At 40.6% G+C, this 144179-nt stretch overlaps 1 protein-coding gene across 1 annotated transcript; it reads right to left on the minus strand.

The window, feature by feature from the left end:
* Nucleotides 1-29282: 29282 nt before the first annotated feature.
* MRPS9 (mitochondrial ribosomal protein S9) lies at nt 29283-85631 on the minus strand. The gene is made up of 11 exons (XM_063078695.1): nt 85475-85631; nt 75743-75922; nt 57070-57132; nt 56951-56981; nt 49016-49095; nt 40052-40137; nt 39140-39215; nt 36609-36777; nt 35533-35641; nt 31147-31316; nt 29283-29565 (listed from the first exon to the last, which is right to left on the minus strand). Exons 1-11 carry the CDS (start codon nt 85607-85609, stop codon nt 29474-29476), a joined length of 1191 nt encoding a protein of 396 aa, XP_062934765.1. The 5' UTR covers nt 85610-85631; the 3' UTR covers nt 29283-29473.
* Between the last annotated feature and the right edge of the window lie 58548 nt (nt 85632-144179).

Consider the following 144179-nt stretch of genomic DNA (forward strand, 5'->3'; position numbering starts at 1 on the left):
TATTAGGGGTTCTTTATATATTCAGGGTATTAAATACTTATCAGATATATGATTTCCAAATATTTTCTCCCATTCTGTAGGCTGTCTTTTTACTTTCTTTAAAATGTACTTAGATGCAAAAAAGTTTTTAGATTTGATGAAGTCCAGTTTATCTATTTTTGTTGTTGCTCATGCTCTTAGTCAGAGTCAGAGAAGGAAATATGACAACAGAGCAGAGGTCAGGGTGACGCCAATCCTGGGAAAGGGCAATGAGCTGAGGAATGCAGATGGCCTCTAGAAGCTGGAAAAGGCAAGGGACTGATTCTTCCCTAAGAATATAATGCCAAATCCAAAGTTATGAAGATTTACCCCTGTGTTTTTTTTCTAGGAGTTTTATAGTTTTATTTCTTATACGAGTATTTAGGTCATTGATTACTGACTCTTTAAAAAATGTGATGGACGCAGGAATCTCTACCGTACTTTCTTCTAATCACCAGTAAAGCTGAAGGATCCTGGAGAAAGACCGTAGACTACCACAGGCTCAACCAAATTGTGACCTGATTGCAGCTGCTGTGTTGGAAGTAGCAGCTTTGCCAAAGCAGAGTGATTGCCTTAGTCTGTTTGGTTGTTTACAACAAAATACCACAGACAGGGTGGCTTGTAAACAACAGAAATTGATTTCTCACCATTCTGAAGGCTGGAAGTCCAAGATCACCGCACCCACAGATTTGGTGTCTGGTGAGGGCCCTTCCTGCTTCACAGATGGAGCCTTGTCCTTGTGTCTTCTTGTGGTGGAAAGGACAAGGGAGCTCTCTGCAGTCTCTTTATAAGGTCACTGGTCCCATTCACGAGGGCTCCAACCTCATGACCTAATCACGTCCCAACAGCCCCAGATCCTAATACCATCACTTTGGGAGTTAGAATTTTAACATGTGGATTTTAGGGAGACAAAAACACTCAGACCGTAGCAGAAACACAGCCCAGGGCACATGCTATGCAGCCATCTATCCAACAAATGAGTTCTTTTCTATCACAATTAGAAAAAGAGGATCAAAAATAGTTTGCTTTCACATGGAACACACAATATAAATATGCAGTTTTCCCCCAAGGTTATGTTAACTCACTCATCCTCTGTTGTAATGTCGTCTGAAGATACCCGAACTGTCTGGATAACCTGTGTGAGTTCATCACACTGATGACACTATGTTGACTGGGTTAGGTAAGCAAGAGAGGGCTAGGACACTGGAGGCCTTGGCATGGCACATGTGTTCCAGAAGGTGGGAGATGAACCCTGCAAAGACTCAAGGGCTGTCCACATCAGTAACATTTTTAGGGTGTCTGTGGATAGGGATGTACTGAGACGTCCCCTCCAAAATGAAAGACAAATCACCCTGTCCTGCACCTCTCACAGTGAAGAAGGCAGCACCGTGCAAGGTGGGCCTCTTCATGGCACACCCCACACTGCTCCTGCTGTACACTGGGTGATGTAAACGCCTCCCTGCTTTGAGTAGGGCCCAGAACAAGAAAGGGCTCTGCAGTGGGATTAGGCTTCAGGGCAAGCATTCATGCCACTTGGACCATTGGATTGGATGCATCAGTGGTAGGAAAAAAATGACGTGTGGAGTTTGTGACAAGCCCCAGGGGGTGAATCACATCACAAGACCCTGAGTCTCCGTAGCAAGGCTGTGCTGTCTCCTGTGAGGACGTACACAGCTTTTGAAACACAGCCTCTGCTGTGCTCGTCCTGGTAGTCATGTTTCCTTGACCACGATACAGAAAATGACCCAGCAGGGGAATTGCCTATCATGAGCTGGGTCCTGGCACATTCCACAAGTCATAAGATTGGGTGGAGTCAGGAGCAACCCTTTGTAAGATGTTAGATGAAACTGGCATATCTAGGATGGAACATGACCAGGACTAGAGGGCCGACAAGCTTCATGAGCAGGCGTTCCAGATCTTGATGATGTCTACTTCAGATGTAGCGGCTCCTCTAACCTCAATTCACATCTCTGGCTGTGTGTGTGGTGGTGGTGGGGGGGGAGGGGGCGGGCTCCTTTACGATCAGAAGAAGGAAGAAGGGAAAGCCTGAGCTGGGTTTATAGGTGGATTGGCTTGGTTTGTGGAGGAAAGCCACACATGGGCAGCAAATACTTTGTACCCTACACTACAGCAAGTACACTACTTTTGAGAATGACCTTGAAAGACAATGGCAAAGAGAAACTCTTCCCAAAGGTCAGATCTTTGGGCAGTACACCTGATTGTTAACTTTGTATGGCAAGGAAGGTGGCACAAAGTCAGAATATACATGGACTCACAGGCAATGGAGAATGGCTTGGTTGACTGGTCAGGAACCCAGAAGGAATGAGATTGGAAGATTAGGAACAAAGAGGTCTGGGGTAGAGTCGTGGGGAGGGACGGGTGATCATGGAGAGTGAAGACAATTGTTAGACAAGTTATCAGCCACAGAGCACGTGCCGTGGAAGAGGCACACAGTTGTGGACACTACTGATATTTTGGGCTGTATAATTCTTTGTTGTGGGTCCTGTGCATTGTAGAAAGTTCAGCAGCACCCTGGGTTTCTACAAACTAGATGCCACTAGCACCCTCCCACCTGTAACAACCAAAACGTCTTCAGGCATTACAAATATACCTAGGACAGCAGGGCAAAATTGTCTCAGTTGGAAACCACTACAGCAAACAAGCAAATAGACAAAACGACTCAAACATTTGACGGCAGTCAGCCTCTATCACTAACCGTCCCAGTGCTGGCAGGAGGAGAACAGGAAGGAAACGGCCAGGGCAGCAGAGATGGGCGCTACACGTGGGCACAGCAGCACAGCTCCGCTCACCACGCTGACCTTGCTACTGTCTCTACCAAATGTCTGACCTGCCAGCAACAGAGACCAACATGAAGCCTCCACTGTGGCTTCATTCCTCAAAGAGTTCAGCTGGCCACTTGGTGGCAAGATGATTCCATTGGACTTATTTCTTTCTGGAAGTGCCAAGGTTCATTTTCATAGGAAAGCTACACCTTCCGGATATGGGTTTGCCATTTCTGCTCAAGTGGCCTCAGCAAGGGCTTACATCGTGTTTGATTCACGAGTATGTCTTTCTATTTGAAGCATGTCTTTTTATTCTGATGTTTGGTCATCAGGCCCCACTGACTGGGGGGAAACTGTCCCTCTTAGGGTTAACAAGTTCCTAGTGACAGTGAATGACTTGCTGGTGAGTGAACCTTTCATAGGCACCAACCCAGAGCCCACACCCCAACCTTCTTTATGGAGTGCTCACACTCTGGACCAATATTCCTCTAGCCCTCATCACCCCAGGGCCAGTTACCAGACAACTGGGGACAGCCCTACACCCTAGGGCCTGCTGAATTATTCAAACTAGCCAGTCTTAAGCCTGCCCACCCTGCCTCGCCTACTTCTTCCTGTTCTACCACAACAGAGGCTCTTGTCCACATCCCCACCCTTCCTTCTCCTCCTGACCAACCCCGATGCTTCGCTGTGTCCCCCCTCCTGTCCCCCACAGTGCGGCATGCTTGGGAACTGTAATAAACTATCTTTTCAATGGCAGTTGTCTCTTGATCTGTTGGCCTCGCTATACCTGAATAGTAATAAAATCTACATTTTAAAAGAGATCCCACATAGCATCAGACTAGAGGACCTGTTTTACAGCAAAGGAGGTGTGGAGTGAGTCCGTGACCGTGGGACTCTCTGGTTGCGTCACAAATACATTTCCTCGGGGAGAGAGGTCTGCTGGAATCTTGGAGAGATGCAGACATCGGAGCAGGACAAGGGGTGGGCTGTGACCACATGGAGATGTGCCACTTCCAGGCAGCACCCTGCCCTGCATGGGGCTCAGGCAGCAGGCAGCCTCTCACTCGACAGCTCTGCAGGGTCCTCCGCAGCTGCAGAGAGCTGCCTGGCCTGGGGACGAGGGCAGCCACGTCTGGTGACCGAGTGAGGTAGAGAGGAGGCACAGCTGTTTTGGGATTCTGGCGAGCCACGTGCCGCAGAGCTCCCTGCCCTACGGCTTACAGCTTTGTGGGGCTGACACTGCCCCACCCTTTCCCCTCCCTTTCCCCTTTGCAGGTACTGATCTCTGCATAGTCAGTGTGGGCTGCATAACAGAGTATCACAGGCTCGGGGCTTGCGCAATAGAAATCGATTTCCTCACGATTCTAGAGGCTGAAAGTCCAAGATCCAGCGTTGGCAGGGCCGGTTTCTCCTGAGGCCCCGTCCTTGGCTTGCCATGCCGTCTTCTCCCTGCGTCCTCACGTGGTCTTCCCGTTCTTTGTGTCTGCATCCTCATCTCCTCTTCTTGTAAGGACACCAGTAATATAGGATTAGCGCCCACCCTCATGAACTCATTTTAACTTAATTACCTCTTTAAAGATCTTACCTCCAAATATAGTCACATTCTGAGGAAGTGGGGGTTAGGACTTGAACATGTGAATATTGGGGGACACAATTCAGCAGATAAAAGTCACTGGTGAACATCTTGCATCCCAAGCTCTTGTCTTAACACGTGCTTCTTGAAAACCCAGCCTGGGGTGCCAAGCCAAATACTCAGCCCTGATTCCTAGTGTTCACAGGCCTGGCCTGAGCTGATCTTGTTTCTTCCTTCTGGTCCCCACCCTTCTGCACCCATCCACGCCCCCCCAGCTGCCCCTTCTCTCCCCGTAAAGGCTGTCTTCTCCTGCAGCGAGCAACTGAGAATGAAGCCTTAATATCTTAATATTAATATCTGTGTATTTCTTCGATTTGCCTCTTCTCCATTCCACCATCATCGCCTTAGTTAAATCCACGGTCATCGTTTGCCTGGATTTCTGGGATGGCCTCCTAAATGGCCTCACTGTCTCCTGTCTGTCCACGTTTAATTCATGTCTTGCACTGCAGCCTGAGCGATCTTTCTGAAGAACGCTGCAGGCATAACGTTTTTGTGACATTAAACTGTGCTTTCCTTTCCTGTAGATGATGCGGGCTCCCCCGCCTTGAGTCAGTGGCAGTCAGAGCTTGGGGTGGGGGGGGGGGGAGGCTGCAAATGCCCAGAAAAAGGAGTGACTGCTCAGGTTGCATGACAAAGGAGTTATCTTGAGCCCAGAGAAAGACAAGGTTTGTCTTCTGTTACCTCCTGTTTCCAAAGCACTCCTTTGCACATCAAGAGCCGGGGGCAGAGTTCTGAGCACAGAGTTTGCTGGGGATGCAGAGTGGCAGCGGCACGGGGGCAGTTCCCACCCGGAGGACCGAGGGAGCCCTCTGGAGTTGGCGGGAGGAACTGCAGGGGAGCGGGCGGGGCGGGATTCCGAGGCAGGACGCCGCTCACGCTCACGCTCACGCTGGGGTCGACGTGCCCGCGCCCGCCCGCTCCTGAAACTTCCCGACCGCTTCGCAGAAGCCGCAGGACGGGGAGGTGTTGTCTCCGCCCGCTGGGCGCGCGCTCGAGAACTGCAGGATCTCTTCCCTGCTTCCTTCGCGCCCTCCCCCTCATGCCTTGGCTGCTGCGGTAGCATCCGACCCCTCTGCAGTACTCTCCGACCCCGCTACTCTCCTGCCCACGTCCTGCGCTCCCTGCCGGGGGTAAAGACCAGCGTGAGCCCTTGCTGCGGAAGAGAGGCGGGCCGCTGAGCGGTGGCCGTGCCGTTTCTAGAAGAAAAGTCGCACGAAGGAGAAGGGGGCCAGGAAGGACGGATGCGGGCCGCCCTGTCGACAGGTAAGTTAGCCCGTCACGAGGAGGGGTGTCACCTGCTGGGGGAGAGGGCCCGGGGGGAGGTGGGCTCGGAGGCGGCTGCTGCGCACGGTCGACCGCTCGCTTGTTGGCGGGATCGTGTTACCGACCTGCCCGTTCTGGTGGACGGACAGGTTAGAATACAATCATGGTTGCTCCCCACGGTCCTCCGCTGCTGGTGTCTAACCCGCCCCCCGTAGGTGTGAGCGGGACACCGCGCACTGGCCGGGGAGGAAGGCCTGGGAGGGGCCGTCTCGGGACCGACCTCCCCGGGGGCGCGTCTCCCTTCCGGCCGCAGCCGCGCGCGCTGTGCTTGCAACCGGGACGGGAGCAGCGCCGGCTCGCGGAGCACGCGGGGCCCGGGAAAGGCCGGCTCTGCTCGCTCGGGGAGGAGGGCGGGCAGCGGGTGGGCACGGGGCCGGTCTCGTTCCGCTCTCGAGCGAGCAGCCACGCTGCCTGTTCTCCGGGCCGCACGTTGGCTCAAGAGTGGGGTTCGGGACCCAGGGTAGTAGAGTCCCAGACTTTTTCCAGGTAGAGGCTTATCCTGTGACTCAGTTATTTGGCCTGAAATGAATCCCCAGAATGTTAAACATATGCATAACCAAACGCAAGTACAAGTCCACATGCGAAAGGCAAATATAAAAGGCTTCTGGATTTGTATCCTTTTGCATTATCCAGCCTTCTGCTCTCATCCACGAGAATGAATAAATAAAGAGCTGTGTGACACCAAAATAATTTTCTGGGCAAAGCGGAATAAATGTGTTAAAATGAAGGGGAAGAAGAAAAAGCTTATGAAGATGAAAAGGTTTTCACCCAGTTGAGCTGGGAGAGATGGAATCTGCCTGTTATTTTCAATTTTTGTCATCCGGCCTTTCGTTATCAAGGTAAGGACAGGGGAGTGGGACATCGTGGAGGCAAGAACGGGAGCAGAGACGAGCAGGCCCCTGACACCGGCCTCCGAACACACACGACTCCAGTCAGATTCCTTTATTATGAAAACCTAATTTCTTCTGTTAACTTAATTTTCAGAGAGAGCTTGAGGAAGCAACTCACTTAAGACCCCAGGTTAGCTGCGTGTTAATTCAAATTAATGAGATTCTCCATTTCGTTTCCTCTTTGCATTTTTGGAAAAGAGCAGACATTTCATAGCTTGAGGAATTTTCGAAGCCTCCTAAGCAAGGGGAGATAATATATTTTAAAGTTATTTCTGTTCTGTCATCTCGATATTTCTCATCTTGGGTTCTCTAAGAGGCCCTGTCTGGATTTGTAGAAAGGGCTTTCTTGATAACGTTTATACAAGAGCTAATTCTATTTTTAATTACATATGCATCTCCCCTTGTCAAATTTAGTAGGTGCTTGGATTAGAGAAATGGAATTGCTGGACGGAAATCCTTTTTTGTATGGGCTACTTGGGTTTTCACTTCTTTTTTGAACATGAAGTGTACGCTTTTTATTGTGAAATATGAGTATAGCGTATGTGCAGACATGTGCAGTTTAACAGATAATTCTAAAGTGAACACTAGATATAATCACTACCTGGATCAAGAAATGGAGCCAGAGCTGCACCCCAGAATCTCTCCCTGTGTTCGCTCCCTCATCCACTCTCCCTGACCTCCCCGACGATCATTTCCTTGCTTTTCTTTACGTGTTGCCTCCCTAGATATGAATTCCTAAATAAAGACAAGCTTCTTTCTCTCTTTATGGTCCACTAGATTTTTATTTATTCCTTATTTTATAGTCGTTATTCTTTTTGATGCTCAAATTATCCCAATTTGACTAGAGGAAGCCCTTCAAGGTGGCTTCTGTGTTCCTTTGACGTTCCCCTTTAGTCTTTTTTTTTTTTTTTAAAATCAACCTCAAGGCAATATTATTTATAAAAAATAAAATGCACCCACTCTCACTGTGGAGTTCGTTATGTTTTGACAAAGGTGCACACCTGCACGACCACTGCCACTGTCAGGTCATAGAATATCCACCATCCCACCAAGAGTTCGTGTGCGCTTCTCAGCGAGCTTCCCACCCTGGTACCACAATCTGCCTTCATCATCTTGACTTAAGCATCACACCTTATATGACTAAAATTAATTCAAAATGGATCACAGACATAAAAATGTAAAATGTCAAACTGTAAAAAAAAAAAAAAACACCAAAATATCTTCTGGACCTAGAATTCTTAGACGTGATACTAAAAGTACAACCTATGAAAGGAAAAATTGACCTCATCAAAATTAAAAACCTTTGCTCTGTGAGAGATCCTGGCAAGAGGATGAAGGGACAAGCCCAGAGTGAGGAAATATTTGCAAAGCACATATCTGATAAGGAACTAGTATTTAGAATATATAAAAACTTTCAACACTCGACAGTAAAAAGCCAAACAATCTGATTAGAAAATGGGCAAAAGCCATGGACATATCTTCACTGAAGAGGACACCCAGCAGGCTAAGAAGCATATGAAAAGATGCCCGACTTCGTTTTCCATTCGAGAAATGCAGATTAAAATCACATGAGACATCACTACACACTTATCAAAACGACGGAAATAAAAAATAAAGACAAGACCGAATGCTAGCAAGGATGCAAAGAAAGTGGATCTCTACCACATTGCTGGTGGGAGTGTGTAATGGTGCAGCCACTCCGGGGAACAGTTGGCAGTTTCTTACAAATCTGAACATGCAACTGCCACGTGACCCAGCAATTGCACTCTTGGGCGTTTATCCCAGAGAAATGAAGACTTGCTCACACAACATGTACACGGAGGCTCATAGCAGCTTTATTCATTCTTGTATTGGAGTAAAAGATATTTCAAGTTAGAGAAAAATGAAAAATTAGCCATATTCACAGTACTTGCAAAAATAACTTCACTTAAAATAAAACCAGTAGTTAAAAAATGCCTTTTATGAAATTCTTTCTGCTTTATAGCTCATTCAAATTGGTGGCTAATCAGGAAGAGTTCTTGTATGATAAAAAGAAAAGTTTTCTATTTAATTTATTAATATTCCAAGATTTTCTAACACCTGACATGCCTTTTGAGGGAGAGGAGCACAGAGAAATTTCTGTGGTTGCAGTGCAGAGGCCCTGCCAGACCTTGGTCAAGAGCAGCCCACTTCCTCCTCCACGAAATCCCACCGCCTCATCATTTAGACGAATTGTCAGAAATTACCACTCGGTTCCATTTCTTGCCTCTCTCATTAGAAAAACCCATAAACTTCACATTCTACTCATGCTAGTGTTTTTAAACAAGCCTCGCTATCTTATGTGCGTAATATCAAAATATTGCTTGAAATCTTACCTTGATTTATTTTGGTTAATTTCCAGCTCAGAGATAACAGAGCCCTGGGATGAGTTACAACCTCGCATGACCCCAGACTCCTCCACTCTGTGAAACCCGGGTCTGGGACTGCCATGTAGATACTTCATCATCACGGCTGCTTGGCAGTGCCAAAGTGGGTGGGAGGGGGCTGCGAACAGCCCGGCCTGTGCGTGCCTTCTTCCAGAACTGGAGGCATGTCTCCTGCAATTTAGCACTGAGTCCAGGACTTCCATACAACTGCACTGTTCTAAGCATTTTACATATGTTAATTTACTCCTTACAACCACCCTATGAAATAAATAGTATTATTGTCCTCATTTTACAGATGCGGAAAGTGAGACACAGGGAGGCAAATAACCTGCTCAAGATCACACACAGAGGTGGCAGAGCCAGGGTTCAGACCAAGCAATTCCGATCTGGACTCGGGCTGCACTGCCTCCCAGAGAGTGAAAGAGTGGGTGGGTGGGGGATGCACGGATGTATGAATGACTGAGTCAGCAAATGAACAGGTTTGTCCCATGTGGCCAGAAGGCGTGAGTAGGATCTCTAACGGGAGCTCCACGGTTCCAGGGGCCTGTCTGTGGCCTCTGTGTGTCAGCATCTGGCCTTGTTCCTGGCCCAGGACTTTCTTTTTCATGAATACCATGGTGGCTGAAATGTGCTTTCAGGAGTTCAGGGTTGGCAGGCAGGAAACCTGCGTTCTTGTTTTGGCTGCACCACCTGCTTGCTGAGTGTTCTCAGGGAAATCAGTGACCAAGCTCCCATATGCAGCCGAGAGAGATCGTCTTGATTAATTCCTAATACTCCACATGCCATGTGTTGATTTGTCCAAGTGAAAGTCCACTGGCAAGATTGGAAGTACACCTGTGTCTCTGAGAAGTGTCGTTGTGGAAGTATTCATCATCTGTGTCAGTTTCAGAGATTGGGGACAGGACTCCAGTGATCTTGGTACAAGCATCTCAGTAGATCTTCAGCTACAAATGGCTTTTCCTGAAGTTCATCCAATTTGCCTTTGCAATCTCTGATATAAAAGTTGTGCTTTTTGCCTCTGTAGGTGAGCAGAGATAGGGAGAGGGAAGTTAGCTCTTTTTCGTTTAGCAGGGGTTAGGTGAAGTATAAATTCGCAGCACTTGTCTTTTGCCCCTGGTCCCTCCAATTATCATCTCCTGAGCTGTGTTGAGGTTACCTGAAAGGGTGGGTGCAGCACAGGGCATGCTGCCCAGGTAAGAAATGACACTTGGCATTCCCTGGTCAGTGACTCTTCAATTCCCTGCTTACAGCTGAATTTAGGGTAATGGCTGCAATTGTTTCAAATATACTCTGGTTCTGGAGAGACAATCTGTTACACTTGTGACTTTGTCCAATTTTCTTGAGACAGCTTCATCCAAACCAGTCCTGCTGACGAGGAGGCAGGTGGATGGTCTTGCAGGCACGCCCTTGTTGTCAAAGATGTTCCCCAGTGAAACACTGTGACCAGTAGTTAGGATCAGAAGTTAAGTTTAAGTAGATGGACTAGAGGATGATTATGATGATTACTGGTTAGTGAAATAAAAAACTGCAATTTATGCCACCGCCAAGGGACATGACAAAGCCCAGGAGCATGACTGTCCTCTACTACAGCTGTTGTCCTGAGAAAGTTTTGTTTCTTCATTTCCTCATTTGCCAAATGTGCACTGACTTTTTCCTCATTGTCATGGACTGGGCTGGGGTGAGAGGACAGCTCAGTCACATAAGAGAGATGGACACAGTCGATGCCACCAGCTGGTGGGAACACATGCACCGACAGCATGTGCCGGGTCCGTGGTGAGCCTGGCCCGCGCTCACCCTAGGTGCAGTCAGGGCAGGCTTCCTGAAGGAGGAGGCGTGAATCCCGTTCCATGGATGTGAGCGGGGAGGGGAGAGCCATGCGGAGGCTGAGTGTTGTCCAAGTTCATGGCCCCAGAGACCCCAGGAGTGTGGTGTGGCTGCAGCTCAGGGAGAGCTAGGAGGCCAGGCCTGAGAGGATGAGCCGAGACAGATCCTCACGGGCTTGAGCACACGCTCTGGCCTTTCGACTTTGTCTGTAGGTGGAGCAGAGAAATCGAAGGGATTTTTTTTAAAATTGGATTTTGCTTATTGTGATCAAAAATACATAACGTAAAATTTGTCCTTTTAACCATTTTGAGTGTACAGCTCAGTGGCATGAAGTACATTGACACTGTTGTGCAGCCATCACCACCGTCCATCTCCAGAACTTTGTCATCTTCCCACACTACTCTCTGTGTCCATTAAACGTAACTCCCCACCCCCCTGCCCCAGCCTCTGGCAACCCCCTTCTACTTTCTGTGTCTATGGATTGATGACTCTAGGGACCTCACATAAGTGAGATCGTCCAGGGCTTGTCCTTTTGTGGCTGGCTCATCTCACTTAGCACAGTGCTCTCAAGGACCAGCCATGTTGCAGCATGAGTCAGCATTTCCTTCCTTTTAAAGGCTGGATAATGTTCCATTGAAGGGATATACCACATTTTGTTTATCTGTTCATCCCTCCATAAACGTTTGGGTCATTTTTGCCTTTGGCTATTGTGAATATGCTGGTATGAACATGGGTGTTGGGTGTACAAATATCTGTTCAAACTGAAGGGCTTGAGTGGGATAGTGGTTGAAAACTTCTTTAGAAAATCTCACTGGTGGTGCAGAAGATAATGATGGTGATAACAGCAATGTAGTGGATTGAATTATGTCCCCCCCAAACTCCCTGAAGCTTGAATTGTGTCCCTCAAGTTTTATGTATTAGAAATTTAGCCCCCACTGTGACTGTTAAGAGGGTGGGAAATCCTATTATGGTAATTGAAAGGTGGGGCCTTGAGAGGTGATTGGATTGTAGGACTGTGCAGTAGTGAATGGATTAAAAATGATGGTCAGGGGCGGGGTTCTGAGGGCTTTAAATTAAGTGGAGAGTCTGTCTCTCTGCTCTGCTCTCTCTACTCTCTCTGCTTCCACCATCTTGCAATGTGAGACCCCAAGACACTGTTGCCACCACCAGATGGACTTTGGACTTCCCATCCTCAGAAACTGTAAGCAACAAATTTCATTTTTCTTTATAAATCACTCAATATCAGGTATTTTGTTATAAGCAACATAAATGGACTAATACAAAAAATTGGTACTGGAAGTGGGGTGTTGCTATACAGACAGCTGAAAATGTGGAAGTGACTTTGGAACTGGGTAGTAGGCAAAGATTGGAGGAGTTTGGAGGACTTAGAAGAAGAGAAAAAGATGAGAGAAACTTTGGAACATTTTAGAGTTAAATGGTTAAATGGCTGTGACCGGAATGTTGATAGAAACATGGATAGTAAAGGCCATGCTTCTGAGGAGGTCTCAGATAGAAATGAGGAACTTATCAGGAACTGGACAAAAGATAACCCTTGCTACACCATAGCAAGGAACTTGGCTGCATTGTATCCATGCCGTTGGACTTTGTGGAAGGTGGAACTTAAGAATTGTGAACCAGAATGTTTGGTGGAAGAAATTTCCAAGCAGCAAAGCATTAAGGAAGCTGCGCGGCTACTTGCAACAGCCTATGATGAGTTATAGCAGAAAAGGCATGATGTAAGGCCAGAATTTAAAAGGGAAGCAGAGTGTACAAATTTGAAAGATTTGCAGCTTGGCCATGTGGTAGAAAAGCAGAGAGCATGCAATGGTGCAGCCCAGCGATCATTAGCTAAGAAGATTAGTGCAAAGGAAAGGGATTATAAAGAGAAGGAGAAAAAGGCCCTGAAGGCATTGCAGAAGCCTCTGGGGCCAAGTCTTCTATTTCTGGCCCAAAGACCTAGGGAGACAGAATGGTCTTGGGGAACAAGCTTGAGGAGCCCTTCATGGGCTCATTGCCCTTGGGAAGCTGCTTCCAGCACCAGCACCCCAGCTGCTTTGGCTACTCCAGCTGTGGCTAAATCGGCCTGAAGTGTGGCTGGCCATGCAGCTTTGGCAAATACAAGCTGGAAGCCTTGGCGGTGTCCATGCGGTGTTAGGTCTGCAGGCTTGCAGAATGCTAGAGCTGTGAAGGCTAATCCCCGATTTCAGAGGATGTATAGAAAAGTCTGGGGGCCCAGGAAGAGATCTGTTGCAGAGGCAGAGTCACCACAGACAATCTTTGCTAGAGCAATGCCAAGTGGAAATGTGGGGTCAGAATTGCAGCAGAGAAACCCCATCAGTGTCAAGCGCCATGCCTAGTGGAGTCATGAGAGCGTGACCACCACGGAGACCCCAGACCTGTGGAGCTACCAGTGTGCAACGCCAGCCTGGGAGAGCTAAAGCATCGCCTGAGAGCAGGAAAACCATAGGAGTGGAGCTGCCAGAGGACTTGGGGACCCAAACCCCACACCAGCATGCAGAGGACATTGAACATGGAGTCAAGGTACCTGATTCACCAGCTTTGAGATTTAATGCCTGCCCTGCTGGGTTTTAGACTTGTTTGGGACCTGTTACCCCTTTCTTTTGGCCTGTTTCTCCCTTTTGGAATGGGAATATTTACCCTATGTTTGTCCCACCATTGTATTTTGGAAGAAGATAACTTGTATTTATTTCACAGATGAGACTTTTGACTTTGGACTTTGGACTTTTGAGCTGAAACAAGTTAAGACTTTGGGAACAAAATGAATGTATTTGTATGTGAAACGGACATGAGTTTTGGGGGTCCAGGGGTGGAATGTAGTGGAATGAACTTTGTCCCCCCAAAACTCCCTGAAACTTGCATTATGTCCCTCAAGTTTTATGTATTAGAAACTTAGCCCCCACTGTGACTGTTAAGAGGGTGTGAAATCTTATTATGGTAATTGAAAGGTGGGGCCTTGAGAGGTGATTGGATTGTAGGACCGTACAGTAGTGAAAGGATTAAAAATAGTGGTTGGGGCGTGGTTCTGAGGGCTTTAAAAAAAGAGAGTCTGTCTCTCTGTTCTCTCTGCTTCCACTGTCTTGCAATGTAAGACCCCTTAGTCGTTGTCACCACCAAGAGATGGACTTTGGACTTCCAAGCCTTAGAAACTGTAAGCAAAAATTTCGTTTTTCTTTATAAATCACTCAGTTTCAGGTATTTTGTTATAAGCAACATAAGTGGACTAATACAAGCAACTAATATTGAACACTTAACGTGTGTGTAGTGGGTGCTAGGTGCTGTCCTACATTCTTGGATGTACTGACTCGTCTTGTCCTCATGACCACCCTGTCCTCACACCTACTCTTTTGTAATAGATGCTGTTATCTCCATCTTACGTGTGAGCAGTGGAGGCGCAGGTCAGTTAAAGAACCTGCCCAAGATTGCAGACAGCAGAGGACAGAGCCTGGAACCGAATCCGGAAAGTCTGCACAGCCTACACACTCATGGCACACCCCACCGCCTGTCCTGGGGGACCAGGAGGGACGGGCTAACAAACGGAGCTGTTGTAATAATCCAGAAAGGAGCCGACAAGGGCTGTGGATTTAGCTCAGGAGGCAATACTGAGGGACATCAAGGGGGACATGTGATGTTTAGGTGGTGGGACGGACAAGCTCCCAGTGAGGGACCATGAATGTGAGGCAGGGGACGGGGTCTGGAATAACAGACAGCTTTTGAACTTGATCACATAGGGGGAAAAGTGGTGCCATTCACTAGGGGGACGTGGCTAAACCGGCAGGTGGCGGGGTGGGGGTGCGGGGGAGTGGGGAAATAATGATTCCATGTAGTATCTGCTGAACCTGAGGTGCCTACAGGACATCCAGATGGAGGTGTCCAACAGGCAGTAAGATATGAGTCAAACTCAATAGATAGATGCTGTTGGAGACCCAGATTGGGAAGTTGTTAGCATGGGGAGGGTTGCAATCTTGGAAGCAGAGGCAGGAAGGAGAGTGTGGCGTGTGTGTGGGGATGAAGCCCAGAGGTGTGCACCTGGGGACACAAGGGGACAGGTGGTAGCTAGGGGGCCTTGCCTGGCCTGCTGGGGGTATCTTGAGCTCAGTCACAGATGGAGCGATGAGATTGGGTACAGCAGAGTGGCCAGTGGGACCAGGCCCGGGAGGCCAGAGAGCTGGAGGAGATCAGCTCAGGAGTGGGAGCAGTCGCCTCAGTAGAGGAGGGACCCCCGGGACCTTCCACAGCAGTGAAGCGCAGCTGGCCCACCCTGGAGAGTCAGAGCCCTCTGAAAATGGAAATGCTAACTGCAGAACTGGTGGGGAGCTGCTACACCTCGTGTGGTGGAAGTGACAAATGGCTTTTAGGAAGTCATTTGGCAATAGATATAAAGTCATAGTTGGTGCCCATTGACTCGATAAAGTTAGTTTTGGGAATTCACCCTCAGGATAAATGAAAGAAAATGCATACGTAAAATATGCTCATGGCACATTATTTACAATGTTATTTTTAAAAGCATGTGGGGCTAATGGTATGGAAAGTAGTTAAGTAAATTCTGGAACATATGCTCAGTTGATGGAATATTATGAGGTCATTAAAATAATAATTATGAAGCCTATAGCTACGTAGAAACATGGTTATGATAGTAAGTGGAAAATCAGTTTTAAAATGGCATGTATACTCTAATTGCAACTATGTGAAAGATGCCTTCACATGCCGGTACAGGGCAAGAGAATCCCTAAAAATGATACTAGCTGTTGGCTGGAGATGATGGTAAGATTATGGGTGATTTTTTTTCTTTCTCTGTTCGGTGAGCTCCTTTTGAATCCTAATGCTACAGTTCTGGTTAGAATAACAATAACAAAATCATAGTCCTATATCTTATTAGCTCTATTCCAAACAGAACGTCTCTGGAGCTTTTCCCTCTATGCTCTGACAGCACCAAGGTCTAATAAGACGGATCTTAGGTGATATACGATCAATCCACTAGAATCTCCTCACATCCGATGTTGAGAGCGAGTGTTGACAGCAGTGGGCGTCTCCTCCCCAGGGCCTTGGCCACCCGCAGTCCACAGCCTACTCAGATGCTTTTGATAGGAGAAGCATTTGTAAAACATTTAATAGCATTCCTAGACCAAGCGTCGTGCCAGAACGGGTTGCAGGTAGGAGGAAGGGCAGAGAGAGCTGTGCTTGCCAGTCTTGTATCCAGCACATGGGCACGTGGCTGTCCCCCGGGCAGATCCTGGGAGAGCGCCTTGCTGGTGCTCGTGCGATTCCCACGCCTCTCGTCCAAGTCTCACGAGGCACTCGGGGTTGTTCTTGAGTCTCAGTCTCGAAAAATCTGTCTTCTATTTTGCACTCAGTTGTCTGTTTCTCTCTCTCTCTCTCTTTTTTTTGGTGTAATAACGTTTAGAGAGCTTATTAATGGTTCAAAACATTGCTACAAATATGCATTTTGAAATGACAGCTCAAAGTCAAATGATCACCATTCTGTATTGGGGACAGGGCAGCTTGAGTTGGAAGCAGAGAAATTTCCTTCATTAGAAGAAGCTGCTGCTAATATCCTAACTTTGGCTTCTAGTCTTCTCTAACATTTTCCCTCTTTCATTGGAAGGAATCAGTTTAATAGGTGAGATCATTATAGGTTCAAATGTAAGCATAAGAAAAATAAATCAGAATTTAGAGATTCATCTGCAAAAGATAATTAGTTTGCCTGATGTTTTCAAAAGGCATTAAAATGCACATGAATCACCTTAAATTCAGGAAGGGGGCAGGACTCCCTTCCTCTGTCTCCCTGCACCCAGTCGTTAATTTGGTTGTGAACTGCGCCATCGCGTGGTGAAACACAGGTACTAATAGACAGGAATCTGGATGCTCTTGTTTTCACATCAAAAATCACTGTATCCTCTCCCCTTCAAAGTTATGAATAAACTTTAAAAAACTCAAACCATATAACAATGATGAGCAAGCTTTTCAAAATTCAAACCATACATACATAAGGAAAGAAGAAAGCAAAAATTGTTCATATCGTACTGTCTAGAGACACCCCCCCCACACATGTAAAAGTCCCATACAGGCACGTGACACATGCTTGCGCTTCCGTGTGAGAGAAATCGTTACTGTGTGCCTTGTCACTCCAAATGCAGGAATGACAGCAGGTCAGCATCTGATCATTTAGCAGGCGGAACTTTTCAGTTGCTGTGAATATTGTCATAGCCATTAGGGTAACCACAGCTTCCTTCGGCCTCCGCTTCTTGATCTGGTAAAGGCGGTAGGGGTAGGGGTCAGAGGCTGCACACTAGTGGGACCCCGAATCCCACCTCCGGACCTTCCAGTCTTCAAGGGGCCTTACCCTGCTGCACGCGTTTATGTCGCCTGCCTGGGGAAGCATCTGGCCTGCAATGGTTGGATTAAAGGATCCCTACATTCCCTCCACTGGAGACATCTAATGGTGCTGTTCCCATCCTGAGCACTCTTAAGCTAGAGTAGTGGTTCTCAAAGTGGGTTCCCTGGACCCGCAGCATCAGCATCAATGGAGAACTAGTTAGAAACGCACATTCTCAGGCTTTCTCTCAGATATCCTCAGTAATTCTGGGGGTGGGACCAGCGATGTGTTTTAGCAAGCCCTCCAGCAGATTCTGGCATACACCTGACTTTGAGAACCCAATGCAGAACATCCATGAACACGTCCCATGCTTGCTTTCACCCTCTCATTGTTAATTTTCACAATTTTCCCGCCCCACGGGATTAGGCTACTACAGTTCAACTGATCACAATGTGGGTGATAATATTAACTGAATTGGCAGTTACTGGCAATCTTGATCAGGTAACAGGGTGCGGTAACATATACTTTAGATAAATCAAGAATCACTCCCGTTTAATTTGGGAATTGGCTTTCAAATCATCCAGCATTCAAAATCCAGAGTCCAACCCCTTCTCTCTGCCTCCACTGCTAGCTCCCTGCCCAGGCCACCATCACCTGTCAGCTGATGTGGTGCAGTGACTTCCTAACTAGTCTCCCTACTTCTGTCCCGCCCCTTGTAGTCACTCCTTAGCATGGGCACACCAGCGTCTGCTCAATGCTCCAATGACTCCTCTTCAGCCCAGGAAAAACCAGAGCTTTAAATAGGTGGCCCCATTCGGTCTCTCTGACCTCATCTTCTACTATTTCCCTTTCTTGCTGAGCCCCAGACACGTCAGCCTCGTCCTCGTCATGGTCCTGCCACAGGGCCTTTGCACGACCAGCCTTGGCCCAGCGCCGTCTGGTCAGAGCAGGTGCTGCTCCCGCCACACTGCTGCTCAGATGCCACCTGCCAGAGAGGCCTTCCTCAACCTCCTTATTTCAGTTGCAACTCTCCACCCCCCCCTTTTGTGCCTCGTGGCACTTTCCACGTGTGGGACACCAGGTACTCAGGTTAATGTTTGCTTCCCCCTCTGGAATGTGGGCCCACCTTGACCTGCTCCCCGGAACGTCTTTGGCACCCGGTGCAGGGCTGCATCTGGTAGTGATCAATACGTATTAGCTGGATAAATGAAAGGAACAGACTCTCTTAGAGGAACATGTGTCCTGGATGGGTCCCATCCTGTTTTACCACCTGTGAATGGTAAGACTGCTCAAGACTGCCGATAGGAGATGCCCTCGCAGCCTGGTGAGGATCCAGATCCAGCAGGCTCTTTCCCATCCAGCTAGCTTGGATTCTGAATCATTTCACTAAAGAGCTCTAGGCGGCTGCACCCAGTTAACCCATCCATGAGCAAGGCCTAAGACTTTGGCCAGAGAGAGCCTTCATAATACGGGTAGGAAAGAAAACTTGCCTTGTGTGGTTTCTATTTGGAACATCTCTCTGGCACCTTGGCCAGGCACCTGGAGTTCATGCACCAGCCTGACCTCCTCCTCCTTTTTATCTTTGCTGAAATATGAAACCACCAGTGTCCATTCTTTCTGGTATAAGTAACAACAACCTATACTCTGTAAACATCTGTATTAGTTTCCTGTGGATGCTGTAACAAATTACCACAAGCTTAGTGGCTGAAACAAAGAAGAATGTATTGCCCTACAGTTCTGCATGTTAGGAGTCCAGCACCCTAGCTTTAGTGTCACCCAGCTGAAGTCAAGGTATGGCTGGGCTGTGCTCCCTTCTGGAGGCTCACAGCATCTAACATGGTTTTCTGGGAGCTCCCAACACCTTCATATGGAGGCCAGGGATTTATTTTGCTGGTTAGATTAAATGTATAGAGTATGAAATCAATTACTCATGTCTAAACATTTTTATTTAGTTTTTCCAATGTAAAGGAAATAAATTTACTGAGCCACAAGAAAGTTGCTGTTACTGTATATTGAACTCAGAAATTAATCAAATAGTTTAAGCATAGTCTAAAAGATGTTAGTAACTATAATGAAATGGGTGATAGCTGCATAACAGGTGTGCTAAAAAAGAAAAACACCCAATGGTCAATCCTGCTCCCTCTTGTCTTGTCACTTCTCAACACTCACAGGCATTGGGGCCTGCTCCTGGCGCAGTGTGATGTGGCCAGTCCCATTCTTATGTGACCATGAGTGGATTCCCCTTTGTGGGGGGAGCTAAGTTTGCAAGTTAGAGATCTCCTTTGGAGTTTTGGGTGGCTTATTACGGGCCTCTGAATTCTCCTGCCACATTCTCTGAGACCCAAGAAACCCAAGATTTCTACCAGTGAGCAGGTGGTCTCAGAGAAGCAGTGCATGTGTGAGGAGGGGGTTAAGGTAAAATGCCCTCCAAACTGAGAAGGTTCATTGAGGCCAAAGAAGGGAGAAGGCAGGTCCGTTCAGTAATCAGAGATATTTATTAATTGGGGTGACTTACATAAGGAAGCTGGACATAGCAAAGAATAATCAGTCATCAGCAGATGTGAGTTTCCTCTCTCTGAGTTTGGACAATGTTTATATAGCAAAGGCCCTGTTACTAGAAATAAGTTCAAGAAAACAGTTAAGAAAAGTAAGTTGATAACATCAGTCACCAGGTGTCCTGTGATTCACAAGGCAGGAGGTCTTGTGATTTTAGTGCTCAGACCACTGACACTACCTGCTGTAATAAATCATTCCCTCCCTGAAACCTATGTTCCTTTCACAGCTTGCCCTAAGGATGGGGTGTAGCTGGTCAGTGAAGCAAAGGAATGAGGTTAAGCAGGAGCCAACATGGCAGGCAGGGCACAGAATGGTGTTGGTTCTGTTCACCTTCCAACACTGTGCAGAGACGAGGGTGAGACTGGTGGTGAGCTGCCCTTTGCCCACCATACCATCCACTCTCCCTCCAGATCCCACATGCAGGAGGCTGGCTGGGGGTGGGGTGGGGTGGTGAGCAGGAGAGGGGGGTGCCAATCGTTCTGGGCAGAGAAAGCCCCCAGAAGGAGGGGCCTCCTGGGCAGTTAGGAACACCTGTCACATACCATGCAATGACACCCAGGGCCTGTCTTTATGTACAAAGGCCAAAATTAATGCACTATGCTTTTTAAAGAAGTATTTTAAAGGCAGGAACGAGAAAATCAAATTAAATAAGTTGTGATAAAATCTGACTATAAAATGTTCTATAGGGGGCCGGCCCGGTGGCTCACTCGGGAAGGTGCGGCCCTGGGAGCTCCGAGGCTGCGGGTTCGGATCCTATATAGGGATGGCGGGTGCACTCACTGGCTGAACACAGGGCAGACAACACTGAGCCGAGGGTAGCGATCCCCTTACCGGTCAGAAAAAAAAATGTTCTATAAAATGTTGAATGTATGCCTTCACATTCCCATTCACTGAACAGGATTTCTTAACCCAGTGGCACGTAGAACCCCAGCAGTGGACGGATGTCAGGGTCCCATCCCCTAAGCGTTGCCGTGCGGTGCTGCTTGTGTGTGCCACTTCTCAGGGTGAGAATCCTTCACTTCCTCTGACTCCAGTACCTCAGCATGGCTTAATGGGATCTGGGGGTTGTTTAAATTCACCTTAGTCTGAAAGAAAACGGAGTGCCGAGGTGTGCACGACGGCCTCTAGCTTGGGCGGCCTTTGTTTGTGGAGCTGCCCATGGAGAGTGTCCCCACACCCCTGGCAGCTTGCCCGGTGGCCTCACCCCTGAGGGCAGGCAAGACAGCACCCACATGGGCTCAGAGAAGTGACCATGGCGCAGGCCCCGGGGACCAGGGAAATGTCACATTAGTATTGCTTTCCGATTGAGCCTCTCCCAGCAAGAAAAGGAAGAGCTAGGAAAAGCGGATGGTGTCAGCTGCCCGGCCCAGGCTGCCCGCAGGCCCGGGTGCACTTGCTCACTGAGGCAGTTCTCACTTTTTCAGCCAAAGCTGGAAACATCCACATCAGAAACTCTGCCAGGACTTTCCCCTAAGTCCTCTGAGTGGCTACAGGGCCCTGCAGAGGAGGGAAAGTGCCTCTGTTGCTCCCGCAGGGAAGACGCGGCTTCCTGAGCACCTGCTATGTGCCGGGCAGTAGGCCAGGGCTGTCCCAGATCCCAGCCCCACCTAACAGTGGAGGTCGTGCATCCCAGCACACGCAGGGACAACCCCCTCAGCTCTGAGCCATTACTGTGCAGTCAGTCAACACCGCACAGCCAGGACTCAATTGCCTTCTAATTGTTCTCTGTGTTTGTTGTGTTTCTCTAATTAGATTCAAAGCTCTGAGGACGAAAACTCTGACTTGACTATTTTTTGTAACGCCTTCCTCCTGGACCCAAAGGAGTTATCAGTAAATAAGTATTGCCTGATAGAAGAATCCAGATAGCACAGGGCAGACTGGTGGGCAGATTACCACCTTCTAAATTACCTGACCACTTTTATGGGGAATCAGTAATGAGGTCCTCCAACTATTAGGCAAATATTCTGTCTGTGCTTTCTGTGTGCCAGGCCATGCGCAGCGAAGAGGAGCAGAAATCTACCCTGCTTTGGTCCGGCTTCCAGTCCAGTGAGAGGAAGACACATCAGGGGCCACCCCACATGACAAGTGCTGTGGTGGGCACCGGGCACTGCTGTGGGTGCAGGGGGAGAGCAGGGCAGGTCTCCCAGCCTGGGCAGGGTGCAGGGAGGTGGCACCCCTGCTGGAGCCAAGGTGCCCAAGGGGAATCAACGGGCACGTGTGCAGTCGGCCACCTGGGAAGGCTGGTGGGAGGGCATCGCAGGGGGAGGAAATAAGCCGGGAAGGGTGGGGAGAGGCCATCATTTCTAAAGCTGGAAAGGTGGGTGAGAAGATGGAGTAGGAGAATGTATTGTCAATAGCCCCTACAACCTGTGGCAGAGAGAGGATTCAGACCACATTCTGCAGACCTGAGATGACAGATTCTCTTTTAAGATGGCTAGCGGCAACCCTGGGGCAGCCTGTTCTTTTGTCTGTGCAACCTACCACCCTCTGGGAAGAGGACCCGCTATCTTCTAGGAATTGTCCCTTGCCCCACCCCAACCAGATTCCAAATGGTGCTGCAATAATTCCAACATGAAGCCAGCTCCTAGAGCCAGCTCCAGATGGGCCAGCCAGTTGTTTCCTGGCATCTTTCTGAGGAACTCTGAGAAAGGCAGCAGGGAAGGTGAAACATTAGGTTTGGAGCTGACTGGAAGAGTTTCCTGCCCAGCAGAAGCAGTCATTCTGCATAGAAGGGGAGGAAGCAGACAGGGTGGAGATGGGAACTCTGAGGCACTTCATACCTGAACCCCTTCCTGCAGGGTCGCTGTTCAGTGCTTCTCAAGATTGTAGGATACCCTGAGGCTTCCCAATAAATCCCCCCTTTCAGTTGAAAGATAGTCCTTTTAGTTGAAAGAAGTCCCCTGGTTGGGCTTTTGCAACTTGCAGCAAAGAGAGTCCTAATATAATCTAACACAACCTCTGACTGAAGTGCAGTACAGTAGTCCCCCCTTATCCTCGGTTCAGCTTTCCTGGGTTTCAGTTACCTGCAGTCAACCGCAGTCTGAAATTAGGTGAGTACAGTATAATAAGACATTTTGAGTGAGTGAAAGACCACATGCACATGACTTTTATTACAGTGTATTGGTATAATTGTTCTATTTTATTATTAGTTATTGTTTATCTCTTACTGTGCCTAATTTATAAAATTAAACTTTATTATAGGTATCTCTGTGTAGGAAAAAACATAGTGTACATAGGGCTCAGTACTATCTGCAGTTTCAGACACTCACTGGGGGTCTTGGCACATTTCCTTCATGGATGGGGGGTGGCTACTGTATTCAGTTTCCTTTATCTATTAAACACCACTATGAAAAAATACCTTCCCTCCACCATTTCCTCCCTTCACATCAAAAAAGCAATATTCTGAAATTACAAAAGAGAAATTCAATTTAATAGTGGGGGACAGGGACACTGTGAGGGAACAGTTCACTCGACAAAAGTAATGATGGCATCCTTGGTGGAGAAGTTTTGCAGTGAGGTTAGACACAATTACGGAGAGTTCGAGATGAATCTTTCATTCTTGACACGGAGAGAAAGACCTCACACTGTGAGGCCGGCTCCCCTGGAGTGATTTCAGTCTTTTTTAGGTTAAGTACAATCAAGTCCTGGGAAAACGAAAAATGAATAAATGTGAAGTTCTCCTGAACAATTTTAATGAAAGATCCCAAAGTGGTCCTAACTTTTGTTAAATCTTAAATAGCGGTGATTTAATAAAAAGTAATATGAATTTACCACCCTAATAAAGGAGTCTTTTCCTTTACTTAAAAAAAATTTCCCAGAAGAAATTTGTCTGGCCATTGTTTATGACCTTAGTAATAAATGTTAGATGAATAAAAACCATATAACAAAGAGACATTAACACAGAAAAGTTACACTCTGACCTCTCTTCTGTAGTGACAGTGCCTGAAGGCTGAGGCCCTGTTTAGAAATGTAGGTTTTATTATCATTCAGTATGGTGAGGGCAAGGGATGGGAGACAACAGCCATTGAAAAGACAGTTTATTACTCACAGACCCAAGAGGGGCATGCCACACCACAAAGGGCCACAAGGGGGATCCCCAGAGTCAGTCGGGAGGCAGAAGGAGCTGGGGGAACACCTGGCAAGAGCCTGTACTGGGGTTTTTGCTGGAAGCAATGAAAGAGGCAGGGTAAACAACTGGGTGGGCTTAGGATTGGCTAGTTTGAATAATTTCAGAGGGGTCTGGGGGGTAGGGACTGTCTCTTATTGTCTAATTCCCAGCCCTGGGGTGATTAGGACTGTGTAATATTGTCCCTGAGTGTGAGAGCCCCATAAAAAGAAATTACTGGGGTGTGGGCTCTGGAGTGGCTGGCCACATATGGAAGAGGCCCTTGCAGGCTAAACCTTTACCATCTCTAGGAATTGGCTGCCCTGGGAGGGGCAGTGCATTCAGGGCCAGCAAGGCCCCAGATGTCCAAACATCAGAAACAGTAATACAGACCTCTGATCCATAAAGGTCATGATCTTGAATGAAATACTTTAGTGTTCCTTTTAAAACTGGATATAACATTCATTTTATTGATTATTGAATAGGCCAATGGCATGTGTCAAAAGAAAAGTAATACAGTGATAAAAATGTTTTTAAAATATTTTTTTCACATTTTGCACTTTCTGTGGAAAGACAGAAAAAAAAATCGTAAGATTTTGCTCACAGTACTGAAATTCAGTAATTTTTATAGCTTAGTGTTCAGAGATTACTTTCAATTTTTTGTAATGGGTTTATTGTGTAAGAAGTGTATTAACCAGAGACTTAGAAAAAGAAGAAAAATTTCTGTACCCTACAAAGTTACTCAACAAAGACGGTGACAATAATTTTTGTGAGACTGTTATTACTCCTTGCCTATTAGTTTTGGGGAATGTGTACAGTCTTTCTATTAAACTTCTGTATTTGTAAAATACAACATACTGGTCCTTCCTTACAAATGTGTATGAGTTCCTTGCAGGGTGCTACCGGCTATGGCTCTGACAGCTCTGGGAGAGGCTGAACACACCCCATGTCTGTGGGGTTTCCTAAAGGAGACTAGCCCCCGTACTTGAACGCGCATGCAAACACCTGGTCCACAAGATCAGATTACTCCATCATATCAACATGTCTTTGTTTTTTCTGAGTAGCCAAGTCAATGAACTTAGTGCTAAAAAAGGGGAAAAAATGTACCAGATGACTTTGCCATTCGTGTCCAAGCAAGTCACTTATTTACACCACCGCCCCTGTTCCTTCCTTCTTCCAGCTCGTGGACCACTGTGCACTTCTGTTTAACCAAATGACAGAGTTAGGAGGGATTTTTTGGATGAGGATCGTTACCAACGTTTATAGAGCTCTTCCTATGGGCTGAGCGATTCACACGGCTTTTACCAAATCCTGGCATTCCTTGGAGAGGTGCTGCTTTTCTCCCCTTTCGCGAATGAGCAACCGAGGCTTAAGGAGGTCACCTGGCCCCACGTCACATGTGAACTGCAGAAGGCTCTGGAGTTCCAAACCACCTACATACTGCCTCAGGGTGGTCTTTTCCTTACTTTTCTTATAAAACAGTTCACAATAAAAAGCGTATGCACCACACTTGGAAGGTAGGATAAAGTGGACACTCATGTCGCACCTCCTGGCTTCAGATAAAGGTGATCACCAGCACCCACGCAGCCCCAGGGCCTCAGTCTCCCTCCCGCGGGCAGGCAGCGTCTCGTCTCCGGAGCGTGCTACCCACCCCTGCCGCGCCTCGCTGCCTGCAGTCGGGGCTGCACGCGGAGGCCGCACTCATCTTCCTGTGATTCCTATGCCAGTGGTGCCTGCTCTCAGAGGACCGAGGCCTTTGGCATCTCGCGAGGGCAACGGGCCTGCACCCAGCAACCATACACACCGGCTCAAATCCCTGGGAAGTATGTCAGGGCTTCACAGACCTCCTGACGCTACAGGGACTGTTACATGGTTTATCGTTCCACCAGGACGCTTGGAGAGGAGGAGCAAGCACTGTGTTGTGGTTACACTGGGACAGCGGGACAGCTGCGGCCATTCTGGCAGACGAGTGGGGGGTCGCCTAACCTTGCCTGTCCCCCTGGCCTTTCCCACGGGTCCTACCACGTCTCCCAGAGTCTTCCCCCTCCAGTCGCATGGCCACTCATTGTCCTCGTAACGACCCTGTCCTTATGGAGTGGCTATGCCATCACCTCCCTGAGTGTGACAAGGGTGCTCGGTTGGAGGCAGAGCATAGCATGAATGCCGGTTAACCAATACATACCCATCCATGAGCATCTGGCTGAAAATCTGCCTCCGTCGCCTTCCGACTGCGCACACGAGTGTTCTCTCCGTAGGTCTGCGCGGCTCGCGTGCTGCTGCCACGTCCTGCTGCCACGTGCTGCCTGGGATTACTCCACAGGGCTGCAGGACGCTGGTTCTGGAGCCAGGGTCCCAGGGGGCGTCCCAGTGTGGGCACTCACTAGCTGTGCCACTTTGGGCAAGTTACTTAACCTCCCTGAGCGCGATTTTCTCAGTGTCCACCTCATAGGGTTGCTGTGAGGATGAAGTGAGTTATAACGTACTTAGAACAGTACTTGGCAGAGTTGGACCTATAGAAGGGTTAACTCGTACTGCTATCTCAAGGCAATCATCATGTCAGATGCCTGTTCAAAAACAGTCCCTAGAGCCCTTCTCAGTGCTCTGCACACAGTGGGTGGTCAGAAAATACCTCCTAGGAGGTATTTGCAACATAGCGGGGATGTCTGAGAAGGCTGAGAATCAGGGGCTGGAAGCTCACTGCTCCTGCAGTAACAACGTGCTGGCAAAGGATCCTGCCTCGAGCCTGAAGGAAGGGACAAGGAAGTGCTTGGATGGACTCCAGTCCTCTCCTTTGGCTGCCCCACAGCCACATTTCCCACGCCCAGTTCCTATGCTACAGTGGAAGCTGGGCTACCCAGTGCTTCCACACTTCATCTTACCTGACTGTCACAAGAGGGCAGGTGGCGCTGGTAGGACAGTGACCCCAATCTGACGTGAGGAAACTAAGGCTCAGGGGATGGAGTGACCTGCTGGGCTTCCAGATACTACGGGCAAGGGCCTGTAACTTTCTGCTCTCCCAGCGGCCCCTTCTTGGTCGTCACCTGACCTCCTCGGCCACCTGTGCCTGGCTTTCCCTCTTCCTCTGCCACTGCTCCTTTTGCTGGCTCTCCTCCCTGCTTGACACTTTAACTTCTAAGGTTGCTTCTTGAGAGCTGAGCCTTGGTCTTCCTCCCACTGTACACTCCTCCTTGCCGGTCCCAGCCATGTTTCAAATCCCCCTTCCAGGTGACAGCAGCTTCACCTGTCTTTGGAGTCACAGCCCCTCCTTTCCAGCTGTGTGCCAAACATCTCTACTGAGGCGGCCCCCAAACACCTAAAACTCAACATAGCCCACGTTGACTCCTGTGGTGTCACGGCCCCTCCCTGCCGGGTCCCTTCCGGTGTCCATGGCGTTTGGCATCCCCGGTGCCTGCTCCGCTTCATGTTGAACAGCCCCTGGCCCAGTCAATCAGTTACCATGCTCCATCCAGGTGAGCTTGGAAACATTCCTCACGCCCACCCTCCTTTCTTGTCTCCATGCCCTGTCCTAGCCCAGGCTTCCACGCCTGTTCCTGCAGTACTTAGAACAGCCTCCCTTCCCTCTCCTGCAAGCTTGGCACAGAGAAGTAGAGGTCATCTGCATCTGCCTGAAGTGGAGATTTCAAAGCCTTTTCCCTGGAGCTCTGGGATCCTGAGACATAGCTCACAGGAGGGTAGGGCGTAACAAGGCTCAGATTGTTTGTGTGTTATACTAAGTACTATGATCCTACTTAATATAATCGTGCACGGCTTAACGATGGGGTTCTAAGAATGCATCATTAGGTGACTTTGTCATTGTGCAAGCATCATAGACTGTACTTACACAAACCTCGATGGTACAGCCTACCACACATCTGGGTTACATGGTACAGTCTGTGGCTCCCAGGCTACAAACCTATAATATACCATGTTCCTGTACTGATCCTGCAGGCAATTCTAACACAGTGGTAAGTATCTGTGTCCTAAACATATCTATACATGGAAAAGGTATAGTAGGAATACAGTTAAAATGGAAAGTTTCTTCTATTTAAAGGATCTTAGGAATCCTGTCATAAACTTAACACAAGTCCAGCTCCTGACCAAACACCTACGTATGATCTTTCAGGTTCTACTGCAGTCAACTACACAGACTGCATCTGGCAGGGCTCACGGGGAAGGCTGCCCTCCCCACACCCGACGATTGCTGAGGGGACTGCACTCAGGGACTCAGTTCAGAGGCCTCTCTATCTGTGCCCTTTGGCCAAGTCCCTCCTCAGGCACCTCTGCTGAGACCTTAGGTGGGGGGTGGGGGGTGTGGGGATGAAGTCACTTTTTCCCACATCTGTGCTGATCCAAAATGGAATCCAAAATTGATCCAATAAAGAAACTGTAGTATATGTATATACAATGGAATATTATTCAGCCTTGTAAAGGGGGATCCTTCCATTTGCTACAACATGGATAAACCTAGAAGACATTATGCTAAGTGAGATGAGCCAGGCACAAAAACACAAATACTGTATGATCTCACTTAGCTTTGGAATCTAAAAAATTCAATCTCATAGAAGCAGAGAGTAGAACAGTGGTTACCAGGGGCTGGGGGTGGGGGTGGACTGGGAAAAATGGGGAGATGTTGTTTCAAGGGTACTAAGCTGCAGTTATGTAGAATAAACTAGTCTAGAGATCTAATGTACAACATGAGGATTACTGTTAATGATATCATATTATATACTGGAAATTTGCCAAGAGAGATTTTAGGCACTCTTTCCACCAACCAACAAACAAAAGTAACTATGTGAGATAATGGATGTTAATTTGCTTGACTGTAGTAATCACTTTACTATGTGTATATATATATATCTCAAAACATCCTGTTGGATACCTTAAATATATATGATAAAAAAATTAAAAAAAAAACACCCCAGAACAAAATTGACCTTAAATGTGGGACAGTGTGGGGCACTTTCTCTGGTTAGCGTCTTGCTCATCCTATAGCAGTAAGTGACTAAAGGCTCGGCTGTGACTTTCATCTGGCTGTTGTGCTCAGCCACTCGCACATCTGGCAGCTCAGCTCTCTCCAGCTTGGCTGGGCTCCTGACACAGAGGCTAACTCACTTCCTTCTCTGAACAAGCACTCTCACCCCCTCAATTTCAAAAACTATGTCGTAGCACCCGCCATGTGGGAAAACAACAGAATCAGGAGAAATGAGTTCTAGTCTAGGTCTGGCATCAAATTAGTCGTGGTCTGGCTCTGGTAGGTTGCTTATTCTTTGGGGATGAACCCTCTCATCTGTAAAACGAGGTAACTCAACTGTATCTTGCTCAATGTTCCTTTCATGTCTAATATGCCAAGATTCTATGAAGTAAGCTCCTAAAAGTATCTTTTGAGAAAGTTAAAAAAATAAAGCTACAGATTAAAGCTAACATTCTTTTTTATTTTTTAAAGGTAACCTTTACAAAGTCACATTTAGAAATAAATCATGTCACAACTCAAAAAAATTTCTGATACCGCTGCCCTCACACTGGCCAGCTACTATTTATCATGTGTCTGTCACATGTCAGGCACATATATATGCTTCTCCTCTCTTTTCCTGTAAAAAAATCCTTAGCGCTTCTTCCAGGTGAACTTTCTGCGGGCTCCCTCTTGGCCTGGCTTCTTCCGTTCTCTGACACGTGGATCAGTAGTAAGTAGTCCAGCTGCAGCATAAAAAGAGAAGCTTTTATGAACCATGAAATTAATTGTATGCTGCGTAGCAGAAAAGTAGGTGAATACATGAATTTATAGGTACTGTTGTCAGAGGAAAAAAAACTGGAGGAAAGCAACCAGACCTATTTATCAGCTTGGTATAAATCTCATGACGGCAGTTTGCTTTTACTCTTTTAGGATATTTTCCCAGTTTCTGAGACAAACACCAGCTACATTACTTGAGTCTGCTTTCCTTATCCTATGAGAAACATGACACCTTTCCGGTTTTAAGCTTATTCAACTGAAGACAAAGCTGCTCTCTTGTGGGCAGTCACTGTTCACTGCAATGGAGCTTGTCCTGCACACCATTGCTGCAGAGGCGAGGGTTTAATGCAGAGAGAGGGAGAGGAGAGACTTCCTGTACAGCAAAGCACGAGGAAGCGTGCAGGAACATGCATACGCATGAGAACACAACGTGTCCGACACACAGGGTACTTCAGAAAGTTCATGGGAAAATGGAAGGAAAAGATAACACAAATCTCTCCATGAACTTTTTGAAGACCCCTTGTATTTCAGAAAAGAAAGTATTTTACTATTATATTTTGTGTGATAATAATATTCCTTGGTATTTTGTTTCAGAATCTAAAATTAAGTTTTATTAGAGCTTCATTCTCACATAAGCAGTTTATTCTAAAATAATAAAGTCAGTTTAAAAGAAAGTCAGTTAAAGTTTCCATTCTCCCAGTCATCAGAAGCAATCACATCTCTAGGCAATTTCTGAGTCACTCTTAGCTTATGGTCCAATGGAAGCGTCCCACTAGTGGTTGGAGCCAGAGTGTTAGTGAAGACCACACATTCCAAGAACACTGCCGATGAGAAAGCTCTTAAATTGCTTTCATAAAAACATAAACAGACCACAGATTTTCCTTGTGTTTTTCACCCTCTCAGCACTAGCACATCTCTTCACTGTATACAATGCTTAGGTATTTTATTAGTGGGTCTTTCAACGGCCATATAGCAAAGAAAAACTTCAATCGCTTATTATGTAGCCATAAGCTTTTACACATACTTGTACTTACAGGGTGTGGAATAAGACAATAATAATTTAGACAAAATACAGACAAGACTTGTTTAAATTCTAGTTTAAATTGTAAGTAATAATGTTTTATTACTTTCAGATAGCACAGAAGCTCAAACTTGCAGAATTGTTTAGGTTACTATCAATTATTTTAATGACTAGATATGAATCCCATATAATGGCAAATTATTGATAAGCAAATGGATTTTTAATAAGAGGCTTAAAAAATTGTGACCTAAGCCACAGGCAGCACTTATATTGAAGCCCAGTGGCTCACAGTGGAGGGCAGAGCGCGTGGAGACCATCTTATGTCATACGTCTCAATCAATCCATTATGCCATGATACAAAAACACCTTCTAGAAATCAAAGCTGAAAAATACTGTAATGGTTCTGTAGCAGGAAAGGAGAAACCAGCAAACTTCAATATTACATATTTAACTAAGTATCTTCTCACTGATTTTGGGTAACTAGTATGGTATTGGGACACCATGCCCCTCCCACCTAGATTCATACCTTGTCTCATCCACTCGACTTCGTCCTCTGTGACAAAGCTGCACAAGGCTTTTGCCATTGCCAAGCGTATCGCTCCGGCCTGCGCTGACCTCCCGCCCCCTGAGACTGTGCAGGTCACGTCGTGTTTTCCAAGTCGGTCAAGGAAGTGAAAGGGGAACATCAACTGTTCTCTAAAGCACACCACAAGTAAACGTGGATAAGTTCACTGTAAAGAAACATGAGCTTGCAGACTGCCGACACTCTGAATACTTGTAGAAACCATATGATGCATGCTAACGTTCCATTGTCATATGTCTCAATCAATCTATTATGACATAATACAAAAACACAGATATTTCTGACATTTAGAATGCTCTGCTGAAGGATGTAAGGTCTATTTCTCTTTTTCTTGCATATAGCAAATACACTTTAAGTAGAGAATACAGCAATACACTCTCTTACAGTTTGTCAATCCTCTATCTCATGAGAACTTTGTAAGGCTTGAAAATAACCTCATAAAAAAGTCCTTAAAGTTGGAGGACTCCATTAATCAATTGATTCTAACCTCTCTGGATTCAATGATCAGATATAAAATTAACAGGCCTTCCCAGGCAATTATCAAATGCCATTTGGATTCACTAAATAAAGTATACTACAATGTATTTGCATGATGTATAATGCTCAACTTAATACGGTTAGTTTTTAAAGTTATCAAAACTACATTCAACCAACACTCCCCCCCCCCCCCCCCCACCAAAAAGACCCCACATATTCCTATTATAGTTCTCTAAGCTGTAGGGTCCTGCTACCTGCCTGGGGCCAGGTGACACCCTGCACAACCCCAGTCAGGCTTGCTCCCTCTGGGTCAGTGAGTGGCCATGTGGTCCCGGGCAGGTACCACAGACAGAACATGACCCTGGACCGTCTCTCACTCAACAGAACAAGTATTTGTTGAATGCTATTTATATGCTAGGTATGATGTTCACCATCACCTTTGTCAGTACTTGCTGTTATTCTGCCTTAATATCTCTGCTCAATTTTTATTTAGAAAAGTCCATTTATATTGCATTTGTGTGTTCTGACACTGTAGCTTTCTAGATCCAAAATGAAGCTTATTATAACAATAGCTGAGACATGACTAAGGACAGGACATTCGAGTGTTACTCTCTGCACTACACTAGCAACATAAGCACATGCAGATGGGCAGAAGACGACCTTCAAGGGCCATAGCGAACTGGAATTTGTAACAACACTCTATAGGCACGACACAGCTCATACAACAGAAAAAATCATACATCTATATCGCTTTTTTGAGCAAATGCTGCAAAGCAACCAAATTAAAATTAACCGTAAGTTATAAAAATAGTACTATTATAAGTAGTAGCCATATTACTGTAACTAAAGAAGCTTTTTAGACTAAAAATCTAATTCTCATCACTGCATTTTCCCAGTGAGGAAACAGAAGCCAAGACAGAATCTATGGGATTAACCCGTGCACACAGGAGGTTTCGGTGTCACCTAACACGGTTAAGTGGGTTAGACACATAAGTGAAGTTATAAGAGAGGATTCTGGACAACCACTTGTTGGAGCTTAAATACTTATCTGTCTTAATTCCTAAAATTTTAGATTCCCTAACAAATACTTATATAAATATAAAAACTTAGGTGAAAATTCAGAGAAAATAGATTTCATAATGTAATTACTAGAGATACATATATCAGAGTAATGGGGCCAGAGTGATCAAGGTAAAAAAAAAAGAAACTTTAGGAAGAATCTGGACAGCTGGGAAGTTGGTGGAACACTGTGGTACAGTAAGAAATTTGTAAATAGATGAAAAAAATACCCAAAAGGATAATAATCAAAAATGATTGTTATATAACTACCTATTTTAATTATACTGGACTGCAAATTAGCACAAGCGAAAAGAGTTACATGACATGAAAATATTTCGCAGTTCATTTTCTCTTGTCTTGGGGATTTCAGATGAAATCCTGAATTAAAATAATCAAATTAATTTTTTTGTTACATGAATCAGCATTATTTAAAAAAAATAAAAATAAACGATTTCCTCATTTATATCTTCTCTGAATGCTACTCCCGTGGCACCAATTCTATAGCATGTAGTTAAGTATATAATTGCATACTCTTCTATTTTTCTTTAATTGCTTAAATGCTAACCTTGTCTCTTCTATTACATGGTTAGTACTGTGTGGGGAATGCATTTCTTTTGCAGAGACAATCAATTGAAAGTTGCTTTATTGGTTGCCTAACAGAGCAAAGGCCTTTCCATATCAGAAAGGTTAGCAATCTTTGAATCCCACCATACCAAGCAAATAGCAATACATGTTTGTCATGTAAGTGAATAAATGAATAAAAACTCTCTTATGACACTGGGAAGGCAACAGAGTCAATGCTGTCAATGACCAGTTTGCAGTTTGTGTAAAACAGTCACTGAAGAAAGGACCCTGGAAAGATAAGCAAGCAGATTCAACTGACTTTGAAGCAAGCATCTTAGAGATCATCAAGTTCAACTCCCTCCTGCCAATTACGGAAGTGACCTTTAAGCATCTTGGCTAAGGTCGCAGAGCTAAGAAACAGAACTAGAATCAAGATGCCTGATTCTTGGTTCAGTGGTCTTCCTATCGGTCAATGGTCACTTTGCTGCTGACTTTGTAAGCTAGTGAGCTGCTCCTGCAAGAAGAAAGGCTAGAACATGGGTAGTATAGCTGCCCTAAATCCCTACAACTACATAAGATGATGAGGGACTAGCCCTAGGCTTCCCAACCAGACTGGAAGTTTCCTGATGACAGGAATCACATCTTACGCAGCTCTCATATCTTCACAATGCCCTCAACAAGACTGGGCACAAAGACGATCCTTAGTAAATGCCTGTTAAATTCAAATCGAAGAATAACATCTAAGGATAAAATTTAATTGTCAGACTTGCTGTTAAATCATCAGGAGTCATATCTGAATACAAATGGACAGACAGGCTCCTGGTCAAATGCCACTCCTCCCTGCAATTCCCAGTGCTCAAGTCGCCATCCCTACCACACCCCCTGTGGTGTGTCTCTCTTTGGCTTTTCCTGAGGGAAATACGAGTTTCCTCTCTCCCTTTCCCTGTGCGGATGGTGGCTGCATTAGTTTCATCCATATTAAGTGTAGTTAACAGCACACGACTTCTTGATACAGGCACACACACAAATAAAATAAACATACATTTCCTGCAGTAATTATTGTGTCCAGAAGCTTACACTACATTAGAAGGGTCCTCTTTTCCTTCCATAAGCATTGGGATCAGAAGCGCATTAGCCTTTTGACTTTAAATCCCACAATATGTTCAGGAATCAGGAGAAGAATTAGGAAAGGAGGAACTAATCATACCGAACTTCTGTTCCTTGTGGATGATGACAGTAACTACAGGAAAAATAATAAACGTCTCAAGAAGAGCCTTTTTATAGTGACTCACACAGAGTTCTAAGATGAGTATATGTAGAGGATTAGAAGAATGTACTATCTGTTTATGATTAATGCCTATTTCTCCATGGGATACAAAGTTTAAAAAATAAAACTGCCACATTCGGCCCTGGGAACCAAGCGAAGCCTGATGAGCTCTTTTTTAACCCACGATGTCAGGTTTCTTTGCTTGCTCAATATATACACAATCAACTTCCTCTGAGTAGAAATAAATCCAAGGTGAAAAAGCAGACTTTTTCTCATATTCATAATCAGGAAAACAAACATATACCACGAGAAATCTACTCGCGCTCTTCCTTACCCAGTGCCTGTGGTTGGCACAAGGGCCAATGCTGCTTCTGGGATGGTTATTTTGTTTTGGGCACCTTCACCCCCAAACCAGGTGGAAATACACTTTTCTTGCATTTTTGCATAGTCTGCTTTTCAGAACAAAAGGTATATCTAAGAATATTCAAATACCAGTGGGATCTGACGGAAAGAGGAGGAAGAGTTCAGAAATGAGAAATTCTAAAGCTGCACTTTAAAGTGTCAGGAAGAGGGGCCAGGAAGAGGGGCCAGCCCGAGGCTCACTTGGGAGAGCGTGATGCTGATAACGCCAAGGCCGCGGGTTCGGATCCCTATATAGGGATGGCCGGTTAGCTCTCATGGGGGAGCGTGGTGCTGACAACACCAAGTCAAGGGTTAAGGTCCCCTTGCCGGTCACCTTTTAAAAAAAATAAATTAACGAATAAAAAATAAAATAAAATGTCAGGAAGATTACATAAAAAATAGTAATAGCTTCCATTTGGCTAGGGTGACATACTATATTGGTAAAGAGAAATATTCATTCAGACAAATAAAAAAAATCACAAGCCTTCTTAATTGATCACAATGTATGATAAAGTATATTTTCTTTAAAAAGAAAAATCAAAACAGAACCAGAAACAAACCTGTCCTGTGTAACTGGGAAGTAAAGCAGATAATCAACTCCATTTATTTTTATTCTTCCACTTCCACGTTCATAAACAACTGCTTCCGCTTTTGCGGTCTTTCTTTTACCTTTAAAAACATAAAATTCCTATTAATAAAAATCTTAAAGACCAGTGCTTGGAGACAGGTAAAACTACATTAAAACTTGTTTTTCCAGAGTAACAATATACAACACTGTACATACGAAAGTTCTATAACTATTGCAAGTAAAACAAAAGTAAAACAGGTAAACTACGCCACAATGGATGTAGTACAGCTTACTGTGAGGTAATTTTATTCTTCAATTCCATTTTAGGAATATTAAAATGATTTTAAATTAGTTTCAACAACTAACAAAGTAATACATATTCATTTACCTTACTCTAAAAAAACCCCAACAATTTACATAGTGTTCTTTTATAATCAATAAGAATATATCCAATATAATTTTTTAAAAAATATATGAATAGTGTAATGAAAAATAATCAGGAGAAATAAAAACAGTTCTCAGGAAAGGTCACATTTCTTTGGAAACACTAATTGAAAATGACAAAGAAATGATGTTAAAATTTTTAAGAGTTGCAAATATATCATTTAATGGGTCAATTCTTTGAAGTTGAACCATGTCAAATATCTTTATATACATACAAAAAAAAATGTGAGTTGAGGACCTGAACTTTTCACATATTACACAGTTTTAGCATCTGACAGGCAGATTCACTGAGCATTTTCATTTTTTGAGAAGGAGCCTTTATTATAAATATTTTATGGATTCTACCAGTTGAAATGTAAAAATAAAAAGATTTAATATAAATATGAGAAAATGAAAAGTGTTAATGTAATTATGAGGTATGTATCCACATTTTTTCTTGGGACATTATAAGGTTGTTTTAAAAACCTTCAATAGAATCTTAACAATTAGAAAAGCCAGTGTAGCAGTAGCAAAAATAAACAAATCAAAAAAATCAAATGCATACCAGACAGCAACAGCAAATAAAAATAATTGTAGTTTTTCGATCTTCACTATATTTATTTTCTCTCCATGGAATGTCATTACCTTCGCTTCTGCTAAAGGCCATTCCTTGCTCATCGTACTGCACAGGTTCAATCAGCTGTTTTTTTGATTGAATAGTTGTACTTCTGCGAAACCTCTGCACAAATTCTTCTTCAGCAGCACCATGTTGCAATGTCAATAACCTTTCTAGCAGCCGTATGGACTGCATATACTACAGACAATAAAAATTCATTAGAAGATGCAAGTGTAATTGCATTTGCTAAATTTTTTCTATTTTTACACACTTGATCTTTCCAATGTTGTTGTTCTTGATGAATTTTGACAGGATGACACTTTTGCATCTTCATGCTGCTTTTAAAACAGCATGCAGACACATCCTTTTTCCGGTGTATCTTTAGTGCTAAATCTTTTCTTTTGAGAAACAAAGAGATTTATCATTAAAAAAATCAATTTCTTTGTATTATGATTATGAAATTGAGATTTAAATTCATTTTCAAAAAGTATTTAGAGATCTTCAAGTGTAATTTCCACTCTTTTATTAGAACTGTTTCAAGAGGAGATTTATAAATAATTTCTAGTTAAGTTATGGATAGTAAAATGGAAAGAGTTTAATGTTGAGAAAATGTACCTCTTAAATTATATTTCATAATACATTTGGCAAATATATCTTTGGTTGTTCAAGCTGTGTTACTTTAATGTTTATGATTTCCTTTAAAACCGAACAATCAAGCTATTTAAAAATTCAAGAGATACTTGACTTAAAGGGCAACCTCTTGAAATAAATTATCCTTGCTACTCTGTGCATTTTTTTTAATAGTTCTTGAACATGTGATTAGAAAGTAAACAACTTGGTATTAACCCCTTAAAATTAGAAGCCAGAATAATCATTCTAAAGTGTTTATGGAGAAGGAAACAACTAACACTTGAGATCCTCAGTTAATATGGATTGTGAAACCCAGTTTTTTTGATAACCTTACTTGTGTTTTTTGCAACACTAAAAATCATACTCATCCTTCGTCACCATGGCCTTCACAGTGAAAATCTGCCATTAACAGTTATGAAATATTTAAAAACTTCAATATGAAAAGAACTGCTTCGAGTACAGGTTCCTGCAATGTAATGATGAGAGAGAAGGCAACCTTCCAGGTAAGGGTGCCCTCTATGGTACTGGGCTCCATGCTCCCCTCCAGTCACAAGCCTATGTCCTCTGTTCTCAGCCACTCTCTCAATTCCATCTCACACACTCTCGATGACTACTGTTGAACCTACAAAGGGGCACTACAGGGAGGACACAGCCTTGCTCAAAAACTGGGTTCAGTGTTTAAGAAGTCACTGACCACCCCCACCTCCCTCATCTTGATACCAGTCATAAACGTCAGGATGTCTTCTGATAGCCAGTACCCCCAAAGTATAGAAGATTATTATATACAGTATGTTTGTTTTGTTTTCATAGCTGCCTGCCCATATTAAAGTCCTTGGAATATTTCCAAAGTGGGAAAAAAATACCTGAGTTATAAAAATCAAAGCAGCCAGAAAACAGAGGAAACAACGAATTGATGTGTTCAATGAAGAAGCAAAGAGACTTTTCAGTTAGGTTCAGGTGTAGCAATACTTGCAATTAGGATGTTAGAAATTAACTCTGGATCTATCGCTAACCAAATGCCTGACATCTTATTTAAGCAAATTGCAACTTCTGTAAATCATTAATTTCTCCAGTATGTTAAATGAGAAAAAGAACAACTGAAGCACATGACTTAAAATCTATGTGGTGGCAAGGTACTAACGATGTTAGCCACTGCTGAGGAAGGAAAAAATCCTTCATGAAACAATTTGTAAAATGTAGCTACACTCAAATCTTGCTGGAAGTAATTTAAACTTAAAACATCAAACTTCTCTGATGATGCTGGGATATGTTAGAACATTTAACAAAGTAAGAATGCAATTAAGACCTAAAGCAGCGGTCACAAACTTGATAGGATACAAGATTCGCCTGGGGAATTTGTTAAAAGGATGGATTCCTGGGTGACCCCCTAGAGATTCTGCACCAGGTCTTGGAGGAGGCTCAGTTAGGATACTGCAGTTTGTAACCAGCATTCCAAGTGATTCTGATATAGGCGATTTGCAGATCCCAAGATGAAAACGACTGACCTTACAGGTAGGGCACACAAGGTAAGCCAGGAAGCAGCAAGTTGCATGAAGGTAACATGGTAACATGTGCTGCCTCCCTTTCTACTTAACCTGTAATGGCTCCTTACACTTATCATTAGCTTGTAGAATTATCCATTGGTCTTATTGAAGGAGATGGAAAATGACATCTGCTGTGCTCCCCTAATCAACTGGCAAAGGACATGAGGGCACTTATAAAAGGAGAATCTGGAGACTCAACATGTCACCTTCCTGACCGCAGATAAGGCCCTCTCATGGCAGATATCAATGATGAATATGTTAAAAAAAAAAAAAGGTCTTAGGGAACAGCTGCCTTTGAGGAACATCACTATTAGGATCCTAAATACAGCAATTGTCTGTATTCTCATCGTACAGGTCCCCTTAAATTAAAAAGATTAATTACTCACATCTTGATCTGACAATTTTTCCACTAACATTTCTTCTAGTTCCTCCTTAATCAGCCATCTGCTGCCAATCAGGTCTCTGTTAAAATATCACACATACATTCTCTTTTTGATTAACCATGCAATTAGAGTTATATCACAAAAGATCCTACATATAGTAGCAATTCATGATTCGAAAACAAAGTTTTATATTATATAGCAGTAATTTCATCCAAGTGAACTATTTTTAAGAAATATTATTCCATTTCCTCAATTTACTTTAGAAAATAGATCTCCTCCAGCAAATCTTTTGTTTGAAGAGTTAAATATGCCACTGTGGAACAATAGGATATTAAAAGCCACCAGATTTTTAAATATTAAAATTGTGCCTGTAAAATTTACTTCAAAAAAGATGTTATGGACACAAAATTGACCTGTCAATGGACTAAAGTAGTTCAAATAAAGGGCTAGGAGTGCATTCACAACTTAAACAGGGTGTGGTCAAAGACCTGTGTCTTCTGCACAAGAAAATATGTGAATAGGTAGGCCAAAATTTAAACTGGCTACTCAGGTTGATGAATGTTATCTATCACTGTTTGCCAAATAGAAGCAAAAACCTTGAAATACCAGAAAATATTAAAGCATTCAAATGCTAAATCAATGTGCAGCTATATATATAAAAATTCTGAGGACACCGTATCCAAATATAGTAACTAAATGCCATTTAATACATAAATCCAGTATGAAGTAACACAAAAATAACCTCAATATTTGCTTCTTTCTAAACAAAAATCACATATTATTTTGAATCCTAACTTTGATTAATGCTAAAATACTGAATGAATTTTAGGCTTCAGATATGTCTAAAAAATACCAATAATTGGCATTTTTTTAGTTCAAATTTTATAAATATTTTAATGGAAGAAAAGAACTTACCTGGTTTCAGTTTTTTCTGGAAGTAGACCTTTGGCTCGCAACTGATTTTGATGTTTTTCTACATCTAGTACCTTTCCATATAATTCCTATGGCAAATAAAATATATTTAATAGAATAAGAGAGAGGGTACATTATTACTTATGATATATTTCATGTTTTTTTCCCTGTGAATACTCCTTATTTTTAACATGACCTCTTCAATGAATCTAGCTGCAGAGTAAATAAAACTGAAAATGCTTTTCAATAATACTATTTCTCATTCAATCTAAAGGATGATAATTTCAATGAGAATTTAGTATCATACATCATAGCACACTTTAATTGATTTTAAAATAACTATAAAAATTTTACAACTCCACTTCAGTGAGGCTGGTTAAAAAACAGACAAAAACTATAAAGTATTTTCCTTTCAGTTTCACAACAGGATAAAAAAATTTCCTTAAGAAAAACCATAATTTATACAACAATATGTGCTTTAAATGTAGAGAATACCCAGTAAAATTTATGGTATTTACAACTGAACTACTTATTTAACATTTAATATTTTCATAATATTTAAGTCTTCACCATGTAGTTTGTACCTTGAAAAAGAGTTTTCTATTACATTTGTTTTTCATTATTTGATTTCTTTCTGTTAATTTACTTTCTAACAAAGTCTGAGAATGTGTGTCACTTGTTAAATTGCAGTGGAAATAGGAGAAATGCCATTTGCCACTTTGTTAGAACTTGTAAAAAGCAATAATCCAGTAATAAGGATCATCAATGAAATATATTTTCCAGGCAGTGAGTTTACAACAAGCAGAATAATGTAATGGTCTCCCAATATTTTTGATTGAGCAAACTCAATTTTTTAAGGACTCACACCCAATAGTGAGTCCTTATGAATGAACAGTTTGTACTTATTCACTTATTATTCACATATAACCTACCATACTAATGCCTCATAAACAGGTAGACATTTTAAAAGGCTAAACTAGAAAGGATATAAATGACTTAATTTTTTTGGCTAATCATAATAGCTTCCAATATCATTAGCTAATGTCAGAAGACACACCCTGTTACTGATACAGATATTGGTCCATATCTCAAAAAGTCTTAATAATTTCAAGTTTCTTTTGTGGGGGGGGGGGCAGCTTCTTGTGGGCTTTGATAGACTGCTGTATTACATGATAGTGTAACTGATAAAGTTTGTTCTATGAGCAAGAGAAATGTCCCTCTGCCACTGTTGCTGCATTTACTACTGCTTGCGTTTCAGCACCATGTTCATTATGCAGCCTCTTTTCACTGGTTCATTTCTCTCATGGGCAAAAAGAATGCAAAAAATTGAAAAAGGAATGTAAGGACTGAGTCTTTGAGTATATGTAACATAAATATAGGTGAGAAAAGTTGAGATTATACTCAATGGGTAGGACTTCTCAGTGAATAAGGATGTAAAAGTTCATTTCTTTTGGCTGGAGAGACTCATAAGAGTGTTTTTTGCTTTGTTTTTCACCAGGGTAGTAGAATTGAGAGTTTAGAAGAGAAAAGGAAAAGAAGCAGAGAAAGAAAAGAAAAGTAGCACTTAGAAGCTACAACACTGCCAGTCAGCTAGACTCTAACAGTGGGTATGAGAATCTTAAACTACAAGTGAATCCATCACTCTGGTTCAGTAACTCTAAAGGTTACTTTAATCCCAGACCAGCAGCAGCAGCTAAGCCCAGAACTGGTTAGAAATGTAAATTTTCAGGCCTCACTCCAGACTTGCTGAAGAGGAACCTCTAGGATGGGGCCCCGTGGTTTTTTCTAAAGATGACTCTCAGTGATGCACACTGAAGTTTGAGAACTGTGTAGAGTCTAGTTCTATACAAGAGCAAAGGGACAAGTGAAGTTAATTCAATCCTAGTGTCCTAATTAACTGTAACTGTCCCTACAACTACATCCCAAGTACAAATCCATCCCCTGCAGCAGCAGAGGAATGTATCCAACAACTTAAAACAAAGAACTGTCCCTCCTAAAGAAAGCAAGAACTAACATGAACCATCCACATATAGGACATTGTATGTACCCGTTATCCAACTTAAAGTAAAATTCTAAAATGTATCTCCTAAGAATTGGTAAGTCTCATTGACTGTTTGTGGCTGGGGTACTTTTAACTCATTTTTAAAGGCTAGAGCACTGGGTTGGGACTCCAAATGGATAGTATATCAGAAATTTTCTATGCACCTTTGTTCCTAGAAAGCCCTTCTCAAATACTCTGAACGGGTAAAACAAAGAAATCCCCCACCACCCCACCCCATGAATCCTCCCCACTTGTACGAAGAGGACAGACACACGTAAACAGCATGTCACCATGCACCTGGCATGGCCTGTCACAGGCCAGACTGCAGCCAGACTACTACATCTGGTGAAGGGATGGCAGCAAGCCTCTCAGCTGCCTGGTCCAGTCCTGAGATTTGGAGAGTGCAAAAGTCAGAAATGGTAAATCTTTCAAATCTAGCTAAGAATATATGAACTTAAGAGAACATCAACAATAGTAATAAGATACCCTCCTCTGCCTGTGAGAGTTTACTTAATTTTCTGCAATAACAAGGAAACTAGAATAATAATAATTGACCTGCCTCAGAGGTTAAGTTTCGAGTCGAAGTTTGTGTTGCTAAATTAACCATAATTTTTCAGTGCCTTTTGAGCAATTTTTACTTTAACTCCATATTTTTCTTAAAATATTCTTTCACTATGCCATTGCCTTCTAGTGTTATATTTAGATCCATAATAATTTATAAATGGTGCAAGTAAAATAATCAGAAAAAAATATGAAAGATGATAAAGAAACCCATAAAAATATATGTCAAATTTTAAACATGGTAAATTCTATTCATTTAAGGCAAATGCTTAAAATTTAATGGTTATAACCCATCAAATTACATAATTCTCATTAAGCCACTCCATACACTTCCTTAAATAGAAAAATATATGTAAAGTACATAGCACAGTGCCTGACCTACTGTAATGGTCAAGAATGATAGCAGGGGTGAGGTATGGCTTTCAAGAGTCAAATAATCTAAACAATATAACTGATGCACCATTTCTATTTATTCTTTCTCTTCTGCATAATAAAACCACTCTTGAGATTCCACCTTGGTTAGTAGAGACAACAGTTCTCTGGAAAGCAGATTCTATAGCTTCAACTCCCTGAAGAGATGTATACTAATTTACATCAAAAAATCCTTGAGGGTATAAAATATGCCAAGAACTGTCAACATCACAGATTATCACTGGTAGCTTCTGGTATATTGTTAAGTTTCCACTTAATTTTTAAGGGACACTACAGAATTAGTATGACCCCACCTACACTAAGTTTACATACTGTATTTAATAGTGTAATTTTCAAATATGACAGGAATAACCCAGATGTGGAATGCTGAATCATTAATCACAGCAATGATTAATATTTCATAAAATCAAAGCAAGCCTATCCACCCCTTGTGTCATCAGATTTCCATAATGTATGAGTCAAATTTAGAAGGTGCCTAATTTGAAAATACCAGATGCTCAGGTTGCAGAAAAGAAATGCTTAAACTAAACCCTTCTAAGAGCATGAGCAATATAATTTTTAGTATCCTTCTAAAATATGTTTTGGTTCTATTAATCATGAGGAAATTCCAATTTTAGGAAGGGTAAACATGTAACATTTCAGGGGGGGGTGATATAGGAAAAGTCAACTGTATTTTGGTACACAAAATAAATAGTAACAAACTAATAGTAATTATCATCATAGATGCTAGTTCAGTAACAGTCAAGTAACTAACTTAAAATTTGTGTTTGTTAAAGAAATCACATTAAATGTATTTCTTAAATAACAATCTTTTCAATTTTTTGGCCACTGGCATACAGAAAATCAAATGAAATAAATATAACGTAATTCATTTATCATTAACTGAGAGAGGCTTATTCAACATAAAAAGGAAATAGTGTCATACAGAGGTCACACGAAAAAGGGCTCTGGGAAGGTACACACCCAGAAGTGATGACATGAAAGTGGCTGTAACTCAGACTCCACGTATTTTTACTCCTCAAATTAAAGCCCCACCATATATTATAATAACAATCATACAATTACAAAAAGAGTAATCTGATTAAAATCAATGCAGAGGCAATGACTGTAAGTTGAATCCATTTTTTAAAAAAATAATTTTCCTCATTGATACACGTGGAGCATAAAGGTATACAGTAGCAGTTATTCATATGTGAGAAAAATGTACATTAAAGATACCTCTAGAATAGCAATTTCTACTGCTGAATTAATTACTGAATTAACTCCTGCTGTTAAGAAAAATCTTAAAACAGCATGCAGATATATTTCAGCACCAGTCCATAGCTTTTTTAAAATAAGCACTTTACATAGTTGTGAAAGTTATTTTGCAATACCTCACTGTGAAAAGGGTCACTATTTTCATTCCAGTTTTAAAGATAAGAGCCCTACATCTAAGAGTTTTAAATATCCATCACAAAGTCACAAAGAGGATCTGGAAACATATAACCTAAGTAAGAATTTTGTGATACACAGTCCCCAGGACTTATGCTCATTGAGTCTAGAATATTCACATAATAAAGCAGCACACTACTGGGGCTGAAGGATACTTAAATCATTTTAAATGAACTGGAGAATCTCTAAATAAGCCAGGAGCTTCTTTCAAAAGACAAATAAAACCTGTTTATGCATGAGTTATGAAGATTAGAATTACTTTGTTTTCTTTCATATTTTTAACTTTTTTTTTCAACTCAGCAGAATAGTTTAAGTATATAATGAACTACTATTTCTTCATTTTGCACATTTTTGGGGTATAAATTTCACCTGTGGCCATGTAATTCCTCCAATTTAAAGAAATGCTTTGAACATATTCCACTGTTTATTGTAAAACCAGTTCTAAAATATAAATGAAGTTTCTATATGATGCTAAGTCCCCCTTGCCGTTTTCAGATTTGCTTACCTCCCTTATCTTAAATATTGGGTTGAGGGTAGTTCATGTAAATTTCAATAAATGCTTAATGAATTGGGGCTGATATGAGTCCTAAAACTGAGGAGACTTTATTTACCTCTCTTTTGAGAAAATGTGTTTATTTAAGATGAGCAATGCCTAAGATGACAACTTACAGCATTTTCAACATGCTCTACAGCCTTTTCCAAGCACTGGATTCATGGGCCATTTAAAGGCGTGGTGGGCAGAAAGGGCTCTGTGTACATTTGAGTGGCAGTGGGTTAAAGCAACATGTTTCTTAATACTTAAGGACTTCATCAAACTTTTATTCTGCTAGGGATCCCCTTTTAGAGTTCCCCAGGACACAATATGCAACAATTCCAAATTCATTTCACTTCAGAGCTCCTCTCTGGAAGAGCATTTCATACCTGCATTCCACAGAAGCATGCTGGGAAAGCTGCATTACAGACATGCCTTGACTTAATGAGTCACGTTTTACAAAGGGTTCCCACTTCAGAGCCAAATAACCTCCCAAAATGAGCTTTAAATAGTTTTCAACTCACTTTTAGTAGGCGGATTTTAATTTTTTCAGAAATGTATCTACTGGTAAAAATAGTAAACCTGAATTAACATTTTTCTTAAAATTAAAGGACTTGCACAAACTGAACTGTGATCACCAAGGTTGTGAACTGTTCCTTTCACCCACCACCAGCTTGGTCGTCTTGAGCAGGCTCAAGTTGCTGTGGTCAAGGGGTAGCCCTGGCAGGGTTACCACCATGGACTCAAAGAGCAGCCCACCCTTCTGGCCTAGCACTTTCTCCACACCCCTTCTCCCTAGTGTAGGCCTAGGCTATTCACAACTGAGCTATTCTGCTGTATATCATTTTCTTTTTAGCATAGACATCTATACCCTCTTTAAAATTTTTCTCTTTCTTTTACACCTTTTTGCAATTGTTTCAGGAAATTTCTTTTTTTTCTTTCTCTCTTTCTTCCTTCTGCTCCTGAAATCTAACCAAAGCCCTAAAATATGTATGAAAAGTATACAAGTTCTACTGGTTACATGGCTATCAAGGAAACGAGTGAAAAAAAGCCAGCCAAGCCAGTGCTATCCAGCAGGAGTTCCCTTTATGGCACTCAAAAATGCTTTGAGAAGCTCGGGAGGTCCCATTTCTTCTCAAACTACTCTTTATTATTTATACCTATACATCTTATTAGCAATACTGTAAAATAAATGGGTTTTTAATTAACTTTCCCAGGAACCTGAAGAGATGTAGATCATTACATCCATAAGAAAATGGGAATCTCAAGTGACCTGCTTATAAGCCTTTAGAGTGTGACACATTTACAAAGTGTGAGAACCTCAAGGATCAGCAAATTTTCCTTCACTTTATACATTTCTATCATACTTCATTTCTGGGCCAGAACAATGCAGTACACCTGTCATCTATCTTCAATAACCTCACTTCTCCAAAAAATTGGATGGACTAACTATAGATCAGTTGGAAACTGTATTCATGAAAGCATTATGTATTGCCCTTCACTGTAAGCTGCATCAGTACTACTTTCTATTAGTTGTAATAAAGTAATATATAAGCTTGACGTGTAAACAGTCACCAAGTACTAAAGAGAAGATTTGGCATCATGACAGAAGATAAGAAGGGTTAACTGACATCAGAAAGGTCTCCTCACACAACTGCACACATGCTCCAGATGTGTTTTTCTTTTTTTTTTTTTTAAAGTCCTGGCCAGTGACCTCCATGCCTTACACAATTACAGTTGGCCAACGACATGGGAAAACAGTTTGGCTTAGTGTCTTTTACCCTGTCACCTAGAAGAAAATCATATCAACAAAAGTAAATGGTGGCAACAAGGATTCATTTCCAAGTCTTTAAAACCTGCCCCAGTCTTCAGGGTGCTACTTGCTGTGCTGCGGTGGGGATGGCACAGTGATCACTGAGAGAGAGGAGATGCCACCCCCCAACATCACAACCAAGAGAAGCAGAACAAAGGAGAGAGAGCAAGCTTGTGAAACAGTCTCACTTGTGAAATAGTCTCATGTTTTATAGTTGGACTTATATGCAGTGCCTGACTTAACCACAAAAGTGCTCTGTAAGTTGAACAGGGAATATTTAGTCACTGTCAAAGTTACAGTATCTCAGATGATATTGATCTGCATTATCTAGGAAATGAGACTCATGGGACTGCAGTTGTAATTAATGACATTTGCCATACATGATATTAAAGTGACTGGCATATATTTGGAATTACTGTGCTGAACTAAAACAAAAGCCCAAAGAACTCTTGTATATGTAACAAAACCTGTATTAGTCAAAAAGAAAGGATTATTGATCAGATATATTTTGACATTTTAGTTTGGTAAGATTTTACCCACCAAGAAACTATCCGTTTCTTGAGCAGTACCTTTTAAAACACATAAGCAAACAAACAAAGTTAGGCCTCTTACACAATGTATAATTTCTTCATTATGATGGAATGCAACAAAATATCTTGCCCTTGGGTTGCTCGGTTTCAGCCGAAACAAATGCAAATGGCTTGTCAGATGACAGCTGTTTGATAAGGCTCCTCTACAAGACCTGCATGCTTTACTTTTTTCCGTGAAACTTGGGATGAAAGGCAGAAGGCAGGAAGAGAATTAATGTAGCATACAGTCTAAAGGCAATGCTACAACCGTGATTAAGTAGAAAAGTTAAAAGGCACAGATTTTCCACAGCTTCGCTGCGTGCAACCCATCCGTGTAACAAGTTGACAGGCCTAGCGCGTCTGCTCCATCATCCCCTCCGACAGCTAAAACGCAGCACTGCATCCCTTTCAGAGAAAATTTGCGTCTGCACCATGAAGCGTTGTACATTATTTCTTAGCACTGCAGGGGGCTCAAGTCCATATGGAACCTTCACAAATATTACCACAGATCAAACCGGCGGTGTTTGGAGGCAGATTTGACATACCTATTTAAATGAACAGCAGGGGGCCGCGGGCCGCGGGAGAGGGCCTCCGCCAGGCCTGTGCGGCAGCCCCATTACTCAGCAAAGGCAGACTCCGCATTTCATCATTCATTTTGTTTCTGCTAGGGCAAGAAGCTCATTTGCCCAAGGTCAAAAAAAAAGTGAAAAGAAGGGTTTCTTTTTTTTTCCCCCAAGAAATAAATGTACCTGACAAGTGGGGATTTTGTCCTTTGGGTTTGTGGAGCACAAATAAACACCAGATAACTCTAAAAAGCAGGGTGAATGTGTGCACTGATTCAAGCCATAGAAATTTGACTGTCGATGGGGGAAGCCTGATAAATATTTCTGTAACTTTAAAAAATCATATAATGAGTAAAACAGAACTTGACATCATGTTCTAAAAATAAAATGGGCTCTGCATTTAAAACTGGATACTGGCATACACCTTTCTTTTTTTTCATAGTAATTCTGGGGAAGTATCTCAAATTTGCACACCATCAAACACTCATAGCTCTGAAAACAAAACAAAAACTGTTCACAGTACACTCAAATACAGTTGGAAGTCAAAGTGTAATGATACCATTTCTTAGGTTGTGTTTTAGGCCAAATTCTAGACTTGTACTACACTGCATTAACCTATGAAAAAACAAAAATTGTCTATAAATAACAAAAACAGCAGAGAGAGCTATTTGAGTCTCTCTCAAGGCAAATGCCTCCTAACCCCTGACAGCGCCGTACACTTGGTCTCCTCTTTCCTTACCTTGGAAGCACATACATGCACTATTGAGCTAGACATTTATCTCCTGACATGATTTCAATTTGTAGGTAAAAGCATTACAAGGACAAATCATTCTGATATAAATTCTGTGAAGTTTACCTTTAACAAAAATAAATAAAATATAGTCTTTCTTCAACATACCATCTTACCTCTATGTCTTACTTTTGTCCATTATAAAATACTAGGCTAATTCTGAAGCTGGGAAAGGTCTCTAATTAGTTTTACAGCTTACAGTTCATAATATTTATCATAAACATAATATACTTACATGCATTAATGAATAATACGATTGTTTGCCAGTATAGAAGAGAAAATGAAATGGGCGGCCATCTTCTCCCCACTGGATTGCTAATGAAAAGCCAAATGAAAACAAATTAAAATATACACAGAGACAGATCAAATAACTGTATTTAACTGCAGTTATGAGACACATTTATAATAGTGATTAACTTTTAAAATAGCCAAAAAAACAAATTTAGAGTTTTAATATTTGGTTTAGCATATTTGATATGTAACTATTTAAGATATTTAATATGAGGGTACTTCAAAAAGTCACAGAAAGATTTATATTATCTTTCAATTCTATTTTTCTACAAACTTATTGAAGTATCCTCATATTTCATGCCCATTAATATAAAATAATATTTATATTTAATATAATGTTCCTAAATATTTCACCATGAGAATTTCTGTAATGTATTTCAAATAAAAACACCTACAATAGCCAAAATCATCTTGTTAGAACAACAACAACAAAAATTAGGTTTGGCTATAAATACAATGCATCCCCATAGCCTTTAAAAGGAAAACTGATAAAGTCAATAATGCAGCACATTCACAGAATTTGAAACAAAAATATAAAAAAGGAAAATTCTATGCCACATCATTTGTTTCAGCCCTGTGGTGATCCACCTTTGAGAGTATAAAACATCTAAAATGGAAGGGCCTCAAAAAAACGTTACATGTAATCCTTTTGAAATATAGATGATCACTCACTTCTTATAACCACCAAACAAACTGACAAATGGAGTTACTACCTAGTAAATAAGCCAAACACTAACTCCACGTCTTTTTCCCCATTCTACTGAGTTGTTTCTGTGTTAACTATTTGTAGAAACGCCTGTACACTAAAGACTACACTCCTCGGTCCATTACATAAATTGAATACTATTTCCCCAGTCTGTCACTTGCCTTTCACTTTTGTTTATGGCATCTTTCATAATCAAGAAGTTTAAAATATGTATATAGTGAAATCTACCATTTTTCTATGGCAGTATTTTTCAATCATTTATTCATTATTAATCCTACTAAGGAGCTTTTTTCCACATTTTTTCCCTAATTGTCCCCCTCCCAATGAAATTTTAATATCACAGATAAACTGCACTGACTGCTGATGTATACAGTGATGCTCTGGAGGGCCACAAATCATTGTAACAGCTAGGTTTCCTCACCCCACCCCCACCAATCAATCCTTGCCTTCACTGAGAAAGCGCACTGTAAGTCTTGGGCTCTCTAAAACTATTTTCCTATATATTCTTCTGGAATTTTTATTTGTTTTCATGTTTGGGTATTTAATCTAACTAGAGTTTATGTTTGTGAGGCAGAAATACAAATATTATTTTTTCTGGCAGAGTCGTTATCCTTCTACAGTTTTTTGAATAGTAGTACATCCTTTTTCACTGAAGTACTACTTACATCATCTGTAGAAGGTCTTTTTTGTCTGAGGATAATTAGCATTAGACATAGGCCACTTCAAATGAATACACTTAAAGACCAAAATTTCATAATAAATAATGAAAAGTCTTGCTTGAGTATTTAGCTTGAAAGATAAAACCAGATTAGTATTTGCCAATGGCTTATGAATGATTTAAATACTTTTCCAACATCATTTTCACAGACTTCATGAAATCCTGCATATTTTCCAATATTTGTACCTTTACTTATGCAATCCATTCACTGTATTGTTAATGTAATCTGTTAGAAAGTGACATGAAAGACAAACATCTTGGTTGCAGACAAGACCCTACTGCCAAGCTTGGAGAGATGTTTGAGTTGGGTCTCACATCACAGTTGATTTCATTATGTATGTGTATACATAGTGTCTTGGGTTGAATGTCCCTTCCAAAACTTAATTCCCACTGTAACTGTTGAGGGTGGGAAATCCTATTATGGTAATTGAAAGGTGGGGCCTTGAAGAGGTGATGAGATTGTAGGACCAGGTTGTAGTGAATGGATTAAAAATGGTGGTCATGGGTGTGGATTAAAGGGCTTTAAAAGGAGAGTGAATGAGGAGATTAGTCTCTCTCTCTGCTACACCATTTAAGCAATGTGAGACCCCTGCATCACTATAAAGCCACCACCAAAGAAAACCCTCACCAGATGTGTTCCCTGGACTTTGGACATCCCAGCCTCAGAAACCATAAGCAATACATTTCATTTTCTTATAAATCACCCAGTTCCATGTCTTTTGTTATAAGCAACAGAAATGGACTAATACACACAGGTACACATATAAGAGTATATACATATATAGATATATTTGATTTCATTGACTCTAACGTGTCACAGATTTGAAGATGCTCCATTATGTATTTTATATACTATAAAGAAAAAAAAAAGCTGTCATACTATATGGCACGCATCATAGTTTACATTAATCGTAAAGTACATCCTGTTGTCAAAGATGTTAAACTTTGAAACAATGTGTCTTAGAATTCATAAAATATCCCTGAAGCATAGGGCCAGGGAAGCCAAACCCAACTACAGCCAGGTAGAGATCACACCAAAAACACCATTTTCACACGGGTAGCCCTCCATAGTCACCATAATTGCCACAGTTGCCGCAAAAGCGGATAGTCTTTATAGCTGCTGTCACAGCTACCATGCAGATGGAACACCAGACTCTCAACTTCACTAACACAAGGAGAAGCACCACCAGAGACCAAAAAAAAAAAAAAAGAAGAGGTCCTCTTTCTCCACAAAGCACACTCCAGAGTAACAGAAGAAGCATCTGATTTACGGTAATAGGGGAGGACTGTCTCAGTACTGGACAGATCATCTAGGCAACAAACCAACAGAGGAACAGTTAATCTATCAGATGGAGAGAACAAATCTGTGGTTATTAGAGGGGGAGGGAAAAGGGGGAGGGGAAGAGATAGGATATGGGGCATAAAGAATAAGTATGATTTGGGCCGGCCCCGTGGCTCACTCGGGAGAGTGCGGCACTGGTAGCGCTGAGGCCGCAGGTTCGGATCCTATATGGGGATGGCCGGTGCACTCACTGGCTGAGTGTGGTGCGGACAACACTGTGCCAAGGGTTGCGATCCCCTTACTGGTCAAAAAAAAAAAAAAGTATGAATATGCTAGTAAAAAATTTAAAAAAAAAACAAAAAAAACAGATGGAGAAATGTTGTACTTTGTTCCACTGGTCTGTCTATCCTGTGCCACTACTACCATTTTAATTTTCAGCGGTTTTTGCTACATTTTGATACCAGTTAGAGTAAGCTCCCTTCTTTACTGTTTTTAAATGTATCCTGCTGCTTCTTGCACCTTTAATCTTCACAGTTTTCCCTCAAAAGTTGTACCAACACTTTGAAATTAAATTTATTAACAATTTTGAAAATAGTAACTTTGTAATACTGTCTTCCTTTACAGGAACATGGAATCTTTCTCCCAATTATTCAGATTTTCACTTATGATCTTCAAGTTTTACAATTTTCTATATTATCTCTTACATATTTTGTAAGTTTTATTTGTAAGTATTTACAAGTGTTTTAGTTTGTGTTGCTCTTGATACCCCTCTCCCCACTTCAGTTTTCTACAAAATTAATTCTAAATGGGCGATCGTAACATCTATGAATAGTGACTGATTTTCCTAATTTGAGTTTTTTTATCAATACTTTTTTGCCTTTGTTATCCATACTTTTTATAGACCACACTGGTTAAGACTTCCAAAACAATGCTAAATAACAGACGTGAGTGTAGGAACCTTATTCTTGAACTTAATGGAATCTAAGGTACAATTTTTAATTTGATGTTTTTGTTTCTCATGATAATCTTTCTCACACTAAAAAAGTTTCTTTTTTATTTCTAGTTTGTGTTTTTGCCAAAACAAAGAATGCTGAATTTTGTTGACTTTATTTTTTATCTATGAAAATATTTTCCCCTTGACTCATAGAAAATTACATTGATAAATTCTTAACATTAAGCCATTCTTATAATCCAAGGGGGAAAAAAGGTCCTCTGGGTATATTCTCTTAATATAATATTTTACTTGATTTGCTAGCATTTTATTTATTGAGAACAGACTATAAGTTTCTTTTTTATGCAATTCATGTCCAGATATGGCCATTGTGTAAGCCTTCAAAGTGAATTTGGAAGCTTTCATTCTTTTTTTCTGTTCTGTAACAGTTTACATGATAACAAAAGTTACCTACTCCATTAATGTGTAAGAGAACTCACTGACAAAACATTCTGGGCCTATGCCTCTTTCATTATGTCTTTGATGACCTTTGACTTCTTCTCTGGCTTTTAGTCTAACCCAGTATTCTCCTGATTAAAACAACTGTGGCAATTATATTATTTTTTAAACTGCCTGTCTGAAACTCAGTAGAGTGTTGTGGTCATATAAATGTGTTCTGGAGGCACGACTACCCGGGCCTATCTATATCCTGGCTTGGTCACTTCCTGGCTGTGTGTCCTTGGTAAGTTAAACTCCGTATGCTTTAATTCCCACATCTGTAAAATGGGGAAAATAATAGCATCTACAGCACTTAATAAAACTGTTGTGAAGACTGTGAGTTAATACATACAAAGCACTTAGAATTATGCCTGGCCTACTTTGGGAGATTTTTCAAATCAATTAGAATAAAGTTACTCATAACAATCTTATACTTTAAAAATATCCTCTGAATGTTATTTAAAATTCTTAATATTGTCCTCTTATGATTTCTCTTTTTTACTTGGCCAGATTTGCCAGAAGTTGAAAAGCCAATACTTTTATTTATTTATTTATTTTGTTTGTTTGTTTGCTTCTGTTTTTAAAGATGACCGGTAAGGGGATCTCAACACTTGGCTTGGTGTTGTCAGCACCACGCTCAGCAAGTAAGCAAACCGGCCATCCCTATATAGGATCCAAACCCGTGGCCTTGGTGTTATCAGCACCGCACTCTACCGAGTGAGCCACGGGCCGGCCTCAAAGCCAATACTTTTAAAGCCAATACTTTTTCAAAGAACTATTTGGTTTTATTTATCATACTTCTTTTAACTTTCTTCATTATGTTCATCAATTTCATTTTTCTGGCTTCCTAAACTAAATACTTAGTTCATTTATTTTTATTCTTCCTCAATTACTAATATATGTTTGTCTCTGCATAATACAACGTCCATATCCCTCAGGATTTGATAGGAACTGTTTTCATTGTTATGTATTTCTAAATAGTCTGTAATCTCAATTCTGATTTCCTCTTTTTTTTTTTTTTTTTGTCGTTTTTTTTTTTTTCGTGACCGGCACTCAGCCAGTGAGTGCACCAGTCAGTCCTATATAGGATCCGAACCCGCGGCAGGAGCGTCGCCGCGCTCCCAGCGCAGCACTCTACCAAGTGCGCCACGGGCTCGGCCCCTGATTTCCTCTTTAACCCAACAGTTATATTACTCTATTGAGTTTTGGTCAGAAAATCTAATCAATATAATTTCTTTTTGAAATCTGTTAGGTTTTCTTTATGATATTAATTCTATTAATATCCCATAGGCATCTGCGTAGAATATGTATTGTGTTTGTATCTGTAGATATAAAATCATGCTGCATTATTCAAATTCTTTATAGGCTTAGTTAACAGCTTTTGCCTTAAATATTTCAATGCTAAATGTTTGGTGCAAAAAGGTTCATGGTCATCAAATCCATTTAACTGACATTAGGTTTTATCAATATAAATTAACATTCTTGTCTCATTGAATCATTCCCCACCCTCCTCAAATTCCATCTTGTCTAATATTAGGTGCTACTCTTTGCCTTTGTCAACCAATGCAGTATGTATCTTTGTTCTTCTCAGTATTTTTATGACTTGCTTTAAACAGAGTACAAACAGGATTTTTATGTTAACTCAGCCTAGAAGCTTTCATCTTTTAATAAGGAAACTGGCAGTACAAGAGCCATAACTGATCCAATCCTAAAGTTCGCTGATATTTTTTAACACACACAGAATTAAGTTGTTCCATATTTATAAAGAACAACAAAATTGGGAGATAGGTAGTAGGCAGCAAAAAATGTTTTGCTAATTCTAAAGGAGTACTATTTAAATATAGTTAAATACAGTTAACTGCAATGTAAGATAATCCTACCAACACTGACAATTTCAAAATAACACATGGGCATTTTGCAGGGATGTACAGAAGTTTCAGTTACATTCCAGCCGCTAGTAACAATAAACTTTTAATACTGAGAAGCTTGCATGATTTGAAAGAACAAACCAGTCTCAGAGGGGTAGATATACAAGAAGAGACGCAACTAGCAGAGATACATAGAACAAAGACAGGGAGAGACATAGGCGAGGAGCCTATGAGAGGTGGAAAAATAGAAAAGTCCAAAAGAAAGAAAAAAATCACTGTCTTTACAAACATTTACAGAAAAACCACTAGATATAAGTAATCGTGCCTTGTGCATATACTTTTATTTCTATAAAACTGAACTGTATCTTTAAAACTGATGTGCACTTTTAATATAGCCTTCATTTGTTATTTCCTCAAGAGCTATTATTAAACTGATGTTATATTTTATAAACAACCATGTCTAAGAATTGAGGAAATATGAAAGATAGAAAATATTTATTAAAAGATTCAAAATATTTATAATAAGATTCAAAATAAAAGTTATTTCAAAGAGTGAAGTGGAGCAGAATGATAGAATGCCTAGCACTGAACACAGGTAAGACTTAGCAGAAACATCAATGTAAATCAATGTATTTTCTATGGAAATATCTGCTCTCTCACCAATCTCTACTTAATTAACTCTAAAACATACTAATTCTGCCTGCATACTGAGCATCTGTGGCTAGCAAGCTATTCTCTAGTAGATCCAACACATTTTTGCTCCTGAGTTACATGCTTACTAAGAGTCAATTGTGTTTACTCCCAAACCTTTTTCTTACAGTTCTACTTATCTCTATAATTACATGAATTTAGTACTACATAAACAGATGAAATATAAGTGCAAAAAGAAAAGAAAGTTGCTGCTTCCATGAAAACTAAGTTGGAGGCTTTAGAAAGACTTAACAGGAAGTTGCTAAGAAAAGAATTGTTCACCTTTGGTGTGGTTGAGGGGAAAAATTCACAGAAACATAAAAAAGTTCATATTTCTAAAGAAGTTTCTTTAAGTTCTTTGCTTTACTGTAAAGAAATCAAAACTGAAAAACTATGTTCATGCATCAGGGCATGGTTATACAAAAGAAATAGGGAGGAACAGATATATACTCCAAAAAAAATCCTGTATATCAAAAGATGAATAAATAAATGCAAGTTTATATTTTGAGTGTTTTTTAAGAAATGTTTTCTAGCTTTAATACTTTTAAAACTAACTGACAATTACCACCAGTCCACATTGGATAAGAAGCTTATAACGTATAGTAAATATATATTTAATTTCCTGGCAAGTTGAAAGCTTGCTGTGTATTTTCTTCAAGATTTTTTTTTTTTTACACATTTAAAAGATTAAGAAAAATATCTTAAAAAGAAGCCAGAGAAAACAGGGAACACAATAAGAATGATGGCTAGCTGCTCATCAGAAAAAATGCAAGATGAAACAATGGAATCACAACATTAAAGTGCTGAAAGAACAACAACAACAACAAAAAATCTATATTCAATGAAAATATGCTCCCACAATGAAGAAAAAAAAATTTGCATATAAACAAAAGTTGAATAAGTTGCCAGCAGATCTGTACCAAACTCAACCTCAAACAGGTGTATCAGAATGCAAATAATTAGTGCTACAACAGTACAGGCACAACCTCTAGCGGGATGTAATTTTAATATCATTCAATTAAAAAAAAAGTTTGCAAACTTCAGCCAATCATTATCAATTGCAAAATATTTTTGACCTATTTCAGGTTTATCATGACATAGGAGGGCAATTCTGTAATATGTGAGCAACTGCTGATATGTAATCTAACACTGCAAAAAACTTTATTTCATTTGTTAGCAAACTCACCTCTTTGTTTTGGAAAAACCTGTTCAGGATGCTGTAAAATAAATTAAAAGTGTATTAGATAATTACTGTAACATATAAAACTAAGTGAAATTTTTAAAAATAGTAATTAAGATAACTACCTTCATTATTGGCCTGGCTCGTTTCTCAAACAAACCACTTGGAAAAAGGTAAGCAATAGCTCTCTGAAAATACACACAAAGATTAATTAGCAAGTATTATAAAAACAAGTTAATAACTAATAGGTATCAAATACTTACTATGTGCCAGACATTGAACTAGAAATTCACATGCATTATCTCATTTCATAATCTTTTCAATGGGATATTAAAATTACTACACACACATCCCCCAAAAGAAAAAACTGTAACTATTAAGCTAGTTATTGACAATTTTCAAGTGTCAGCTTCAAATGTCACTTCTTGAATGGGATACCACAACTAATCTCTGTTTTATCTTTAAAGGAAAGCTAGAGGTGCTCCCATGCAACTTCTGTGGTAATGTGCTGAAGAGCAATCCTTCCACCTCCCAGGTGGTCGTGCAAATATCAAAGACAAAATGCTGGAAAGAGCAGGCTCTAAGTCTCATCCACAATGACATCTCTGAAACTTTTCCTAGAGTTTTTAAACTCCATTCTTTCCAAACAGGTTCTCTTAAGTGTTTCTCAACAGAAATGCTATTGGCACTTTGGATGTGACAGCTCTCTTATAGGCAACCTTCCTCCATACTGCAGGTCATTTAACATTCATTCCTGGTCCTTTTCCAATCTTAACCCCCCCAATTTTCAAATACACCCACCTCCTAGAGAGCAGGAATACTGCCTCCCACTTGAGAACAATGCTTATGCCTTCAGTATCTTCTCCAATACACCTCCTCACAATTAACAACAACAAGAACAACAAAATATGCATTTTCCTGCTTGTTGAATAGTGTCCGGTGAAGCCCATGGCCTGGGATCTTACCCGATGTGAACTAACTGGATGTGAACTCTACATGAACTGGTGGTACATTTAAACCCAGTGCTGCTCTTCAGAGTGCCTGCTCTCAGGATGGGCCTTCCCTGTCCATTCACACAGTAAATGTGTTGGATCAAAAGCAGGGACCTATAATTTTGAGGTATAAATTCAATTATATTAGGAAGCCCAGATGTGTCTAAGTCAAGCTTCAATCTCTCCTTCAGGCTTTGCCCAATAAAACTGACACTTAAGAAAACTTAGATCAAACATCAGAGTGCTAATTTAGTAAAACTTTTTTTTTTTTTTTTGAACCAGTGACCTCTTTCCCTTACTTCCCTGCAAGAGAAAAGGTAGACTTTTTGATAAGTGATATTGAGACAACTGAATGCCATTTGGAAAAAGATAAAACTGGCTTGAAACTCACACCGTACACCATGAACTCCAAATGAGTCAGAGGGCTAAACATACAAAATAAAACCAAATAAGTACTAGCACACAACATGGGTGGATTCCTTTATAAACTAGATATGGGAAAATCCTTCTTCACTATGACTCAAAATTCAGAAGCAATTAAAACAAAACAAAACAAAAAAGATTCACATGGGACATGGACTGGCTGGTTAGTTCACTTGGTTAGAGTATGGTGCTGATAACACCAAGGTTCAGGGTTTGATCCGTGTACCAGCTGCCAAAAAGAAAAAGAAAGAAAATTGACCAATTAAACTACATTTAAAAAAAAAAACAAAAACATGGCTCAGATGTACTCATAATAAGAAAAGTACAGTTAAAACCACTCAGATAATACTTTTCAACTAAAAGGACTAGCAAAAGTTCAAAAGTCTGGGGCGAGTCTGTAAAGAAACACAGACACACTCCTAGTGGGGCAAATCTACACTCTCTGCAGCGGGATGAGAGTGCTCTCACAAAACTACGTACACACTCACCCCAGCAATCCCACTTTCACCAGTTTACCCAAAAGATACACCCCCATAAGTACACAACATAAGCACAATTTACTCATTAAATTATAAGAACAAAATATTAGTGCAAACATAAATATAAGAAGGATAAAGTAGAAACTAATAAAAATCATTATCTCTTAAGGGCTGGGCAAGGGGCACAGGGATGAGGGCAAGACTCCCCTGGATATACCTTCGTATACAGTTAAACTTTGAAGCATTTTAATGTTTTACATATTAAAGAATTAAATTTTCAAAAGAAACTCTAAAAATGTAAAAGAAACAAGTAAATCTAATTTCTAACAACAAAAAATAATTGCAAAAAAATCTTCAACTTTACTTGGTAGGCTATTGTGAGTCATAATATTTATATTATAATTCTGAAATATTTTGTGTATATTGAAGCATAAAGCAAATAAGTAAATACATTAATTTTATTGCGACCAAACTTTTATTGTAAAGGAGACATAAACATAAAAGAAGAAAAGGAAAAACCTATAATGCTAGGTATAATTTAGACAAATCAATATAACCCATGATCTTTAAAAAATATTATTTCCCATAATATTTAAAAAATATGATTTCCTAGTTTTGTTCCCCGAAAGAGCATAAAAGCAATGGAACCCCGAGAGTAATGGTGGGCCCTAGCACCCAAATCTTGGTTTCTAAATACAATTTCTCAGTATAAGGAACTGAGTATCTCAGAGAAATGGCTGATTGTAGACAGAGAAAGTACAAAATGAGCCTAAGACATATTCCTGTGCCAGAAAACAAGGAAGCACTCAAAAAGACACAGGAGCCAGCTTTAAGGGGCTCCCACTGGCCAAATGTGGGACCATTTGAACATCAAAAGAACAATGACAATGCCTTATAACACACTCAATATGTGGTGCACAAATATTTAAGTGTATTATGTGTATGGGCGTGCACACACACTGTAAGGGAGAAAGGCAAATGGAGAAAGAAAACTTCTTTACTGAACAATACCAGTTACAAAAGTACAAGAACTGACAAAAATAGAAAATCATTGCTTTACAACTTCTAAGTTAATTATCACTTTGGGCAAGGGTCAAACATCAACAGATGCTGAAGCCACTGGCTGAAAGGTATAGGAGAATAAAAAATTCACATGGACTCAAAATAATACCCTGCAAATTACTTACTAGTTACAAAGAGAGAAAGCTACTTTTAAACTAAAAGTAGCTTTCTAGGGGTCTAGTGGTCACCACCTTATTCAAGAGATCAGTCTTTCCCTCATCAACAGTGGGACAAATTGACCTCCTGGGGTGATGCAATGAGAAGGACACAGTATCACTCACAGTATCGTTCATGTGTTCTAAATCTGATCCTGAGGAAGCAATCAGAGAGCTGGAATGTGGGACAAGTGTACAAGACAAGTGGCCTGGATTCTGTAAGACAGCTAGTCAGCTATAAAGAAATTTGGGGGAAAACTGGGAAAATTTCAATAAAGACTACAGAAATACTGTAATTGTGTTAGATGTGATAATGGTATTGTGGGAGATAATGGCTTGAAGGATCTATGTATTTAGGGGTTAAGCATATGCTGATACATTTATAGATGCAGTTTTTGATATCTGCAATTTCCAATGGATCAGTTAAAAAAATTATTATATATATAGATAGATAGATAGATAGATAGATACACACACACACACACACACAGAGAGACAAAGGAAATGTGGCAAAATGTTAATCGGCAAATCTATGTGAAGGGTGTGTGTGTGTGTCTGTTTGTGTGAGTGTGTGTGTGTTTGCATTCACTGCATTTCTGGAAATTTGAAGAGTTTCAAAATAAAAAGGTGGTAAAAATATTAAAATTAAAAAAAAAATAAACAGAGCTTCCCAAACACAACCCATCTCGGCAAGGCCACCACTAGCCCACAGCACTCAGGAGCCAGCTAGACTTCAGGCCTCTTTCTCACAGTCATGCACAGCAGCCTCAAGCTGGTTAGATTCTTAGCAAAAGGGCTATTGAATCGAAGGCCGGTTTTAGAACATTAGCCAGCCTTGAAGACTAAGCACAACTCTTCCTCTTAGGGTAAACTCACCATCATCACAAGGGAGACAATCCAACTGATTCTCAAATGAGTTTCCAGCCATCACTGGCATCATTTTCAAATATGAAAATTACTGTTAACTTAGGTGACCATTGAATAGAATCCTAGAGGGAAATGAAAATTGAAGAATTCCATGCGACAGTCGGATTTATCATGAAAACTAAGATTTACAAAAGTCACAAGGAAGTTAATTGGTAGAAGTGCAAATAAACTATCGTTTGCAAAAAAGCCTAGGACTTAAAGGCAATCTCTGCTTTAAAAAAATGAAACCAAGCCAACAAAGAATCTGCTGGAAGTATTCTGAAATTCAACTGAAAGGCTCAGGAAATATGGCTTTGCTTTTTAAAAAAATCTTGGCTACAAGTAAATAATACATATTCATTAATTTATAATCTCTCACTATATTAGGTATTGCAGTATTAGGTATTGTACCCAATATTGTGGAAAAGGTCCACAGCAAAAGATATCATGTCAGATAAAAAGCAATCTTGCAAATTTAGTAAAAACAATAAAAAACAAAGGATGGAAGAAAAAGGAACAAAAGAGGGAATAATGAGTAAAATAAACCAGTGGTTCTTAAAGCAAATAACAAAACATATAAAACAGAAAAGGTACCTTTCCAGCATGCTGTCTCCCATCTGTTTAGCATGCATGGAATTATACTAATAGGACCTAACCTATCACTTCCATTACCTCCTATGCACGTTCTACACAGATTTTTTTTTTTTTTTTACAAATTCTGAAGCAAACAAAAGACTACCTGGCTTTTATGAAAAAATAATTTTGTTGCTTTCTGTGTCTGCTTAACTCCCAGTTAACACAAAGTTGTTAAAATGCAAGTACGTGAATACCCTTTTGAAATAAATAGTGAATATTTAAAAGAACAAGAGAATTTTGAGTAGTATTGAGTTGAACAGCCTATAGAAACGTTTTGGGCAGGGCCTTACATGCTATAAAATAGGAGAAGCTTCGACCTGATTCACCACACTGCAAAATTCAGGAGAAAGGGAGTGATGAACATGAAAATAGGATGAAAGTGTAAATAACAACATGTAATCCTTATTGGATCTTACTATAACTATAATAATGTTTTTCAAATACCACCACTCCCAGTGATTCTGAATAGTAAGGACATCAACTTTACCTGGTTGTTGTGAGGATCAAATAAGACATTTGTAAAAGCACAGCACATAGCAGGCACTCAATAAATGTTAATTAACTATACAAACTTTTCCAGTCTATGTAAAGCACATTATTTCCCATATCGTTTTAAGGCTTGTAAAATAGTCATGCATTCATTAGCTCTATTTTACAGATGAAGAAGAAAGTTAGTAAGCTAGCCCCAAATCACACTGAAATAAATGGCAAAGCCAGAACTTGAACCTTCTAAAATTTAATTTCAGAATGTGCTCTTCTTTGTCTATACCAGGGAACAAATATAGTTCTCTCAGGTAACAGATTTACTTCTTCCTTGACATCAAAGACTTTCAGCTATCTAGTGGTAAAATTTGAAGAAAAAGCCAGGAAAAAAATTAGTCATTTACTTTAATACATTTTATTCAACAAATATTTACCTTACTCTGCTGTTTGAGAAAGACAAATGAGAAATGGCTCCTGATCTCATTCTATCAGTGGGGACAGGAGCCTGTATAATCTCAAATATACAGGCTGTTGCAATATTATAAATAAAATAATATAGCACAAAAAACATACATAGGAGCTATCGTAAAACTATACATAGGTTACACAGAGCGTGGTCAGTTACTTTTTTCAGTGAAACTTTTCATCTGTCTTTTCTTATCAGTTATTTCTTCCTTTCTAAACAACTGCCTCTACATATTGTTTTGTCTGCCTGGAATTCTGTCTTTCTACTTCTCCATTTAACAATGCAGCCTCCCCCGTGAAGTCTTCCCTACTCCACTGGGTTCTCAGTTATCTCTCTTCTCTGTTTATATCCCTGTTAAAGTGATCTCTGTGCTCATCTAAGGTCCTGCCACCTGCGAGAAACAGCAGCATGATCCTCTTTCAGGGTGCACATCACCTGGCCATTCCATTCTCTCCCTCTCCTGTCACCGCCTTCAACTTCCGTATTACATCACAGCAATCACAAAGGGCTGCTGATCACCTTTTCTCCTTCACGTACCAACTGCTGCCACATTTGTGAGCAAGCTCAACCTTCATGTGAAAGAGCCATCCAAACAAGACTGTATAAGACCAGGCCAATAAATAACTCCAATTCTCATTCACTTTCCTGTCCTTAGAAGCATCCACACGCACCCTGAAATGCCCTCTTCTTTCTTCCACAGATTTCAATCTGGCCTCACCACAATTTTGGTCCTGCAACTGCTCTGTCAGGGGTCACCAAGGCCTCTTTTCAAATCCCACCACCTGCTTTCAGGTCTCATCCCTAAGAGATTGCTGTCTCCCTCCTTCCTTGTGACCATATTCCCCTCCCACCCTCTGCAAGTTCCTTCTTGGTCTCTTCTAAGCATACCTCTGCTCCTCCCTTGAATGCTGGTTCTCTCAGAGTTCTATCTTTGATCCTCTTCCTTTCAAGAAAATCTGTGTAGAGAAAGATCTATTTCCGTAGCTCCAAACAATTTCTGCCTTTAGGATTTTTCCATTTAAGTAACCAAATAGCACACCCAAGGCTGCTTTTCAAATAACTTACTTTGCTTCCTACCAGTTCCTCTTTCTCCCATGCCCTTTTTTCTGGATATATGATTTTTACCTTGGTTATGTCGGCAGGTAAGTTCTTGAAGGCAAAAGATCTTGTCTTAGTCATTAATTTCTTACTACAGTATTAGAACATAGCAGGCAATCAAAGGATAAATCAACAACCAAATGGATTGCAAGGGCTCTTGAGAAAATCAACCATAAAAGACATTTTATAGACAATTAGGGAAACATAAATACAGACTCATCTACAAATATTTTCACCTTCTGCTATGATCTATATTCAAATTAATTTTGTTAGATGTGATAATGGTATTGTGGTTATATAAAAAAAGTTTTAATTTTTTGAAGATGTATACTCAAGTATTTAGGGGTGAAGCATTATGATGTTTGTAATTTACTTTGTATTTTACTTTAAAATACAATAGTTCAGCTAGAAAATATACAGTTGAAGCAAATACGGCAAAATGTTAAAAGTTATTTAATTTAGGTGATGGTCATATGAGTATGCTTGTAGTTTCTTCTTTTCCATGTGACTAAATTTTTTCTTAAGAAAAAGTATACAAATTAATATTTACTGCTATTGCTATTAATCTAGAATGTTTTGATGTTTCTCAGTTCTGGTTCCAGCATCCATGGAACATACATATATAAATACATATAAATATGAATCTTTTGCTCTTCTGTAATTTACAATTACCGTAATAAGATTTGGTATTTCATTCAGATAAAAGCAACCATTTTCTATACTTCTACATTTCTAGTTACTCTTTTGTAGTATTATCGAACTGTTTTCAAAACCAATTTTTCAACTATTTTGGATTGTTTCAATGAAAGACAATATAAAAACAAAGTTGCACACTGATATTACTTATACTTCCAAGTTCTATTTTTTAAAAATAAGACAAGGCAAAACATACAAACTCTTTTGGATGAAATGAAGGAGCAATTCTCTAGCCAACACTATCTAATAGAAACTCCTCTGATGATGGAAATATTCTATCATCTGTGCTGTCCAATATGATAGCCATAGCCCATGTGGCTACTGTGCACTTGATATGTGGCTTGACCAACAGAGGAAGTAAATTTCAATTTTACTTTATATTAATTAAATTTAGTTAAAATAATCACACAAAGCTAGGAGCAACCACGCAGCTCTAGACTGTTGTAATCAAATCCTTCATGCAGTACAGCACTGTACTTATGTTACTGAGGCATATCTCAGCATTAACTTCATTAAAGTCTGTAATTTAACAAAACAAATGTTAACAAATATCCACTGTCAGGAGAGTATTAATAACCAAATATTCTTTGAACGGGGGACTTCTACGATGAAGCTAGTCACGATTACCATTCCTAATTTTCTCTTCTGAGAAGTGGGTTGGTCAGTGGCATTTTAATTCTTCAGATCTATGACTTGATTCCTTGGGGCCCTTAATGGGCAACTCAGTATCCTGAAAACCAACCATAAAGCCACATTTCTGAACATCTCTGTTGGCACTACTGAGGCCCTTTGATACTAACCAAAATAGCTATAATTTACTCTGTATAAAGGCAAGAGAACTTGGATTATGTCCCCCATTTCAGCCTGGATTTCAAAGCTGGGGATGGGGTGGAAACATTTACATATAGGAAGTGGTGGGAAAAAGCTAAGAGAGTATCACGCGTGTGTACCCAAGAAATGTGTACATGGGGTAAAAATGAGAGGAATATCACAAAAGATTCCACTTTCCCAATCAGTCTTCCCAACCAGCTCTTGTCGCCCTACCCTTTTGTTGCTCTTTTCTGTAGTTAATCTTAATTTGCTACTAGAAAGAAAAAGATATAAATAGTTGTGACAAATACTGAAAATTCTGCTTGTTTTCACAACTCCTTCTTCCTAGAAGCAAAGCATAAGGAAGAAGCCAACAAAACAAATGACTACAAAAACAACAAGCGTACACCTCCATTTTGTGTCTGAGGAACATCCACCTGAAGGAACAGAGTCCTCTTCCAGGGTTCACAAGGACAGAGCCTTGTTTCCCTCCAGGGAGCACCCTCTCGAACTCGCCTCCTCCCAGCAGTGTGGCTTTCAGTCTAGTTCCAGAGTAACTCTTCCCCACACCATCCTAAGAGCAGAGATGATGGGGAGAGGAGGGGACACTATCGTCTTTCTCTCCAAAACCTGATGCTGGAAGTGATGCCACTATTGGAAATTCTACATATCTGATAAGCAGCAAAACATATGTGCTGCAGTGTGCATTTCAGCACCAGGCACGATCTTGCTGAAGTTACTGCTGTCTCTTGTCACTAGAGGCTCTGCCTCAGGCACAACAGGGAGCTCACCCCACTATACCCCTGTAGTGGGGGCAAGACCCACTGGGGGAGCATAACAGCTTTCCAGCTTTCTTCCTCTTAGATCACCTTCCCACCCCACAACTCCCAAAGTTAAGATTTCACCAGGATTACACAGGCTAGGAAAAACTAGCTCGGTAGCACACACCCTACTATTTTAGTTTTGCCCACTCCTAAAATGGTCTCTCTATATAGGACATTGAGACTTGACGTTTATTTTGGTAGAAAGACATTTGCTCAAGCTTTTCCAAATATAGTATTTAACTCTCCATCTCTACCCTTACCTCCACTAATTTGTCCCCTGGTTTCCTCAATCAGTTTCTCTCAAAAGTCACCAGCTTGAGAGACTTCCCCAAGCTCTCCTTGCAGACAAGCAACTTCATTCTCACCCCTCAAACCTGACAGCCTTGCCCCATGTTGGGCAAACACTTCACTGAAGATAAATTCCTCCATGGGCTGATCTCCTGAGTCCTTGGGGCTTCCCAAAACACAGAGTCACTGCAAAGACAGTTGTCTAATTTAATGAAAAAAATTAAGTTTGACCTATAAAATTCATACCAAGGATGGTATTTCAAATAATATAATTATTATAAGGAATAAGTAACAAAAATGGTTGGGGTAGAAGGGCTTTTGCACATAAAAGTTAGGGTAAAGATTTGGTTGGGAAAGGTTCAGAAGTAGCGGAGAATAAAATGAGAAACATGAAAGCAAAGAAAGCTTAAGAATATCTCAGTCTTTTTAAGCAGTTCTCCTGATACATTACTCAGAAGCATCTATATTAGCCTGATAAATAATGCAAAATTTAAGTGTAATGATAGGTGGAAGAAAAGCACTGGAAGAAGGGGGTGAAAGAAGAACTCTCTGTTAACGTTAACCTGTCTGTTCATTGTTAATGTTCTTTGGTTCCACGATGTATGTGTGTCATTTACTAGGCACTAGAAAAAAAGTACCAGCAGCAAGTGACCTAGGCCTCCACGTATCTTAAAACTAGAGGAAAACTGGTATCTCACATCCCAATTGTGATTTGGCCCACTTGAACTAAGTTTTTCAACCATGAAAGAATTAACAGAAATTTCATAATTATCTGAAATAAGTATTTTTTCACTTCTAAGCAACCTACATGAAGAATTACTATATAAACTAAGAAACTCCCAACACTTCCACAAAAACAAAAATATATACACTACTTGGGACTCAATTAATGATCCTTAAAGAAGCTTCAAAACAATATTGCTAACCAAATATTGTTTGTTTTAGACTTAACATTTGCGTTTCATTAGACTTTTTCTCAGTCTAAGAATCAGACTTTGGGTGTGGCCTATAATAAACACAGTGGTATTCAAACATCAATATCCATGTCCATATATCTGAAATAGATATCAAAATCATTGCCTTACTCTCTTATTTAAAGTTGCTGATGTCTTAATATTTCAGTTTTAAATTCATGCAGAAGGAACTCTGTGCCACAGGAATAGAAAACAAAGGGCATTTTCCCATAATAACTTCTAGCTTACTATTTCCTATTTAAATTCTAAAATTTGTATGGAATTCAACTTAGCAAAGTTCTTTGGTGTTTTAAACTAATGTTACATATGGTTAGTTGGTCAAGGAACAAAAGACCCCTATTTTTTCCAAAAGAAAAAAATGGAATATACATTTAATGATAAGTATAGAACACCTTAGACACTTATCAGATTACAGCATGCCACATATGCTTAACCTAAATCCAAAACAAAAAAGTACTGACATAAAGAAAAAAAAAGAAACAAACTAAATTTAAAGCATTTAATCCAAATAAGTAATGGAGTAAGGTAGTTTTCATTAGTAAACTTACATTTTATATTTTAACTAGAATAGTGATAATTCAACAGTTCCCTAAAATGAAGGCAAATATTTGACTATATTCTTAGGCTGCAGTCAAAGTGTAAAAGGACTGCAGACTCAACTCAGGAGAAGCACTGGGTCAGGAATGCAATCTCTATTAATTAGGTATCCCAGCTGGGCAGTGGGTCTGCAGCTGTTAACTTGATCAATGACTTACCTAAATGTCATCTCTACTGATTCGCTTATAAATTACCAGCAAGTGAGACTAATGTACAGGTGCTAATTTATTTAAACTGTTCTCTACAGTTCTACGTAGCTTTATAAACTGCATCTGGCACCTAATGTTAGCTGTCAGTTGTACTTAGACATGCCTGTCCTAACGACTCTGTTCATTAGAAGTGAGCACAAATTATGAAATATTGTGAAAAATGATACATCAAATGGAATGGGCACAGCAAATCAATTAGAGAAACTTCATACGGCATATTCACACTTAGGAGAATAAAACATTCTGGTTTCAGAGAGGTCTATAATACCAATTAAAAAGTAATTGGTAGACTTCAGCAGTGTTATATATCAATTTGCTGGCTTTTTTTCCCTGAAATTCTTTAATAATGAAGAACTTTTAATTCCCAAATAAAGACATTGGTAAATGAAAGTGCAAGTCTGTACTCATAATATTTAATATAACTGAAATGTCTCCAACCTAAAATTTATAACTACTACATGCTTAATTCAAAAAGGAAAATGTAAATGTCAGTGGTCCTCAACTTTCTTGTGTTTACAGCATGATTCTGAGGAAAAGATTCTTTGATGGCACATGGGAAAGCATTAAAAGACAACACTAAACAGATTAGCAATCATGGTTACCTTATGTCTGCTCTAGCATAACAGTGTGTTATAACGTCTATAAAATTCCACAGGCCTTGGCTGCACTATTCACCTGGCTACCCTCTAGCCTTGGGGTCAACAAGGGACACTGTTTCTGCCCTGCCTCTGTAACACACTCATGGGCTTACTTCTTTAGTTTCCATATACATAAAATCCTGTTTTGTAACTGCTTTACAATGAATAACAAAACCCACACAGCTCAATGTTCCATCTGACAGATTCCTCCTAACAGTAATGTATACTGTTACAGCCAAAAATAACTTTTACATACTGATCAACATTTGGCAGTAACCTGTGATAGGTTTATTTAACAGGAGTTTGAGAACCTATCACATGCTATTCTCAAAATATTTAGCATGAATTTAAAGTTCTTTCAGCACAACACCGTATACATTACTAATTGTGAGAGGCTACCTGTTTTTCTTCCTGTTAGATATTTTGAAGGTTATCAGTAGCACTATAATAATGGTTCATTGGGTAGTTTATTTATTTTCAATATAATTCAAGAAATTAGGCAAAAATTAAACTATTTTGAAATAGAGAAAATCTATACCTTCCAATGACTAATTTCTTTTTAGTTAATTTGCTATTGTGCCAACTAAAAATAATAATTTTATATAAATTTAATAAAAAGATTGAGCATTAATTATAGCAAAGTAATTTTTTAAAAATTCCAACAGATATACAATACTATAATACATCTTCTAAATGATGTAACTTTAAAATGAATATCAAAAGTGACAAGCAGAATTACTTTTATTCAAAAATTTTATCCATCACATTTCTTTTTATTTTACCAACTCACATCTGTACTCTAGCCTTATTAAAATAAGGAAACACTAGCATTTAAGATTAGCTAGGTATAACTTCCATCCATAAAGTATATATGCTGTATTTAGTGAGGTCAGATTTCTGTTCAAACTCAACCCTCTGAAAAAAAGTTATAAACCTAGAAATCAATGAAAAAGACCCATCAAAAGCTGAATTAGCTGACATAAATTCATGGATTTTACTTAGTTGGAAGAGCGTATAGGTACTTATTCAGAGTCCAACAGTTCTTAGTTTTAATTCACATGCCTAACAGGTTTAGTTATGCCAGAAGGCTGGAAGGCAGGTGAGAGCAGCTAGAGGCAGTAACAGACTTAAGACATCTTGACAGGAAAGGAGATGACAAGAATCAGTAACAATCCATAGCCAGGCCATTCAGTACAGGGACAAACATGCACCATGAGCCACAGTCAGGGGTTAACAACCACACTCGAAAGGAAAATCCTAAGGCATCATGAGGTTAAATTATACTCACTATACTCTACTAAATAAGACTGGGGAGATTATAATTTATTTTAGAAAATGTTATCCAAAAAAAACAATCTCTGGAAAGTGTGGAAAAAACACAGTCTTTGGATACAGAAAGACTTTCTACAGCCTTGGTATCCTCATGATAAAAATAAAAAATAAAAAAATAATAAAAAAGATACCTACCCCAGAAGGTTTTTATAAATATTAACGTGTAACAGGCTCCTAGACAGCACCTCACACATACACAGGTTTTCCAGACATGGTGGTAGTTTTTGTTACAAATTACAATTAAAAATACGTTCTATTTATCTGGAATATTCCCTTTTGTGAAACATCTAATTTCCTGATCATATTACATAAGAGAAAAATTACTGTACCTAGTTTTAATTGACATATTAAAGGCCAAACATATTATTAAAAAATTATAATTTCTAAATATAGCAATTGCAATGGAAGCTTAAAATACTTACTTGATTTTGATAAAATTATTTTTGTCTTTAGAAATAACTAAGTATTTTTTCAGCAAGCAAATACTAAATAAGATTCATTACACTCTTTTTCAGTTTATACACACAGCTGAACCTCTTATAAAAATAATAGCTTCAAAAACATTAACAAAAACGGAAACTGTAATGGGTACATAATCTTAATGGTTTGATAACTGTTGGTTGTCACTGTCTTCTTTTGCTTTTTCATCTACTCAGGTGCCAAAGGAGTCCATTAAATTTAATAAAATGTCAAAACAGTTAATTGATACAAAATGTGAGACTCAGTGAAGCCTACCAATCACTTGCAGCAAGGTGTAGCCCAGTAGAATTGCCAGTGGTGTCAAGGAAAACGGCTAACACTCACTTCCATGCGGGCTTTTAGGTATGGAGTGGGTGAGACACAATATCAATCTACAGGAGATAAGTGATCTCCGCTTTAAATCAATGATAAATCAATGTACTCCACAGTATCTCAGATGATTCTCCCTAACATTCAGTCTCAGGTGGCATGAAAGACTTGTGTGACAAAGGCAATTGTAGAACTAGTGACTCTAGTTATGGTAGTTGTATTTATGACTATTAATAGTAATGAGAACAATAACACATTGCCTCAGTCTCATGCTCCTTAGTTATATTCTGAGGTAGGCAAGAACGTATTATTTTAGAGATGAGAAAATCAAGTGATAGAGCTGTGATTTGCTCAACATTACAATGCTAGTTAGGACACTTCAGGAAATCTCCTAATCCCAAGTCCTACACCTTTCTTTCTACAATATCATTATAATTTTAATGAATTTATCAAAAAAAAAGAAATCAATTTAATAACAAGGTTCTATATGTTCTGCATTTATATTCCTCACAACACAAAAAATTCAACTTCATTTTTACAAGTCTACATATTTTAAGAAGCAATTGAATGTTTTTTTGGATTAATTCATGATTTCATTACTTAAAAGGCTAAATTTAAGGGAGATTTTTATTATATTCCCTTAGCACAATGACACAAAATGACATTAAGTTACTTTCACCACAGACACACACAGTTTTAAAAGTACAAAATAGCTGTCACCGCCCACATTTACACAGCTGTGGTAAAGGTTTATTTTTTTGGAAAATAATTCTATATTTTGAGAACCACAACTAAATATATTGTAAAAAATGTTTCTACCTTATTGAAGGATAATGTATTCACTAAACCATAGGATCCTTTTAGATTTTTCTAAATAATGTTAAAGGAACACTGTAGATGGAGTTAGCAGGTTATCTGTTGTAAACACCTTAACAAAAAACTTTTAAAGATATTTTAATATACGAAATGACTTGTTTGAAATCTAAAGTATTCTTGCTTAAATACATTTCACAAACGGTTTTGGCTATCATTATTTTAGCACTTAGATAAGTAGTATGGAAAAACCAGTTTTTAAAATATATTAAATAACTAATGGTTAGATCTGATACCATGGCACCTAATTTACCTATGTGAAAACTATAGTAGGCCTAGAAATTTTAACTAGGTAATTGATTTAAGTTATAGGCCACATCTACTTTGTATAAATTAAATCCTCATGAAAATAATTTTAACATCCCAAACTAATATTGTGAATAAATATCCCAGCAATGAACCAACAACTGAAAACATTCATTTTTAATACTTATAGTGTGGAAATGTTTATCCTTTCAGATAGAATTACAAAACTGTTGAATGATTCTGTTTTTTTCAATAAGCTAAATATGCCCTATGTACATCCAAAAAAGGTAGTTAAGAGCTGCTCCAAAATGCCTGTAAACTCGGTTGGGTAGTGAGATCCTCCTGTTGAGAACAGTTACTCAGGAACACACAGGCCACAAGGAGAAAGGGAAGGACCATTTTTAAAAGCAAACAGTAAAAATACAAAAAGCAAACTACCAACAACAGAAAAACACAGGTCCAGATGGCTTCTCTGGTGAATTCAACCAAACAATAAAGGAGGAATTAATACGAATTCTTCACGAACTCTACAGAAGAGGAGAAAATGCTTCCTAACTCATTCTATGAGGCCAGTATTACTCTGGTATCAAAATCAAAGACATTATAAGTAGAGATACTACAGACCAATATTAGAAACAAAAATACTCAAAAAATGGCTAGCACACCAAATCCAGAAATATATAAAAAGGATTATACACACTGACAAAATGGGATTTATCTCATGAACACAAGGTTGGTTTAACATCCAAAAATCAATTAATATGATATACATACCAACAGATTAAAAGACAAAAACCACATGATCCTCAAAAAGCAGAAAAAGTATTTGACATATTCAACATCCCCTCATGACAAAAACATCAACAACAACAAAAATTCAACAAACTAGGTATGTAAAGGAACTTCCTGAAGCTGATAAAAAGCATCTATGAAAAGCCCACGACCAAACATCATACTCAGTGGAGAAAGACTAAGTGTTTCCCCCTAAGATCACGAACAAGACAAGGATGTCCACTCCTGTCATTTCTATTCTACATTGTTGGAGGTTCTAGCCAGGGTGATTAAGGAAGGAAAAGAAATAAAAGGCATCTACATTGGAAAGAAAAAAGAAAAACTATTCTATTTGCAGGTGACAATATCTTATATACAGAAAATCCTAAGGAATCCACTAAAAAAACTATGAGTTAATAAATGGATTCAGTAAGGTTGTAGATTCATGATCAATATACAAAAATATACCAAATATACACAAAAATCAATTGTATACACTTGCAAAATATCCATAAACAAAACTATTTACAATAGAATTTTTTTAAAAATTAGGAATAAATTTAGCAAAAGAAGTGTCAGAATTAGATTCTGAAAACTAAAAAACATCATTGAGAGAAATTAAAGAAGATCTAAATAAATAGAAGGACATCCCATGTTCACAGATCAGAAGACTTAACGTTAAGATGACAAAACTCCCAAAATTGATCTAGAATATTCAGCATCATCGCTATCAAAATCCTAGCTTGCCTCTTGGCAGAAACTGACAAGCTGATCCTAAAATTTCATATGGAAATTCAAGGGGCACGGAATAACCAAAATGATCTCAAAAATCAAGAACAAAGTACCTGTATATCCCAATTTTGAAACTTACTGCAAAGCTTTAGTAGTCATATATAGATCAATGGAATAGAATTGATAATCCAGAAGTAAACCCTCACATTTACAGTCAATTAATTTTTGGCAAGGGTGACAAAAGAATTCAATGGGGGAAACAATAAGCTTTTCAACAAATGATGCTGGAACAACTGAATATCCACACATAAAGGAAAGAAGCTAGACCCCTACCTCTACCCTCCCCTACCCTACATGACATACAAAAAAATACCTCAAAGTGAATCAAGGACATAAATGTAAGAGTGAAAACTATAAAACTCTTAGAAGAAAACATGGGGTTAATCTTCATGACCTTGGGTTAGCAACGGTTTCTTAGGTAAATAACTGAGAACTAAAAACATATTTGCACAAAAACTTGTGTTCATAGCACGCATGTTCATATTAGCATTATTCATAATAACCAAAAATGGAAACAACCCAAATATCCATCAACCGATGACTTAATTTTAGAAATGTGGCATATCCACACAATAAAAAATTATTCAGCAATAAAAATGAAGTACTGATACATGCTACCACATGAAAGAATGTTGAAAACATTATGCTTAGTGAAAGAAGCCAGTCACAAAAGACCACATATTGTATGATTCTATCTATATAAAATGTCCAGCATAGGCAAATCCATAGAGACAGGAAGCAGAAAGTGGTTGCCTAGAGCTATGGGGAGGAGGGAAATGAGGAGTGACTGCTAAAGGGTACAGTTTAATTTTGGGGTGATGAAAATGTTCTAAAATTAGACTGTGGTCATGGCTGCACAACACTGAATAGATTAAACACCAGTAAACTGTACACTTTCAATGGTATATGAATTATGTCTCAATAAAGAAGATATCAAAAAAAAAAAAAAAAAAAAGGAAACAGCCAAATAAGTTGTTTCTGGAGAGAAGACTTAGGGGAGCAGAGATTATATTCCTATTTGGATGACTATTTGTGCCAAGATGCTCACTATTCCCCTGTATTTTTAAAGGTACATGGTACAAAATGGGGAAGGAGGAAATTTTATTTTGTTTTCGTCGTTTTCTTTAATTCTGAAAAAAATCATATTTTTTGAGAATGCAGATGATAGTTACTTTCTATCCGTTTCTTCCATTCTTTTTGAAAATTGTAATTTTTTGAGTATGTACCTCTCTTAGCTAAAAATTATATATACATTCTGGACAATACCAAATGTCTATGATATATGAAATAAGACACATATAAAGGAAGAAGATAAAGTTCAAATTTTGAAATCTTAGAGCTTCTCCCTTTTTCCATATTTACATATTTAAACCTGATGCTTAGCCATTCTGTGCCTCAGTATCCTCTTTTAAAAACAGAGCAATACCTATATTATCTATGATAAAATTAGTGTTATGAAAATATAGTTTTCTTAATATACCTAAACACAGTCTAGATTATCACAAGATTCAAAAATAGAATAGCAGCTACAAGGTTCACGACTCCAAATCACCTAGACCTGGAAGGGTAACAAGAAATCCTCTGGTTGAGTGAAAAATGTTGGTCTGGCACCTTAAAGAGATATTTCAGTACTATTTACAAAGAGGAAGGAATACAAAAAGACGGGAATTAAATTTAAATGCATAAAATAACAAAATGACTTAAAATAATATATTTAAAATCATATAAAAATATTAAATCTATACAAAGATGCTATTTTTCAGTTAAATATAAAATATCATGGGATGTTTGATGTCACTTTAAAAAAATTAGAACAAGCTTCAAAGTTGTTGAATTTAAGTTCTTACACTGGGATGTCCACCCAAAAAGTATTAAACACTGGGCCAAGGTTTACTTACAGGATTTCCTATAAACTCAACTCTATTTCCATTACCATCTATTTTATCATTTGGAAAGAAAGCTGACTTTCCCAAGACTACACAAGAAGATAAACATTTCCAAATAGTGTATAAGTATTCATAGTGGCTCCTATGACCTCGAATCAAGAAAAGTATTCATTTCTTATTAAAATCTATAGCTCACCATACTTTGTAATGCTTCAAAAACAAAGAGGCATGGTTCCAACTTGCACCATATATTTTTTTTTATTCTGACAGTTTGATTAAAATTTACACAGCTAAGGGCTCATGCTGAAGTTCAGTGCTTTTAATATCTAAAATTCTATAGCAATTACTTTTCCAACAGAGTAACTGTACTTACATCAATATCTTCTTGGGTAAAAGTTTCTGGATCTTCTCCCATCATGTTGGCTAAATGTCTCTTTCCTATGTTGAACTCTTCAATCTGCTTTTTAATAAAATCCTCTGTGTAAGTTTCACGTCTTGAGGCTGCAACATTTTTCTTTGTTGTTACAACTGCAGTATGTCTTAGTCTTAATATCTAACAGAAAATACAAATGGAAAGAAAAGAAAATATTTTAAATTAAATGGTGATCTTGTAGGCCATTCTCTCTAAATAAAACAGGATATTCAAGCAGTTGTCTTATTTATTATGGTACTGTATTCAGCTGACAGGAGTTTGGAAACAAAGTAAAAGGCCTGTTAAGAAAGTTGTTAGAAATTGTCTCCTGCTCAAAAGCTGGCTTAAAAGTAGTTTAGAGAACATTAGCATTTTAATACATTAAAACCCAAAATATTCATAAGTGGTATGCTACCTCCTTATCTACTTATAATCATCCATATTTAATACTGACTGGTCAATGTCAGTGAGTCATGGTATGTGACACACATGGAACAAATAGCAAAACACCACTCTCTGTAACAGGGGCAAATGCATACTCAGCCAGAAACTGAGAGCTACCCCCCCCCCATTCCTTTCTTTTCTTAATCAATTTTTCTTCTTTCCTCCCCTTTCCTCAACAATGCTGATTGGGTAAGAAAGCGACTTCACAGTAACAACCTCCAGCAGAACAACCACAAACTCCAAAACAGTTTTGGCCTGACTGGGCAGTTTGCGCACTAGCCCTGACTTAGCTTGTAACCTCATCATCTGATGACAAGGCCAACTCCCCTTCATTTCAATCCTTAAATCTCCACCCCCAGGAGAACATGAGACACATGTAACATACATGACACCACTATGCGCATGGGTGCTCATCCCCACTTAAATGTGCATAGAAATAACACAGCCCTTGTTAAATGGGTATAAGTTCCTATAGCTAGAACTACTTGTGGAGCTTGTTTTGGTTCTTTAGGCTACCTTGCCCCTGGTTTGCACAACCCAATAAGCTCCTTTCTGTTACAGGCTCAAATTGCTGTCTTTGTGTTTCCACTGGCATACACTATAGACAAGGACCCTGCAGGTGCTTACCCATAACAAATTTGGCAACCCAGATGGGACAGCTCAATTAGCCAACCAGTGGTGAGGATGTGGCAGTTGGGTCCTCGGGAGAGATACGGAGGACTGATCTCAGTGTGCACTGAGCCTTTTTGCTTGGGAGAGCTTGGTTGAGTGGTGTCCCTCCCTTTGACACCTGCTCCTGGACTCTGCCACCAAAAGGTTTGAGCAACAGAAATGAGACAGCAACTGAATAAGTGCCATTTGAGGGTTGAGTACTTGGTCTACAGATAGGAATCAAATGAGTGGCAATTCAAGTCCCTACCAACTGGCCTGAACCTTTGGAGACTTTCAATCCTCCCCAGGTATTTCCTCTGAGCAACTGGTATAATATTAGGGGTAGCCAAATAAGTGCTCCTGATTATAGTCCTTTAGCAAGTATTTTGAAAAATTGGAATTACTTTGGGATATGACCTGCTAAAAAGGAAAAAGATGATATTTTATTGCAATGATGTTTGGCCTCAATATAATCTGGGGTCTAGAGAAAAATGGCCAGAAAATGGATCCTTAAATTATAATACTATTTTGCAGTTACATTACTTTTTGCAAAAGGGGAGAAAAATGGAATGAGATCCCACATGTGGAAGCCTTTATGACTATACTATAATAAGAATTTCCATAAACAATCTTAGTAATCCACTCATTTCCCTTTTCATAAACATAAAAATCTCCTTACATCTACATTGTCCACCAGCATCAGCCCTCCCAAATCCATGCCTTTTCCCCTCTGAGAATCCTAAGTTCACATGACTCTATAGTAATTTGACACTAGAGTTACAATAGAAAATAGAAAAAAAAAAAACCATATAGGACAAGTATTACAATACCCAATTAATGGTAAAAATTATGTTCTTAAACTCTTTTAAACTAAGATAGTGAAAAAACTGTTTCTTCCTACACTTTAATGGGTAAAAAATGGCAATTTAAAGTTCCATGAAACTTTACAGTTAATTTTTCCTCAAGAGAGCACAAATGAGTTTCTCCTTTTTAAATATATTGCTAATGATTACATTTTATTTGTAAAGATTGTAAAGATACAGTATTACTATCAGTGAGTAAAAACATGACTACAACTTGCTTATGTAGAGTTAGTCTGCTCTTTTACAGACATAGCCTGCTTTTATACCACTGCTCTCCCTGCCCACAGCCAAACACCAACAGCACCAACTCTGGTTAGCAATTTTACCATCTTATGTTTTTACTGTTTCCTAGGGTTTTGTTTGTTTGTTTTTTATGATTCCATATCTTTGAGCAAATTGCTTCCCATACTTAAAGTGAAGAGAAAATGAATTTCTGTCCCCCAAATCATGACAAAAGGCATGAATTTGGGGCTGAAAAGCAGATAATACAGTAGAGATAATTCTCCCAAATATTCCACTACCAAAAGGATGATTACACTGCTAGATTTGTAAATAATGACAAAACATTTTAGCACATAGCTGGAACAATCCACTCATAACAAAGGTGAATGCATAATTCAAACAAAATCCAGCAGATATTCTCTTAGGTTGTTACTGCTACACTTCCCACCAATCACCAACCACAGTCCTCAGGAGGAGAAATGAACCTCCTAGAGTATGAGTATATGGCTCCATTCACTGAAGGAATTCTAGAAGGAGAGTAAGATCAGGGAGGACAGTGATGAAGTCAGTTTTGGGAATGGTGAGTTTGAGATGTTTGATGGACATCCAGGAGATGGATATCCAGGAGGCAGAGGGCTATGTGTGTGCACAGGAGAGACCTGAGTCAGAGATACAGGTATGTTAATACCATGTATGAGACATCATGTTGACACCATTAGAGTAGAGGAAATGGCAGGCATTAGTGTTAAAATGAGAAACTTCTCTTCTTTTATACAAAGAAACAAAACAATTTGTAGGAGAGGGAGAACAGGCAGAAAGGTAAAGTTACTTATGCCTTATGGCCACTATTTTCTTTGTGAAACAAGAGAAAGTCTGCTAAGAGCAGGGGTTGGTAGGTTTGATGGACTGAATACTTCACATTCAAAGAACAATGCTACATTGGTTGTAAAGTGAAGACAGAAAAACTAAAAGAAAAAAATTAAGAAAAAAAATGTAACTATCCATTCATGCTTGGTGTGAGCCAGGAGAATAATACCAAAGAAACAGATAGGAATTTATATACAATATCTGTAATATTTTCTTTGTCAATTATCTTTTCTCTTCTTATATATTTCCTTTGTATGTTTCAGTGGTTTGTTCATTGTACTATTTAGTTCTAGAGAGCTAACATCCTACAGCAGATTGTACCCTTTGGTATTATAAAGTTTTCCACTCCCATGTAATACTTTTATCTTGAAATCAATTCTGTTGGATCATAATACTGAAATCCTTTCAACCTCCTATTTACATTTCCCTGGAATATCATTGCCCATATTTTTCATTTAAATTATGGGCCACTTTAGATTTTTTTTTTAACCCAATCTATGTTTTTAATAGATGAGTATATCCTACTTATATGGGTTTTAATAGCTGCTCTGTCTTATCACTCATCTTATTTTTACATTTTTTTTTTTTTTGTCGTTTTTTTCGTGACCGGCACTCAGCCAGTGAGTGCACTTGTCAGTCCTATATAGGATCCGAACCCGCGGCGGGAGCGTCGCCGCGCTGCCAGCGCAGCACTCTACCAAGTGCGCCACGGGCTCGGCCCGATCTTTACATTTTTTATGTTCCCCTCCTATTTTATTTCTTTTTCTATATGGAAAAGAAAGGTTTGTTTTTTAAAAATTTCTTTTGATCTAGCAATTTGGACAACAGACAGCCTGCACTTATTTTACTAGTGACTATTAATATGTCTGAATAAAATCTTTAAATGTATTTTTCTACCAACTTCAGAAATAAAAAAATATCTACTGAATTCTCACCAACTTATTCTGCTCTCTTCTTTAGTCAAGGCATTTATCTATGTTCTGATCTCCATATATATCAGCTTCTCTTAGTGCTATTTCTTGACCCTTGTATCTGCATTCTGTATGATTTTTAAGCCTTTACTCCATGATTTTTTCCCTCTTTCCGCAGTGTCAGTTCTGCTCACTTCACTCACTTTGGTTTTGTAGCTTTTATATCACTGGTCTATCTTCAACATTCTTGACTCAAAAGTTTCTTATCTCATAGAGTTTCTTTCTATTACCCAACCTTTTTAAAAATGTCCTTGACATTGTGACATAGTTGTAGTAGAATATCGCTTTCATGTTGTTAATATTCCTTTGTATTTTCTTCATCTATCTCTTCTACATTTTTTCTTTTCTTCTTTTGTTCCTACAACATTTTAACATCTTCTCAAACAAAAGAGTTGATTATTGGCTTGAAGACTCCTTTCTTCACTTGATCTATAATTTTGTCAGTCTCTATTCTCCAGTGTTTGTGATACCAATTGGCAGCTATCCTAGTTTTAACATAAATGAGGTTTAAACATATTTATAAAAATTGTTCTTATTCATTTAGAAAAGGCTTAAAAAAACATGTCCCAAATTTGCTATTTTTCATAAAATCTCTTTGGGACCTTCATCAAAGACATATTTATACAGTGCTTAAGAATATGAGATTCTGGAAATTCATATTTATTAAATTTACAAAATTTTCACAGCATCAGTACCAGGTTATTGAATATATTTATTAAATGTTCTGAATTGTTCCAGCAATGAATTCATATAAAAATATTTACAGTCAAAGGAGTCCATTATTCATTGGTACAAATTCATTAAGTAAAGTAAGACTGAGTGTGTGAAAAACCAGATATTTAGCTAAAAACATATGCTAAGAATTCCTGGAGAGAATTTGCCACTGTTAAGAACAACTCCCCCCAAAATTTTCTACAGGTTCCATTTCTAACCGAAAAGCTACGACTAGAGAATTTTCCTCAGACTTTGTGTTTATGAAATAGTATAGATACCACTTGACAGATTTGTTTCTTTTTAAAGATAATCAGTAGGTCAGACAACTATAATTTCAACAAAGCAGGCTGCCAAAGCTGCAGACACATCCCGACAGTGTAGTTAATGTCTCTAATGTGGCCAAATGCCAGTGTAACACACTACTTTATACAGCAGTGTTAAGGAGTTTCCTTTAGTTTCACTGGATAAGAATGGAACAAAGAATGAACTGCTAATTTGAATAGGGGGGAAAATACTTTGAGGAATTAGGAAAAAGGTAAAAACTGAAATCAGATTAGACAAAACGTGGATAGAAAGAAACAATATAAGGGCTCCAAGAGAGTAATTGTAGTAACTTTTTGAATAGGTTTAAACTTACATCAATTAGAGAGGTCTCTGGATGCAAGCAAAAAAAAAAAAAAAAACAAAAAAAACAAAAAACTGACTTTGGTTTTCTTAAGCAAAAGTAACATTTCTTAGAAGGCTATTAGGAGCCCTCAGCACCATACTGGAAATCTCCAAGAAATCTCTGGCAGCAGGAATTCCAATGATCCACAGCAGGTTCAATGTAGTCAGAATGTGGCCATTAAGATCAATAGTATCCAAGTGTCTTCTCTCTATGCTCAGGATCTCAGAGGAGACGATATTTAATGGGGGCTATTTGGGTCAGATACCCCAGATTATAGTTTTTCTGGACTATATCCAATGGGAAAAAAGTAACTGCTCTTGAGGAAATCGTGGTACTGTTATGTAGGAGAAATGCATGCTAGGTTAAACAAACAAGAAAATGCACTATATTATTTAAACAAAATTCGCCATTTATATTCATTCCACAAACCGTCTTAAATTAAGAGACCTAACATATTTATAATCAAATAAAATGTATGGACCATGTTTGAATTCTGATTAAAACGGGCCAACTATAAAATGTTATTGTTGGGATAAGTAGGGAAATCTGAACATGGAACGGGTAATAGATGATATTAAGAAATTATCGTTCCTTTTGTTAGATATGGCAGTGGAATGGAAGCTATGTTAAAAAAAATATTTATCTGTCAGAGATGCCTGTCAAGTATCTACATGTAAAATAACAGAATATATGGGATTTATATTAAATGACTGGGGGTTGGGGGGCGAATGAGGAGAAAGATGAAACAAGATTGGCCGAACATTAATAACTGTTGAAGCTAGCCGACAGATAAATGGGTTCACTATATTATTCTATTTTGTTCATGCTTGAAATTTTTTATAATAAAATTCTAACCCCCCCCCAAAAAAAACACACAAACCGGTTTACAAGTTCAATTAAGCTTGAGCAATTGTTATGAGCCAAGTTCTGTACTAAATCTTAACAGAAATAATTGTAAAGCAGAACTGAGTGGTGTTAAAATGAGAATGTTGCCATAAAATAAGGAAACATGAAACACGGTAAAGATACAGTTTTCTTTAAGCTACTAATCTTATTTGGCAGAAAGAATAATGTAGTAGGTGTTCACAGGTACACATATGCATGCAACCACATATACCCCATACATAAGAACTCCTCACGTTTAACTCAAGAAACAGTGAGCATCTATGAGCTACCTGTAGACACTGTGCTAGGCATTACAGTGGGGATACAAAGGTTATGTTATTTTTCTGCTGAAGAGGTTTACAAACCAACTGTAGGGGAAGGACCTGAATACATGAGACACAGAGATAATAACAACAGAAGTATATATGAGTCTTCCACTGTTGTAGGCACCTTCCAAGATGGTTCCCAGTGATTCTGCCTCCTGCTATTCACGCCCTTGTGCAATCTCCTCCCTTGAGTATGAGGTGGATCTAATGACTTGCTGCTACTAAAGCGATGGGATATCACTTCCGAGATTAGGTTACAAAAAAACTCATCTCTCTTGCTTGCCCCTCCTGATCAACCCGATGGAAACCAGATGTGGTGAACTGCCCTTTAGAGGCCCAAGGTGGCAAGAGCTCAGGAAGGACTCCAGCCAATAGCAAGCAAAGAACTGAGGCCTTCAGCCCAACATCCTGCAAGGATATAAATGCTGCTAACAACCACTATGAGTGAGCTTTTAAGTGACTTCTCCCCAAGTCGAGCCTTGGGATGACTGCAGCCTGGCCAACACCTGGACTGCTGCCTTATGGGAGGCCTTGAGCAAGAGTAACCGCAAGGTGTGCTAGGAACCCTGACCACAGAAACCACAAGATAAGCTGCTTATCTTAAGCTGCTAAATTTGGGGATAATTTGTTACGCAGTAATAAATAACTAATACATTTATCATCGTAATTACAACAATGAAGCACAGTACAAGAAAGTTTACTTATCTTGTTTAACAATGAAAAGAGGGGTGGGACTGATGGTAGCATCTATTATCAAGGTCTCTTTAAAGAAGAAATTTATAAATTGCTACATAAGGAAATCACAAATTTTAATGTAAAGGTATTTTCCATAATTAAAGCAATGAGGAACACACTAAATCTATCCTTACAAGGACAAAGAGAGCAACTTATCCTACCAAAGGGGTTTTCTTTTCCATTGCTAATAAACTGGGATTAAAAAAATATACATATATTTAAAAATTATCTGGGAGGGAAACATAACTAATTACAGAGCTCCATGTAAAGCATCTTATACAAATGCAAGTCAACTTTAAAATTTGTTTTTCAAAGCATTTTTAGCTCTTTATCAACAAAATTTATTAAGACTCTACTGTAGACCAATGGGATGCTGTGATAAATATAGGATATTATAACCTCCAGGAGCCCATTAAAGATAAAAAGAACAGATACTTCAGTCAGAGACAGGACCATGTTTACAATGAAAAATATACAAGGGCTGAGTCATCAAATGTCATTGATCATCTTCTCTGGCAGACAGTCCAAATCAACAAGCGCATTATTACCTTGCTAAAAATTGAATGTTTAAGCACTAATAAAGTGCTTAATAGAAAATAAAAATTAAGAAGACATCGTGTTGATATTTTGTAGCAATATTCTTTTCAAAATAACAATTGGTCTACTGCTTTTCCTTACTATAAAAATTAAACATTAGAAAGCTAAATTAGCATTTTATATTAAGTTATATTGATAGAGGATTTAAGAATTCATGGATAATTTTTACAGTATACCAAGAAATGGCACTGTCAACTGTTCATAATAATGCCAACAGAATTTTCATTTGTGAAAGGAAAAAAAATTCAAGTAACTTAGCATAGCAAAGGAGACCATACTCTGACCCTCACCAAAGTTTCCAATCCTGTCTCTCACCATTCTTTCACCAAAACCCTATGCTAAAACCAATTAGTTGTTGTCTGAATCCACTCTGTACACCTCTAAACCTTTGTGTACCTCATACATCTTCCAGGAACAGAATATCTTTCTTTTTCATATAACTTCTAACTGCTGCCAAAGACTCCAGTTTACTATCACCTCCTTTGGAAAGCTGCCCATGACCACACTCTACCCTCTATAACTCTAGTCTGAATTAGACGTTGCACTTCTACACTCTCCTGTATTTACCTCCATAAGTCTCACAGTACGTGGAAGATCCCTGATATTCATGCGTATGTAATCTGAAAAGTTTGGTCATTCACAAGTAAGACCGCCTCCTCCACCCCAAGTTTGAGACACTCAGATATCTGCAATTGTATTGAGGCATAAATATGAAATATGCATACCACAAGATTGGTATGCAGGAGGAAGTCTGTTAGTGAGTTGAGACTGAGAACCCAGGAGTCTTTGTAAGAGGTTTCACACTTAATGGGTTATGACCCAAACTTGGGAAACAAAAAAACCAGGCATTGAGTTTTAGTCACTCATGAAGTGATTAAAAATTTTGTTTTATAAAATGAGGGCACCCAAAAGAAATATAACTATTAATCTTGGGGACGGAAGTAAAGAAACAATAGTATTTAAGACAGATAAGCTACTTGCCAGGAAAAAAAAAAAGGCTTTATAAATGTGTATAGCTATGTATGTATATTAAATCATTAAGGATCTAACGGGGTCGACAGTTAAGTGCTTCAGTTACATCTGTGCTGTTCTTCACGTGGTAAAACATATGCTGTGGAGGTACTGAGGAATCTGTAGACTCAGCTATCTCAGGACCATCCCTTGAGAGCGCTAAGGGTTGATACTGTCTGATAATTGATTATAAATTGTTTATGTGCCTGACTCATCAAGGCCCCCCACTGCCCTCAGGAATACGGGCGGTGTACAAGTTCTGGCCTTCTCTCCTGGGACAAAGTTTCAGGAAAATTAAGAAAACAGAAACTGCACAGATGCAAGGCAGTTTTATTCTCTCCGCTTTGTGACTTTCTCCAGTAAGTCTTCTGGGTCACTGCAGGAGTTCAGTTCCGATTCTCCTCCCCTGGCGCGATCCTCCACCCCTCTGGACCGCGGGGCAAGCAGGAAGGACTGGACCCGACACACCTGGGAACGGCAGCCGAGCCAAGGGAGGGTCGCTCCACTTCTGTCTGCAGATAACGTCCCTTCGCTGCAACCCGCAAAACTATAAACAACCTCCTGAGAGACCGCTGCAAGCCAACACCCACCCCCTCTACCCCCAACCTCAGGCCTCTACTAAATACCTAAGGCCCGAGGGTCACCGCCGGAGGGCACGCGAGACGCCGGGGGAAGGTGGCGGCGCCGGCTCCACATACTCGCTACAGGAACCACCGCTTCCTGTTTCTCCCAGGCCTTACCTGAGATCTGGTACCCGTCTGCAACTCAGCTGCCGCGGTTTTCCAAAGGCCTTGCCTCCGGGCGAGGCTAACCCCACCCGCGAGAAAGAGCCGGTAGGAAACTGCTGCGCCGCAGGACACACAGGGCACCGCCATGTTGGCTGAGGGAGACCCAGGCAGGAGGGGTGAGGGGGCGGAACCTGGGGCTGCGCAGGCGCAGACGGGCGCCGGGTCCCAGAGGCTGTCGGGAGGAGGGGCCTCCCAGTCGTAGGGAGCAGGGGGCGTGTCCCGCGGCCCGGGACTACTCGTCGCTGATTGGGTGCATAGAACCGTGGGGCGTGCCCGACTCCACCCCTTAGCCGACGTCCACCCCGAGGAGTGGTAGTTCGTGACTGATTGTGGCCTGGCTCTAGTTCATGTTTTGGGTTAAGTCGCTCTGCTTGGTACCGACTTCCACGTGGCTCTTTAACAAGCTCTTCCTTCCCATGAGCGTTGCTGCATCTCGAGCCAGCTCTCCCTGAACCCTGGCTGGGCGGTCGGGGCCCTGCACAGCTTACCGCACCGCCCTCCCTGCCCCGTCTGACCTCACCGTTCTCCGACACCGATGCTCCCCACCCGCAGGTCCTCTCTCACGCTCGAATGGACTTAAAGCCTTCCTTGCATGGAGTTTTCCCCTCCTCTCTAACTTTGCACATTCTTCAGGATCCAGAGCAAGACCCTCCTCCAGCGACTGCCAAACTACCCTAGGTTCCCTGGCACTCACTCTTACATTGTTTCTTAACTGGGGAATGCACAGGTTGGACGTTCCACAAGTGAGACATACACGGCCTAACTCATCTTTGCGCATCACTCCCTGTAGCTCTGATACTAAGCCTTATTTGAAACCCAATCAGAACTGAACAGTTACTGAATAGAGATAAGTATGTCTTGCCTTTTGCGTGCTCCTGACAGCAACTCCCAGGGTGCTCCCTACGAAATACATATTAGCTGATGTAGTGAACCACTCTAAAAGGGATCCAAAACACTTAGATTTGAGGGATCAGTAAAATTAAAACATGCATACATACAGAAAATTTAACGGCATACAAAATTGTCAAGGAAATAAATGCCATTTAATATCACCATCATTTCACAAAACACATTTTACATTAAAAAGGTAGAAATGGCATAATTTCAGAATAAAGAACGGTCCTTTAAATGGAATACATTTAGTTGTATGAAAACTCACCTTGTTGTTCTTTTTGTTATTTTTTCAGCTAGTGACAATTTCATCAAAAATTGACAGAAGCCCATGAACTAGCATTTGGGAACCAGGACTTTATAGCTCATGGAAACAGATACCTTTAAACAGCAATCTTTTGCTAGAATACAGTAAAGCAAATGTGGTACAAACTATTGCATTAAATTTCCTGTGTAGCCTTTGAGTTTGGGAAAAAATACACAGCTATAGATTGACATTGGGTGCATAATTTGAAGACAGAAGGAAAGATTGGAATGCCCTAATAAATATTTAAAATACAAAAAAAAAAAAAATCTGTAGTTTACCTAATGACTAAAACTTAGATTCCTTTCATTTTTCTCTTACTTATTAAGCACCTATTATGTCATAGGCATCAGGCATCCTAGTGCCAAAAGTCCAATATGGTGGGGTCATGTCTAATGTGAGGATTTGGTCCTAAAGTCAGCTTGTAAGGTGAACATCAGGAGAGTCAAAATGTTGGACTAACATCAAGAGTTGCTGAGATGTGGAGTAGCAGGAACTGTTAGAAGCTGCTGGTTAGGGGTGTAAATTGGTACAACCCTTATGAAATCAACTAACTAATCAGTGACCTACAAAAGATAAGATAAGCATACTAAACAATCCATCAACTGCATTCCTAGGTATATACCCTGTAGAAATTCTTGCACAGTGCATCAGGACACATGTATAAGAATGTTCATAGGAACTTTTTTTTTGTCACAACAAAAGTAGCAAAAGTAACTATCAATAGAAGGGATGAATAAGAGAGTACCACACAGCAATACCAATGAACGAACCACAGCTGTACATAGGAATATGGATGAGTTTCAGGAGGTGGAGCAAAAAATAGGAAGTCACATGTGCATACACACAGTACGATCCTATTTACATAAACTTCATAAACAGTGAAAACTGAGCAAGATATTGTTTAAGAGTTTAATCTCTATGTAGTAAAATGATAAAGAAAAGCAAGAGAATGATAAACACAAAATTCAGGATAGTAAATACCCCTGGAAGGAAGGAGAGGTATGCCTTGAGCAGGGTACAGGTGGCATCAATGCTCCTGCCAATGTCCTTTATCTTTAGATGACAGCTGGATTCACAGGTGTTCATTTCATTCTTCTTCTTGAAACTCTACACATATGTTATATATACATCCAACAAGAAGAGTTGATTTTCTTCTTCCATCTCACTCTGATTCACACTGAAAGGTGTGCTGGGAGTGTAAACTGGTATTTGTTGTTTCTTTTTCCTTTGTTCCTCATACTTCATTTCCTTATTCCTGTCTCCTTTATAACCTCCTCTCCACCCCCTACTTTCTCTCTCTTTCTATCCACTGTGTATAGCTTAAATACTGAATGATGTAGTTCCCCCAAAATTGATTCCTCCCCGCTTAAAGGATTCCTAGAAAGTGTCTCTGGAATTGCAGAGTTTTGTGGGTCAATATGAAAATCTTTAGCCTAGAGAAAAACCAAAGGCTTAATGGTTTCCACAGATAACTGAGATCCTAAGAGAACATTGGATCAAAGATGGCCAAGCACTGGGTAGTTCATAGAAAGCACATGAAATGTGGTTCAGGAAATCAGAGTTGTCATCTGAACCCTGCCACATCCTCAGTTTTTGACACTTGGCGGTTCATTCAGCTTATGTGAAAGTACGACCTAGTTGAATTGTGTCCAGTAAAAAAGATGTTAAAGTCCTAACTCCCCTTCATAAGGTTACCTCTTAAGGTAACCTTATTTGGAAATAAGGCCTTTATAGAGATAATCACATTAAGTTGAGGTCAATAGGATGGGCCATATTCCAATATGGCCCTAAACTTTATTTAAAAAAAAAAAAAAAAGACATTTGGACACAGAGGCAGACACATAAAAAGGGAAAACGGTGGGAAGAGCCAGGGAGAAGATGGCCATCTACAAGCCGGGAATGTGCAAGGCTACCAGGAACTAGGCAAGAAGCCTGGAACAGACTCTCTCCCACAGGCCTTGGAAGAAACCAACTGGCTGACACCCTGGCCCGGTACTTCCAGCCTCTGGAAGTGTGAGACAATGGGTTTCTGTTGTTTAAACCACCCTGTTTATGGTACTCTTTTATAGCAGTCCCAGAAATAGACCTGTGTGCTGGTTTTCAATTGTCCTCAGTCTTTAGATAGTCCTCTCTTCAAAAGCTAGAGCTCCTCCCCTTGAGTGTAAGCTGGATTTAATGACCCATCTCTGAAGGACAGAATAAAGTGGAAGTCGTGGTGTGCAATGCTGGGTACTAGTCACAAATACTGTGGCTTCCTGCGTGCTCTTCTGAAAGACCCACTGTGGGAGAACTGGGATGTCATGTCCTGAGACAGCCCCTCGGAGAGGCCCACCTGGTGAGCCATGGAGCCTTCTGCTGACAGCCATGTGAATGGGCTGTCCTGGCAGTGGACCCTCCAGCCAAACTTCCGTATGACTGCAGCCTCTGTCAACATCCTGATGACCATCTTGTGACAGATCCTGAGCCAGAACCACTGCGCTCAGGCTCTTTGGCCACAAAAACTGTGAGATGATTCATATTGTGTTAAGCCACCAAGAGTGAGGTAATGTGTTACACAGCAATAAATAACTCATACACCCGAAAATGTGTTAGAAATGCAGATTTTGGGGTCATAATCCAGACCTATTGTATCTGGGCATGAGGTCCAGCATAAAACCCTCCAAAGTAATTCAGGATTCTTGTATTGTGAGTTTTGTTTTGTTTTGTTGTCATTTACAATATGTTATTTAGTAGTATATGTCAGATTTTATTACATTAAATCCACCGGCAATGCCCATTTTAATCTTGTTCATGTAGCAGAAGATTCCTACACATCTTTTATTATTATTATTGTGGTAAAAAAATAACATAAAATTTACCATTTTAATCATTTTTAAGTGTGCAATTCAGTGGCATTAAGTATTCGCATTGTTCTGCAACCATCATCACCACCCATCTGCAGAACTTTTTCATCCTCCCAAACTGAAGCTCTGCACCTGCTACACACTGACTGCCCATTCTCTTCCCCCTCTAGCCCCTTGGAACCACCATTCCACTTTCTGTCTCTATGAGTTTGACTATTATAGATACCTCGTACAAGTGGAATCATACAGTCTTTTTTATTTCACATATTGGTTTATTTCACTTAGCATAATATTTTAAAGTTCCATCCAGGTTGTAGCATATGTCAGGATTTCCTCCTTTTTATTTTTTTATTTTTATTTTTTATTTATTTTTTTCATTTCTTTCTTTCTTTCTTTCTTTCTTTCTTTCTTTCTTTCTTTCTTTCTTTCTTTCTTTCTTTCTTTCTTTCTTTCTTTCTTTCTTTCTTTCTTTCTTTCTTTCTATTTCTTTATTTATTTATATTTTTTAAATTTTATTTTGTCGATATACATTGTGGCTGATTATTGCTCCCCATCACCAAAACCTCCCTCCCTTCTCCCTCCCCCCTCCCCCCCAACAATGTCCTTTCTGTTTGCTTGTCGTATCAACTTCAAATAATTGTGGTTGTTATATCTTCTCCCCCCCCCCCCCCGGTTTTTGTGTGTGTGTGTGTGTGTGTGTGAATTTATATATTAATTTTTAGCTCCCACCAATAAGTGAGAACATGTGGTATTTCTCTTTCTGTGCCTGACTTGTTTCACTTAATATAATTCTCTCAAGGTCCATCCATGTTGTTGCAAATGGCAGTATTTCATTCGTTTTTATAGCTGAGTAGTATTCCATTGTGTAGATGTACCACATTTTCCGTATCCACTCATCCGATGATGGGCATTTGGGCTGGTTCCAACTCTTGGCTATTGTAAAGAGTGCTGCGATAAACATTGGGAAACAGGTATAACTTCGACTTGATGATTTCCATTCCTCTGGGTATATTCCCAACAGTGGGATAGCTGGGTCGTATGGTAGATCTATCTGCAATTGTTTGAGGAACCTCCATACCATTTTCCATAGAGGCTGCACCATTTTGCAGTCCCACCAACAATGTATGAGAGTTCCTTTTTCTCCGCAGCCTCGCCAGCATTTATCGTTCATAGTCTTTTGGATTTTATCCATCCTAACTGGGGTTAGATGGTATCTCAATGTGGTTTTGATTTGCATTTCCCGGATGCTGAGTGATGTTGAGCATTTTTTCATATGTCTGTTGGCCATTTGTATATCTTCCTTAGAGAAATGCCTATTTAGCTCTTTTGCCCATTTTTTAATTGGGTTGCTTGTTTTCTTCTTGTACAGTTGTTTGAGTTCCTTATATATTCTGGATATTAATCCTTTGTCAGATATATATTTTGCAAATATTTTCTCCCACTCTGTTGGTTGTCTTTTAACTCTTTTAATTGTTTCTTTTGCTGTGCAGAAGCTTTTTAGTTTGATATAATCCCATTTGTTTATTTTTCCTTTGGTTGCCCGTGCTTTTGGGGTCGTATTCATGAAGTCTGTGCCCAGTCCTATTTCCTGAAGTGTTTCTCCTATGTTTTCTTTAAGAAGTTTTATTGTTTCAGGGTGTATATTTAAATCCTTAATCCATTTTGAGTTGATTTTAGTATATGGCGAGAGGTATGGATCTAGTTTCATTCTCCTGCATATGGATATCCAGTTATCCCAGCACCATTTGCTGAAGAGGCAGTCCCTTCGCCAGTGAATAGGCTTGGTGCCTTTGTCAAAGATCAGCTGACAGTAAGTGTGTGGGTTGATTTCTGGATTCTCTATTCTATTCCATTGGTCAGTGTGTCTGTTTTTATGCCAGTACCATACTGTTTTGGTTATTATAGCTTTGTAGTATAGCTTAAAGTCAGGTAGTGTTATGCCTCCAGCTTTATTTTTTTTGCTCAGCATTGCTTTGGCTATGCGTGGTCTTTTATTGTTCCATATAAATGTCTGAATAGTTTTTTCCATTTCTGAGAAAAATGTCTTTGGAATTTTGATGGGGATTGCATTGAATTTGTATATCACTTTGGGTAGTATGGACATTTTCACTATGTTGATTCTTCCAATCCAAGAGCATGGGATATCTTTCCATCTTCTTGTATCCTCTCTAATTTCTCTCAGCAGTGGTTTGTAGTTCTCATTATAGAGATTTTTCACCTCCTTGGTTAACTCAATTCCTAAGTATTTTATTTTTTTGGTGGCTATTGTAAATGGGCAGGCTTTCTTGATTTCTCCTTCTGCATGTTCACTATTGGAGAAAAGAAATGCTACTGATTTTTGTTTGTTGATTTTGTATCCTGCTACTGTGCTGAAATCATTTATCAATTCCAGCAGTTTTTTTGGAGAGGTTTTAGGCTGTTCGATATATAGGATCATGTCATCTGCAAACAGGGACAGTTTGACTTCATCTTTTCCAATCTGAATGCCCTTTATTTCCTTCTCTTCTCTGATTGCTCTGGCTAGTACTTCCAACACTATGTTGAATAGGAGTGGTGAGAGTGGGCATCCTTGTCTAGTTCCTGTTCTTAAAGGAAAAGCTTTCAGCTTTTCCCCATTCAGGATGATATTGGCTGTGGGTTTGGCATATATGGCTTTAATTATGTTGAAATACTTTCCCTCTATACCTAACTTATAGAGGGTCTTTATCATGAATGAGTGCTGAACTTTATCAAATGCTTTTTCAGCATCTATAGAGATGATCATATGGTCCTTGTGTTTGAGTTTATTAATATGGTGTATCACATTTATTGATTTGCGTATGTTGAACCAACCTTGCATCCCTGGGATGAATCCCACTTGATCATGATGAATAATTTTACGTATGTGTTGCTGTATTCTGTTTGCTAGTATTTAGTGAGGATTTTTGCATCTATATTCATCAAGGATATTGGCCTGTAGTTTTCTTTTTTGGTTATATCTTTACCTGGTTTTGGAATCAGGATGATGTCTGTTTCATAGAATGAGTTTGGGAGAGTTGCGTCCGTTTCAATCTTTTGGAATAGTTTGTAAAGAATCAGTGTCAATTCCTGTTTGAATGTTTGGTAAAATTCTGCTGTGAATCCATCTGGTCCTGGGCTTTTCTTTGTTGGGAGCCTTCTGATAACAGCTTCAATCTCCTTTATTGTTATTGGTCTGTTCAAATTTTCTATGTCTTCACGGTTCAGTTTTGGGAGGTTGTGTGTGTCCAGAAATTTATCCATTTCCTCCAGATTTTCAAATTTGTTGGTGTATAGTTGTTTATAGTAGTCTCGAATGATTCCTTGTATTTCAGATGAATCAGTTGTAATATCGCCTTTTTCATTTCTAATTTTTGTTATTTGAGTCTTCTCTCTTCTTTTTTTTGTTAGCCATGCTAATGGTTTGTCAATTTTATTTATCTTTTCAAAAAACAAACTTTTTGATTCGTTGATCTTTTGAATTGTTTTTTGGTTTTCAATTTCATTCACTTCTGCTCTGATCTTAATGATTTCTTGCCGTCTGCTAACTTTAGGTTTGGATTGTTCTTGTTTTTCTAGTTCTTTAAGGTGAAGTGTTAGGTTGTTCACTTGCCATCTTTCTATTCTTCTGAAGTGAGCGTTTAATGCAATAAATTTTCCCCTCAATACTGCTTTTGCAGTATCCCACAGGTTTTGGTATGATGTATCATTGTTTTCATTAGTTTCAATAAACTTTTTGATTTCCTGCTTGATTTCTTCTTGGACCCATATGTCATTAAGTAGAATGCTGTTTAATTTCCATGTGTTTGTATAGTTTCCAGAGTTTCATTTGTTATTAATTTCTAGTTTTAATCCATTGTGGTCTGAGAAGATACATGGGATAATTCCAATTTTTTTGAATTTATTGAGACTTGATTTGTGACCTAATATGTGATCTATCCTTGAGAATGATCCATGTGCTGATGAGAAAAATGAATATTCTGAGGTTGTTGGGTGGAATGTTCTGTAGATATCTGCCAATTCCAATTGGTCTAGAGTCTTGTTTAGATCTTGTGTTTCTCTACTGATTCTTTGCCTAGAAGATCTGTCTAATATTGACAGTGGGGTGTTCAGGTCCCCTGCTATTATGGTATTAGTGTCTATTTCCTTCTTTAGGTCTAATAGAGTTTGTTTTATAAATCTGGCTGCTCCAACATTGGGTGCATACATATTTATGATTGTTATGTCTTCTTGATGGATCAGTCCTTTTATCATTAAGTAGTGTCCCTCATTGTCTCTTTTTATGGTTTTTAGTTTAAAGTCTATTTTGTCAGATATAAGAATAGCTACTCCAGCTCGTTTTTCTTTTCTGTTTGCATGGTAAATCTTTTTCCATCCTTTCACTCTTAGTCTGTGTGAATCTTTATGGGTGAGGTGGGTCTCTTGTAGGCAGCATATAGTTGGGTCCTGCTTTTTGATCCATTCAGCCAGTCTGTGTCTTTTGATTGGGGAATTTAAGCCTTTTACATTAAGAGTTGTTATTGAAAGGTGTTGATTTATTCCTAGCATTTTATTGGTTGTTTGGTTGTCTTAGGTGTCTTTTGTTCCTTGCTTTCTGATTTACTGTTTGTTTTCTGTGTTTGTTGGTTCCTTAGGTTGTAGATAGTGTTTTTGTTAGCTTGTTTTCTCTTCATGAATGCCATTTTTATTATACTAGCGGGTTTAGATTTTTTGGGGGTTTTTATGGCAGTGGTAGTTATTTTTCAGGAACCAAACCCAGTACTCCCTTGAGGATTTCTTGTAAGCGTGGTCGTGTGGTAGTGAACTCCCGCAGTTTTTGTTTGTCTGAGAAATATACTATTTGCCCCTCATTTCGGAAGGATAGCCTTGCAGTGTAGAGTATTCTTGGCTGGCAATCTTTGTCTTTTAGTATTTTGAAAATATCATCCCATTCCTTTCTAGCTTTTAGGGTTTGTGATGAAAAGTCTGATGTTAACCTGATTGGGGCTCCCTTATAGGTGATTTGACGCTTCTCTCTTGCAGCTTTTAAGATTCTCTCTTTATCTCTGAGTTTTGCCAATTTGACTATGACATGTCTTGGAGAAGGCCTTTTTGGGTTGAATACATTTGGAGATCGTTGAGCTTCCTGGATCTGAAGATCTGTGATTTTTCCTATACCTGGGAAGTTTTCTGCCACTATTTTGTTGAATATGTTTTCAATGGAATCTCCGTTTTCCTCCCCTTCTGGAATACCCATGACTCGGATATTTGATCGCTTATGGTTGTCTGATATCTCTCTCAGATTTTCTTCAATGTCCTTGATTCTTTTTTCTTTCTTTTTGTCTGCTTGTGTTATTTCAAACAGCCCATCTTCAAGTTCAGAGGTTCTCTCTTCAACTTTGACAAGCCTGCTGGTTAAACTCTCCGTTGTGTTTTTTATTTCGTTGAATAACTTCTTTAGTTCAGCAAGTTCTGCTACATTTTTTTTCAGGACATTGATTTCCTTGTACATTTCCTCTTTCAGATCCTGTATACTTTCCCTCATTTCATCATGATGTCTAGCTGAGTTTTCTTGTATCTCATTCAGTTTCCTTAGAATTATCACTCGAAATTCCTTGTCAGTCATTTCAAGGGCTTCTTGTTCTATAGGATCTAGAGTTTGAGATTTATTAACTTTTGGTGTTGTACTTTCTTGATTTTTTGTATTTCTGGTATCTTTTTTTTGGTGTTTATTCATTGTGGCAGGGGGTTTCACAGTCCACCGGTTTGAGACTAATGACTAACTAGGATGTTGCTGTGGTTGCCAATTTCGTATGGCTCCCTCCGTGACTGCTCAGTTGGCCTCTAGTGCCTTGTGTGTGTGGTTGCCTCGGGTCTTGGGCTTCTCCGGGGAGCCACCTTTCTGGTCAGCTTGGACTCTGCTGGGCTGGTGGATCACGTACCACAGGGTGTGTGATCTCTGTTGAGCTTTCACTTCCTGTGCAGGACTTCTCCCTGTTCCGTGTGCTCTGGCCCAGGCTGTTAGATCGTGCAGTGGCGACCCCACTGGGTATGTGGTTTCTGTCGAGTCTCCGCCTCCCCGGCCGCACGTCTCCCCACTCTGTGTGCACTGTGCTGGGCTGGGGCGTGTCTTCTGCACCCCTCGTCTATCAGCTGGGCCTTCAAGACCCTGCTCGGCACCGCCTGGCCCAGGAAGTCTACCAGGTTTCTGCTAGGCACAGACGACCGGTCTCTCTGGGTGCCTTTGTAGCACTATGTAGATCTTTCTCGGGTCTTGTTCACCTTTGTATCCCCCCAGTATAAACCGAGTCTAGCGCCCACCTGCAGCCTGGTCTCCGGCAGGTTCAAGCGGACCTGGGAACTCTCCTACCACACTATTCCCAACCAGAAATTTGTTAGGCTTTTTTCCAAACTGGTGGCCGCAGAGATGGTATCTGCCTCCCAGTAACAGGGAGTTTACCTGGGGCCGGAGTCCAGGGTATGGTGGAGTGACAGTCGGCCCACCCGTACTTCCTTGCCCTCCCGACACTGGCCGGGGACGCCCCCCCGCCACCAGCCCTGCCAGAGAACCGCGGAGGGCGTGGGAGCGGAGGCCGGTCCGCAGGCTCCGGAAAGCCCGGCGCCAGGCCAAGCAAGTGGGAGGGCTCAGTGATGGCTGAGCTGGGCGGGGCTGCCCGCACCTGGGAAAATGGAGGCAGCACCGGGCGGTGAGTGGCCTGGTGGTGCAGGCGGGAGCCGTGTGGGCATCCACCCCCCGAACAGAGCTGTGCCAGGCGTCACTCACAGTGCTGTGCCAGGTCAGGTGCTCGCTCTCTGTCTCTGGTTTGCCGCCTTTCCCAGTTCTCGGCCACTGCCGCCTCGGGCTGTTCAGTCGCGGCGCGGCTCGGGCTCTCCCAGGAATCTTCTTTAATGCCGGCCTGAAACCTCGAATCCTGAATAGGGCAGCTGGCCGCCTTCAGCGCGGCCTCGGCCTCCGGGATCCTGGCTGCATCCACAGCAGCCCTGGCGCCGTGTTCCCTGTTTTGAGACTCGCTTTTGCAGCTAAGAAACAGTTCTTTTCCTGCTCCACACTTCAAAGCTGTTGCCTGTAAATGAGGCAGCCTTTCCTGCCGGGGGTAAAGTGGCAGTCACCCCCCACGACCGGTCAGCAGCAGTGGTCCTCCCTTAAGAGATGGCGAGAGGAAGGTCCACAAGTTTCCTGGCTGCCTGAGGCCCAGTGGCCACCTTTTCCACCTCAGCTACTCCGCGCCAGCCGCCGCAGCCGCCGCCATCTTGAAAAACCCAGGATTTCCTCCTTTTTAAAGGCTGAATAATATCCCATTGTATGGATATAACACATTTTGTTTACCCATTCATCCATTGATAGACACTCGGACTGTTTCCACCTTTTGTCTGTTGAGAATATAATGCTGCTATGAACATGGGTTTACAAATATTTGTTTGAGTGTCTGCTTTCAATTCTTTTGGGAATATTGCAGGATTCTTGTTTTAGTGTGGCCAGATTTTTTTACTTAATCCATATAGGCAGGTGCCCACAAAAGATAACTTGAGTGGTATCGAAATCCACAACTTGAAAAGTCTCTATCTGACCACTCCCAGCTAAATAAATAGTATATTTGGAGTAATATATGGAGTATAAGTGAGTAATGTAAATTTCACTGAAATTTTAAAATATTTATGAGGTAATTTGAGTATATAATTGCTATATATCCTTCTATAACAGTTTAAAAATGAAATCTGTCTAAACTTTACATCTATTCCCCCCAGATGCATATATATTTACCTTATCAATTGAATTTTAATATATTGCAAATAGAACAAGTATCTTCTTTGATTTTTTGTCACTGTGTTCAATGTGGACCAAATCCATCCACATATGCCCTTTACCGACGAGCTGTCAATTACGTTTGCTATAAAAGAGACAACACTTAGGGAGCTGTCAGTCAATGCTGTTGTGATGCTTCAAGCATCATTTCTCCAGGGTTAGTTTTCAAAAATAAAACAAATTTACATGGAACATACAGGTGGATTGATCATGCCATTTGCTGTGCATTAGAAAATGTCCTCAAATATACACAAGTACAGGGATAATGGGCTGAGGATCAGTGTTTCCTTGACCATGGTTGTACTTACTTTGCATAGACTATGTCATTAAAAAAAAAAGTGCATGTAGACAACAAAAGTGGTTATTGTGATAGGGTGGTGGGATTAGGAGTGGTTCCCCTATTTGTGTAGAAAGTGTTCTATGGTGTTATGGGTATTTCTTTTTCGCATGGATTTAGATTTGATGCAGGACTCCCCTGTGATGGACACTGTGGAGGTAAAGCAGATCGAGCAAAAGAGAACCAAATGGCCAAGGTCACAGACTGGTTAGATTCAGGATACTAGGACTTTCAGAATGAAAAAATGAATGCAAAGAAGCAATATAATTGAAATCAATAAAATCAGTAAGGGCATGGCAAAAATAATACAGATTTAATCAAATTCCAGAAAACTAGAACCAAAGTGAAATTCCTTCAGGCATAAAAGAGACTATTTTAGGATAAATAGAAGAAGTACCACTTTACACAGCAGGGAGGCAACTTAAAAAGTGCATTGCTCCTAAGAAGTTGATACAGCTTGAAAATGTAAATAAGTAGATTATGATCCAGATCCAAAAAGTGAGAAATGTTCTGAAGTGTAATTTTCATCTTTAATCTTTTGAGGAAGCAAAGGTTGAGACTAACTATCTCTTGTGTCTCTATGAGAGAAAGGATATGGATTTAGATAGACCACAGGATACAATTCTAAAAAATGCAGAAGAAAATTACATAAGGCATATATACATATGCATGTAAACACACAATATATAACATAAAGAAAATTAAAGAGTGTTATGTAACATTACAGGGCATTAATTGAGCACTATTTTAAGTACCTTAAAGATTTCATCGCCTTTAGACATAACACTGTCCTTATGAGGAAGTTACTATTAGTGCCCTCACACTGACATAAGGAAGCCCGGTCAGGGAGTTGGTAAATAACTTACCTAAGATCTCCCAACCAGGAAGGGATGGAGCCAGGCGATGTGGCACTGGGGCACACACACCTAACCACTACTTCATGTTACGCCCAGTCCTAGGCAGACCTGTGAGTTAGGCCAAGTGTGTCTGCCGAGCCTCACTCTCGCCTTTGTCAGGTCACCTGCTCACTTTGGCCATTTTCTTCAGGGATGCAGTTCACTTCCCCTGCTTCAGCATCCAAACCCAGTTAACTCTGTCCACTGGTCTCACAGTTATCACCCTCCTATCTCCTGTGTAAGGACACGAGTTTCCATCTGGAAAGTAGAATTCTGGTACTTTAGGGATTAAAGCAAGAATTTAATCTACATAGAGACTTCTATCTTTAACAACCAATATTTATTGATACGTGCTTTGCAAGGTTTTGTTGACAGGAACCATCTAGGTATGAAGATGATACCTTCCTTTCAGAGGCTTATAAGCTTATAGGGGAAAAAAAGATATTTACATGAATATGATAATTCTAGAAAGACCACGATAGAGTCATGGAAGAATTGTGAAGTAATTTCAGAGTTTATGAAGAAAAACATCACTTCCTGCTAAACGGATCAAAATGGTATTATATTCCAAACGTTTTATAGAGTTGCAAATCAAAATAAAGAAATCATCTAATTCATTTCTTTACTCTTACACAGAATCTCTTCTAAACTCTCTCTGAAAGCAATTAAATTACCCCATTTTATAATACCTATAAAGTAGAATTTTCTATCTCGATTTATAAAGTCATGTGATTTAAAATTATTCTTCAATTACCTTACATGACTCTTAAATATTTGCATACCACCTTTTCTATTTCCACTGAAGAAACATTCCTGGCCCATTTTCCAAGTGTTTTCCAAAATCAACCTTCATATATTATATCTGAAATTGTGTCCAGTTTCAATGAGTGTTTCACAGCCTAGTGTGTGATAAAACTATCTCATCTCTTTATGAATAGAGTTTGTTGTGATTAAATTGTAAACACCTGCATGATGCTATTTTGACTTTAGACTCAAAGGAACATTTTATCTTGGGAAATACAGATTTCTTGAAATAAGCATATCAGTTTTCCAACCAAAAACTGGATATTTAACTCTAATTACATGCTTAATGACCTTTGAAGCTTGGAAATATTTATGCTTATATGGCAAGTTGATGTTTTCCTGTCATTTTAATTATATGTCCAGCAGTATTTAAATACAGATTGCTGACCTCAGGGCACGCGCTTGTCAAATATTCATATTCTTTATAAATTCTTATCTGATCAAGGCAATGTGTTTCTTTATGTTGTTAAAATCAAGATTTCAGTTTAGAAATTCAACGAGTTCATGCAACTTATAACAGGGACGATAAAACTGATAGAACAAATTAGCATGACTTCTAGATTTAAAAATATATATATATATGTACATTTGGCCATTGTTGGAAAGAGAGAACATGAGAAAAGTAATGGAATTTTAGCTTTTATCACCCTTTGTCTTTGGTGTGTATTGTAATCACACTGATAACACTCAGTATTGTGGACACACACCTTCCTAGCAGCAGGGAGGGATTCCTGCTAAACCATAGGCACAAGCATTGAGTTAATAACACTGCATTAGTTTATGGCCAGTTGCAGGCAAGAGAAATCACTCTAACTGGTTTCAGTAGAAAGGGATTTATTGCCAGTATTAACTTGCAAAATCATTGAAAGGGAAGGCAGGTCAAGCAGTAGATGAACTGTGGAAACACTTCCCAGCCACTAAAACGACCCTGCCTCTGCCATGAACTGTACCAGCCAAGTAGATGCCTCATGCTCTGCCCATCCGTCCTCACTTCATTCAGTTACAAATTCAGCTCTCATGTGAGTGTCTCTGATCAGCAGAAACTAAATCATTTCTAGAAATCTAGCTGCAAGGGAGTATTTAACTTTTCATCTTTAGCAATATAGGAGATAAGCAATTTTTAGACTGTTTTGCTTGCTGCTTTGTTCCTGTTTTCCAAATAGTACCTAGTACCTAGAACCTGCACCATAAATGTTTGTCGAAGGAAGGAAATTGGAATGGGTGTTGAGCAAGCTAATCTGCAGTTTTGGCAACTATCACTTAATGGGGATATAGCAGAGGGGGCTTAAGCATTAACTGGATAGTTAGATAACCCCTTGAGGGCTGGGTCCATGTCTGTTTTCTTCATATTGTATCCCCAGCTCAAGACTATGCCTGGCACACACTAAGCAATAAATCCTTGTTGTTGAATGGATGACTATGTAAAACATAAGTTATCTTTTTCTCCTATCTCACCATCTTTCAGTGGTTGAGATTCATATACTGATTATTCTCCAATTTTTTGGATGTCATATAGGTATTATCTTTTATAATTTTGTCATTTGATTGCCTTTTCCTAAATTGGGGATGTGTACAAATTGAGAATTTGTGAGTATGTTTGCATGCACCTTCTATATATTTTGTGAGCTAAGTTTATTTTGATGATTAGTTAACTCAGTGTAAGACTGGACATTACGATAACTGTGTGGTTGTCTAATGAGTCTGCTATGCTTATTGTACAGAAAAATGTCACTGAAGATTTTTACCCCCAGAAAATACCTTTCTTCTAACCTTAGAAAATAGCATCTTAGCTTTTGAAGCAAGGCAAAATGCAACATGATTAATGAGATGATAATGGTCGTAATGACAGGTTTCCAAACAGCCTGTCCTTGAGGTGGCTTTGTTTCTGTGATGTGGTGTAAAGGATTTTTTTTGGCAAATGGCTCCCTTTCTTATTATCATGTTCATGATAGGGGTTTCTCTACTTATTTTTTTATTCTGTATAAAGGGTAACTGATACTTTCTTTCCTAAAAAAATTTATTCATTTCATTTTCTGTTCAAATATTCATAGAAACCTCCATTTTATTTTGTATGCAGACCCAGCATCTGTGTATTTCTATAAATAAATTATTGTAATGATTATTTAATTGAAGTGCCCAAAGTTCAGCACCTTTAGGAATTAATTGAAGTAAATTTATTGCATATTAATACAACTCCATGTTTTATTTTACAAATTTCCACTTTACAAGATTGTTTTTCAAAAGTAGATTTATAACCATAACAAGAAAAAAATTCATACCTTATATGTATTCAACAATTTATGTTTTTCAAAGCATTTTTACATATTTTACCCTATTTGATTCTCACAACAACCTAATCAGATTTAAGCATACCAGAAATAGTGTTAAGTTTGGATACATTGGCTTGCATATTTTAAGTGCTATAAACACATGTTCAGTAGAAAAGTGTTATTTTCACATAAAAAGGCCACTTATTAATACCACGGAAATTAAATACTTCAAAGGAAAAATAAAATGTTATATAGCTAGATTGGTCATGAAAACAGAATTGCCTCTTAAATTTCTTAGATGTTCATAATTTCTTCACACACACACAAAGAAAATCTAAAGTGAGTAAATCTAAAGTACCCTAAATAATATGAGACAATTCTTTAATAGTTTTTGAAATCATTTCATCACCACAAACAGTAATTTGCCCTAAGCATTGGTCCCAGATTTCATGAAATGCTCCTTTAACCAAGAAGATCCAGTTTATTCTCCAAGTTCAGAATAAGACTGAGTAAATAAGTATTTAGAAAAACAATCGACTGAAAACAATCCCTTCTATCATTTACTTGTCACTTTCCTTGATTGACTTATTATCCTTTCCACATAAACCTTTTCTCTCTTAGTTGGACAGTGATGTCTTTTTATTTTTTCTGTTTTATAAAAAAATGTGGTAAAATACATGTAATATAAACTTTACCATCTTAATCATTTTTGGGCGCCCAGCTTAGTCGTATTAAGTGCATCCATGATATTTTGCAACCGTCACCACCACCCATCTCCAAAACTGTTTTCATCTTGCAAAACTGAAACTCTGAGCTCATTAAACACTAACTCCCCGTTTTCCCATCCCCCCAGCCCCTGGCAACCACCGTTCCACTTTCTGTCTTTATGCATGTGACTACTCAAGGAACGTCATGTAAGTGGAATCATATAGTACTTGTCTTTTTGTGACTGGCTTATTTTTCTCAGTACAGTGTTCTCAAGGTTCATCCATGTTGTAACGTGTGTCAGAATTTCCTTCCCTTTTAAAGTTGTATAATGTTCCATTGGATGTACACACCGCATTTTGTTTATCCATTCTTCTATTAATGAACACTTGGGTTGCTTCCACACTTGAGCTGTTGTGAATAATGCTACTATGTGGTTAGTATTTGCATATCTTTTTCACTTTTGATGTATTTGTGTCTCTAGATCTAAAGTGAGTCTTTTGCAGACAAATTCAGTTGGATCAGGTTATTTTTACCCATTCTGCCAGTCTCTGTCTTTTGATTAGAGAGACTAATCCACTTACATTCAGTTACTGGTGAGGAGGGACTTCTGTTATTTTGCTATTTGTTTTCTAAATGCTCTGTAGCTTTTTGGTCCCTCCTTTTCCATATTGCTGTCTTTTTGTGTTTAGTTGGGTTTTTTTTGTAGTGAAATATCTTAATTCCCTTCTCATTTCTTTTTTGAGTATATTGTTGGCCTTCCATATCTACAGGTTTTGCATTTGCAAATTCAACCAATTATAGATAGAAAACATTTTAAAAAATAGTTAGACAACAATAAAAATAATATTAAATTAAAAAATACAGTATAATAACTAGTTATGTAGTATTTACATTGTATTAGGTATTGTAAGTAAGCTAGAGATTATTTAAAGTATACTGGAGGATGTGTGTAGGTTATATGCAAATATATAAAGTACAATTTTATATAACAGACTTGAGCATCAGCAGATTTTGGTATCCATGGAAGGGTTCCTGAAATCAATCCCCCAGGAATACCAAGGATCAACTCTATTCTATAAATATTTTCATTGAAGTTATTATGGGGGTTACATTTAACATCCCAAAGTTATAGCACTCTAATTTGTATTTATACAAATACAAATACAAGATAACTTCAATAACATACAAAAACTTTGTTCTTTTAACCACTCTGTCCCCACCTCCTTTTAGTTATTGATATCACAAAATTACATCTTTGTACATTGTGTGTCCCCAAACATAAACTAATTATTGTGTGTTTATGCATTACTCTCTTAAATTATGTAGAAACAAAGTGTGGAGTTACAAACCAAAGTTACAATAATACTAACTTTTAGGCTAATTTTTAAAAAATGTATTAGTTTCTTAAATCATGTAGGAAACAAAAAGTGGAGTTACAAAGTGATGTTAAAATAATACTAGTTTTTGTAATGGCTCGTGTACTTACCTTCACTCAGATCTTTATTTCTTCATGTGGCTTTGAGTTACTGTCTAGTGTCCTTTATTTCAACCTTTAGTACTCCTTTTAGCAGGTTTTGCAGGGCAGGTCTAGTGATCACAAATCCCCTCAGTTTTTGTTTATCTGAGACTGTCTTAATTTCTCCCTCATTTTTGAAGGACAGTTTTGCTGGACATACAATTCTGGTTGACAGTCTTTCTTTCAGCACTTTGAATATATCAGTCCACTGCCTTCCGGCCTCCAAAATTTCTGAGGAGAAATATGCTGATAATCTTATCGAGGATCTTTGTATGTGCCAAATCACTTCTCCCTTTCTACTTTCAAGATTCTCTTCGTCTTTCCGCAGCTTGATTAGAATCTGTCTTAGTGTATGTCTCTTTGTGTTTTCCCTATTCGGAATTCATTGAGCTTCTTGGATGTTTATATTCACATCTTTTATCAAATTTGGGAAGTGTTTGGCCATTATTTTTTTGAATGATTTATCTGCTCCCATTCTCTCTGTCTTCTCCTTTTGAGACTCCATAATGCATATGTAGGTCCACTCGATGGTATCACATAGGTCCCTTAGGCTTTGTTCACTTTTCTTTAATCTTTTTTCTTTCTGTTGTTCAGACTCAATAATTTCAATTCCATTACCTTCAAATTTGCTGGTTCGTTCTTCTTGCCCAAATCTGCCTTTGCATCTTTTTAGTGATTTTTAAAATTTTCATATTGTACTTTATAGCTGTAGAATTCCTTTTTGTCTTTTTTTAAGACTTTCTGTCTCTTTATTCTTATTTTTATTTTGTTCGTACATAATTTTCTTGACTTTCTCCATGTCTTTCTTTAGTTCTTCGAGCGTCTTTAAAACAGTTGTTTAAAGTCTTTGTCTAGTAGGTCCATAATCTGTTGTTTCTTAGGAACAGTTTCTGTTTCTGTTGTTGGTGTTATTTTTTCCTTTGAATGGGCCATACTTTCCTGTTTCTTTGTGATTTTTTTGTTGGAAACAGGACATTTGAATCAAATAATGTGGTAACTTTGGTAATCAGATTCTCCCTTTTCCCCAGGTGTATTGGTCTGTTTCTGTTGCTTATAACGGAAATACCTGAAACTGGGTAATGTGTAAAGAAACAGTATTTATTGCTTACAGTTTTGGAGGCTGGAAGTCCAACATTTAGGGAACACATCTGGTGAGGGACTTCTTTGGTGGTGACTTCAGAAACTGAGGGTATTACATTGTGAGAAAGGCAATAGCAAGAGAGAGAGCTCCTCATGTGCTCTCCCTTTGAAGCCTTTGGAACCATGCCCATGATCACCATAAGGCATCAACTTATTAATCCATTTACTAGGTCAAGGACCTTAGAAGCCAATCACCTCTTCAAGGCCCCACTTTTCAATTACCATAATAGGATCTCCTCCCCTCTTAACACTGTCACAGTGGGGGTTAAGTTTCAAATAAGTGGACTTTGGGAGCTCAATCCACAGCACCAGGGTTTGCTGATTTTTGGTTTTGTTTTATTTTTTTATTTTTTGTTTTTGCTTTTGTCTTTTTATTGTTGTCTCTGTCCCATGGATCATCCTTAGATGTAGACATCAGGTCTTCTCAGTTCTTCTCTGAGCCTGTTCCTTTCTCCAGGCATGCGCAGTCACTTTCTAATTTCCCCCAGATATGTGGTTGCTTTTGAATGTCCTAGTCTTTTACGTCTGGCTCCCAAAAGGAGAAAAACATAAAAACAGAGGAGGAATAAACCAAATGAAAGAAAAAAAGGCACTAGCCCTTTAAATTCTTTGGATGTCATTTCAGTCATGGGGGAATGACTTGAAAACAGTGCAGGGAGGGTTGCATCACTGGCTGCCTGTCTTTGTGTCTGCACCTCCAAGATCAAAGCAGCAATTGACATTCAGATCTCCCATATTTGGAGAACAAGGAATTTATTGCCCACCATGGTTTCTCTTAGCTGCATGCACAGCTGCCCACCATGGGACTAGAAGATAGGGAACAGGTAGCTGCTGCAATGTTAAGAACTGACACTGACCAAAAATTAATGGCAATTTACCTTCCAAGACTTGCCCTGAAAGTTGCAAGCCTCCAATATGCTCCAGAGTTTCAAAATAGTTACATCAGACAGATTCTGCTAGTACAATTGTTTTTTAGGTTGGGGACATGGATTCCTGGTGCTTCCTACATTTCCATCTCCCCTGAATCCTCCCTTTATTTTTATGAGATAAAGAACAAGTTTTAAAATTATTTTTTATATAGTCCTCTTTGTTTTGTATTTTAAAAACAATAAAATGTTCTCCCTGTACATTTCTGCAAAACTTTTAATAGCTTGTCCCTGCATCAGCTAAATAATTTTTAAATAAATACCAAATAACATATTAATAAGGAAAAAAACTTACTGTTTTTTTCCAAAAGCAAGACATTTTTCCATCAATACGTTACTGTATTGAGGAGTAGAATGTTTTATTTTACCGATTATGAACAAAAAACCAGTTTAAGAAAGGGAACTACATCTTCTTGCAAGTTCTATCAATATTGAGACCCCGCTCTGTGCCAAAGGTCTTTGACATAGCCTCCGTGTTGAAAAGACGTGTCTGGTCCCAGGCCCAGGGATTCTGATTGAATGGTCTGAGGTGTGACCTGGGCTTTGGGATTTTTAAATGCTCAGCAGGTGATTGTAATGGCATGGCAATCTCTGCTCTGTGTCTTCTTTCTCTCATGGCAATGGACATGCTTATCAAAATACAACAGCTCAGACATGTTTTATGTTCTTCTTCTAGGACAGAATTCATCACAATTTTTGCACAGGCATTTATCCTCACTTTATAATTCCTGGCATATTGGCACGTACCACACATGTATGTGTACGGACACAGTTGGGATCAGCCAAGTTCAACTGGATCTCTTTTATTACTGTACACTCCTTTTGGGGCCTCTGTGTATTTTTACTTCTAATGGTCCACCCTTATATCTTTTTTTGGAGGTCTGCCCAAGGTCTACTGGAGCCACTTTGTGCACAGGCACAGCAAGTAGGAAATGCCTGGGACTTTTCATCCTCAAGGCCAGCGTGTAGCTAATGGCTGACTGGTGGAGCTGAGGAAAGCCTAGCTTTCTTGCCTCTAGTTGAGAGAAACGGAGGCAAAACTCATAGTCAGATCAGGCTGAATCTTCTCTCGAGGGAACTTTGCCTGAGATTACACCCTTACTTGGCATTTCCCGCCTTCCCTGCTCTGCTTTCCTCTCTTCCTTATTGTTTTCTCCTGGGGGTGTTTCCTGAAAAAATCACTTGCCCACATTTCCTTGCCCCAGGACCTGCTTCTGGGGAACCCAAACTGGCCCATGGCTCCATTTTGGTCCCATGCAGTAACTAACCCTAAAGGTAAGGTTAAGGGGGAAAAGAGAAAATTATGAGTGAAATATTAATTGGAAACAAACAAATAAATAAGCTATTCAGCAATGATTAAAGAAGTCTCAGACAACAAAGAGAACTTTCTATTTTTAGTCTTCATTTGAAAGTTAAAAGATTATTTTGTGTGTTTTTAAAAACTGCCTAGGGATATCATACAATAACTACTGTGATTTCATCTATTAGGAAACAGCACTAATGGCAAAATATTTTCATATATTTGATCATCAGAAATCTGTATAAATTTGCAGAGGTGAGTACATGTAGTCTGCCGGAGTGACTTAACCAGGCAGACTTTTCCAAGCTTACACATCCTAATTTTATCCTTTGGTTGCAGGCACGTGACAAGTTATGACTGTCCATGCAGAGACATGGTTACATGAAAAGTCAGAGCAGATGAAATTTTTTTCCATTCTTGCAAGGAAAATATTGGGTTACTCTTAAGCAGATTATGGTAGTTTAACGATTGGTTGGGGACCAGTTGCGGGTGGAAAGACATAGTGAGTCCAGTCTAATTAGGATCCAGGAAGCACCGCCCTAACAGATGTTCATTTTTTATTTATTTATTTATTTATTTATTTTTATTTTTCTTTTTTGTCGTTTTTTCGTGACCGGCACTCAGCCAGTGAGTGCACCGGTCAGTCCTATATAGGATCTGAACCCGCGGCGGGAGCGTTGCCGCGCTGCCAGCGCAGCACTCTACCAAGTGCGCCACGGGCTCGGCCCAGATGTTCATTTTTTCACTTAAGGCAGGAACCTTCGCCAAGAAACAAATACTAGATCAAATTAAAAGTCACCTATGCCTTCTTTTAAGAAGTAGTCTCTCTAGTGCACAAGTGAGGCCAAAAGCCACATGAAGGCAGTTCTTTTCCAATCATACTGATTCTGAGACTGAATAAACGGCTTTAGCTTCATTTTCCAGAGCTGTCAGTCTGACGCCTTTCTTGACAAGTAGATTTACTAAAGAATTTTATAGAGAAAAGAGAGAGAGAAATTAAGCAAAATGTCCAGATGTCATCTGTTAAAAAATGTTTTATTGAGACAATAAACAAATAACATCAACAAGTACTAAAATTTTAATTAAAATATGATTTACAATGTTGCCCGTACACCCCTAGAAGCACTCTTACTGATGGGAAATAAGATCGCACTGCTTGTATCCTCAGGACAGTCAGACACCCCATTTGACTTTGTGGGTCTCACACCCAAGTCGTGCGCTCCTATAATATCTTTTCCATGCCCGTGAGCATGAACATTTTCTTCAACACTTTAAAACACAGCAGCAGCATCAATTGTTCCCTTTCATTGCTGGCTACATTACTAAATAGATGTATATTATGTTCTCTTGCCTTCTGCTGAGAAAAATCTAAGTATTGCATTTCTGTCAATTCATTGATTGAAGAGCTTCCCCCTCAGAATTTGACAGCTGTTTCAGACATTTATAAAATAACTTGGATAACAGCTGCAAAGTGATTGGCTAAAGAAGGTTTAGAACCATGTAATTAGCATTCATCAAATGCACACATTTCCATTGAAAACATCTTCAACCCAAAAGTTGATATTGGGAAGCTGATGATTCTTGCGAAGTCTCAGAACTGGACTTCTTAATGCTTAAATTTTTCATTAGCTGATTTTAAATGAAGCATATTAATATAGTTACTGTTAAAAAATGTTAATGTCGAATGCTGTCTGTAACTAATGCTGATTTAACTTTTGTCCTTCATCCATGTGACAATGATAGCAGTTAAAAGAATTAAAGTAAATACATGTATCACACTGATCTCTTAAGGATATAATGCACAGTTAATCCCTTGTACTTGTGCAGATATAATTCTCCAGATACAAAGTGGAGATAAACTCAGCCACCTAATTAATTGCTTTTATTGGGATAAAGATATTCTTTGCAAAAAACAAGAATATGTCTGTATTTGAGTCACCACTACGTTAAGAAGTGCATTCAAATTGTACCAGTAAACACCTAAATATTAACGGTAATTGTTTGTGAAAGAAAGTGAGCCAAGATGCCGGGTACTGTTCAAGCTTTATTAAAGGAAGAAAATCTGCTGGGCTGTGCTCAAAGTAGTGAAAAGGGGACAGCACCAGGTGGAGGGGTGGTAGAGCTTATACAGTGTGCCAAGGGCTGGCTGATACCATCAAGGACGGTCATTATGCTAATGTGGACAGGGTGGAGAACTGTGTCCTTGTGGAAGCAAAAGGGGTTTCTGTTTAAGTTGGGAGGCTTCTTGTAAAGGGAAGGGTAGAGGGGAGGGGAGGAGGTGGGCGGTGCCAGTTTTTACTTGGGGTTGTCTAAAGTGGCGCCGGTTATGTTGCAGATCTATTGGTTGGCTGTTGCACGAATATGGCAGATTTTTTCTTCTTCATGTATATTGTAAATATTTTATTTGAACATGTAATTCTTACATAATTGACAAAATAAACTTTATATTAAAATGCTTCGAGTACTTAAAAAAAGCTACAAGTGTGCCTTCAGAGCCAGAGACCAGTGGTCTTATTTAACTATCTTGAAAGGAACTTCAGTTTAAAAGGAACTTCCCCATAGACTGGGTAGGTTCCTACAGATATATAAATAAATACTGCAGTGTTTGTAGCATAAACATTTCAGTGCCTGTAAAAGGACTAGTGTCCTACAAAGAATGAGGGCACTCAAACATAGGATTGCATGAAAAAACAAACTATTATATTTGATTAGTAATATGACTATAAATCTGAATATCCATAGAGAAAAACTTATGATATGTAGAGGAAGGGACACTGTTTTTATTTCTATTTTTTCATTTTGGAAATTAAAAAAAATCTTTTTATTATTCTTTTTTAAGCAGCAGCCCCAGGGATAGGGGACCAGGGCAAGGGGGAGGAGGGGAAGCAGGCCCCAGCCCCATAACCCCGTCTCACCCACGCCTCTGCTCTGGGATACTGTTTTTAAACCCCACCCATAAGCATTTCCAAACCCATGCATTTGTTCAGAGGGCTCAGTCTACCAGAAACTCATTCCCTCCTTTAGCATTCTCTTTAAATCTTTCATGGCTTGTTTTGAATGTTGCTTCTTTCCTGAGGCCATCTGTAATTCTTGGGAGAGGTGTGCCTTCCCTTTTAGTCTACTTCCTTTCTTCCCATTTATCTAAAATACTGATTTGGCTCTAGTTTCATCCTGTCTTTTAGACTGTGAGTAGCTCTCTCACCGAGTTCCTGTCCTCAAGGGCATGAAGTTTCCACAGGCAGAATTAGTCTCCTTCCTCACCCACCACAATGAGCTATAACTTTAAAAATTTTTTGTATGTAATGCGTTTGTCTATGGAAATTTTTACCTGATATTAGAGACTAATAGTTCCCTTTTTTATGGCTTTATTGAGGTATAATTGGCATACATATACTGCACAAAATTTAAAGCGTAAACTCTGATCAATTTCACCTTATGTTTACACCTGTGAAACCCTCACCACGATCACAATAATGAACAGTTCCATCCTGCCCCCAAATTTCCTCATGTCCCCTTCATCCAGCCCTGGCCCCAGGCAGCCACTGAGCTGCTTTCTGTCACTACAGATTGAAAGAAAGTGAGCTGAAACACAGGGTACCGATCAAGCTTTATTAAAGGAAAAGAATCTGCTGGGCTGCACGCAAAATGGAGGGACACAGCTGGTGTTGGGGTGGGAGGGCTTATATAGGTTGTAAGGAAGGCTGACATAAGCAGGGAGGGGTCTGGTGCTGCTGTGGAAGAGTTTCTGTTCCTCAGAAACCACAACATTTCTCCTAAGGGAAAGGCTGGTGGCCATTTTGTGCTGAGTGTGTGTAAAATGGCACCGGTCACATCCAAGATGCATCATTCCCACCTTTTAAGTATAGGGAGCAGAGAAAAGGGGCAAAGGTCTCATTCTTCTGAAGCTCCTTCCTGCTGGAGGTGGGCAAAGTTATGAAAAAAATAAAACAATTAGGTGGCAGGGTATTGGTTTTGGGTGGGAAGGCTGTATTCTTCTGGGGAAGGCTTGATGGTTCTCAGGGGCTAATATCCTCCTCCCAGGAACAATTTGGCGACCTTTTGGTTGGTGAAATCCTGCACACATTCCTGTAAGAAATTAGAGAAACACCAAAAGAGGCAGGGACCAGGAAGAAGGACAAGTCCCATCATGGTCGGGGTCCGACGTGTTTTGTCCTGAAGTCCCCCCAATCACTATAGCCCAGGTGAGAGGTTTGGGTGAAGCAGAAATGTTTTGTCAGGGGTGGGCACTGGACTCCAGCAGAGTCCCCTTTGGAAAGAGCTACCCAGTAGTTTTTACCCCCATAAGAACATGATGTGACAGTTGTCTGGTAACATCATGTTGTGGGAACGTATGTCAGGGATGTGAATGTGTCCTGTAGGGTTTCCCCAAAGATTCTGGGTGGCTGACCCGGGAGGTTGGAAAGTGTCCTTCCACCCACCAAGACCTCGGTTATACATTGTGGACAGGGTGTGGCATGTGTCTCTGTTAGGAAAAAAAGCAGGAGGAAGAGAAAAGGCAAGTGTTCAGGGGCTGAGGGGTTGAGAGGGTGCAAGTAGGAAAAAGGAGTAGACGGTAACCTCGTCGGGGGTGTAATTGCAGAGGGCGCCCTGCCAGGCTAATTCAGTTACCCACTCAAGGATGTCTTCAACACTGGAGGTGGTGGGTCAGGACCAGTCTTGGAGCAGCTCCTGTGTGAAGGACGTGAAGCCAGGCCTGCAAGAGTGAGAGGATAATCGCTGGGGGAAAGATCATCCTTCTTCTGGGATTGGGGGAAGAGCAAAGGTCCTGGAGATTTTCAATTTTGTGTGTCCTAAAATGGACAAAGTGTAAGGAGATGTTGGGTTGGGGGTTGCACAGAGGGACCCCTCTGGCTTGGTATTAACAGATTCTTTGGGTGAAGTCTCAGGTGCTAGTTTTACCAAGGATAAGTGATACCAAGGGGCCTTTCCTAGTACCTTTACTGCCGTGGGGGTGGTGAGAAGTGCTGTGTAAGGCCCTTCCCAGCATGGTGAAAGGGGCTGGGGATTCGGGTTTTAATGTACACTTGCTGTCCTGGGCTCAGTTTAATGTCTGAGGGGATAGTGGGGAAAGGATGAGGTAATAGAAGGTTGTCCTGTTCCTGAAGATCCCTAATGAGCCAAAGAGTAGGGAGATACTGGCCTAAAGGCGATGAGCTGGAAGGGAGAGGTGTGAGAGTGAAGGGTCTGACATACATAAGTTTGAAGGGGCTGAGGCCAGTGGGTGTGTGGGGGCAGCTCTCAAGCGAGTCAGTGCTAGAGGGAGAAGTTGGGTCCAAGGGAGGTGAAGTTCCATGGACAGCTGGGTGAGGTGTTTTTATGAGGTGATTGGCTTTATCTACTTTTCCTGATGACTGAGGCTGATTTGGTATATGTAAACCTCATTTAATATGTAATGCCAGTGCTGTGAGTTGTGTAATCTGTGAAATGAATGCCGGGCTGTTATCAGACTGGAGGCTGGTGGGCGAGCCAAAACAAGGGATGATTTTTGAGCTGAGAGCATGTGTTACTGCTGTAGCATCCTCTGAAGTGCAGGGAAAAGCCTTACCCCAACCTGAAAAGGTATCTACTAAATTAGAAGATAGCGTATCCTTTTGTGGGGGGGCGTGTGAGTAAAGTCAATTTGCCAATCCTGGCCAGGAGTGTAGCCTCTGGCCTGGTGCGGGGGAAAGGACTGAACTTGGAGGCCACCTTGATTGGAGCAACGAGTACACAAAGGACAATTTTGAGTGATTTATTTAAGTAACTTGGCCATGTGGGGAGAGTAATATAAGGGCTGAAGAAGGTGTAGTAGGGGTTCATAGCCTATATGAGCTGAATTATGGAAATCTGAAAGGATTTGCTCAGCTTGTGTGGTAGGGAGGACACAGTGACTGGAGAGAGTATACCAGTTGTCCTTCCTCTGTGCTCCCAACTGTTAGAGGTGTTGTATTTCTTGAAGTGTGTATTGGGGTAAGGGCGTAGGGGCCATGAGGAGGACCTGAGTGGGAGAGGAAGAGTGGGGTCCTGGTGATTGGGCAGCCTGTTTTGCAGATAGATCCACCAGTTTGTTTCCCTGGGCTGTGGGGTTGTTGGAGGTTTGGTGTCCTCTGCAGTGTATAACCCTAATCCCCTTTGGGAGTTGTACAGCCTCAAGAAGTTCTTGATAAGATGTCCATTTTTTATGGACCCTCCTTGAGTGGTCATGTATCCTCTCTCCTTCCATACGGCCACACAGGAGTGTAGGATGTGGTAAGCATACTTAGAGTCAGTGTATATATTGACTCGTTTGTTACTTGCCAGAGTGAGAGTGCGGGTCAGGACAATGAGTTCAGCCTGTTGGGAAGTGGTGTTAGTGGGGAGTAGGGCAGCCTCAATAGTTTGTGCTAGATTTACTATAGCATAACCCGCCTGGGGGGTGGGCGTGGAGGTGGCGCTCGCATCTATGAACGATGTATGTTGGGGCCACATAATGGGATGCAGGGAGATGTGTGGAAAGGGATTGAGAAGGAGGTCTAAAGCCTCCCTGAAATTATGTTCTAAGGGAATGTTTTGGGATGAGAGTGGCTGGATTTAAGGGAGGGAAAGTTTAAAGGAGAACTGGGAATTTTCAATGAAGGTAAGATGGATAAGTTGTAAGTGAGAGGGGGAGAGAATTGGTGTGGCCTTATGGCTGAGAAGGTCTTGAAGGTGATGGGGGGAACAAATAACTGTTTGTTGTCCAAAAGTTAGTTTAGTGCTTTCTTGTGTTAAAAGGATGGCTGCTGCCAAGGCCCATAAACAGGGTACCCATCCTCGAGCTGCTGTGTCCAATTGTTTGGAAAGGTATGCAATAGGGGAAAAGATATCTCCCGCCTCTTGTCCCAAAACCCCAACCACCAATCCTTGGGTTTCCGTGACATATAGGATAAAAGGATGAGATAGGTTTGGGAGGGACAGAGCTGGGACTGCGAGGAGAGTGGCTTTCAATCACTGGAAGAGAGAATGAATGGGCTTTGTGGGATCTAAGGGAACGGAAGGATCCCCTTTGGCTGCCTCATAAAGCGGCTTTGCTAGCACACCAGAGTTAGGAATCCATAGGCGCAGATACCCTGCAAGCCCCAAGAAAGAAAGGATTTCACCCTTTGTGGTAGGAGTAGGGAGTTCAGAAATTACACTCCTGTGATCCACCATTATTTTTCTGGTTGTTACTGGACTCAGGTCTGGCTGCCCGCCCCTTTGAAAAGGAAAGAAAAAAAAAACTCAGAAGCCAAATGGTTGGTGTTAGAAAAGCAGATGTATTCAGCTGAAGGAGATGGTAGGCTATCCCATCTCAAAGATTTACATTTACTGATGGGTTTTTAAAGGAAGCGTTGAGGGAATGGAATGTGGGAGGTAAAAAGCAGGAGAGCAGGAGACATGAGCTACAAGGGGTCCGTTTCTATGGGTCAGGTACAAGGTCTTGCCAAGGCCTCACCTGGTTTCTGTTCTTATCTTCGCTGTTATCTCAGGACCCTGCAAGATTCTGATTTGTGCCAGTATACTTGGCTATTGCCTAAGGTCAGCTTCAGTCATTTGGCCTTGGTCATTTCTCAAAATTCTACAAATGTCAAAGAAAGAGCTGTTAGCTTTGCAAAGTACTAATTAGCTTCTTGGCCTTGATTTCCTACTTAGTGAGCGAGATAAGAAAGTCAGGGGATGGGAAGCAAGAGTAGAAAGAAAAAACTGTCCTTTAAAAAATCCTCCCTGCCCCTGCAGCCCAGGCAGCTTTAGGTCCTAACATGGCTACAGTCCTGCTCACTCCAACATGGTGTTGGGGGTGAGGTAGACTCCCAAATAGATGACTGAAGGAGAAGAAATATGGGCCTTGCTGGGGGGACACTCGATATCCCCTGGAGGCCAGGAAATTAAGGAGAGCAACAGTGTGGGCCTGTGAATCCTCATAGGAAGGGCTACAAAGGAGAAGGGCATCCACATATTGTATTAAAGTGCTAGAGGTTGGAGGAAGTTCAGATAAGTCTTGAGCTAAGGCCTGGCCAAAGAAGTGGGGGCTGTCCCCAAACCCCTGAGGTAGTACTGCCCAAGTGAGTTGTTGAGAATGACACGTATCAGGATCAGTCCAAGTGAAGGCAAACAGGTTTTAACAGGAAGGGTGTAAGGGGATAGAAAAAAAGGCATCTTTGAGGTCAAATACAGAGAAGAAACAGGTTGTTGTTGGGATTGTGTATTGAAGAGTATAGGGGTTAGAAACAATTGGGGTTATTGGTAAAATGGCCACATTAATGGCCCTGAGGTCTTGAACTAAATGGTACGAGCCATTAGGCTTTATAAACAGAAGGATGGGTGTATAAAAAGGCAAGTGGGTTGGCTGTAAGAGATGAGAAGAAAGGAATTTGTGCACAACAGGTTTTAAGCCTATTAGGTGTGCACAACAGGTTTTAAGCCTATTAGGTGTTTATTAGCAATGGGGTACTGTGGGAAATTAAGCAACAAAGAGGGGTTCAGCAATTTAACAAGGATAGGGGAATGGTGTGTAGCAATGGAGGGAGAAGAAGCGTCCCATACTATGGGATTAACCTTGTCTGAGGGGGAGGAGAAGGTGGAAGCCTCAGGGGCCAGGTCTGGGGTGGCCTGTAACAGTTTTGTAGCTGGAGCTAAAGTGTTTAGGGTAAGGGTAGCTTTGAATTTGGAAAGGATGTCCCATCCCAGTAAGGGGCTGGGCATTGAGGCATTATTAAAAATTTGTGTGTGAATTGGGTGTGATGTAGGGTGCAGGAAAGGGATTGAGTGATCCGTGGGTGGTGTTCTGATTCCGTGACCCCTACTTTTGTGATAGAGGACAAGGTTGTTGGTCCTGCATATTCAGGAAGGGTAGAGTAAGTGGTCTCTGTATCAATGACAAAAGAGATTGGCTTACCTGCTACAAGGAGAGTTACCATGAGCTCACATGGTGATCTCCGTGGGGGCCTCGGGCCCTGGGCATCGTCAGCCCTCCTCCTGGGCAAAGCTGAGAAGCTCCAGTAGGGATGGCTGTGGAGCCAAACTTTGTGTGTTAGGGACTGGGCCACTCCCTCTCTGGTGAGTGGAACAGTCAACCCCCCAGTGATTTGGCTGTTTGTAGTGAGGACAGGGCCCGGGATTTGGCCCGAGGTTATGACAGGCCCATGCCCAGTGGCCTGGTTGGCTGCATTTGAAGGAGTTTCCAGGTGGTTTGCCCCTAGAGGAGCTGGCTTTGGAGTATGTGAATTCCGGATAGCATTATCTAGGAGCTGGTATTTGGCCTGATCTCTTTTATAACGATCTTTTTTCTCCTCCTCCTCTCTATTGTTAATGACCTTGAAAGCAGCGTAGAGGAGGTCTCACTGGGTTGTATTTGGATCATCCTCAAGTCTTTTTTAGTTTTTTTCCAAATATCAGGGGCTGTTTGTATGATAAAAGGAGAGTGTAAAAGGGCCATACCTGCAGGGGTATTTGGCTCTATATATGTGTATTTATGTAAAGCCTCAGAGAGGTGGGTTAGGAACTTGCTGGGATTTTCAGTGGATCTCTGTGTGATTTCTCTAAGCTTGTCATAATTGACTGACTTGTGAGTAGCCTTTTGGAGGCCATAAATCAAGTGTGTGATCATATTATCCCAGAGGTCCCAGTCCCCGTGGCTGGCCTGGTCGTCCCAATTTGGGTCTGTGTGAGGGATGGCAATGGCTCCCACAGGCCACCTATACTTTGGGCATGTATCTCATCTGCCTCTTGTTGGGCCATTATCCAGACCTGCTCCCTATCCTTGGGGGACAAGGTAGAAGTGAGAATCATGAAAACATCATGCCAGGTGGGATCATAAGAGTAGGTGAGATATCTGAATTCCTTAAGATATGTGTCCGGGTCAGACTGGAAAGATCCCAGTCATTTTTCGATTTGGGAGAGATTGGAAAGAGAAAAGGGGATATGGACCCAGACAATTCCCTCTGTCCCAACCACTTCACAGAGGGAGTATAAAGGAGCTGGAGCTGAGGCAGGGTTGTCACCTGATGAAGGGGAAGAAGGAGAGGGGTTGGGTGGCTGAGGATGAAGAGAGGGAAAAGGTGAAGGGGCTGGTGTAGGATCTGGAGTGTAAGGAGGTGGTTGGGGAGCAGAGTGGTCTGAAAGATCAAAAGATTGATCCGTGTCTAGAAGGGGAGGTTGGGCATGAGCTAGGAGAATTTGAGATGTAGGGCAGTTTTGACAGAGAGGAGAAGTTTTGACAGAGATAGAAGAAGCCTTGAACATAATGAATCACTCTAGCTTTGCTGCTTCACTGACAAAAGTTGTCTAGGTCTCTGAGAGTATCCAAATAGAAAGTGCCATTTTCTGGCCACTGGGATCCATATTTAGGCCAAACCTGATTGTAGTAGAAAATGAGGTGTTTGTGCTTAATATCTCCTTGGAGGCCAAGAGGTTGGTCAGGAGACAACTCAGAGGCATAGAGCGTGGAAGAGAACATGAGACATTTAGGTTTAATGTCACCCTGGAGGCCAAGGGGTTGTAAATTGGCCAGGAGACAGCCCAGAGGCATAGAGCATGGAGGTTTGGATTGTGAGGATCCCATTTAGAGAGTGAGAAAGGAGGTGATCAGTCCCAGTAGAAGAAGGGTAACACCAAGGAGCATCCTCGTTGGTGTACACCTTCTTTTCAATAGAGGAGCCACTGACTGGCTAGAGGAGCATCCTCCAATAGCTGGGGAGTATGAGATGGGTTCCCTTGGCCAGGAGCCTGGTCTTTGAGAAGTAGACAGTACTCATAGAAAGTAGTTGGGGGAACCCATAGAAGCAGGACAGACCCACTGACTCACCCTGAATTGAGGCCAGTTGTGGATGTGTTGGTCTGAAACAACAAAAGGAGAGAGTCCTGGAGGTACCTGGTTCGGCAGGTCCAGGAAGGGTGGCTGGGGGGCCAATCAACCCAAGAGAGGGGATCATCCAAAGGTCCTGGCCAGGACTGTTCCCGGGTTTTGGCACCAAAATGAAAGAAAGTGAGCCAAAACGCCGGGTACTGATCAAGCTTTATTAAAGGAAAGGAATCTGCTGGGCTGCACTCAAAATGGAGAGCAGCAACTGGTGTTGGGGTGGGAGGGCTTATATAAGTTGTAAAGGCTGATGTAATCAGGGAGGGGTTTGGTGCTGATGTGGAGGAGTTTCTATTTCTCAGAAATCATGAGGTTTCTTCTGGCCATTTTGTGCTGAGTGTGTGTAAAATGGCACCAGTCACATCCAAGATGGTGCCGGTCATGTCCAAGGTCCATCAGTTTCCAGCTCTGTTTTATTATCAATCTACCATGAACATTTCTGTGCAAGTTCTTGTGCAGACATGTGCTTTCATTATTTCTAATTAGATAAATGCCTGAGTAGAATGGCTAGGTCATATGGTAGATGTATGTTTAACTTTTTAAGAAGCTGTCAAACTGTTTTCCAAAGTAGTTGTGACATTTTACATTCCTACCAGCAGTGTGCAAGACTTGTTCTGGATCCTTGCCAAAACTTGGTATAGCCAGTCTTTTTATTTTAGCCACTCTAGTGGCTATGTAGGGGTATCTTGTGGTTTTAATGGGTAATTCAGTAACAACTAATGATGCCATCTGTGTATCTTATGTGGCTAAGTATCTGTTCAAATCTTTTTCCCATTTGAAAAATTGATTTGTCTTATTTTTGAGTTGTCAGAGTTCTTTATATATTCTAAATATAAGTCCTTAGTAGGACATATGTTTTTCAAATAATTTCTTCCAGTATATGGCTTAACATTTAATTTTAATATTCTTAACATTGTCTTTGAAGAGCAAAAGTTTTAAATTTTGATGAAGTCCAATTTTTGTGATTTTTTTTTTATAGTCCATGCTTTCATAGTTAAGAACTTGTTGCTGAATCCAAGGTTAGTATGGTTTTGTCTCATAACTTACTCTGGATTTTTTTTTTTTTTTTTAGCTTTTGCTCTTATATTTATGTATATGATCCATTTCAAGTTAATTTTTTATATTTTGTGGAATGTAGGTTGAGGTTTTTTTTGCATATGGCCATCCAATTGTTCTAGTACAATTTGGTGAAAAGATTATTCTTTTCCTACTGAATTGACTTGGTGCTGTTGCTGAAAATAAATTTACCATATAATATAAGTTTATTTGTAGAATCTTTATTTCATTAATATATTTGTTTAATTTTACACCAGTGCTTTGCTATCTTGATTATTATAGTTTACAAATAGATAATTTAAGTCCTTTGTCTTTGTTCTCTTTCAGCATGATTTTGGTTGTTCGAAATACCATCTGTTTTCATATAAAGCTTAAAATGAGCCTTTTCAATTTCTACAAAAAAGCCAGTTGAATTTTTATTGGAATTTCATTGATTCTATAGATCAATTTGAAGAGTATTTATATTTTAACAATATTAACTCTTTTGATCTATGAACAAGATATATTTTTTCATTTATTTAGGCATTCTAAGCAATGCTCTATAGTTTTAAGTGTACAGCATTGTAAATATTTTGTCAAATTATCCCCACATGTTTTATATTTTTCATACTTTTATAAATAAATTTTTAAACTATTTTAAAATTTATAATTGTTCATTGCTATTATGTAGAAATACAACTGATTTTTATTTATTGGTCTTGCATGCTTCAACTTACTTATTAATTCTAGAAGCTATTTTGTAGATTCCATAGGATTAGCCACACAGATGATCATGCCATCTGAGAATAAAAAGATTTAAAAATTTTTTCCTTTGAAATCTGGATGCATTTTATTTCTTTTTCTCCACTTATTGCATTGGTTAGAACCTCCAGTAGATATTGAACAGAAGAGTTGATAGTGTTTATGATATTAAAGTGAAAGCATTCGATCTTTTACAATGTTAACTGTAGACTTTTCATAGTTGTATTGTATTAGGTTGAGGAAATTCCCTTCTATCTCTAGTTTGCAGAGTTTATCAAGAATGGATATTGGTTCTTTCAAATACTTTTCCTGAATCTATGGACATGTTAGTACAGTTTTCCTTTTCATTTGGATAGTATGGTGAATTACTTTGGTTGATTTTTTTTTTTTTTTTTTTTACACTCTGTGGAGTTTGTTTTGTGGACCCAGGCTTAAGACCTTAGGGATAATAAGTGAATTTCAGACAGGAAGAATAAGCTAAACAAGTCTATTACCACTGTCTACTCATTACCAATTTTCTTTTCTTTTTCTTTTTTTCTTTCTTATTGAATCATAATTGATTATACATATTTTGGGGGTTCAACATTGACATATGTTGATCAAATCAATATTATTGGCATATACATTATTACAAATCGTACTTATTCTTTATGCCCCTTAACCAATCTCTCCTCATCCCCCTTTCCCTCCCCAGTCCCACTTCTGATAACCCTAGATTTCTTCTCTCCTTCTGAAAGAGTAAAGGTTACTCTGTTGATTTGTTGCCTAGATGATCTGTCTAGTGCTGAGAGAGGTGTGTTCCGGTCCCCCACCATTACCATAGAGCAGATGCTTCTTCTATCACTCTGGCTTTGTGGAGAGAGACATTCTCTTCTTTTCTTTGGTCTCTGCTGGTGACTCTCCTTGTGTTAGTGCACTACAGTGGCTGGCGGGCCATCTGCTCAGTGGTTGTGACATCTAGCCACTTTTGCGGCAGCTGTGGTTATTGTGGTGGCTGTGGTGGGCCACCCACATGGATGTGGTGTTTTTGCATGTTCCTTGCCTGGTTGTGGGAGAAGAATCAGTCCCCAGCTGCAGACCTCAGGACCCTGGGTGGGCCCCGTGGCAGTGGCAGTGTGCCTGGTTGTGGGTGGAGGGGTCGGTCACTGGCTCCATCTGTTTTTACATTCTTAGGTGTTGTTGTGGAGCAGTTGGGTGGGAGAGGGAGAGAGGAAGGGGGAAGGAAATAGGGTGGGAGAAGGAGAAAGGGGGGTGTGGTTGAGGCCCGAGACACCCCCCTCATTCCTGCAGAAGAGACTAGGGGGCTTCCAGTTGTGTCTTGATCATTGCTGGGCTGAATGCAGATGTTAGGGGGGTGTGACCAAAGCCCTCAGCCGCCCATTGCCCCCCTGAAGAGCCCAGGGTGTTTCCTGTGTCAGCTCAGTGGTCATCACCGGACAGGGTATGGGTGTTGGGGGGTGTGGCTGAGGCCCAAGGCACCCCCACTGTGCCAGTTTGGGAGCCAGGGCACTTCCTGTTGCAGCTCGGTGGTCATTGCTGGGCTGGTTGTGGGTATCAGGGGGCACAGCTGAGGCGCCTGGCCTTCCTCCCTCCCTGGCTTGTGGGCCCAGGGAACTTCTGATCCTTCTAGGTGTTACAGGTGTTCTTTGGTGAAGTGAGACCTTTACTAGTTAATATCAAACTTTGTTTCTGATCTACGGGTATTTTGTTTTTTCTTTCAGTTCTGTGTTGGATTATTTGCTGTTCCCAACACTTAAACTCTGCACTGGAACTAGTTTGTAGTCCTTTGCTTACTTCTAAAATGGGAGAACTTCCTGTGGGGACCAGCACTTGAGCTCTGTGGTTGAGCTAAACTGCTGCTTTGCTGCTGATTCCCTGGGGAAGGCTTTTTGTGCAGCTCAGATTTTAATGGTTGACTTTGTAGGTACTTCCAGGTCTCGAGAGGTCCAGTACACTTGGGTTGTTTGGAAACTCTGGTCTGGACTTGAGTCTTTTCAGCAAACTGCTGCTCCTGCAGTTCTACATTCCTTACCAGTCTCCACTGAGTAGGCCTGTGCTGACTGGGGGACAGATCAACTGTCTATGCTGTGTCCCAGTGTTACCCCAGTGGGCTCATCTCTCCCACCACCTGCACTCCAAACACCTCCCATGGGTTGGGCAGTGAGCCAGTCCCTTGCAATCACTTACTGGCCTCTGAGCAGCTCCTTTTTTCAGTTGTTGTGGCTCCTCCTATGTGGGTCCACAGGAACCCTATTAGTGGTCTTGCTGGCCTGGTGGCCACCAAGGCCCTCTTCTCCCCTGCAGACTCCAAGCAACTTCATAGGAAGGGCACAGCTGTGGCTTTTGCCAGATCTTGCTCTCTGCACCCACCAGCTCTAGCCTTGAAGCAGCCAGGATTCGAAATGGTAGGAGTGATCTTTTCTTCCTCTCATTGTGGCTTCTCCTGCTTTCATACACTCCGTAGGTCTCTGCTCCTCTTCCCCTGAGCTCTAACGGCCCCAGCTTGGCTGTCATTGCTTTTTAATAGTTGTAAATTGGTTGATTTACGAGAGAAAGTGATCCTGGTGACTGTCTATTCCTCCATCTTGACTGGAAGCCCCATTGGTTGATTTTGAATGTTCAACCAACCAACCTTCCCTTTTTGGTATAAACCCCAGTTGATCGTGTGTGTGTGTGTGTGTGTGGTGTGTGTGTGTGTGTGTGTGTGTGTGTGTGTGTGAGAGAGAGAGAGAGAGAGAGAGAGAGAGAGATACAGGGAGATGCAGACAGAGAATGTGAGAAGGGGTTTAAAGTATAATGCCCTCCACATTGAGAAGGTACTTTGAGACTGAGGAAGGAAGTAAGCAGGTCCATTCAGGATATAGAAATATATTTAGTAGTGGGGGTGGCTTACACACAGGAAAGCTGGACACAGTGAAGACTCTGGGTCTGCCGGTGAGAGCTCTCCTCCTCTGTAGGCTACACAATGTTTATAAAGCAAAGCCTCTTGTATTAGTCTGCTTCTGTTGCTTATAACAAAATGCCTGGAACGGGGTGATTTACTGGAACTGGGTGATTGATAAAGGAAACAAAATTTATTGCTTACAGTTTTGGAGGCTAGGAAGTCCAAAATCCAGGGAACCCCTCTGGTGAAGACTTTCTTTGGTGGTGATGGCAGGGTATCACATTGTGAAAATGGTATAGCAGAGAGAGACTAACCTTCTCATTCACTCTCCTTTTAATGTCCTCCAAACCTCACCCCTGTCCACCATCATTAATCCATTCAGTACAGTATGGTCCTACAACCTAATCTCCTCTTCAAGGCCCCACCTTTTAATACCATAATAGAATCTCCTACCCTCAACAGTTACAGTGGGAATTAGTTTCAGAGGGACATTCAACCCAAGGCATCCCTGTTACTAAAAATAACTTCAAGGAAACATATTAAGAAAAGTAAGTTGATAACATCATTCACCAGGTGTCTTGTCATTCAAAGGGCAGGGGGTCTTGTGATATGAGTGCTCATACCATTAATGCCAACTGTAGTAAATCACGCACTTCCTGAAACCTATGTTCCTTTTACAGCTTGCCCTAAGGTTAGGATATAGGTTGGTGAAACAAAGGATTGAGGTTAAACAGAAGTGTACATGGCAGGCAAGGCACAAAATGGCTTTGGTTTTGTTCACCCTATAACATCTCCACTCCCTCGACCCCTATTTGTGGCCCACACATTCTTGTCTGCCAATCTTTCCAAGATGTCCCTAGGGCCAGATATTGGGGGGTGGCTTGTATTTTTATCCCACAGCAGCACAAGAAACAGCAGGAGCATAATATAAACATTATGCAGAGAAAGATGCTAAGACCTCGAATTCCCCATTTCCCAGGAAGAGAAGTAAGCCATCTAGTAAAAGCACCTGCAAAAGAAATATGATCTCCATGGTTAATAGCCTGCTTCATATGAGAAAGTAGATCAGTTACATTAGCTTATATGAAGGAATATAAGTCCAGCATTCCAGTCCAATCAAGGCACAGGTTCGTCCCTGGGTAGCAGCCTGCAAACCCAGCAGTCAGAGTGGTTGTGAGTCTCAGCTTATGGCCCAGGAGAGGAAGGCATTTCCAGACGTCCCTGGTAAGAGTCCTATGAGGAGGAAACTATGGATGATAAGACCAACGTTTCAAAGATATTGGGTAAGGCAAAGTGTTCATTTAACAATAACACAGGTGCAGTTTGATCACCATGTGACAACACCACCCCCAGTATTGGCACTTTCCCTGGGGCCCTTGGGGCCATCAGCAGGGGCAAGCATGTTATAAACAGGGGCTTCTGTTGCTACCCATAACAACAGACCCACTTCTATTCCCCATTTTAGAGGACATGGGGAAGTCACATGGGTTAAGGTTGGGCCCTTCCCTAAATAAAAAAGGGACTGAGTGTGATGCTGGAGGTAAGGCTGTCCCCCCTAGGATAAAGATACCAAGCCACCTGGAAGAGGGATACTATTTTAATTTCCAATCTACTGAAGTTTTCCCAGGTGGGAGGTCCTGTGGCAAATGCAGAACAAGCCCTTCATCCTCCTGGAGTGGCCTCAAACCTCCTTCCTGTATTTGCACTTTTAAAGCTCTAGTGATCAGCGTATACACAACCGATTGGTCATAAGCAGACATAGGTCGCATGGTGGACGCAGCATTTATCAGTCTGATGGCTTCTGTCAAGCAGTGGGACCATCCCTTTAGGGTCCCACCTGCTGATAAAGTTTTCAGGGTGGTTTTAATCATGCCATTCATCCTCTTGATGAGACCTGGTGCCAGGGATTATAAGGCAGATGAGAAGTTTGCAGTATGTTATGAGCCTCATCCTACTCCTGCATACCATGTCCGGAAAAGTGAGTTCCTCGGTCACTGTCAATTTGGTTCCAGGTCTCACGCACATTCTCTAATTTGGTGAGTCCTTTTATAGTGGCAGCCCGATTCACCCTTTTATAAGTGAAGGCTTGTACAAGTCCAATCGCAATGTTTGCACATGTTAAAATGTGCTTATGCCATTCAGACATCGGTAGAGGCCCAGGAGTCTACCTGCCCTCTGGCGACTGGGTGGGTAGCTTGTCCAGTGTGCGCCCATGCATGTCTTAGTGGATGTCACTGCAGTTGGCACTGCAGACAGTCCTTATCAGCAGGTGCAATTCTGAATATTTAATTGGTAAATGAAACCTTTTTACTATATTTTTACTATTTTTATCTTTGGTCCGCCTTCTCAACTCCCCCGAGAGAACAAGCTCAGTAACAGGGAACAGGAGACCAGCAATAGCCAAGCCAGTCTACAAGAGAGATCATTAACATCACCTTTCTGGCCACTTACAACCAGCCCAAGGAAGAATGTTCAGATAATGAGACACTGCTACTTTATTTACAGCGGGGCGAGACAAGAAAGCCTGGCACTTAATGTTACTCATATCTCTTCTTTTTGGTCCAAAATATCAATTAAATAGGCCCTTTTGTTTCCTTTTATAAGTACCACACTCTAGACTGTTCAATTTGGGCTCAGGAAAACTGAAATAGGCTTTCTGTAAATAGTCCAAGCTGTTACGGAGGCCATTTTTCAGTAGAAGATGCAATGAAGTTCAAGGTCAACCACAGATACTGTGTGCAGATGCTATGGGATGCTCCACATTTGGCTGACACTCACTGCGGGTAAGGGAGGTGTATGTGGTGTGATAACCATCTTCTAGCCATGTTTTTAAAAATTCTTTTATTGCCACAAATTCATTGTGCCTAAGAGTTTAAGAAGATACTTGCATTTTTCCTGACCATGTATCCATCCAACTCAAGCAACTCTTCGAAAAGACAAGTTCCAAATGTACTGAAATAGACTTAATTTAATTTTCATGTGTAGAAATGAAGGTTCAATGCTAAAGAAAAAGTATACAAACATTTCAGGGCAAAATTTAAATTAGCCTAACTCTTTAGGACCATTTATTTTGAAATGTTTTCAAGTTTTCAATACATAAACATATCAGCTGGAAATGATACATTTCTACCCATTTCCATCCACCCACTCAGATGGAAGAGCAAGTATATTTTCATAAGTTAAAAAATCAGTTATTTTTGCCAGGAAAATGCATGGATGGAATTTTCAAGCATTTTCCAATGTTACACCTGCATGCTGGAGAACAGAATGAACTCCTTTGTGCTTGAGGAAGTGGGGGAAACACCAATCACTGAATACCTTAGTTTTTGCACAATGACACTATTTAGTATGATATGTATTTAAATTACAGATGCAAGCCAGCATTGAGGCATGTAGCCAATATATAATCACTGGCATTATTCCTGAAATAGCCATGTGATATGATGTAAGAAGATGATGGAAACTTGGCCCATTCTATTTAGACTTAGCCACTTTGCTCAATGCGATCTATTTTTGTATCTCTGGGTAGATGACAGAACTGTGCAAATTGTTTTATAAAAAAAAAGTATAGAAAGTACACCCTTCGTTGTTTTGGCCACGACGTGGTGACATTTCACAGTGATCTCGGAAGGAACTGTACAAATGCCCAGCCTACCAGCTGAGTTGAGAAAGTAATTGACATTTTCTCCTACTGACCACTATTTGTAGGGCTTCTTTTGAGCTTTCTCAATATTCTCTAGAAAGAAAAGAGCATATTTAATACTACAGACTTCTGAATTATCATTATCCATTTTTCTTTAATTAGCATTATTTTCTTGAGATGCACAATTCTTATTTTTCCCAGTAAGATTATTGTGCGTAGTGAACAGAAAGTTACTTATTTCTGTTTTTCATTAAGGTGTCAAGGTGGAAAGTTAAAAAACACAGGCTTTGCCATTAGAATTTGGTTCAGAATCTCTCATGACTGCCATTTAATTACACAGCACCTTGAACCTTAATCTCCAAGTGTATAATCAGGACAATAGCTCCAACTAATCAGGTGGCTGGTGATAATTAGTGACAAGGTATGTGATTTTCTTAACAGAGAGTAGGTGTATTATAAATCATAGATGTTGTTATAACTGTCTTTGCACAGCTAGAACATATCTATATTTATGTCTGTAGTTCATCTTTTAGTTATGTAACCTTAAATTTTTCTTTTACCTTATAAAATATTTAGTTTACACATTCCATTAGTTTCCATGTTCTGTAATGCACATCAGTATTTCACCAGCGGCACTTACATCAATTGGAGACATAAGTGGGTTCTTGGGAGACTAAAAGCTCTGAGTTGTCTGCTGTCTATATGGTCATGGGGAAGGTGCTGCCTTCTGAGGCAGGAGAGTGGTACTTCTGTTTTTGAAACTATAAATTCTAGTTGGTAATAGCTATCCTGAGTAGCCCACAGGGCTACATATAATGAAATATGACCACTTTAAGAAATATTTTATATTTTTTTCTTTTCTTTTCTTCCTTTCTTTTTTAATTGAAACATATTTATTATATATATTTATTGGGTACAGAGTTATATTTATTACTGATATTGAACATTTTTTCATATACCTGTTGGCCATTATATGTCTTCCTTTGAGAAATGTCTACTCAGGTAATTTGCCCATTTTAAAATCAGATTATTTGTTTTTTAATTATTGAGTTGTTTGAGTTCCTTATATATTCTGAACATTAATCCCTTCTCAGATAACTTCTTTGCAAATATTTTCTTCCATTCTGCTGGTTGCCTCTTTAATCTGTTGATTGTTTTCTTTGCTGTGCAGAAGCTTTTTAGTTTAGTTTTCTCTATTATTGCTTTTGTTGCCTGTGCTCTATCAGTCTTTTCCATAAAATTTTTGCCCAGACCAATGTCTTAGAGTATTTCTCCTATGTTTTTTTCCAGTAGTTTTGTAGTTTCAGGTCTTACATTTAAGTCTTTAATCCATTATAAGTTGATTTGGGTAATGGTGAGAGACAGAGGTCCTCTGCCTATGGATACCCAGTTTTCCTAGCACCTTTTATTGAAAAGACTGTCCTCTCCCCACTGTATGTTCTTGGTGCCTTTATTAAAGATCAATTGATTGTAAGTACATGAGTTTGTTTCTGGGTTCTCTATTCTGTGCCATTGTTCCATGTGTGTGTTTGTTATGTCAGTATCATGCTGTTTTGATTACTATAGCTTCATAGCATATTTTGTGCTCACTTTGGCAGCATGTGTACTATAGCTTTCTTTAGGATTGTTTTTTCTATTTCTGTGAAGAATGTCATTGGTGTTTTGATAGGGATTGCATTGAATCTGTAGATTGCTTTGGGTAGTATGGTCATTTAGACAATATTGATTCTTCCAATCAATGAACATGGAACATGTTTCCATTTTTTGTGTGTGATCTCTAATTTCTTTCATAAGTGTTTTGTAGTTTTCATTGTAGAGATATCTCACCTCCTTGGTTAAATTTATTCCTAGGTATTTTACTTTTCTGGTATCTATTATAAATGGGATGGCTTTCTTGATTTAATTTTTTGCTAGTTTGTTGTTGGTGTATAGAAATGGTACTGATTTTTATATATTGATTTTGTATCCTGCAAATTTACTGAATTCGTATATCAGTTCTAAGAGTTTTTTGGTGCAGTCTTTAGGGTTTTCTATATATAGAATCATGTCATCTGCAAATAGGGACAATTTGACTTCCTCTTTTCCAATTTAGATGACTTTTATTTCTTTCTTTTGCCTAATTGCTCTGGCCAGAAATTCTGTTACTAGAAATGGTGAGAATGGGCATCCTTGTCTTGTTCTTGTTCTTGGAAGAAAAGCTTTCAACTTTTCCCAATTTGGGATGATGTTGGCTGTGCATTTGTCATATATGGCCTTTATTGTGTTGATACTCTTTCCTTCTATACCTAATTATTGAAAGTTTTTAGCATGAAGTGATGCTAAATTTTGTCAAATGCTTTTTCTGCATCTATTGAGATGATTATATGGCTTTTATTCTTCATCTTGTTGATGTGATATATCACATTTTAAATTTGTGTATGTTGAACCATCTCTGGGATAAATCCCACTTGATCATGGTGTATAATCTTTTTGATGTGCTGTTAAATTTGGTTTGCCAGCATTTTGTTGGGGATTTTTGCATCTATGTTCATCAGGAATATTGGCCTGTGGTTTTATTTTTTTGTTGGTGTCTTTTTCTGATTTTGCTATCAAGGTGATGCTGGCCTTATAGAATACATTTGGAAGGGTACCCTCTGCTTTGATTTTTTAGAATGTTTTGGGAAGAACGATGTTAATCCTTCTTTAAAAGTTTGTTAGAATTCACCAGCGAAGCCATCTGGTTCTGGGCTTTACTTTCCTGAGAGAGTGCTGACTATTGTTTCAATCTCATTGTGCATTACTGGCCTGTTCAGGTTTTCTATTTCTTCTTGGTTCAGTCTTGGTATGCTGTATGTACCCATAAATTTATTCATTTCCCCTGGATTTTCCAATTTGTTGTTCATAATGGTCTCTAATGATTCTTTGTATTTCTGTGGTATCAGTTGTAATGTCCTTTTTCATTTCTGATTTTCATTATTTGGGTCTTCTCTCTTTTCTTCTTAGTGTAGTTAATGGTTTGTCAATTCTGTTTATCTTCTCAAAAACCCAACTTTTTGTTTGTTGATTTGTTTTGTATTTTTTGTCTCTATTTCATTTAGTTCTGCTCTGATCTTTATTATATCTTTTTATCTACTAATTTTGGGATTGGAGTATTCTTGCTTTTCTAGTTCCTAGAGATGCAGTGTTAGACTGTTTATTTGAAATCTTTCTACTTTTTTGATGTAAGCACTTATTGCAATAAACTTCTATCTTAATACTGCTTTTGCAGTATTCTATAGATTTTGGTGTGACATGCTTCTATTTTCATTAGTTTCAAAGAATTTTTTTATTTCCTGATTGATTTCTTCTTTGACCCATTGGTTGTTCAGGAGCATGTTGTTTAATTTCCATGTATTTACAATTTACAAAGTTTCACTTGTTATTGATTTCTAGTTTTATTCCATTGTGGTCTAAAAAGACACTTAATATGACTCAGTTTTTCTAAATGTGTTGAAACTTGATTTGTGGTGTAACATCCAGTCTGTCCTGGAGAGTGATTCATGTGCTGATGAGAAGAATGTATGTTCTTCAGTTGTTGGATGAAATGTTCTGTACATGTCTGTAAAGTCCATTTGGTCTATAGAGGAGTTTAAATCTGATGTTTCTGTGTCAATTTTTTGTCTACATGATCTGTTCAGTGCTGAGAGGGGGGTGTGAAATCCCCAACTGTTAATATATTGAGATCTATTTCTCCTTTTAGATACAATAATATTTGCTTTATATATCTGAGTGCTTCAATGTTAGGTGCATATATATTTACAATTGTTATATCTTCTTGATGAATTGATCCCTTTATCATTACATAATGTCCTTCTTTGTTTTTAGTTTTGGGTTTAAAGTCTGTTTTACCCAATGTAAATGTGGCTACTTCTGCTCATTTTTGGTTTCCATTTGCAGGAATAACTTTTCCCGTCCTTTCACTATCAGTCTATGTGTGTTTTTACAGGTAAAGTGAGTTTCTTGTAGGCAGCCTATAGTTGGGTCTTGTGTTTTGACCCATTCAGCCAGTCTATAGTTTTTAAATGAGGAATTTAATCCATTGACATATATGGTTGTTATTAAAAGGCATTGCCATATCCTGACATTTTATTAATTATTTTATGATTGTTTCATATATCTTTTGTTCTTTTCTTTCCCTTTTATTGTTGGTCTTTGCTGTTTGGTGTTTTTGGTGTAGTGATAAGACATAATTTCTTTTTCTTTCTCATTTGTATATCTTTTCTATCAGTGAGTTTTATTCTTTCACATGATGGTAGTTATCAATCTTTTGCTTCCAGATGTTGGACTTCCTTAAGAAGAACTTCTTGTAGGGCCAGTCTCATGGTGGTGAATTCCCACAGTTTTTGTTTTTCTGGGAAAGGCACTTTTTCTCCTTCATTTCTGAAGTATAACTTTGCAGGGTATATAGTATTCTTGGCTGGCACTTTTTTCCTTTCAGCACTTTGAATATATCATCCCACTCTCTCCTGGCCTGTAAGGTTTCTGCTGAGAAATCTGCTATTGGTCTGATGGGGATTCCCTTATAGGTCACTTGATACATTTCTCTTGATGTTTTTAGAATTCTTTCTTTGCCTTTGCCTTTTGACAATTTGACAATAATGGGTCTCAGAGAGGATCTTTTAGGGTTAAATCTGTTTGTGGATCTTTGAAAATCTTGGATCTAGAAGTCCATATCTCCCCCCAAACTTGTGAAGTTTTCAGTTATTGTTTCATTAAATAGGTTTTCAATGCCTTTTTTCTTCTCCTTCTCTTTTGAAACACCCATTATACAGATGTTTGTATACTTAAAGTTGTCCCATATATCTTGTAAGCTTTCTTCATTTTATAAAAATTCTTTTTTCTTTTTATTTTGGTCTGACAGGGCTATTTCAAAAAGCATGTCTTCAAGTTCAGAATTTCTTTCTTCTGCTTGATCTAGCTTGCTGCTTAAGCTCTTAGTTATATTTTTTATTTCATTTAATAAATTCTTCAGTTCCAAGATTTCTGCTTGGTTCTTACGAGACTTATGTCTCTGCTGAATTTCTTATTCAGATCCTGAATTGTTTTTTCTTATTTTGTTATGGTGTCTATCTGTATTTTTTTTTTTTTTTTGGCATCTCACTGAGTTTCCTTAAGATTATTTGGAATTCCTTATAAGGCATTTTATAGTTGTCCTTCTCTTTGGTGTCTGGTACTGAAGAATTGTGGTATTACTTTGGGGTGTCATGTTTCCTTGTTTTTTCGTGTTTCTTGTATCCCTACATTGATGTAATCACTTCTTATACTCTGGAGTAGCTTTCTAAGGGAGATACTCTTTCATGTAGATGTGTTATATAGCATCAGTAAGTGTAATGCCATAGTCTCTGTGATTTCTTCACCTGTATTCAATGTTGGAGTGGTCTATGAGTGGCTCTGTGACCTAGGTGCTGGGGCACTTAGCAGCAGCTCCTTGATGAAGTGAGTGATCCCGGGCCGGATTGCAAGGGTCATGGAGGAAATCTCAAGCTCTTAAGAGAAGCATTGGAGTGTTCTACAGCTCCTCAGCTGGAGTGGGTGACCCTGGGCAGGATTTTTGGTAAGTGGTCAGGACTCTGTGCCCCTAGTAGAGGACCTGGGGTGCTCTGAAGTTTCTTGGCTTTAATAAACAACACTGGGTGGGATTTCTGGGGTTGTGGTCAGGACCTTGGACTTTGAGGGAGATAATAAGGTGCTCAGCAGCTCCTCAGCTGAAGTGAGTGACTGTAGATGCGGTTACTGGGACTTCAGGCTGTGCCCTGCACCCCCAAAAGAGGTGCTGGGTTGCTCTGCAGGTTCTCAGCTGGAGTGGGCCCCTCCAAGTGAGGTCTCTGCAGTTATGGGAAGGCCCCTGTGCCCCCAAAAGAGATGGTGCAGTGCTCTGTAGCTCCTCAGCTGGATAGGGCCACTCTAGATAAGGTCACTGGGGTCATGGGCAGGACCCTGATCCCCCAAGGAAGATGCTGGTGTACTCTGAAGCCTCTCAGCTTGAGTGGGCTTGCTGGGCAAGATTGCTGGGGCCACAGACAGGCCCTGGCACCCCCAAGATAAATACTGAGTCACTCCACAGTTCCTTAGCTGGAGTGGGCTGCCCCACACAAGTTCACTGGGGTTATGGGTGGGTCCTTGTGCCCCTAAAAGTAATGATGTTTCTGTCTGCAGCTCCCCTGGGTGGCCATGGGTGGGCTCATAGGAACTGCAGTTGGGGCTCTGTGCCCCTGAAAGAGGCATGTGGGTACTCCACAGTCTCCAGCTGGAGTGTTTGGCTCTGGGCAGGTTTACTGGAGCTGTGGCAGGACTCATTGCCCCTGGGAGAGGGGTATGGGTGCTCCACTGAAGAGATCAGCGCCACCAGCAGTGGCAAAAGGCCCCAATCTGTCAGATTTCTGGCTCTGGAGAGTGAGTGCACTGGCTTCCTCTGTCCTGAGGGTGGCCTCCACACCGTGCTGGACCACCTGTTCCCAGGATGCAGGGCGTTGCATGGGTTCAGGTGCTGGAGCCCCAGTGCATTGAGGGGACCTCAGGGCTGTGGAGATGCTGGGGCTCTTGGGCCCCAGGAAAAAATGCACTGAGGTGATGGCTCTGATCCTAAAATTGTGACGTGCTGCAGCAGCCTGGGACCTGGGGGGTGGGAGGGCTCAGTGTGATCTCCCTTCCTGAATTAATGCAGTTATGTGGGCTCCCAGCAGCTCCCAACACTGGGCTCATGGCCTGCAAGGGCCGTGTGGCTCCCGTGTACATTCGATTGTAGGTATCCATGATGCAGCTCTTGCTCACCTTTCCCCTGCAGGCAGAAGCTTCTCACAGCTCCCTAGTGCTCCTGGCTGGGGATGGGGAGGGAGGCCAGGTGCTTCTTTCTGTGGCTATCCTGAGTCTGTCCTCACTCGTGTCTGTGCTACTCCTTTGATGTGCTCTAGCACTCCCTTCAAGTTATTTTTGTCCAAGTGCAGTTTCATATTCATTGTTTTGTCTCTAAATTTTTTTAAAATGTTTTTTTAAATTTATTTAAAAATGACACTTAAAAATTATTTTAGGTATCTCATACAAGTAGAATCATGCAGTGTTTGTCCTTTTGTGACTGACTTATTTCACTTAGCATAATGTCCTCAAGGTTCGTCCCTGTTCTCACATAGGGCAGCATTTCTTTCTTTTTAAAGACTAAATAGTACTCCACTGTTATGTACTGAATTTTTGTGCCCACCACCAAATTCATATGTTAAAGCCTATTGCCCAAGGTGATGGTATTAGGAGATGGGGCCTTTTAAATTTTTATTTTATTTATTTTTATTTTTATTGAATCAAAATTGATTATACATATTTTGGGTGTTCAACATTGAGATATGTTGATCAAATCAATATTACTAGCAAACATATTGTTACAAATCGTAATTATTCTTTATGCCCCTTGACTAATCCCTCTCCATCCCCTTTTCCCTCCCCTATCCCCGCTCTAATCACCCTAGATTTCTTCTCTCCCTCTGAAAGAATAATGGTTACTCTGTTGATTTGCTGCCCAAATGATTTGTCCAATGCTGAGAGGTGTGATCAGGTCCCTCAATACTATCATAGAGCAGATGTCTCTTCCATCACTATGAAATGGGCTCTGTGGAGAGAGAGATCCTCCTCCTTTCTTTATCTCTGCTGGGGACTCTCCTTGTGTCAACTCACTCCAGTGTCTGGTGGACCATCTGCGTGGTGGTTGTGGCATCTAGCTGCCTTCACGGCAGCCATGGTTGTTGTGGTGGCTGAGGTGGGCCACCCACATGGAGGAGATGTTTTTGGCCTGCACCGTGGTGCTGGCAGTGTGCCTGGTTGTGGAGAGTGTCTATTCCCCAGTTCCATTCCCCAGTCCCTGAGTGGATCCTGAGGCACTGGCATGGTGTGCCTGGTTGTGGGAGGGGGGTCTGGTCCCCTTCTCCATGCTCTGGGTACCAGGGTAGGCCCAGAGGCACTGATGTGGTGTGCCTGGTTGTGGGAGGGAGGGTCCAGTCCCCTTCTCCATACCCCAGATCCCCAAGTGGGCCCCAAGGTGCTGACACAGTGTGCCTGGTTGTGGGAGGGGTGTCTGGTCCCCTTCTCCATGCCCTGGGTCCCCAGGCAGGCCCTGAGGCACTGGTGAGGTGTGCCTAGTTGTGGGAGGGGGGTCTGGTCCCCTTCTCCATACCCTGGGTCCCCATGAGGGCCCCAAGGCACTGGTGTGGGGTGGCTGGTTGTGGGAGTGGGGTCTGGTCCCCTTCTCCATGCCCTAGGTCCCTGTGTGGTCCCTAAGGTGCTGGTGCAGGGTACCTCATTGTGGGAAGGGAGTCTGGTCCCCTTCTCCATTTCCCATGTTCCAGGGCAGGCCCTGAGGTGCTGGCTTGGTGCGCCTGGTTGTGGGAGGGGGGTCCAGTCACTGGCTGGCAGCCCTGGGCCCCTGGATAGGCCCCAGGGTGCTGGCACAGGGTGCCTAGTTATGGGAGTGCGGTCTGGTCCCTGGCTCCAATCCTTTGGTTCCTGCATGGGGCCCTGAGAGGTGCTGGTAGTACGAGTGGTTGTGGGCGGGGGTCCTGCTCCTGGCTCCATGCCTCATGTCCCTTGCTGGGCCCCAAGGCATTCATGGTGTGCCTGGGCCAGAACTGAGGTTTTGTCCTTTGCTTACTTCTAACATGGGGGAACTTCTTGTGGGAACCAGTACTTGAGCTCTGTGATTGAGCTAAATTGGTGCTTTGCTGCTGTTTCCCTAGGGAAGGCGTTTTGTGCAGCTCAGGGTTTAATGGTTGACCTTATAGGTTGTATAGAAACACTGATCTGGGCCTGAGTTTTTTCATCAAACTGCACCACATGCAATTCCGCATTCCTGACCAGTCTCCTCTGAGTGGTCCTGCCCTGATTGGGGGGCAGATTGGCTGTCCTTGCTGTGTCCCAGTGTTCTCCCAGTGGGCCTGTCTCCCCCACTGCCCATGCTCCAAACACTTCCCATGGGATGGGCCCTGCGCCAGTCCCTTGTGATGACTCACCAGCCTCTGAGTGGCTCCCTTTTTCAGCTGTTCTGGCTCCTTGCTCCTGCATGGGTCCATGGGAACCGTACTAGTGGTCTTGCTGTCCTGGGGGCCACCAAAGTCCTCTTCTCCCCTTCTTCCTCCAAGTAACCCCATCTAAAGGGCACAGCTGCAGCTTCTGCCAGCTCCTGCTCCATGCGCTCCAGCATTGAAGCGGCTGCGGCCCAAAATGCTGAGAGCAGTTTTTTCTTTCTCTCATTGTGTTTTCTCCCACCTTCATGAGTTCTATAGGTCTCTCCTCCTTTTCAGCTGAGCTCCAGTGGCCCCAGCTTGGCTGATGTTACATTTTTATAGTTGTAAATTTGTTGATTTGTGGGAGAGAGTGACGCTGGGGACTGTCTATTCTGCCATCTTGACTGGAACTAGGAGATGGGGCCTTTGGAAGTTGATTAGGTCATGACGGTAGAGCCCTCATCAATGGGATTAGTGCCCTTAAAAGAAGAGACGAGAGAGCTTGCTCTTGCTCTCTCTGCTCTCTGCCATGTGAGGCTACAACAAGAATATGGCCACCTACAAATGAGGAAGTGGGCCCTCACCAGACTCCATATCTGCTAGCACCTTGATCATTGACTTCCATCCTCTAGAATTATGAGAAATAAATGTTTGTTGTTTAAGCTACCCAGTCTATGGTAATCTGTTGTAGAAGGTAGAACCAAGATATTCTCTCTCTCTCTCTCTCTGTGTGTGTTGTGTGTGTGTGTGTGTGTGTGTGTGTGTGAGTGTGTGTGATCACATTTTCTTTATCCATTCATTCATTGATAAACATTTAGGGTGTTTCCAATATTTTGGCTCTTGTGAATAATTCTGCAGTGAACAAGAGAGTGCAGATATCTCTTTGACGTACTGATTTCACTTCCTTTGGATATATTCCTGGATTATATGGTAGTTCTATTTTTAATTTTTCGAGGAACCTCAATACTGTTTTGCACAGTAGCAGCACCATTTTACATTCCAACCAACAGTATACAAGTTTTCCAATTTTCACCACATCCTCATAGAAACAGAGAATAGAACAGTCACTGCCAGGGTCTGGGGGGAGGAAGAAATGGGGAATTGTTGCTCATTGGGAATAAAGTTTCAGTTATGTAGGATGGTCAGTTCTAGAGATGTGCTGTCCAACACAGTGCCTATAGTTAACAATTCTGTACTACTCACTTAACACGTTCTTAAAAGGGTCGGTCTCATGTTAAGTGTTCTTACCACAGTAAAAAAAACGTTCTTATTACATCAATTTATTTTTAATTATTAAAATGTTATTAGTGCATTTGTCAAAAACCAGTGGAATGTACAATGCCAAGAGTGAACCCTCATACATTACAGACTATGGATAATAATGACGTGTCAATGTAGATTCATAGATTGTAACGAATGTACCACCCTGGTGAGGGATGTTGATGGGCGGTGTGTGGGACAGGCTGCGCATGCATGGGGACAGGGGGAAATATAGGACATGGGAACTCTCTGTACTTTCTGCTAAGTTTTGTTGTGAACCTAAAAACTGCTCTTTAAAAAGTACATATTTTAAACATGTTCCTAGTACATCAATTCCTTGGTCCCACCCACGTCAGTGTGTCATATTGGACCCCAAGTACACTTCTGAATGAGAGCTAATGTGGACGGTGTTAAATGTGCCGTCCCCTTCCTCAGCACCTTCCCTTCGAGCCACTGTGCCAGTTCTCTGCTCTCCTTCACAGGGTGGTTTGCTGACTGCTCGCCGCCTGTCCTGTCTGACACCCACCCCACTGACAAGGCTGACGACATCCACTTGGCTGGATTTGCTATCGGTGTTCTGGGGTTGTCTTCTCTGACCCGTCAGTACTAGCGCTTGTCACAGCTGATCGGTCCATCCTTCCTGTGGCTTCCAGCTCACCGTAAGGTCCTGGTTTTCCTCCTGCCTGTGCCACTTCCTTCTTTTCTCTTCCTTCTTCATGTTGGAGTGCCCGGAGCATAGTCTTGGGAACTCTCTCAGCTGTTCAATGTGCATTCACTCCTTGATAATCTCATGCAGTTTTATGGCTTCAAATTCCAAATTTAAATCTCTTAACTACAGACTCCTCTCTGAACTACAGACTGGTAAATACAGCTGCCCGCTTGCCCCTCTACTTGGGTGTCCAGTAGGCATCTCTAACTTGCCATACCCCTAAGTGGTCTGATACTCTCTGGACTCTCCCCCAGCCCTGTTCTAACCCCACTCTTTCTTGTTTCTGTGATGGCAGCGTTGCCTTTCCAGTGCACAGACTAAAACGTAGAGTCATTCTTGACTCCCCCGTGTCTCACACCCCACATCCAACCCATCAGGAAGTCCTGTTGAGCCTGTCTTTGAAAGCGATCTAGAACCCCTCACTTCCCACCACCTCCACTGCTCACCATCCTGGTTCCAGCCACTCTCTTATCTCACCTGGATTATTGCTGTAACTGCCTAAGTGACCTCTCTGCTTCCATTCTTGCTGTCTTAGAATGATAGTCGGACCATGCCATTCCTTGACTCAGAACCCGCCAGTGGGGCCCATCTCACTCAGAGTAAAAGGAAAGTGATTACAACGACCTGTGGGATGGATGGGCCCCTGCCTCCCCAGACTGCACCTACCTATCTAACCTCGCCTTCTCCTGGGCCCGCCACGCTCACCCTCGGTCAGCCATGCTCAGCAGTTAACGTTTTTCTGTTTCTGAAATATGTCAGACATGCTCCCACATGGGGCTTTTGTCCTCACTTCTCCCTCTTCCTGGGTCCCTCTTGCCCCAGATATTCATGCGATCCCCTTGCTCTCAAGAATAGATTCAAATGGCCCCTTCTCAATGAGGCTTTCCTGGACTACATTATTTAAATGGAAGCCCCCAGCCCTATCCTTCTTCTCCACTTCATTTTTCTCCAAAGTTTGTATCCCTTCTTGTCACATACTTATTTGTTTTGTTTATTGTCTCTCGCCCTGCTGGAATGTAGGGCATGAGACTTGTGGCTGTACGTGATTTTTTCCACAGTTGTATCCCCTGTGCCTAGAACACGTAGTAGGCACTCGATTAATACTCACATGCACGAATGGACAGTGAATAAAAGCATGCCTTTCCTCTGAAGTGACAACCCTTCCTCATGCAAAGGAGGACTAAGTAGGTAACTGTGCTCTTGGAAACCTTTCCAATGCTGAAAAACTTAAGTCAGAATCTCTAAAATGATTATTGCTGTACATATAACCAACATATCATGCTGCAGCTTGTAAAGTAAACATTATTTTCATCTGAAAGAAAGCTAGTTATTTGCATTAAACCCTTGCTCACCTAGGTGTCAAAGGGTAATTAAAGGGGCACATGCAATGTGTGTGCAGAACCTGAAAAGCAAGATAAGTCTTATTTTTGAGTCGATGGCTTCATTATATCCTTTTGTCGTCCTTCTACTTTTATTACTCACTGAATAAAAAATGAGCTAAAACATTTTTTTTAACAAATTCTTGCATTTAGGAAGTTTTAAAAATTAGTAAGAAATGTGTCATTTTTTCAAAGCTCTCCATGAGAATAGAATTCTTAATTTTATGTAAGTTGAGTTCAGAGTGGAATTTCAATGATGCTGCTAGAATTGGTAGGCAATATGATCTGCTGGAAAGGAATTTTTATTTGTTTGTTTGGGGTTTTTCCCCTTCGTCTTTTGCCAATAATTTGCTCTGAAATTTCAAGGAGTTCCCATCACTCTTCTGTTTTCAGGCTGTAAAACATGAAGAAGAAAAATTACTACTATTTTATAAGAATGTTGGCGTGTTTTATAAACTGAAGTCATTAAGGATAAGAGTATTTCAAAATCTGAAGAAGAAATTCACAATTTAAATTTAAAATGCTATTATGCACTCAACATATGAATGCGGGTGGGGGTAGTTTTGGGGACGGATGGTGTGAACACAAGGATTAAAGGCTTCTGCAGGGAACATCTCCAGCATGTGCAGTCCCTGTCCACCAGGAGCCCGGATCCACCTCTAAATTTGTACACTCCAAAAAATGTTGTTTACAAATGCAAGATATTATATTATGATTAAATTAAATTACTTATTATTTTTAGTTTAGAAGAACTCCTTGGTAGTCTAATGGACATCAAAATTTGCAAAGCACTTTCTGTTACATTAACTCTTTCGTTGTTGAGAGGATCAAGAGCTATAACGAATCTACTGGTCTAAATTTTGGGAAAGCATTTTTAACTGAAGTAATTTACACAGATGTAAGATGTTATCATAATGCAGTGCTGTGAAGCAGGCATGACATATTCCCACATTTTGCACAAGGAAATTGAGGATCCAAAAGTTTGTGACTTGCTTAAGGTCACATAGTTTCTAAGTGAAGGAATGGACATTCCCAATAAGACCTCTCGGTTCCTTTCCCATTCTCTTCTCACTACTCACTGCAGCGGCAGTTCAGATGCTGGCAGTGGGATGCATTTACAGTGCTATTCATACTGATTAAATATTATCCTGGGTCTTTTTCTCTCAGAAATTAAATATTTTAAGGAAGAAAACCCAAGGGAATTAACATTCACTCGTGGGTGTTCTTGAAAAACTGCCTCTTCACACTCTTCAAGAGAAATGAACATAGATTTTACTACACAATTGTGCAAATTCCAACTAAAATGTTCTAAAAGTACCTTGTGATTGTCAATGTTAATAGGAAGCCTGATTATACTCTAACGTCTCTGAGATCATGTATCTCCAAACCCCCCATTGCCTGGTAGATGAGACCGATGCGCTGCCCACTGCAGAGCAGGCGATTGCCTGGTAGGTAACAGACACCCAATAAATGGTCCTGAATGTACAAACGAATAAATGCAGGTCATTCTGTATTCATTATTGGATACATGTGTCTGTTCAGTGCGTCAGCCTATATCATTAGCTGTCTTTGCGTAAGTGCATTCCTAACTAGATTTTCATTTTTTTGAGCACGGGACCACTGCCCTGTTCTTGGCATCTCTGTCTTTAGGAAGGACCTTGCACACAGCGTGTTCACAGTGAGCATTTACTTGGAAGGGCAGGAAAGGTATGCTCATACCTCTGCGTTGGACACCTCTTGGGCCTGGCTTCAGATGCTCTCAGCCTCACTGTCTCGGGACCCTCGATCACCTGCTTTCCCTCACAGCAACTGTACTGCCACCATGGCCTGGGCACCATCGCCAGGCTTGTCATGCCACCTGTCCCCTCAGGCCTCCTCCCCTCCTGTGCAGCTCCCCTCCTGTCACCTTGGCATGAGATGCGTAAAGACCCACTTGGTGCTGAAGTCTAGTGAAGACAGTTACTGGCTGCGGGGAAACTCTGCCCGCTGGGAGACAGGAGCGGGTGCCCACATTCTCCTCCCTCCCTCCTCAGGCAAGAGTCTACCTCATCAGGTGCTTTGCAAGATGGTTCAGTGGGATGGCACCGTCGTTAGGTGTGATTCCAACTCATGGCAGCCTGGTGACGCCCTCTCAGCTTGGCTCTGCACCTTCTCTCCCTCACTGTCCCTTTCCATCCCTCTATTTCCCCAGGACTGTCCTCCCTAATAAAGTGGCAGCTCAGAAGTTTTGACTCCAGCCTCTGCTTTCCAGGAAAACCTGGCCAAAAGACTACAGTAGTCCCCTATTATCTGTGGTTTCCCTTTCCACGGTTTCAGTTACCCCCGTCGACCAAGTTCTGAAAATATTACATGAAAAATTCTGGAAATAAACTATTAGTAAGTTTTCAACAGCTTGCATTCTGAGTAGTGTTCTGAAGTCTCGTGACACTCTGCTCCACCGTGCCCTGGACCTGGCTCATCCTTGTGTCCAGCATCTCCATGCTGTCTATACTACCTGCCTGCTTGTCACTTAGTAACCATCGTGGTCATCGGATCAGCAGTGGTGGTGTTGTGAGGCTCCCTCCCACAAGAAATGCACTTACACGCCACTCGTGCCGAAAAGGGCAGTTTATTCACTCCAGCTGGCCAGCGTCCATCTCCCAAGGTGCAACCAAGGAAGAGCGGCCTCGGGTCTTTGTCTTGCAGGGTTTTTAAAGGCAAAAACCACATCCCGTTGGCACACAGTTTGTCCAGGTGCACAAAGCAAGCTAGGGAGCTAGGTCACAGAGGCTGAGAATGAGCCGTTCAAGCAATCAAGCATACAACTTTTCATTGTGTATGGTTCCTGTTCCCATGTAATGATTCACTGTGTATGGCTCCTGTTTCTATGCAATTGTTTTTTGTTTCTATGAGAAGGTCAACGGTTTCTCATGCAGAAGGGGCAGTAGTCTGCAGATGAGAGGGGGCAAAATGGAGTTACTTGGGTTAAGCAAGCAATTCTACAGAAGCAGGTAGCGGATGTTACGAGGGTGTAGGGAGCTCTATTTCAGTGGTATCCCAGTGTTTGTGTTCAAGTCACCCTTATTTTACTTCACAATGGCCCCAAAGTGCAAGAGTAGTAATGGTGGTATATTGATATAATTGTTCTATTTTATTATTAGTTATTGTTGCTAATCTCTTACTGTGCCTAATTTATACATTAAACTTTGTCATAGGTATGTATAGTGGGCTGAAACATAATATTATATAGGGTTCAGTACCATCTGTGGTTTTAGGCAAACACTGGGGGATTTGGAACATATGCCTCTTGGAAAAGGGGTGACTACTGTATTTTGAGCATTAATGACAGTGGCTCCCTTTGCTTTTGGGGGGTGGATGAGGGAGCGGGAGGTAGCTTTTGATGGATGTCTGGGGGCTGACTCCTAGAAGCCTCCCTCCTCTTTCTCCTGGCAGCTGGTTCCCTTTCGCAAGGTGGCCTCAAGGGCTTCTGTTTTTGTCTAGATCCTACCTCTCAGGCCACTGTTAAATGATTCGTGGGATGCACTTAATTGGAGCTGTGTGACTCCTAGTCTCCCTCCCTCTCCAACCACATTTGACTGGTCTGTGGTTGGCCACCTGACCTGAGCTGGCCCAACCCAAGATTTTCTTATTAGTTTGTTTTGTTTTGTTCTTTATCTAGTTCTGAGAAAGTCAACAGTCCCTTCCTCCTGTGGTGGAAGTGTAAGATTTAAAATTAGGAAACATTCTGCCAATATATTTCCCATTATGTAGAGGAAGCTGGTCTGCAGTGAGAACAAATGGAAACAAAAGAAAGAGTGAAAGAGTTGGGGGAAAATGAAATGTACTAACTGGTACAAACCCCAGTCATCCTTTGTGATCGTGAAAGGAATAGCCAGACATCGCTGGCTGTCACACCCCCTATTTTCTTTGTTACTAGAACCCTGTGTTGCCCAGGGCAGAAATTAGCCAGTCACAACAATCCCGTTTTCCTTTGCCAGGCACGCAATTTCCCAGAATTCTGTGACCTGGTTCTATTCAATAAGGGGGTTTCTGGGAAAGCCTTCCTTTCCCCATAAGATTGGCATACAAGGAGAGCTATTGCTTTTTTCCTGTCTTAAAGATGGACGTGATGCTGGGAGCCGCAGCAGACACCTTGCAACAGAAGGCCACAAGCATGAATGTGTTTCTCAGCCAGTTCTGCTGCTGTAACAAGGTACCAGAACTGGGTGGTTTATGGAAAGAGAGATCTGTTTCTCACAGTTCTGGAAGCCGGAGGTTTGAGATCAGGGTGCCAACATGGTCAGGTTCTAGTGAAGGCAATCTCCTGGGTTGCAGACTGCTGACTTCTCATTGGCAGAAGAGGGTGATTGAGCTCTCAGCTCTCTTTGACAGAAGCCCTGATACCTTTCGTGAGGCTCCACCCTCATGATGTAATCACCTCAGGAAGGCCCCACCTCCTAATACCATCACATTAGGAGGTTAAGATTTCAACATATGAGTTTGGGGGGCACACAAGCATTCAGCCCATAACAAGGTGAAAAGCCAGTACTCAAAGGATGTTGGACTGTCTTTCATAATGTGGTTGAGCTGTGGAACCAGCTCTAAGAAAACCTAATATTTGAACTTCTAAGATTAGGTAAGCAATGTGTGGTTTTTTTTTTTTTTTTTTTTTGTCTTTTTTTTTTTGTGACTGGCACTCAACCAGTGAGTGCACCGGCCATTCCTATATAGGATCCGAACCCGCGGCTGGAGCGTCGCTGCGCTCCCAGTGCCGCACTCTCCCGAGTGCGCCACAGGCTCGGCCCAGCAATGTGTAGTTTTAATTAGGTGGGTTTTTTTCTTTCTGGCATTTGAATCCATCTTAACTGATTATAATAGAGTAGAAATAATCTAGAACTTGTCCATTGGCTGCTACAGAGGAAGAAGTTATTCTGGGGCCCAAAGACTCAGAGAAGAGTCTTGGTAGAGACAGTGAAACCCAGAAACATGATGGTGGGCAGGATCCAAAGAAGAAGTCTTTGATGGCAAAGGGTTGACAGACTTTAAAAACTCAGTATTCAGGGGCTGGATAGTTACTCAGTTGGTTAGAGCATGGTATTATAATACCAAGGTCAATGGTTTGGATCCCATACCAGCCAGCCACCAAAACAAACAAACAAACAAACAAACAACCCCCCCACAATATTCAGATTTCCATTGTTTCCTACCTATTCTGCAGTGCATCACCCCCTACAGTGTCCACAAGCCTTCGGTAGAGAACATTACATAAAGCAGCTCTGGATAGTAAAGCAGAAGGGGGGCCGCATCTATGAGGGGGGCTCTGAGGGAGCTACTGAGCCACAGAGCATGAGGTGATGGTGTGACGGCCTTGAGGCTGGAAATGGAATAGCAATTTGGAGTCCTTTCACTT

The sequence above is a fragment of the Cynocephalus volans genome, chromosome 14, assembly GCF_027409185.1.
Source record: "Cynocephalus volans isolate mCynVol1 chromosome 14, mCynVol1.pri, whole genome shotgun sequence".
Taxonomy (NCBI): Eukaryota; Metazoa; Chordata; class Mammalia; order Dermoptera; family Cynocephalidae; genus Cynocephalus; species Cynocephalus volans.

Bases quoted from the DNA above. Each gene is read 5' to 3' on its own strand.
- MRPS9 (XM_063078695.1), bottom strand. From the start codon at position 85,609: ATGGCGGTGCCCTGTGTGTCCTGCGGCGCAGCAGTTTCCTACCGGCTC. The intron at 40,138-49,015 runs GTAAGTATATTA...TATTTGCCATAG, and splicing joins CGTATTATTCATTAATGCAT to GAATTATATGGAAAGGTACT. The intron at 29,566-31,146 runs GTATGAATCTAG...TTTATGCTGCAG, and splicing joins AGTCGAGTGGATGAGACAAG to CTGGACTACTTACTACTGAT.